The 144179-nt window shown below is 41.9% G+C and overlaps 2 protein-coding genes across 2 annotated transcripts; one reads left to right on the forward strand and one right to left on the reverse strand.

Annotated features, from left to right (window-relative positions):
• Positions 1–12928: 12928 nt before the first annotated feature.
• Positions 12929–73759, reverse strand: LOC149462401 (uncharacterized). Its single transcript, XM_089676998.1, has 8 exons — positions 73720–73759; positions 72906–73016; positions 34536–34724; positions 33655–33744; positions 29836–30030; positions 16532–16567; positions 16344–16422; positions 12929–13048 (listed from the first exon to the last, which is right to left on the reverse strand). Coding segments are annotated over exons 1-8 (741 nt in total). The 3' UTR covers positions 12929–13047.
• Positions 73760–122449: 48690 nt separating this feature from the next.
• On the forward strand, positions 122450–141398 carry USP50 (ubiquitin specific peptidase 50). Its single transcript, XM_089677012.1, has 7 exons — positions 122450–123663; positions 125179–125370; positions 127941–128136; positions 129784–129993; positions 132725–132867; positions 133724–133856; positions 140931–141398. The coding sequence occupies exons 1-7, from the start codon at positions 122450–122452 to the stop codon at positions 141126–141128; spliced, it is 2286 nt and encodes a 761-aa protein (XP_089533138.1). The 3' UTR covers positions 141129–141398.
• Positions 141399–144179: the final 2781 nt, after the last annotated feature.

Raw genomic sequence — 144179 nt, forward strand, 5'->3', positions numbered from 1 at the left:
CAAATAAATGACTTTTTTTAATGAATGTTACAGAGTAATGCATACTATTTTCTAATGCTAAATATATATATAATCATTACAGTTATATCTCTGTTATATGACAAATAATTTTTAATGACAAATTATAATTTTCTTTTAATAGCAACTTAAAAGTATATACCATATCTTAATTCTTGACTCTTGGTACTATGTTAGATAGTATTGCGGTCAGCATTGTGGCTTAGTGGTTAGCATTTCTGCCTAGGAGCACTAGGGTTGCCAATTAAAATCTAAACCATGGCACTAAAGGCAAGGAGTTTGCATGTTCTGCCTGTGTGTGGGTTTCTGACATGTTGGTGTTGTATCTTTCACTTGGATGATAAGTTGCACTGATGAAACACAGCTGGATAAAACAAAAACTGTGTCTGTCTTTATTTCAGGCTACAAAGCAACAAAATGTGATTATTTTAAAGGGGGTGGTTCTTTTCTATACCCACTGTGCTGGCAGGATCACCAGGTGAATATAAAGGAAAAACAAAAACAAATGTAGCCACCACAAAAGGAATTGGCAAGCTGCAATATAATAAATGTTTGCTTTTGGGTTTAATATTTCTTTAAAAAAAGACAGTAATCATAACATGTTAGTCCCTCATCACTGTATGCTGTTTCGGAATTCTCCTTTGGATAAGAGACCTGCAATAAAGGCTGCTGCAACTATAATGACCGTACATACCTTTCAATGTTGCGCTCCTTAATACCACAATATCAAAATATTATATCCTTCCTATAATGTGACACCCCTTAAATTTTAAAGGGATCAATATTCATAAGTGACCAAGTTATATAAAAAATATATTATACCATCAAACCAATTTAATATATATAATAATAGTCCCATCAATCAAATATAGTCCAATATTTGTGACAGAGTGATTATCAATCTTCAATTTGTGACTTTCAGTGAATCCTCCAATTTGTAAAGATGTATGCTCACCTCCTTTAGTGCCTGTAATTAGGCTATACACACTTGTGGTTCACCCCCCTTGGAACCTGCCAGAATTAACTCTATATGGATAAGTTGTAAGATCCTTCCTTTTGGATTAATACAGATATCCTGTGTGGGCTGCTTATCCCTGCAGGGATTGATCCCTCCTTCAGCTGTGATATACCACCTATTGATCCTCTTTATACGTTCCTCCGCATGTAAAAAGAGAGTGGAGACATAGTGCTTTATCCTTAAAATGATTTATTCCCACTTATAATTATTCTCACATTATAGGAAGGATATAATATTTTGATATTGTAGTATTAAGGAGCGCAACATTTAAAGGTATATTATTTTATGTGCACAGTTGAAGTTATGTGCTTAATGTTGGCGATCCATCTGAAATAATTTAGTTTAGCTCGCAAGTCACACAAACATATATATATAATGACCGTACATAAATATATACCCATGTCTGAGAGCATGGAATTGATCAAAGTTCTACAGCTGTCCAATGATGAGGCGTTCTTTAAAAACAGAACTACACTAACAATGTTTGGGTGTGCCTTGTTTCTAACCCCTTGTTTCACATTCTTTGTATGTTTTGAATATTGGGATGGACAAAAACAAGGGTGAACTGTAGGAAAATCATGGCTAATAGCCATCTGTATAATTAGTTATTGTACTGCTTATTCTCTCTGTAGCAATACAGGTTCTCTTTATATAGTGAGAACAAGAGTGCTGAAACACATTTATGTTCTACATAAATTGTGAGATGTCTCCCCATACATAGAAGTCAATTCCAGACAAGAACCTGCCCTTTGTAGGACTTGCTGTATCCTGTATGTACATCATACTGTAAGCGCTCCCTGCCTAAATAAACACACTTCTTCCTATTTAGATTGACCATTAATTTCAATAGGATGCCCTATGTGAAACAAAAAAAAAAAAAAAAGGTACCTGTGTCATTTTAAAAATTGTGATTGTGCTGCACCGAACACAGGATACTGCAATGCCACATGTTTTAGCAAGCGCACGTTAGCAAGATGCATAGTGGTCCAATTAAGAATTAATAGCACCACAGCGCATCTGCAAAGGACAGCGCTTTATTGAGTGCTGCGGGAAAGCATGTGATTTTGCATGTGTTCCTACAACACACTGCTGTGAACAAAGCCTTAAGGCCAGGGGCGGACTGACAACTCATGGGGCCCCCGGGCAATAGGGGATCATGGGGCCCCTGTGTCCTTGCCCATAATAAAAAAAAGCCTATGAAAAAGGTACCAGGGGCATCTCATGGGGCCCCCTACTGACCCCTGGCCCTCGGACAGTGGCAGAGTTTCCAAATGGTCAGTCCGCCCCAGCTTAGGGTTCGTTCACACTTAACTAATTTCTTAGGCTACGTTCACACTAGCTTTGTCAGCAGGCGTCAGACATGCCTTTGGGAACGCTTCTCAAACGCCTATGAAAATTCTGCAGGTGGGAGCACACAGTGCTGTTCACACTGAAGTATCTCGGCAAAACTGACGCCTCATGTGGAGTCAGGAGGAGTTGAAACCTCCTGTTAAAGTCTGTGATTAAGCTTCTCAAATGCCTGGCAGGCGTTTGCGGGGCGTTAATACCATTAAACTTCATTATAGGCACTTGTGGTGCGGTTTTAACACTTTGCAAACGCCTATTAAATGCTTCAAAAACGCACATAGGGCATTTGGGGAGCGTTTCCCAAACACCTAACGCCTTTCAAACGCTATACGTTTGGCAGGAGTTAGAAATAAAGTCAAGTACATAGCCACGCTTGCCAAACGCCCCTATAGGGTTAGACAGGCGTTTGGGAACTGTTTTTAATGCTCCCCAAATGCCCTATGTGTGTTTTTTAGGCATTTGACAGACATTCAAACCATACCACAAACGCCTATAATGACATTTAATGGTATTAGCACTCTGCAAATGCCTCGCAACCACCTCGCAAATGCCTGCCAGGCATTTGAGGAGCATCACCATAGACTTGAATGGGAGGCTTCAACTCCTCCTGACTCAACATGAGGCGTCAATTTTGCCGCGACGCTAATGCTTCAGTGTGAACAGCACTGCGTGCTGCCATGTGTAGAATTTTCATAGGCGTTTGGGAAGTGTTTTTAACACTTCTAAAATGCCTAACGCCTGCTAACAAAGCTAGTGTGAACGTTTAGTGAGTGTTGTGACCCTAGAACATGATAGAGCAGTGATGGCGAACCTTTTTGAGCCCGAGTGCCCAAACTGCAACCCAAAACCAACTTATTTCTTTCAAAGTGCCAACACTGCAATGAAACCTGAATATCGAGCTTTTGGTTTAGAAAAAACAACTCGTACAGTAGTGCAAACTAATTAACAGTACAGGGATGACCAGAGACTGCGGACACAGTACAGGGATGACCAGAGACTGCGGACACAGTACAGGGATGACCAGAGACTGCGGACACAGTACAGGGATGACCAGAGACTGCGGACACAGTACAGGGATGACCAGAACTGCGGACAGTACAGGGATGACCAGAGACTGCGGACACAGTACAGGGATGACCAGAGACTGCGGACACAGTACAGGGATGACCAGAGACTGCGGACACAGTACAGGGATGACCAGAGACTGCGGACACAGTACAGGGATGACCAGAGACTGCGGACACAGTACAGGGATGACCAGAGACTGCGGACACAGTACAGGGATGACCAGAGACTGCGGACACAGTACAGGGATGACCAGAGACTGCGGACACAGTACAGGGATGACCAGAGACTGCGGACACAGTACAGGGATGACCAGAGACTGCGGACACAGTACAGGGATGACCAGAGACTGCGGACACAGTACAGGGATGACCAGAGACTGCGGACACAGTACAGGGATGACCAGAACTGCGGACAGTACAGGGATGACCAGAGACTGCGGACACAGTACAGGGATGACCAGAGACTGCGGACACAGTACAGGGATGACCAGAGACTGCGGACACAGTACAGGGATGACCAGAACTGCGGACAGTACAGGGATGACCAGAGACTGCGGACACAGTACAGGGATGACCAGAGACTGCGGACACAGTACAGGGATGACCAGAGACTGCGGACACAGTACAGGGATGACCAGAGACTGCGGACACAGTACAGGGATGACCAGAGACTGCGGACACAGTACAGGGATGACCAGAACTGCGGACAGTACAGGGATGACCAGAGACTGCGGACACAGTACAGGGATGACCAGAGACTGCGGACACAGTACAGGGATGACCAGAGACTGCGGACAGTACAGGGATGACCAGAGACTGCGGACACAGTACAGGGATGACCAGAGACTGCGGACACAGTACAGGGATGACCAGAGACTGCGGACACAGTACAGGGATGACCAGAGACTGCGGACACAGTACAGGAGATGACCAGAGACTGCGGACACAGTACAGGAGATGACCAGAGACTGCGGACACAGTACAGGGATGACCAGAGACTGCGGACACAGTACAGGGATGACCAGAGACTGCGGACACAGTACAGGGATGACCAGAGACTGCGGACACAGCACAGGGATGACCAGAGACTGGGGACACAGCACAGGGATGACCAGAGACTGGGGACACAGCACAGGGATGACCAGAGACTGGGGACACAGCACAGGGATGACCAGAGACTGGGGACACAGCACAGGGATGACCAGAGACTGGGGACACAGCACAGGGATGACCAGAGACTGGGGACACAGCACAGGGATGACCAGAGACTGGGGACACAGCACAGGGATGACCAGAGACTGGGGACACAGCACAGGGATGACCAGAGACTGGGGACACAGCACAGGGATGACCAGAGACTGCGGACAGCACAGGGATGACTGCTGACCTTTGGGGAGGGAGGGGGAGCGGGTACCTGAATTTGACAGGTACCCGCTCTTACTTCCGCAGAGTTTTTTTTTTTTATCTTACCTGTTCCTCGATCCAGCCGCACGCTGTCTTCCCGGCTTCTGTAGTGTGGGCGCTCGTCGGACAGCCGGATGCCCAGTGCGCATGCGCGAGAAGCGCTGCGCTTTGTGATTGGTCCGGCGGCTTCTGGGATCTGTCATGTGTCCCAGGTACCGCCTTACCATTCACAAGGAGCACTGCTTCTTGTGCATGCGCACTTGGGACCCGGCTGTCACGCACACTACAGCCGGGAAGACAGCGCGCCGCTGGATTCTCCTGGCGTGCCCACAGATAAGGCTCGGCGTGCCGGCTGTGGCACGCGTGCCACGGGTTCGCCACCACTGTGATAGAGGATCAGGAGGTTAAAATTATAAGGGCTCATTTACACTTGACTTTATACACTTTGACCTCATCGCAGGCTATCCCCTATTCAGTCTATCATGAATGCTGCTGCCAGATTCATCCACCTTACTAGCCGTTCTGTATCAGCCACCCCTCTCTGCCAATCCCTCCGCTGGCTTCCCATTGGCCAACTAATAAAATTGAAAACATAAACAATAACATATAAAGCCATTTATAACTCTGCCCCAAATTACATCACCGACCTTGTCTCCAAATATCACCTAAACTGTACTCCGCTCCTCGCACGACCTCCTGCTCTCTAGCACCCTTGTCTCCTCCTCCCATGCTCATCTCCAGGACTTCTCCAGAACCTCCCCCATCCTCTGAAACTCTCTACCCCAATTTATCAGACTATCGCCTACTGTGCTCACTCTGAAAACCTATCCTGCCTTCAGCTAATAATAGAATATTCTACTCTTCCAACCAGTCCTTCCCCCACAGTTACTACCATTTGTACCACTAGCCCCTCCCTTTTAGATTGTAAGCTCCAAGGAGTAGGGCCCTCCTATCCCTCTTGTATTGAACTGTATTGTTGCTGTATTGTCTCCCGTTATATTGTAAAGCGCTGAGCAAACTGTTGGTGCTATATAAATCCTGTATAAATATAATAATAATAATTTCTAACTCTTGCCGAACGCCCCTAAAGCATTTGACAGGCATTAGACAAGTGTTTGGGAAGCATTTTTGTGCGGTTTTGAGGCGGTTGATAGGCGTTTACCAAGTAATAAAACTGCACCACAAACGCCTATAATGAAGTTAAATGGTATTAACACTCCGCAGACGCCTCGCAAACGCCTTCCAGGCGTTTGAGGAGCGGCACCATAGACTTGAATGGGAGGCTTCAACTCCTCCTGACTCGACATGAGGCATCAGTTTTGCCGCGACGTGACACTAACGCTTCAGTGTGAACAGCACTGTGTGCTGCCATGTGCAGAATTTTCATAGGCGTTTGAAAAGCGTTAAAATCGCTTCCCAAAGGCCTGTTTGACGCCTGCTGACAAAGTTAGTGTGAACGTAGCCTAAAGAAAAACCCCTAATATAGCCACTATATCTAAGTACCACTAAGCTGCAACATATAAACGTTTAGTTGTTGGGCTTAGATAGACTTTAACCCCCCAGTCACATCAAGCCCGACTTTGCAATCATGCGACTTCACTGTAAGTCGCACGATTTCACAGTCGGGTGAGATGCCGATTTCAGGTGCACTTTAGAAGACATCTGACACAGATCTCTATGCAAATTGCACAAAAAGTATTACATGTACTACTTTAGAAATTGGTGCGGCTCCAACCAAGTCGTAACCGCACCAATTTCACCCCTGTAATTGTGGACACTAGGGTGCGACTTGGCATACAATTTGCAAGTCGCATGACATGCAAATCGCATGCCAAGTCGCACCCGATGTGACTGGGGTGTTGGGGCCGGTTCACACCATAGAAACATGTTCCGGATGCGTTTCTGCATGCACTTTTTTGATGCGTTCTGATGCATTTCAGTTCATTTTTTCCCCTCTCTTTCTTCAAATTAACCTCTTCATTCCAATGGTACAAAAATATGCAGCCTTTTGGCAGCTGGGCCTTGATGCCGAGCAGCTGCATATTTGTGTATTATTTGTAAACAAACATGTACTGAGAGCACGCCCTGCGCGCTCCCAGCATATGTGTCGGTGTCTCACGAAAAGGTCCCAATCTCTCCTTGTGATCAGGACCTTTCCGATCATGTGACTGCCGTGACAGCCAATCACAGCGGTCACATGACCCTAAACCCTGCCATGCCTCCCTGTGTCAGAAACCCCTTAAAGGGTCAGGAGGCACCAGTGTGAAGGGGTTAAATAAGACCATGTGTGTTCCAGTGCATTTTTTGTGCATTTAGATCTGTTCTAGTGCGTTTTTTTATAAATGTTACAGTGTTCCAGTACAGTTCAGTGCAGAAAAAAATGCAGCATGTTCTACTTTTTTTTTTTCTGGAACTGGACGCACTGGTGTAAACTGTACCATTGGAAACCCTCAATCAATGCGTTTTTTATGCAGAAAAAAAACGCATTGCACTGCATGTGGTGTGAACATTCATTTGATACTGCAAATTAATGACACATACCTTTTTTTGGACAAAGTTGTTAAGGATGAAGATTTCTCCCTACTTCCTGTCTTTTTGACAGATGTCAGAGTAAACTGAAAGTAAGGAATAGTTTCCCCTCTTTCTGTCTATGTGAAAGAAGTAGAAGGGAAATCCCTATGACAGCAATTACCACATTTCTAGTCGAGTGACAGAACCTTTGTCAGAATTTTATTTCTGTGTTTGCCCCCATTTGGAGCTTACCTGTCCAGGTGACAGGTGTCAGACAAGGAGAGGTGAAATCTCTTTAACAAGCACACAGACACACAGTCCTTAGTGGGGGCACAAACATTGAAATCTTAAAGAGATAACCCTGTAATGGTGAGAATCTGGCCAAATAATAAGGCAAGGAGTGAGCAGTAACTTGACGTTTACTCAATAAGTGCAGAAAAAGAACAAAAAGTTGTGCATACAGGGAGTTAGAAAGAACAATAAATACTGAAGTTGTTAGAAAACAGGAGCCACTAGGAGCAATGTTAAAATAGGAAGCTAGGTGGCAGCATAATACAATATGGTCTCTGAAACTCAGTAGGAAGAGATTATGGTGTCCTTTTGGCTGGCCATACATTACACAATTTTCTTGAGATTTTTGGTTCAGATTTACCAAAAACCATATAATAGGAGGTCAAAACTAACAACACTTTCAATTGTATCCAATTAGGCAGGCTCTTGCACTACATAGTTGAAGGTAAATCTAAAGGAAATTGGGCAGAAATTGGACAGAAAATTGTATAGTGTATGGGCAGCCTTTATCATGCAGTAGTAAATGACGTCTGCTCAGTTCTCCAGCATTCTTGGAGAAGACAGTTCTCCTCTGAATGCCTTGTTATTGAAGTGGTGTAGATCAGTTCTCCCAATGAAGGGAGAAGCGATCTACAAACGCTTTCAATGCTGGAAAACGGCTGCTTTTACTATAATCTCACGCGATTACAGTAAGAGATCAGTCAAACACTGTTTTACTAAGCAGCGGTAAATTATCGCTGCTTCATTTGCGGTTCCTCTGATTCTCCAGCTCTGGGCTGGAGAATCTGGAGGGAGAACACAGATCACCAGTGAAGGGCTGACATCGCTCCTTCATATACTGGGCATCTGTGTACTGAGATGATCAGTGGAGAATATATTCTCTGGTGATCATCTCTGTCTCCTAAACCACTAATGATCAGAGATCAGCAACGATCCTCAGGATCTCCGCTGATCTCTGTTTCATAAAAGGACACCTATATAGAAGAATCATTAAGGCTAGGTGCACACCTATGCAGGTTGCGTTTGAGCCATTTCTGCACTGCATTTTGCATTGCGTTTTTGCACTTGCGTTTTTAATGCGTTTTGTTTTTCTTGTTGCTAGGCAGATTTAAAATGCAAAACACATCAAAAATGCGGCAAAAACACACTACATGCTCTTCTGCAGCGTTTCTATTGAAGTCTATAGAACCAAAAATGCAACTTTTTGCATTCAAAAAAGTCCCTGACCCTTTCCAAAAAACGCACCAGGTGAAAACACGGAGATGTGAACGTGTCCCATAGGAAATCATGTTAAATGGACTGTACTGGTTAAATGGTTACCACTTCTGCCTGGCAATACTATTGTTGTTGGTTCGTCTCCCAACCACGGCACCACCTGCCTGTAGTTTGCATGTTCTCCCTGTGCCTGCGTGGATTTCCTCTGGGTACTCTGGTTTCCTCCCACACTCCAAAGACAAGCTGATAGGATAACTGTATCCTGTCTAAATTGTCCCTAGTATGTGTATGTATGAATGTGAGTTAGGGACCTTACATTGTACACCCCTTGAGGGTTAGGGACTGATGCGAATGTACAATATATATGTAAAGTGCTGCATAAATTGACGGCGCTATATAAGTACCTGTAATAAATAAATACTACGTTTCTGCAAAATACTGACGAAAACACTTAGGTGTGAACGTAGGGTCAGTCTTTAAACTAAACAGCATTTCCCTTGGGACAAGCCCTCTCTCACATGAAGGTTGGCTGTGTCTGATAGTCCAGGTGGGTGGCTAAAGGGAATCCCAGATCTGCTCCACAGGGAAGTGGCAGGAAGAGTCTGGATAAACAAGCAGATGCTGTAGGCACATGGCCACTCCACTGGCTTAGCACTCTCTGTAGGCACTAGGTATTTTCAGGAAGCTGAACGCTAATGTGTTTCAAACTGGCTGCTTGCATGTCGGCAGAAATTGCAAAGGACCAGACACCTGGTGACACCTGACCACCGCAAGACCACCCCATTGGAGGCTCAGCACTCCAAAAGAGTAGGCACAGTGCTCTCTGCAGGAACTGGGTATTCTTAAGAAACTGCTATTGTGCCCCATGTTGGCTTCTGGAACACTAATAAAAATTGTGGAGGACCAGACACCTGGGGAAAAAATTCTTGCCCAGCCACTTCTCTGTCTTGCTACTTTTACTGTGAACACCAGCACTGACTGTTATCTATAAAATTCTCTGTCTGCAGTTTAGTTTACTTGGACACATTGTTGAATCCATTTAACAGCCTTCCATTTCCCTCAGCTCTGATCAAGGGAGATTGTGTGGCCCCCAAAAATGTATTAGCTGTCCTTAGCCCTACTCGTTATGACCAATTGAACAATAAAGACTTTGGACTCCTAAGGATTTTTCATTTGGCGCTCTCTTGGCTCTTGCACAAGCTATTGGGTGCTTGGAGGGGTGGGGGAGGCTGGTGGTTCTGAGGATTTGCCATATGAGGCCATTGAAGAGGAATGTGTATAGTTGACCGCATTCTCAACAGCACCAAGGTCCAGTGCTCTGAACAGTGCTACCAACTCCATCAGTGTGCCTTGTCCCGTGTCCATCCCAGTCACCAGTAAATATGGCCAGTGAGCCATAAAGAAGATGTAATGTGTCTAGTGATGCTTGCTAGATCACATGTCTGTTGTTATTTGTTTGTACCCAACTGCTGAATGCTTGCTCAAACAACATAAAAACATTACTTTTCGATCTAATTTCACTTTGTTGCTAGAACCAATCTATCCCAGAGTTCATGGCTAAACCCAGACAAAAATGCCATTTCACTGCCCATTAGGCTGCCTCAGTGGAAAGTGAGGACACGCTCAATGGACACGGGGATGGCAATTAGTGGATCTTAGTCATAAAGTCAGGGAAAATTATAACTTAGGGTACTGAGGATGCTTCTTGGCTAATAAGGGTAATAGGAGGCAATATGCAGAGTCCGCTCTTAGGTAGGACCTCCAATGGTCCCCTGAACTGGTGGACTGTGGAGAACTACTGATTTTCCCTGATTAAAAATGGGTCCCTGGTTGCAGGATAGGAAACCCCCTTAGGTGACCAAATAGCACATGCCCAGAATGTGACAATTTGAAAAATATGGTGGTGGTTCTAATTTGATGACTTTATAGATAGGTTTTATTGTTGACCTGTCCCTTGTTAATCAGAATACATCAATCATTTCTCTCTTCAGTAAATGTTTTTCATAATAATTGAGACAATTGAATTGAGGCATTGAGGCTGATTTACCAAAGGCAAATACACTGTGCAAAGGAATTTTCTCCAGAGCTTAGTGAATGAGATAAAGCTCTGCTGACTTCCATAATCTAAACGTGTGCAAATATGCATGCTGTTTTTTTTTTCCTTGCACATGATTGGGTATTATTTGCAAAGAGAAATTTCAGCACGTTCACTAAGCTCTGGGGAACATTCCCTTGCAACCCTATTATTTCACATGAGATAAGTTGCCCTAACTCAAATGACTAAATGACTAAATGCAATGACTAAAGTTATTTTAACAATTAATATCCATGTTACAGTTTACAAGTGTATACAGTAGGTAGATAAAAAGCACTTGCATCACAATAAAAGATACACTCCAGTCAATATTGAAAATTAAAGGATAAGTTTACCTTCAGAACATGTTACAAGTTCCATCTGTTTTAGGGTGAAACATATAACATGTTCTATCACCTGCAGTCTCTCCATCATGATCCCCCCTCCCTGTGACAGCAGGTGGGGATTTCCTCCCTGCACACACTGTCACAATTTTAAAATAACGTGGCCATGCGAGGCTCTGCCCACATGGCCGCATCATTCATTCACAGTTACCTGTGAATAAATGCTTACAAGAACCATCAGCCATTGCGGCTGAGAGCTTGTAGTTCTCAATGAACTGCGAGGGTGCTGGTGAGTGCTCTCCTGATCCAATGATCTTCCTGCTCTTGGGTAACTGCCTGCCCGTATGGGGTACAGGTAGACAGCTTTCCAGAGAGCCAGCAGGAGCCTGAGATCTGCTGATTGCGAGTGCAATGCTCTGCAGGCTCCTTAGAAAAAAAATAAATGCACATGAACTTAGCATTTAAACATGAAATTAAATAAGATATTGCAGGCTAATAGCATTATATGAGTATTGTGTAAACACCAGAACTGAACAGATATGCACCATTATAATAGTCATGTGCCTGAAAAAATAACTTTCTGCTATCTTGAAGCTGAATTCCAGGTATGATTTTATTACATAGTTACATTGGTTCAGCTTGGACCAATGTGGGTATACATATTCGTACACATTCATACATATTTGTGACCACTATGTGGAGAATCATTGTAGTAGTCAACACTACTACAGAGCTTGCCAGGTCTTGTGCTGAGCAGCTGCCCTTCTACATAGTAAATACAGGAAGTCGCCCGCTTTACACAGCCACTATTCATATTTATTTCAGTGCATGCAAGGCATTCTCTGATTAAACAAGGTGAGTACCTTGGCGATCACTGTAGTAGTGCCATTTCTTACAGGGATTTTCTGCTTCCACAGTGGTCCCACTAGGGTTGCCACCTCATCCCTTTAAAACCGAACACATATTAATTACACAGGTTCTGTGGCTGATTAAGGTGGTAATTAAACTCACTTGGTGCCTCATCTGCAATAAATTAGCCTCAGAACCTATGTGATTAATGTGTGTTTGGTTTTAAAGGGATGGGGTGGCAACCCTAGGTCCCACAGTTATGGAATATGTATGCTTACATTGGTTCAAGCTGGACCAATTTAAATATGCAATAAAAACCATACCTGGAGGTCAGCTCTAATTATAATCACTGACAACATTCTGTTCAACCAGGTTGACAATGTATGTATTTCAGTAATGTGAACTGCAGGAATATAAAACTGGATGGGAGGGAATTAGGGTGCTGAGTTTTAAGAAAGATCAATTTTCTTGGAAGCTAAGGATGATGGCTGGACAGATTACTGTGAGAAACCTGAAAGTAATAATCTCCCAATATGCAATAAAGTGGAGGAGTGCTTCATGGCTGCATGTAACTAGGAATGACCTTTGTTTCTGTATTTTATAGCCATCTGCACAATCTCAAACCAATCACAAACCCTTTTTGGCCTATCCTTCTGAAAATGATAATTTTCTCAGTATTAGGATTTAGTATTGGCCCAGAATAGGTATACAGATATATAGCGATGACAACATCTAAAAATGAAACATTAGAATAAAAGTTTCAATTCATATTTTTTTATACAATATATCATAAAATTATTATTTTTATTTATTTTCATTGAGAGGAATTACAGTTGCTTCATTTGCTTCTTCACTTCCAGATTTAGTGCTTTTTGTTAGAGTCCTACTTTCCCTGGCAGACTTCTCTTTTCTGAAAAAGAAACAGTAGAAATTATTAAAGCTGAACTCCTGTGATGTGCCCCATCTCTGGCTGCCACAGCGTTCATTAAATTGCTTACTTTTATTCAGCATGCTGTCTCCTGCTGGGATTGAAAGTCTGGCACTGAGATTTCCAGTTCCTGGTACACTGATCACAAGACTTGTCACATGGGGGTTTATTTACTAAAGCTGGAGAGTCCAAAATCAGACTCCCTTCTGCATAGAAACCAATCAGCTTCTAACCTCAGCTTGTTCAATGAAGCTTTGGCAATGAAACCTGGAAGCTTTAGTAAATAAACCCCCTGCTGTCCCAAATCCTCCCTTAAGGAAAAGCCTTACAAACTGTGATTGGAGGAGATGCTAATGAATGACACATTAAACCCTTCTCCAATCAGAGAATGTCTTGCATTATGTTAGAAGAATTCAAGGCCTTTTCTGAATTGAGGATCTGATACAGCGAGCAACTCACTGTGATCAATAAACTACAGCAGCAGAGAGCGGGCTGAATGAAAATAAGTGATTTTATGAATGCTGCAGCAGCCATAGATGGGGAACACTTCATTATTATTATATTTATTGTGCAAATGTACAAAAACAGCTTTTGGTCAGAGTGCAGCTTTAAAATTCCATGATGTGCATTTAAAGTGAATGGATTCTGAACTATCATTTCAGCCCCACATCTAATCACTGTCCAAAGCTTGCCACCTCAACTTACACAGCATCTCCATAATATGTCTCTTCCTAACCAATGGCACTGCACAGCTTCTAATACACTCCCTGGTCATCTCTCGCTTTGACTGCTTTAACTCCCTCTTCACTGGATTACCTTTACATAGGCTATCCCCCCTCCAGTCCATCATGAATGCTGCTGCCTTACCAACTGTTCAGTGTTTGCTACTCCTGTCTCCCAATCCTTCCACTGGGTTCCACTCTCCCAATTAATTCTTTTAAAAATACCAACAGTTTACAAAGCCATCCACAACTCGGCCCAAGCTACTCATTATTCTAGTCTCAAAAGACCAACCAAATCATTCTCTTCATTCCTTCCAAGACCTCCTGCTCTCTAGCTCTTTTGTCACTTCCTCGATGATCACCTCCAGGACTTTTCCCAAGTCTCTCCCCTCCTATGGAATTGCCAACCCCAATCTGTATGACTGTCTTCTACTCTGTCTACATTTAGATGATCCCTGAAAACCCTTCTCTTCAGACAAGCCTTTCCTGCCCTCACCTAATATCTGTACTTTATTTTCTCCATCAGCTCAACCCACAGTTACCTTTTGTATCAATTGCCCCTCTCTTTTAGATTGTAAAGTCTAATAAGCAGAGCCTACTGTTTCCTACTGTATTAAATTGTATTGTAACTGTACTGTCTGCCCTCACGTAGTAAAGCGCTATGCAAACTGTTGGTGCTATATAAATCCTGTATAATAATAATAATGGGTATTGTTCAGTATTCCATAGTGCATAATATTAAGGTCTTTTATTTAATTTAGTAGAGAAACCTTCAAATGTAATATTACAACTTATAATCCATATATGTGATCTCTACTCTGACTAGAGCAGTGTATTTCAATCTTTTTTCAGTCAAGGCACCCTTTTGGAATTGTGCAAAATCTTGGGGCACACCAGTCTGAGGGCTTGTTCACACCAGGAGGTGCATCTGCACGTGCTTTTTTGCTTGTTGTCTTTTAATGGACTGCTCCATATGCGTGAAATAGGTACTGGCATAATTTTTTAAATTACGCCACACCTACAAGCATAGAGCATAATTTTTAAAAATATGCCACACGAAATCATGGTACTGTGATACCATGTGTTTTAGTGGGTGCAAATGCATGTGCATTTGCTAGTTGCATGGGGACAATGGCACCTGCACACATCTGCAAAAGACAGTGCACTATTGTGTGATGTTGGAAAATGCACAGTTTGCCCCCACTAGCACAAATCCCCTCTCCTGGCACCCCTTCCTAGCACAAAACCTCATTCCAACACATCCCTCTCATCACTACAGGAGTAGTGACAACAGCAGAGAGGAGGAGGTGTGGGTTGTGCTCTCTCTCCCCCCTAGCAGTCTAAGGAAGAGATAAAAGCAATAATGAAATCTGACAACTCCAATCTACTAGCACTCTGTGTTAGCTCCTGTAATACAGACCAGAGTGAGAGAACATACCCCATACCTCCTTCCCACTATCTCCTCCTTTCTACTTCTATCTGTATTCCTATCAACAGCCCAGAATGCTGGGTGGGCCGTCCAACCTGGCCTTAGCAACCAGTAACGTCATTGGTTGGTTGATCAGACAGGCATCCCACAAAACATTAAGAGTTGCCGACAACAGTTCAGATAGAAGCAGAAAGGAGGAGAGAGCGGGGAGGAGGTGTGGGGTATGCTCTCTCACTCCGGTCTGTATTACAGGAGTTAGCATATAGCATAAGATTTGTATTTTTGCCACAGCACCCCTGGGTGCCACGGCACCCTGGTTGAAAAACTCTGGACTAGAGAGTTGTATTTACCTAAAAGTGAACCTGTCAAGAAGTATAGATTGTACGTATAAGTAATTTGCATTAAGTCCTATGCCTCGTGTGCATAAAGTGTTTGTATATAAGTTCTCTACTTCTCCCTGCTATTAGTAATCCCCAGAAAGCAGCTGTGAAAACACTGTGCAAAAATGTCCTTTATCTTCAAAAGTCTGATTTGCAGTCTCTGTGTTCAAAACTGGATACAAATACAATGAGATCATCCCTCCTTTCCTAATTTTTATTTTTATTTCTATTTGTTTCTATTGGCTGCTAGAGAGCTGTGACATGAGAGAGAGAGGGCAATAAAGAGCTTTATGCACAGGGACTGTTAACTTGGAACATGTATGGACAGACTTTGGTTTGCGTCTGAATAGTTTTCTTCCAATTGAAGCCCATGAGAATGCAAAAGCAACTTGATGTTCATTGATGCAGGTTAGAAGGACAATGCAGACCATAGCCACTTGTCAGTGAACTATGAATGTACTTAGAACTGCCTCAAACTTAGGTAATTGTCAACTGAAAGCAAGCTGCATTTGTCTATAAACACAAGCCCAAGGCCCTTTGACACAGGCCCTAAAGCTGTTGTTGTTCTGTTTCATATACACTACAGCATTAAGCCTTCAGCTTACTACCTACCTCTGCTGCCCTCCTCCTCATCAGTTTACCATATCAAAAGTAGTGGTAACCCAACTGACATTTTAATTAGCTTAGTCCTTTAATTTTGGCCCAGAATCTTTATTCTCAAAAAGCATTTTATAAAACAGACACACCATTGTCTTGTTCCAATGATGACCACTGACATGACCATGATGATGAAAACTGTACTAGGAATGATGTATCGAGGTACTGCTGGTTACAAACAGAAAACAAACTGTTAGAGACATTGAATAGAGATAGATAGATAGATAGATAGATAGATACATATTGCAGTGTTTTTAATAGCACAAGCTATACATACATGTGGCATTGGTTTCACTCTTCTCTTCCACTTTTACTGTGGGACAAAAAAAATAGGTTTTTGTGAATTAAGAAAAAAAGTCCAGGTTATTAAGTTTAAACAACAGAATGTTTGTACTTTTTATACTGTAGTAATTGTGTTCTACTCTATTATTTTATGCAATGCTTCAATGTGCAGCTTTTGGAAAGAGGATTTAAAGTGATATTAAAGTCACATTTTTAAAAAATTAAATTAAGAAACATGTTCTACTTACCTGCTCTGTGCAATGGCATTGCACAGAGTGGTCCCCAACCTCCTCTTCATTGGTGGTTCCCCACTGGTTGCTGCTTCTTCCAAGTGCCCCCATAGCAAGCTGTGTACTATGGGGGCACTTATGTGGGCGTGCTTTTGAGCTGAGCTGTGTGCATCCATAGACACACACAGCAAGGCTCAGCCACACCCCCCGCTCCCAGGGCTGGTGCTTCCACTAAGCAAACTAGGCGGCCAACTAGGGCACATTATTATCTAGGGGCACCTGGGAGCAGTACAGGCTGTCAGTCTCTCTGTGTGGGATGCTGCCACATCATGAATGATCCTTCAGCTGGAAGGAGGGGTGGCAGAGGGGAGGAAGAAAGGACAGAGAAACATGCCGGGTGTCTTCGGCCAGTGTAGCAGCTGAGCTGCAGCATCTTCTAGTGCTTCTCTCAGACTCAGTCACTTACTGCAAGCCAGCTGTTAGCTTCTGATCACTGTGGAGTTCCAGCCCTTCTCTTCCCATTCATCAGTGGAGGCAGAGCTGCGCCTGCAGAGGAAGGTAATGCCTGACTCTGATGTCTCATGTCTGTGTAAGTGTGAGCCAGCTGGTAGGACATCCATCACATGTGCAATGTGTCAGCGAGTGATGACATCATCACGATCCCACAGCCTGCTCTTCTAGTGCCTGCTGGGCCTGATGATCTGTGTCAGTGTTGGTGGTGGTTTGTTGTGTCGTGTCGGATCTGTCACTGTATGTGATCGCTCAATTCAGCTGCCTGCTGTCACAGCATTTTAAATCCCCCCCCCCCATTGACAAATCCCAGGCTGGAATTCCCCAGGGAGAGTGTGGATCCATCATCCTCCACTCACTGCAACTGTCACCCTGCCACTGCTAGCCACAGATACAGTCCATCCATGGGCTATTTTTGCAAATTAAAAGAAACTTAACAGTTTCATGTTTTGATAATTTAATAATTTATACTGTTTTTTGTAAAAAAAAATCTCTTTGGGGGAGGGTGTAAGTAGCTGGTTTTGCTTAGGGTGCCAAATAGTCTAGCATCAGCGCTGCCTGCTCCCTCCTAACAGGATTTGACAGGCAGCATTGGAAGTCATAAGTTCCTGCTACTGTCAGAGTCCCCTGTGAGACCAGAAAGTGAGGGGGGAACAGAGCTGGGACAGTGCAGGATTGCTGACAAGCTCAGGTAAATGTTTAGGAGGTGGGGGGCAAAAAATCAGCGGGACATTTTTTACCTTGATGCAAAATTCTAGGCATATGAAAACACCCTTTAGTTCACTTACTCATTTGCTACAAAATTATTACATGTATTTTTAAATTCTTTGTCTTTATCCAATAGTTATATTAAAGTGTTACTAAACCCAGGACCCTGCATCCGCTATATCTGGTCTCCCACAGTACACAGAACATGGAAATGGAATTATTTTAGTAAATATAAACTGCTAAATACCTTTTCTCATCAGCAGTTAGAGCAGTCTTGTGACTTCTATTAGTGTTCAGCCCAGTACTTGCTAAAGCTTGTAGGAGGAGATTTCTTTTTGTTCTAGGAGGATGCAAAACCCCTGACCTCTATTTGACCAGTGCTGATTGTCCCTGTGCTGATCACATGCACTCTCCCAAGGAAAAAAAAACACTCTAGCAATGCACACCTATGGTTCAGTTTGTCTTATCAGGAGATAAGTGGTGGTCCCTTGAAAAGGGGGAGGAACAGAGAAGAAAGGATCAAAGGGCCTTTTTACACAATGCAGAGGATTAACTGCTTAGGTCCCACAGTGAGTATAACAAGCATGCTTTACTGCATATACAGGCTGATTTTACTGTTGTGGGTTTAGTAACACTTTAAAGGCTCATTCGCATGTGCATGTGCATTTTTTCTGCACAGGCTCTTTCTGGCAGAGCTAGTAGCAGATCCTGCATAAAATACATATTTAAAGTACTCTCATATAGGCACATTTAGACATATTTAGATGTGTACAGTGTTTAGACGCATACAGTTCTTCTTTCATTCCAATATTATTATTATTATACAGGATTTCTATAGCACCAACAGTTTGCTCAGTGCTTTAGAATATAAAGGGAGACAATACAGCAATGATACAGTTTTATACAAGAGGGTTAGGAAGGCCCTGCTCCTTGGAGCAATATATGACTACGCATGTAAGGACATACATGTTTATGCATGTATGCATATAAAATTTGCAGAAATGTGCGGACCTGGAGGCAGCTGTGTCTTTAACACAGCACACATTTTTGCAGGTAGATGCAGCTGTGTGCATGGGCTCATTGAATACTATAGTGCTATGTTTAGATGTGCACAAAACTATATGCAATGCTGACTGTCTGAGGATGGCTCGGTTCATGGCCAATCCGTGCAGCTCTCTTCCATGTGATCACTGTGATGACCAATAACAATGTTCACAAACTGTGAATAGCACTACTGTTTACATGTAAGAGCCCACTTCTCCCCCTTACAACAAAGGAAAGGGGGGGGAACTAAGGATAGAAGAAGAGGGTGACCACAATAGTTGTGAGGGGACAGGATCCAGGGGGCAGGTAGTGAGATGGGCTTCTGAGAAAACCTTAGTGACCTCTTCAGTAGTAGCAAAGTCAAAGGAAGAAAGTGTTGAGGGAGGTGTAATATAAGGTATGCTAAGTGGGATGGATGTCTGTGCAGTGGAAATGCCCCTATGAATTGCATCAATCTTGTTTTTTAAATGATTTCCAATCTCGTAAGCAGTGAGTGAGGTACTGGGTGGAGGTGGAGAAAGTAGAGAGTTAAAAGTAGGGAAGAGACGACGAGGATTGGATGAGAAGGTATGTGACAAAGTAGCTTGTTTGGCAGCATGGAGGGAGGAATTGTATGTTAAGAAAGCAGATTTATATAGGGTGAATGCTTGCTGAGATTTGGTTTTACGCCACAATCGCTTCAGTGCACGACTATGTTGCTTAAGAGTTCTGGTGTTGTCAGTCTGCCAAGGTTGTAATGGTCAGGGCCTGATACTTTGTGTAGTTAGAGGAGCAAGTGAGTCTAGTGTGGATGAAAGCAAACTGTTGTAGACAGCAGTGGCCAGGTCAGGGCAGGACAGGGGAGAGATTCTGTCGTAGAGGAGGTCAGTTGCAGAGTGGAAAAGAGAAGGGTTTAGGTTGTGAAGGTTTCTGCGAGTAATTGTTTGCTGCTTGGAGGGATAAGTGTTTGAAGACGAGTAAACTGTGAAGGTGATGATATTCTGATCAGAGAGAGGAAAGGGGGTGTTTATGAGGTTGTAGGGAGTGCAAAGATGGGAGAAAACAAGGTCTACTGTATTCCCATCAGAGTGAGTGGAGGACTGTATCCATTGTGTTAAGGCAAAATACGAGGTTAGGTTGAAGAGTTGGGATTTAGCTGGGTTGTTCATATTAATGGGGATGTTAAAATCTCCAAGAATGATAGTGGGTATTTCAGGGAAGAGAAAGTAGGGTAGCCAGGCTGAGAAGTCATCAAGAAAGCTGGACACCGGTCCAGGAGGCCGATAGATCACTGCAATCCTCAGAGAAATAGGAGAAAACAGCCAAATGCAGTGAGTCTCAATAGAAGAGAAGAATAGAGAGAGGGGGTTATGGAGGACTTGAAAGGTTCTCAGTGGGGATAGAAGCAAACCAACTCCACCTCCTTTCCGACCATTGGGTCTGGGTGAGTGAGTCCAGAGAAGGCTTCCATAGGAAAGTGCTGCAGGGGAAGCAGAATCTGCTGCTTGAAGCCAAGTTTCTGTAATTGCTAGTAGGTTAAGGGAGTGGGAGACAAAAAGGTCATGGACAGAGGTGAGCTTATTACAGACAGAGTGGGCATTCCAGAGAGCACATGAAAAGGGGAGGGTGGTTTTTAGGAGCATGGGGTTTGAGATTAAATTGAGTGGATTGCGGCTATTCCTGGAGGAAGGTGGGTGCCTGGTGTGGGGCTGAGATACTGGAGGACCAGGGTTTGGGGAGATATCCTTAGAGGTTAGGAGAAGAAGGAGGTGTGATGATTGCGGCGTCAGACCCCCAGCCCTTCTCACCAACTCGTGACCGAAGGACTAGCCAATCTAAAACCACGCTGTCACGTGCGTAACAATACCATGCTCAGCTGCACCCTGCACAAAGATTTTCCAGCTAATGGACCACAATCTATTACCGCAGCTGAGAGCGATTGTTACTGGGTCAGGTTAATTACGCAGTTAACCCTCCACCACCGCCTTTTTGTAGAGAAAAGGAGGAAACTCGCCAATATTAGCAATAACACTATGATGTTTGAATAATCGTCTGTATACCACTGCCACCGCAGGCAGAGATATATAGAGGTTTTAAAACACACAGTAGCACTCTTCAGAGACAGGGATTCTTAGTTTCCATTAAAGAGCTTTAGAAACAGTTCAACACTTTTCAGATAATATAATTTATTACTAAAAAGGTCAAAAGGGTGCAATAACAAATTTACAGAAAACAATGTAGCCAATATATATATATATATATATATATATATATATATATATATATATATATATACATACACAGAGAGCAATACCACAACAGGGAGATAAAAGAAAGCAATATGGAGAGGTAGAGTACTTGCCAAAAGTCCTGGGTTAAGCAGATTCAAGGGTCCTGAGCAGAAGGGTGCCTTTTCTCCCAAAGTTGGTTCCGATATTAAAAGGGAGAATTCTTCAACTTACTGCTCCAAGCATAACAGCCTTTTTCTAGAAACTCAGCAGGGTGTCTCCTTACAACAGAGAACCAATCGCCTCATTTGAGGAGAGGTGTTGTAGGCTGGGGACTCAGACTAGAACCAAAATCCCTCGCAAGTTATACCATGGGCAATAACCTTCCCTAGGTACATGTATCATTCTATCCACGGGTAGATTAATATGCAGAATCATACGCTGAATGTCTAGATATCAAACATGGCATAGTTCACTATTTCAGCTAGAACTATATGGCTTTCTGCTCTCCTGTAGACTTCAGCTAGGGGTGTAAGATATCAGACGACTCGCATTAAACTGAGCTATCCGAATATATGCTTGGTTTTTATGTATTAATTTCCCATCTCCAGATATAAAATTATATGAAAAAGTGGGTTTTCAATGTGTTGTCTGTTTTACGGCTAACTGGAATGTCTTTGAAGCCCAGTGAAGGACCGGTTTATGATTTTACGATTCTCTCAGATTGAGAGGCTAACAGACACCCGGGCACCAGCTAGTTTGGGATTTATAACCATCAAGCTGTCTCCCTGGGCCTGATTGCCTGTGCACTTTTGAACTCAGCACACAGGGACCACGTGTCACTCAACAGAGAGGGGGGGGGGATTGCAGGGGGAGAGATACAAGATGGAGGATCCTTAGCAAGATGGATGACCGCGTCCATCTATGTGTGCACAATTGCTACAGGAGGGTGAGGAAAGTAAGGTGGGAGCAGGATGTATATGAGTACACATGCCTTCCTGTCCTGGTGTTTGGGTCAGCAGGTGAGTAAAGTATCAGCAGGAGGTGATGAGAGCAGTAGTAGGGAGATGGTAGACGTGAGGGTGAGATGTATAAGCTTTGAGGTGGAGCAGAGGGGTAAAGAAATTAGATTTTGAGAACAGAGGATAGGAATATGAAAAGGGGGAGTAGAGGTGGCATATTAAAAAGGTACATGGAGTGGAAATCAAACTTGTAGGAGATGTTTCCCAGGGTATTTGCTTGCAGTCCATCCAGCGTACAGTAGAGTTCTTTGTTGTATCTTCTTACTACTTGCGTTATCCTGCTTTCGTTAAATGGCTGTGTTTAACTGCTGCTTAACACTCCAGCAGAAAAAAATGCCCCCTGTCTGTGACCTCTCCCTTAAGCTGGTCTAAATTTATAGAGAGATGATCAAATGAGCAACTCTTCTCCACCCCAATTAGGAACTGATAAGGATCACATGAATTTGGGGGGAGGTTGGTCAAAACCAGACCTGCCACACAGACACAGGCCAAAGTCATAAAAGATGATTGATTCAATGATTTGAGATTTTAGCAGAGCGTTTTGAAATCATGGGCAGAATCACGGCAATTTTGCCCACAATTCAAAACATCATAGTGTGAATGTGGCCATTTATTTCTCCTACCATATGTGGCCATTACATTAACCCCTTCATCTCCTCCTTTGTGTATGACCTATAATGCTGCCACATTCCCATTACTCTTTCTCTAACCATGACAACTCGCATGCCCAGCATGCCCACCTGGAAATTCTACACCCATCTTGCTAATTCAGATAATGTTAAACCTTTTCTTCAGCTACACTGGGCCAAGTACGATAATATTTTTCACAGAGACATACCCGTCCCCTGACAAAGCACATCAGGGTAACACAATCGATTCGTCCACTCTGCATGGTCCTGAGCTTGGGAGGACATCACTTAGGATCTATCCAAATGGTTTACACGTTTCAAGGGCAGTACCCTCTTCCTTTGGTTTGGCTCTGAGGAAGAGAATACTGCATTCAAAATGCGTAAGCCATTTGAATCCTAGGTGATGTTCTCCCAAGCCCAGGAGCATGCGGAGTGGACGGATCAATTGTGTTACTTTGTATGTCATATCTTCTAGATATGGATATATTTAAATTTTTTCATAATGAACTAGGCTACTGCACCCTCTATTTTTTCCAAAACTAAACACCATCCCTCTTCTTCCCCTCTATTGTTGCTCCTGAGCCTTGATGCCATGAAGGCTTTTGACAAAATTGACTTGTCTCTTTTGAATCAGTCTTTATGCCAGGGCTTGTGGACAAGTCTTCTCTTCATTTATACAATACATTATCATTAGAGATGAGCGAATTATTCAAAAATTCGATTCGGCTGATTCGCCGAATTTGCGGTATAAATACGATTCGATGTGAATTTATTCCCTGCGAATTTAACTTATTAAAAGGGTTTCTAGGATTCAGAGAGCCTTTATATTAGTGCAGAACACTGTACCTTTAATTTAAATGCCCTTGGAGTCTGCTGGGGAAGAGAAATAATACTGTCAGTCAGTATGACATGCAGATGAGTGCCGTCGATCTTAGAATCACCGCACACTTCACTCATTTGGGCAGTCACGGGGCACGACGAAGAAGATGAAGAAGAAGAAGAAGATGAAGAAGAAGAAGAAGATGAAGAAGAAGAAGAAGATGAAGATGAAGAAGAAGAAGAAGGAGGATGAGGATGAAGAAGGATGAGGATGAAGAAGAAGAAGAAGGATGAGGAAGAAGAAGAAGAAGGATGAGGATGAAGAAGAAGAAGGAGGAAGAGGATGAAGAAGGATGAGGATGAAGATGAAGAAGAAGAAGAAGAAGAAGAAGAAGGATGAGGATGAAGAAGAAGAAGAAGGATGAGGATGAAGAAGAAGAAGAAGAAGAAGGATGAGGATGAAGAAGAAGAAGAAGGATGAGGATGAAGAAGAAGAAGAAGAAGAAGAAGGATGAGGATGAAGAAGAAGAAGAAGAAGGATGAGGATGAAGAAGAAGAAGATGAAGATGAAGAAGAAGAAGAAGGATGAGGATGAAGAAGAAGAAGAAGAAGAAGAAGGATGAGGATGAAGAAGAAGAAGAAGGATGAGGATGATGAAGAAGAAGAAGAAGAAGAAGAAGGATGAGGATGAAGAAGAAGAAGAAGAAGGATGAGGATGAAGAAGAAGAAGAAGAAGGATGAGGATGAAGAAGAAGAAGGATGAGGATGATGAAGAAGAAGAAGAAGGATGAGGATGAAGAAGAAGAAGAAGGATGAGGATGAAGAAGAAGAAGAAGAAGAAGGATGAGGATGAAGAAGAAGAAGAAGGATGAGGAAGAAGAAGAAGGATGAGGATGAAGAAGAAGAAGGATGAGGATGAAACAACAACAAGTTCTAAACAACTTGTTATATGTGTCAATGATTTAAAGTGTTTGTTCACCAATTCCAGAAGTCTGCCAAGCAAAATAGGTGAGTTGGAAGCTTTGGTGCATGAAGAGAACTATGATTTAATTGGTAATACTGATTCTTGGCTTCATTCTTCACATGACTGGGCCATTAATATTCCTGGCTATGTTCTCTTTCAAAGAGACAGGGTAAATAGGAAAGGTGGTGGTGTCTGTCTCTATGTGAGAAGTGATCTCAGAGCGAGTGTGAAAGAGGACCTAGTTGATGGAGAGTGTGATGAGGCTGAAGTATTATGGGTGGAACTGCACATGGGGGTGCATACTAGAAAGGTAATCATTGGAGTTTGTTATAGGCCTCCCAGTGTTTATGAGGAGGTTGAAACTTAGCTCCTTGCATAGATTGAAAGGGCTGGGACAGTGATAATAATGGGGGATTTTAACTACCTGGAAATTGACTGGAGTAACGGTACTGCAGGAAAAGTAAAAGGGCAAACATTTTTAAACCTACTACAGGACAATTTTATGGTACAGTTCATAGAGGCCCCTACTAGGGATGATGCTCTGCTGGAACTGGTAATCTCAAACCATACAGAACTTATTACAAATGTCTATATAAAAGAACATCTGGGTAGCAGTGACCATAACATGATTTCATTTATTGTTAGCTGTAAACAGCAAGCACATATGGGAAAAATAAAACGCTCAATTTTAAGAGCGCTAATTTTCCAAGGCTGAGAGCTGCTCTCCAAGACTTAGACTGGGAGGGAATGTTGGCATCAATGAACAAAAGACAGAAATGGGAGTTCTTCAAAAAGACTACGTGAACACACTTCAAAATATATTCCCACGGGCAACACGTTTAAAAGGCTAAAAATCAAACCTATGTGGCTTATGGCCAAAGTTAAAAGAAGCTATATATAATAACAAAAGAGCTTTTATTAAATATATGAGAGTATAAAAAATACAGTGAGCGCTCCAATGGTCAGCAGCTGAACATTCAAGGAAAACACATAAAAGTCCCAAAAATATATATATAAAGAAAATGCAACGCTGTGTGATGTTACTATATTGCGGGCAGATATAAATAATAAATGAAACCAAAGCAAATGAATAAATAAATCAATAAATAAATAAATCACAGTCCAGTAATGGTGCTTTTATTAAATATAAAATTGAAGGAACACTATCATCGTTTAAACATTACAAAGAATGTAACAGAATATGCAAAAAGGAAATAAAGGCTGCAAAAATTGAAAACAAACGACAGATTGCAAAAGATAGCAGGACCAACTCCGAAAAATTCTTCAAATATATTAATAGTAAAAAAGTCCGGTCCAAGCATGTAGGCCCTTTACAAAATAATCTAGAGTGGGTGACTGGGGACAAAGAGAAGGCAAATTTATAATACCTTGTGTATGCAAAGGAGCATGGGGGAGCTCTTGTCCATAAAGGGTATTGACACAGCTCCAGATGATCCACATTGGCACACAATTGATATGATCCAAAAATATTTAGACAGAATAAAAGGTGAATAAAGCACCTGGATGGGATGGCATACACCCACGGGTCCTTAAAGAATTGAGCTCTGTCATTTCAAAGCCATTGTTTCTCATTTTTATGGACTTTTTAATGATTGGCATAATACCACTGGATTGGCGTAAGGCCAATGTGGTGCCAATATTTAAAAAGGGGTCAAAATCTTTACCAAGTAATTAAAGACCTACTGTATTAGTTTAACTTCTATAGTTGGGAAGATACTGGAGAGTTTAATAAACGACCACATAGATGAGTTCTTGCTGGAAAAATATTTTAAGAAACAGACAGCATGGATTCATGAAAGACAGAAGTTGTCAAACAAATCTGATTTCTTTTTAGGAGAAAATGAGCAAAACCTTGGACAGAGGGGTGGCAGTGGATGCAGTATGCTTGGATTTTGCAAAAGCGTTTGACACAGTTCCGCACACACGACTAATGTGTAAGGTAAAGTCTACGGGCTTGGAAAAATCTGTATGAAAATGGATAGAAAACTGGCTAAAAGATCGTTTTCAAAGAGTAGTGGGATTCATACTCTGAATGGTCTAGGGTTGTCAGTGGTGTATCCCAAGGTTCAGTGTTGGGACCCTTACTTTTTAATATACTTATAAACACTTATAGGGTCTGGGATTAAAAATACCATTTCAGTCTTACAGGATGTCTTCAACTTACAAGCCGACTTCAATGCACTGTTTTAATTGGGCAACTATGTGGCAAAAGAGGTTTAATGTTGATAAATGTAAGGTTATGCACTTGGGGGCTAAGAATATACATGCATCCTACATACTAGGAGGGGTACAACTGGGGGAATCAATGGTGGAGAAGGAACTGGGGTTCTGGTAGATCACAAGCTTAATAATGGGATGCAATGCCAAGCTACGATTTCTAAAGCGAGCAAAATCCTCTCTTGTATTAAAAGAGGTATAGACTCCAGAGAGAGAGAGATATCATATTACCCCTGCACAAATCATTAGTAAGACCTTATCGGGAAAATGCAGTTCAGTTGTGGGCACCAATTTACAAAAAGAACATTGGGGAACTGGAGAAAGTACAGAGAAGGGCAACTAAACTGATAAGAAGCATGGAGGAGCTCCGCTATGAGGAAAGATTAGAGGAACTGAATTTATTCTCTCTTGAGAAGAGGAGATTAAGGGGGGATATGATCAACATGTATAAATACATCAGTGGTTCATATAGTGAACTTTGTGTAGAGCTATTCACCCTGAGGTCATCACTGAGGACAAGGGGGCACTCTTTACGTCTGGAGGAAAAGAAATGTAATCTCCAAACACGGAAAGGTTTCTTCACAGTGAGAGCTGTGAAAATGTGGAATAGACTCCCTCAAAAGTTGGTTCTGGCCAGCTCAGTGGATTGCTTTAAAAAAAGGCCTGGATTCTTTCTTAGATACACAGAATATAACTGGATACTAACATTTATAGGTAAAGTTGTTCCAGGGAATATCCGATTGCCTCAGGAAGGACTTTTTTCCTTGCAGGAGCAAATTGGATCCTGCTTTGCTGGGTCTTTTTGCCTTCCTCTGGATCAACTGTGGGTATAGGATTATAACTTTTTTTTTAATGGTTGAACTGGATGGACTTTTGTCTTTTTTTCAGCCAGACTAACTATGTAACTATGTTCTTCATTCACATAAAGAACGTATGCCCACCGAAGTGTCATTAAATCCTTATGTTTGTATTAGGGAATGATCAAAGTGACAATGTACCGCAAAATGATGCATCAGTTTTTCATTCCTATGTGTTTCCACATCACTGCTGCCTTATGGGCCATGCCCCTCTTCTTGCTGCCTGAAATGTGGACATCTAAATGCAGACCCGTACCATGCTTTTTGGGCAAGCACCAAGATTAAACATTTTTGGAACTGAAGTGTACATTTGCTGCCAAATACTTGGTAAACTACTTACTTCTAACCAAAGAATGGGCTCTTTTTGGTTTAATCAACCTCCAAGGTATAAAAATTTTAAGGGGCTGTAAACAGCTTATTATCTTATCCCTCATAGCACAGAAAGCTACATAAATAAATCCACCTGGAAACCCCTATTATTTCCTTGTTCATAGGCACATTTTCCAAATGGAATGGGTTGGGTCCTCCTTACATAAGGAATCACGGGTTCAAAAATTCTTTGATGTTTGGGAAATTTTCATTCAGACCAGACCCATAGAAACACAACAATGAATAGTACAATGTTTCTGATATACTCAATGATACCAAACCAGACTGTTAATCAATGATCCACCAAATGACTCCCCACCTTGCATTTAAAATCAGACTATATTTTCTAACCTAATGACTGGGACCTCCTCCTTTTCCCTTTAACTGCTAATTAGCTAATTATGAGACAAACAGCCATTCATCTGTTTATCTCTAGATCCTGCATTGTTGATCTATTTCCAAACTATACAAACAAATTGTTCTTTGTCATTTTCATATTGTTGCACTGGCCAAATGTTGCTGCCACTTTCCTTGTTAACTTATTTTTTAGTTTATTTTAATGCGAGAATATAGTTATTTATATATACCTGTGATAGTTCATCAATGTACAGAACTTTTAAAGCTCATGTTCACATGTTTATCATTACTCCTGCCCCATTCAGCTGCTCTCAGATGCAGTGTGTAAAAGAACCCCTTTAGAGACATTTGATAAAGAGAGTTTGAAGCATCTAAAATACACCCAACACTGGAGAAGGAGTGGGGTCATCCTTTCAATAGCAACAGATTGAGATGCAAGGTTGGAGGGACCACAGCTACGATGACTAAAGCTGGGTATACACTAGTAGGTTTTTAAATATCGTGTGAGCATTCATACAAAACTTATCTGCACATTTGACAGCTTAACAAATGTCGTTCGAAAATACTTGAAAACTTAATTCGCTTTTAACATTTGATTTTGGAGCAAATGGGCTTCACCACATATGCTGTTAGAAATTTGTGAAAAAATGTACATCCTGCTCTTTTAAATTTTCTCATCAATGCAGTGACAAACAAACCTTAGTTTAACCCCACTAACAAATAGAGAAAGGAACAAACATTCTTAAAACAAAACATTTTGTATGAAAGTCTTCTAGTGTTTAAACAGCTTAAGAGACCTCATGATCAACAACAGACAAAAGATATTGGTCGATAAGTCATTCCACTTGTCTTGGTATAACCCCCTTTAAAATTGTTGTAACCCCCCCCCCCCAAAAAAAAAAGGCAATAAAAGCTTACTGATACATTTCATAATCTCTCTGTGCCCCGTTTTTTTTAAATAGAGTCTACTTTTGTAGAAATTGCCTCTTGATCCTGTCAGTCACTTGGACTTTCTTCATTTTGGCAGCAATGTTCCATGGGCTCACAGAGCCTCTGCGGTGATTCCACCACAGTGTGCATGCACCCATTCTTCCAATAAGTAATCCTTAATCCTCCTAGCTGTACTCACCAGCAAAATCAATATTGCACTTTATATTTTGTGAAGTGTTTCACACATTAGCACAGCACACACATACATTGTTAATAGACTTCACTGACAGTTTCTCAAGCCAAATGTTCTGCCTAAAGACTCATGTGTAGGCAAAGCCATTCCCAAATTACCATTCTGCTTTACCTAGTAGAGTAGATAGATGACACCTCTGATAATATAGGTTCTCATACTTACAGCCAGGGCATCCGTCAGGCATGCTAACCCACATGAAACGTCCACTACAGTCCATACATTTTAGAACTCCATGGTTTCCATTCTGAGAAAGATTAACATCATTTATACTGTGAAATAATTCCTGTCCTATTGGAAATTCTGTTACGTTATGATATACAGTGGCTTTTGGTACATTTGGAGGAGGACCACAGGAATCTGAAAAAAAATGGCATATGACAAAAACAAAGTTTCATGTACAGTATTTGCATTAGTTATCTCTTCAATATAAACAATAATCTTCAAGAAAATTCTGAATTTTTAGGGGTTTACAATACAGACAATTTGAACATAATGAAAATGATTTTACTGTTTGATTCTGCACTATATCACATTTTTTAAACTTGTGTTTTTAAAAAAGGTAGAGTCTTCCACCACTTTTCACATTACTGTTCCAAATGTATACAGATTTGGAAAGATGTTTCCAAAGACGGTGCATTCTGAAGTCCAGTGGTTGCCAGAAAGCAGAGGATAGAACCCTTTCGTGTTAATCAACAGTACATACCTCTTTAATCCATCATGGTGCATTTGCTGCCTGCACTATAACCTAGTACATGTACTGAATTACTAATTAAATATCCATTAAGTTACTGGGGTTTTTTTTTGTTGATGAGCAGTTCTCAAAAGAAGTAGTCTATGAAACAAAGCTCTAACAATAATTAGTACAGGGTCTGTTTTTGTGATTTTTTTAGTGCTCAGTAATTCCCTGTTGCATAGGAAATGAAATGAAGCTTTCACTATGAACAAGTGTAAATTAAGAGTTGCAGAAGTTTGAGGCAAAAACCATGGCCAGTAGTACTTCTTGGAAATTATTTTAAGAAAGGAAAGACTACTAATGTATGAGCTCTCTCCATCTTCAATCATTTCTGTCAATTTCGACCTGACTTTTTTCAGACTTGGAAAACTTTTTTGTATGTTTTTCCCCACATGAGAAAGGGAACAACCTTTCAGTTTCTACCACTGGTCACCTATATTTACTACAACACTGAAAAGTGTTTGTAACTGTTGCAAAAGATTTACTTTAATTTAAGCTAGAGGTTCAAGCACACCAAGAATAACACAAGGGCTGGAATACTTACCTTTCTTTGTTTCAGTTTGCTCCTGTTTCAGGTTCCCTATAGTACTGGTCACCTAACCAAAACTGAAGTATTTAGTCCCTGGATCGGTAAGGAAGGGCAGGATCAAAGTTCCAATTCCAAAGTAATGGATGATAGCACACCAAGAAGTGCATGCATGACATGCCAGGATACAACATGGATAAAGATATCTCTTGCATGCACTCCTCGATATGTCGTCATCCAATACCACAATATATGTATGTATGTATTCTTCAATGATGAGCTAGACAGGCACCCATAATTCAGCGGACAAATGTGGACTGACTTTTGGATATTTTACCAGCATTAGAAGGAGTCTGAAGTATCATCTTTTCCAGGAAAAGTAAGTATGTCAATACTTTACTTATTTATCAATCTTAGAAAGAATGTAAATTTTGTACCTTTAACTTGAAGTGGACATTCCATCAAAAATGATACATCCACAGCAGTTACATGCTTCTACCTCCTAAATACGAATGACCTAAAAAAGCCATTAAAAAACATTACCTTGACCCTGACTTTCAATGCTTCTTGGAAGAGCAGAGGTAACATCACCGTGCCTTACTGCTGCCTCCTGGGAAAGCCGGATGCTTGAGAATGTGCTCCAGCCTATTGAAAGATTGCATTATCTCAAGATTCTAAAGGTGTAGTTCACCTTTACAAAAAAACTACCTATGTAGGCAAGGGGTGTTTGTAGCTAAAAACAAATGGTGCAGCTCTGACTAGGGTTGAATCATGGCCATTCTATAGGTGAAGGCCCTTGGCATACCTCCCAAAGCCTAACTAGAATACTAGAATGTTGCTAAGACATTGCTAAGTGAGGCCTAGCCATTGCTCTTCACCTCCACTATGACAGGAGTGAGCTTTTTCTCTGATTCAAATCCCCTCAAATGCTCTCTCCCCCCTGATGCAGTAGCTCTGAACTCATTGTTTGACAGCTCACTCCTGTGATGTATATAAATGGCCAAGACCTATAGGGAAGGGAGTATTTAACTGTACTCAGAGCTGCAGAGTTTGTTTTTATCTACAGATGCCCTTTATATGCATAGGCAGTTTTTGGTAAAGGCGAACTCTCCCTTTAAGTGAACAGCTGTCTCATGAGTCATGGTGACATTACCCCATTCCTCCCAAAAGCATCAGAAGCAGGGCTGAAGTTTTTTATTTTAACAAATTTGTTTTGGGGTGGGGGCTATAAGTAAGTGCACCTTCCATTTGCATTGAACAGTTCTGTAACCTTTACCTTTAAATGTCAGGGTTTTATTGCTGGCTGTGTGCCCGACAAAAAGCTGGGGGAAATTCCAAATTTTAGAGTTGTCCTAAGAGCAAGATGAGCATGTTAATCTTGCAACAAGATCACCTGTTCTGGTGACACATGTCGAAGAGGGGCTTTCCTCTCACTTTGTAGATATTACTCATTTCCTCTTATATCTTCTGTACAGATAATAAAAGGAAATCTCACCAGAGGGACACGGACAGCAAAAAAATAATCTGACACTTTCTTAGGCCTTGCTCACATGTGTGTTGAAGATGCAGAATGAAGCTATGGTCATTAACGTGCCTATAACATTCATGGTGTGTTTTGTTTTGAAGAAATATAGCTTCAAGAATGCTAGATAAATGTCCATGAAAGTGTTGCTCTTCTAGTCGGAAGCGCTTAAAGGGGAAGTGCTGCAGAGGAAATGATCTGCTTTGATGTGTGGTTAGGTTGTGGTATATCCAACATTTTTGGGAGTTATCTGCCATATTTGATCTCTTTGACACTTGGCTTGTTCTAGATCAACTTTGCTGAAACAAAAAGCTTTGCCATGGACATTAATGATCAAACCCTTAGCTCCTGCCTGGTGTCAGTATTGCTATCTGGTTTGATGCTTTTTCCTGCACACAGAAGCAAATGCAGTTAACACACAACTAGGAAGTGTTTGGAGCTACTCTGTCCCAGTTCTCTATTATTTCTTGGTGCATTCTGGGATACAGGAACCTTCACTGTCTCTCCCCCAGCATCCAGCTAACACTTTATAAATGCTTCAATAACATGCCGTAAATATTATACAGTAGGTGCTGTTAAAGTGGAAGTAAACTCACTTTTGTATCTTTTACATACAGGTAAGCTTACATTAAAGCTTACCTGTAGGTAAAATGAATATCTCCTACACATGCACCGATTAGGGGATATTTGCTCTTTTTGTCAGCTGGCGCATGCGCTCTGAAAGAATGGCATACCCATGCCATTCCTTCAGAGCACTGTGCCGTGTTCTGAGACTCCCACGCACATGTGTGGGAGTGATGTCATCATGGCTTGACCAATCAGAGGGCCGGAACTCACAAACTCGAAAGGAAGACCAATTGAAGAGGGAAGCATCTGGGACACCGCACAGCTGGAGGGCTTCATTTTAAGGTAAGCCCTGCATAATGCGCTAGTATGCGATGCATACTAGCACATTATGACATTACTTTCCAGGGGATTTTTTAATTTTTTTTTCTCAAGCTGCGGTTTACTACTGCTTTAATGTGCAGTTACAGAGCATTATCATTGAGATCAATGAAGGTTGTTGACAAGCATTGATGCCAAGTGACATGCTGCTTAATTTTTAGCATGACATTACACAATACAATACTACTGCTTCTGTTTACACCACTATGTGGTGAGTTGAGCTGAGTTTTAATTCAGTGCTTTGTGTGCAGTTACCTGTCCATGTTGTTTCCTCTTCATTGCTCAAAGAATCATTATTCGCTGTTCTCACACATTCAGAGTCAGTATTCGAAACTATTATCTTCTCTGCAATGCAATCACATGCTTATTTTAAATATGGACCACCTAAAAGGTTTACATTTCTTTAGATATTCACACTTTGTAGCTAGCCATATTTCTGCCCACCCAGGTCCTCATTAAGTCTTCCTTTACACCCAGCACATCCATAAAAAACATTTAATGGAATATGCTATGAACCACTTTTATTTGTCCAATGTTAGCAACCCTCCTTTGTGACTAAATATCATCCAATTCTGCAGTTTCACAATAAATAATCTACATTGCTGATAGATCTATTTGTTAAGCTGGCCATAGTTGGATCTAAATTTGGCCAGTTCTGCAGTTATGGCCATTCCCATTTATGAATAATTACAAACTAGGATAGTAAAAGGTAACTTTACTTTTGTAAAGATAAGGGATAACTGTATAAAAAAAAGTTGTTAATATGGTTGCAATATGGTACCAGTACACTCCACTGCCAGTTGTTGTATTCAGGCAGATGCAGCTTCTGTGGCTGCCTGAATACAATGGTACTGTCAAACAGTTACTGCATCTGATAGGATGCAGTCACTGTTCGGCTTACAACTTTCCACCTCAGCAACTCATCACTTTTTAAAATAACTTTTGCAGACCCGGTGGTGCTTGCAGGACCACCCACTGCTTTTTAGCAGCTTCAGTGGAATTTGGCCAAAATTTGAGCCATAAATGTAGTTCTTTTGTGGTAAGCTTTGCAATGAACAATGCAGCTGTCAGTTTGCATTTGATATAAATAAAATGCCTTTACAATAAATGCTATTTAAATGTTTAAATTAACTTACTGATGCAGCAATTTTCATATTTCATGCTCCATTTAACCTTTCCTTGGTATCGGACACACTCATAGTTTACAGTATCTTCTTCTAGTCCCTCGAAGCCCTCATCACATTTATATTTTACAATAGTACCAATCATATATGTCTTAGCAGTCAATCCACCGGTGATCTGTTCCATTGGATTATCACAGCATTCTGTTTTAAAAAGAAAGAAGCATGAACAATATTGCAGTGATTCAATATCATATAATTAGATTGTTGCTGTACTTTAGTAGGTACATCTGTTCAATTGCTTGGTAACACAAATTGCTTATCAGCCAATCACATGGCAGCAAATCAGTGCATTTAGGCATGCAAATGCGGTGAAGAAAAATTGCTGAAGTTCAAACCAAGCATCAGAATATGGAAGAAAGGGGATTTAAGTGACTTTGAACGTAGCATGGTTGTTGGTGCCAGACGGGCTGGTCTGAGTATTTAAAAACTGCTGATCTGCTGGGATTTTTACGCACAACCATTTCTAGGGTTTACAGAGAATGGTCCAAAAAAGAGAAAATATCCAGTGAGCGTCAGTTGTGTGGATGAAAAAGCCTTGTTGATGTCAGAGGTCAGAGGTAGGTGGGTAAAACAACTGACTTTCTGTACTGCATCTTGAGAACTCTAATAACTCCACCCTTATCAGAGGTAAAATATCCGCTTTGCATAATAGCAACACAAATGGCAGCAGTGATATGGAACTGTGAAGGGGTGGGATTGCAGGGGCAGTCATTTTCTAATCTGGGTAATTTATGGTAACAAGTGATGCAGCATATTGGGCTCAGGCCCCACCAGGAGCACTTGGTTCCAAAGTAACCCCCTACTAAAGTACCAAACAAATACCACGAAGGAGGTGGGCAAGAAATGCCAGCATTTTTCATAGATGAATGTTTCAGAGCATTTTAGAACTATTTCTCTTCTTTATACCTTTATATTGGCAATATAGCAAGGATAGCTTGCTCAGTTCTAAGTCAGAGCTAACTATAAGGAAAAGAAAATTCTTCAGTAACTGGACCCATTTACTTGCCTCTTTAAATCTTTGCTGCATAACAAGGAGAGGAGCTAAGTTGTAACAGAGATAGGCACTAGGGGAGGGTGGGTTTTTAAATTGTTATGGGAGGTGGGACTTAAAGTATACCTAAACCCAGGAAAGGGTTAAATACTGCAGGTTAACAATCCAAAGATGTGGTGAATGGATCATTTTTTTCCTTTATTTTTCCTAGGTGATCATTCTAGTAACACACTTCCTTCCCCAAAGAGACCATGCTTACTCACTATAACATAGCTATGGATGGGGCAGCATTGTCACTCTAGGCTGCTTACACCTAATTTGGACTAAAAACACCCCCACATATCTTCATCTCTGTAATATAGCAGAGTGTTCTGTGGCCCACAGAAGAGTACTTGGAAGGCTACTAACTTTATTTGAGATTTCAGGGCAAAAGAGGTTACAAGGATACTGGATTTCTGGCAGGATTAATTGGTATTTTTCTGTATTTGAAGAATAAAGAAATCTAGCCACCAAGTCTGAGGAATAGCCACCAGACCTAAAGACTGCTAAGATGCAATATATTACATCTTTGGGTTTAAATATACTTTAGATTAAGGTATGTTAGTAGTACCATTTAAAACATTTTGTTATATCTACTTGTTAAGTGCAAAAAATACCTATTAATTGTGTAAGAATTTCAAAGCCTTTGATCCGTCCTGTGCACACTTTGTGTTTTCTCAAGGAGTCCTCTCACTTCTCATTGTGCACTAAGAAGCAATTAGTACCTATGCTGTTGATATTAGAAGAATAGGCAGTATTCATTAATTTACAACTGGACTGTGCTTACACCAGCCCTGGTGTCCTTTCACAAGAGGAAGTTAGAGCTGAGTGCATTTCTGGCAGGTCATCATATACGTTTCTGTACTTGCATCTTTGTTATCTATTTATCTATCTACAGTATCTACAAATATGTATGTATATAGTTTGGAAAATGCACACAAATACTAAGCCAGATTCAACCTACTCAACCTACTATTTAATACCAACTCTGGGGAAAGGAAGAAAGAAGGAACTGCTTAAGGCAGCTCATACCTTTTATCTGGGAGAATCCACAGGAGCCCTGGAGATTGCCATTACCAAACATCTGGAGTTGATGCTAGATGTCGGGCAGAATGTTGCTCAATTGTCCTTTGTCCTGGAACTACCACTGTTTGCAGATTTCAGTGGTGCAGGAAATTCAGACAGTTTTCAACACTAAACTAGATACTTGGCCTTATTAACCACTAGGGGACCGCCCGCAGTACATATACTGCTACAAGGCGGCCCCTGTGCGCAGGATCAGGTATATATACGTGATCCTGCATTCCGGGTAGGGGGCGCGCCACGGGTGTCAATCACCGGGTCCCGGCCGTTGATTACCCACCAGAGCCCGGCAATTGCCAGCAATCACTGACAGAGAGGAAGGCTGCATTGTTTTCAATGGAGCTTTCCTCCCTGTCAGCTTTCAGCTCACTGTTCTAGGATCGCTGGTCACAGCCTTCCGGCACACCCCCGCCCCCTAGTAAAACACTTCCCTCACACAGTTAACCCTTTGATTGTCTCCAGAAGTCAACCCCTTCCTACCCAGTGCCATTAGTACAGGGTCAGTGTTTTTTTTTTTGCACTGATCACTGTATTGGTGTCACGGAGGATGTCAGTGACCCCAAGTCAGTTCCCCCCCAGCGTCGTAATGTCCGCGGCAGTCCCGCCATAAATCGCTGATCGCTGCCATATGTCACTGATTGCCGCCATAAGCCACTGATCACCACTATTATTAGTAAAAAAAAATCCAGTATCTATACCGCCATTTGTAAACGCTATAACTTTCACGTAAACCAATTAATTTACACGTATTGGGATTTTTTTAAGCAAAGACATGTCGCAGAATACATTTTGGCCAAAATTTATGACAAAATTTGATTTTTACATTTTTTTACTGGACAATTTTCTCAAAATTGTAGGGCTTTTTTTTTATAGCGCAAAAAATAAAAAAAAACACAGGCGATCAAAAACCACCAAAAGAAAGCCCAATTCGTGGGGAAAAAAAAGATGTAAATTTAATTTTGGTGCAGCGTTGCATGACCACACAATTGTCAGTTAAGGTAACGCAGCGCCGTAACACAAGCCGCTTTTGTAACCGCTTCCTGACCCCCCTATAGCAGAAATACTGCTACAGGGTGGGACAGGTGCGCAAAATCACACACATATATATATATATATATATATATATATATACAGTGAGGAACAGAAGTATTTGAACACCCTGCGATTTTGCAAGTTCTCCCACTTAGAAATAATGGAGGGGACTGAAGTTCACATTGTAGGTGCATTCCCACTCTGAGAGACAGAATTTAAAAATAATTCAGGAAATCACATTGCATGATTTTTAAAGAATTTATTTGTCTTGCACTGCTGAACATAAGTATTTGAACACCTGAGAAAATCAGTGTTAATATTTGGTACAGAAGCATTTGTTGGCAATTACGGAGGTCAAACGTTTCCTGTAGTTCTTGACCAGGTTTGCACACACTGCAGGGATTTTGGCCCACTCCTCCACACAGATCTCCTCTAGATCTGTCAGGTTTCAGGGCTGTCGCTGAGCAACACAGAGTTTCAGCTCCATCCAAAGATGTTCTATTGGATTTAGGTCTGGAGACTGGCTAGGCCACTCCAAAACCTTGATATGCTTCTTACGGAGCCAGTCCTTGGTTATCCTGGCTGTGTGCTTCGGGTCGTTGTCATGTTGGAAGACCCAGCCATGACCCATCTTCAATGCTCTGACTGAGGGAAGGAGGTTGTTGCTCAAAATCTCACAATAAATGGCCCCATTCATCCTCTCCTTAATACAGTGCAGTCGTCCTGTCCCCTTCACAGAAAAGCACCCCCAAAGCATGATGTTACCACCCCCATGCTTCACAGTAGGGATGGTGGTCTTGGGATGCAACTCATCCTTCTTTTTCCTCCAAACACGACGAGTGAAGTTTAGACCAAAAAGTTCTACTTTGGTCTCATCTGACCACATGACTTTCTCCCATGCCTCCTCTGGATCATCCAGATGGTCATTGGCAAACTTCAGATGGGCCTGGACATGTGATGACTTGAGCAGGGGAACCTTCCGTGCAATGCATGTTTTGAAATCATGACGGCGTAGTGTTCTACCGACAGTGACCTTTGAAACTGTGGTCCCAGCTCTCTTCATGTCAATGACCAGCTCCTCCCTTGTAGTTCTGGGCTGATTCCTCACCTTTCTTATCATCAGTGATACCCCACGAGGTGAGCTCTTGCAAGGAGCCCCAGCCCGAGGGAGACTGACAGTCATCTTTAGCCTCTTCCATTTTCTAACAATTGCTCCAACAGTTGATCTATTTTCACCAAGCTGCTTGGCAATTGTGGAGGTCCACAATTTTGTCTCTGGTGTCTTTTGACAGCTTTTTGGTCTTGCCCATGGTAGTATATGGCGTCTGACTGACTGTGGGGAGGACAGGTGTCTTTAACCACTTGCCCTCCTGAGGATTTACCCCCCTTAATGACCAGGTCTCTTTTTGCTACTCGGCGCTGCACTAATTCAACTGATAATTGCGCGGTCATGCAATGCTGCACCCAAACGAAATTTACGTCCTTTTTTTCACACAAATAGAGCTTTCTTTCGGTGGTATTTGATCACCTGTGCGCTTTTTATTTTTCACGCTATAAATAAAAAAAGACCAAAAATTTTCAAGAAAAACGATATTTTTTACTTTCAGCTATAAAAAATATATAGTAAACTCAAAGTTAGTTATAAATTTAGGCCAAAATGTATTCTGCTCCATGTTTTTGGTAAAAAAAATCCCAATAGTATATTGATTGCTTTGTGTGAAAGTTATAGCATCTACAAACTATGGTATAGATACTGAAATTTACGCCATTTTTTTGCTATACAGCACTGTGCTAGTTTAACGGACAATTGTGCGATCATGCAATACGATACATAAGTTAAATTTATGCCCTTTTTTTCACACAAAGAGAGCTTTCTTTTGGTGGTATTTGATCGCCTGTGCATTTTTTATTTTTTGCGCTATAAAAAAAAAAGGCTGACAATTTTGAGACAAAAAAACAATATTTTGGACTTTTTGCTATAAAACATGTACAGTAAAAAAAATTTAAAAATCAAATTTTGTCATAAATTTCGGCCAAAATGCATTCTGCGACATGTCTTTGCTAAAAAAAAAACCAATACGTGTAAATTAATTGGTTTACGTGAAAGTCATAGCATTTACAAATGGCAAAAAAGATACTGGGATTTAAAAAAAAAATTTTATACTAATAATGGTGGCGATCAGCGACTTATGACGGCGATCGGTGACTTATGGCAGCGATCAGCGGGACTGCGGCGGACATTCTGACACTGGGTGGGAACTGACTTGGGGTCACTGACATCCCCAGTGACACCAATACAGTGATCAGTGCAAAAAAAAACACTGACACTGTACTAATGGCACTGGGGAGGAAGGGGTTAACTTTTTTATTTACTGAAAGGGTTAACTGTGTGAGGGGAGTGTTTTACTAGGGGGCGGGGGTGTGTACTGTACGGAGGACAGCTGATTCGGAGAGATAAACTCTTCTCTCCGTGTCAGCCCTGCTCTCTGTCAGTGATTGCCGCTAATCGGCGGGACACAGCCGGTAACGACCGGCTGTGACCCGACGACTGACATCTGCAGCCGTAATCGGCGGGACAGCTAGGGCGGTGGCGCGCCTCATGCGTGCCCCCTACCTGTTTTGCAAACACACGTTTTAAAACGTGGTTTTGCCCAGCCGTGCCGCCCTGCCAACGTATTTCTACAGTGGCTGGGCGGCATGTGTTTAAAGAGCTCAGACAGGTGCTACTAAGCTAGATTAATGAGTGGAGTAGAGGTGGACTTTTTAAAGGCACAGTAACAGGTCTTTGAGAGCCAGAATACTTGCTGTTTCTTAGGTGTTCAAATACTTATGTTCAGCAGTGCAAGACAAATAAATTATTTAAAAATCATACAATGTGATTTCCTGAATTCTTTTTTAAATTCTCTCTCTCAGAGTGGGAATGCACCTACAATGTGAATTTCAGATCCCTCCATGATTTCTAAGTGGGAGAACTTGCAAAATTGCAGGGTGTTCAAATTCGTCTGTTCCTCACTGTGTATATATATATATATATATATATATATATATATATATATACGTGATTCGCGCTCCCGTGGTTTTCACGCCCCTCTCAGATGACGTCAGATTGTCCGTCAGTACACCAATAATCACATTTAACCCCTTGATTGCCAGGAAGACGCTCATACACAATAAACCTCCATTGCTAGTATAGTGTCTGAACGGATCAATATCTTTGATCAGATCAGCACTATACCAGTGTTCACATTAGTATAGCGTCCCCAAAAACGCAGCATTAGCGGGATCTGCCCCGGCACCTGCCAGCACCTGTATTTAGCCCCTACGCTTACCCCCCCCCCCTTCTCCCCCAGCAAGTGCAGTGTCCGTAGGTCACTGTCACTTGATACATTGCACACAAAACCGCAGTGTTGGCAAAATCAGGCCTGATCTCTGTTAGCACTTGCCGGTAAATTTTGATGACTCTAATATGCAGCAGAGTGCCATACTAGTGCCACACTACCATTTGGTGAACTGGCGACACCAGCGTTCTAGTACATCCTGGTCTTTCACATACCTCTTAGATTGTAAGCTCCAAGGATCAGGCCCTCCTAACCCTCTTGTATTGAACTGTATTGTTGCTGTATTGTCTGCCGTTATATTGTAAAGCGCTGAGCAAACTGTTAGCGCTATATAAATCCTGTATAATAATAATAATAATAATACCAGCACTGCAGTGTGACTTGGTGACATGGTCCCATAAGTGCAGTACAAGCTGGTGAGGTGGCGAACACAAGTATTGTCCCGCAACCACCAAGAATTCGCACACAGGCCCATAGAGCTCCTAGTATCCTTCCGATTGGCAACCCACAAATTCTGTAGCACCTGTACTTCCCCCATTCACTGCCCAACCCGGAATTCAGGTGGAAATAGCAAATTTAACTACTCCCCTTGATTTTTTGGAGCTATTTTTCACGGAAGATCTGTATGCATTGATTGTGCATATAAAATGCTTTGATCCACAGACATGTTTCGCCACCAACCCAAATTCAACTCTTGCCAGACCATTCGCATGGAAATCCATTACGGTTTTTGAATTTATATTTTTTGGGGGCCTAACCCTCAACATGGGCATTACTAAAAAAGATGAATTGCAGTTGTATTGGTCCACAGACCCGATTCATCATATACCGTGTTCTCTGCTGCCATAGCCAGGCATAGATATGAGAGTATAATGTGTTTTATGCATTTCAACGACAATACACTCTGTTGTCCTTGAGGTGACCCTTAATTGATTGGTTCCACAAAATTCAGCTCCTTGTAAATCACCTTAACCAAAAATTTGCAGATGTCTATACTTCCCAGCAAAAATATGCGTTGATGAGTCCTTCATTCATTTTTCTGGCCGCCTTGCATTCAAACAATTTCTCCCCAGCAAGCGTGCCAGATATGGGGTCAAGATGTAGAAGACCTGTGAGAGGACAACAGGCTATACTTTTAAGTTTCGGATTTACGAGGGAAAAGATAGTCACGTGGAGCCCCCCAGATGCCCAGACTACATGGGGAGTAGTGGCAAGATAGTTTTGAACTTGGTGTCATCCTTTTTCCATAGGAGGTACCACTTATACGTGGACAAATTTTATTCAAGCGTGCCACTATTTAGACATTTGTACAATCTTGGAACTGGCGCATGTGGGAAAGTGTGACCTAATGTGTGCCCACCATTATAAGTGGGTGGATGCAGGGAGGTATATTTTAATGGTGGGCATACCACACACTTTTTATTTTGGCAGAGATTACTTCTCTTTATTTCATTCAGTCCACAGGCTGCATACAAAAAAAAAAAAGAACATAGCATATATACCCTACAAGGACCAGCGATGTACTGGTACATCACTGGACTTTGAATGGTTATACCAGGATGATGCCTACAGCTGCATGCTTACACATGCCATGGGTATATGTGGAATTACTCCCCAAAATACATTCTGCTACTTCTCCCGAGTATGGGGGTACCACATGTGAGAGACTTTTTGGCAGTCTAGCCAAGTACAGGACCCCAAAATCCAATAAGCAACTTCAGGCTTTTAAAGGGCTTTATTTCCTCATTACACTTCCTGACTACCTATCACAGTTTCAGAGGCCCTGAAATGCCAGAATAGCACCAAACCCCCCCCCAAATGACCACTTTTTGGAAAGTAGACACCCAAAGGAATTTGATAAGAAGCATAGTGAGTATTTTGCATATTTCGTCTGTTGCCTCACGTTTTTGGAAAATAAAGAAAAAAATAAAAACATATTTTTTCTTTTCTTTTTTTATATTTCAAAAGCTTGTGAGAAAAAATGAGATCTGCAAAATACTCACAATGCCTCTTTTTAAATTCCTTGGGGTATCTACTTTCCAAAAACAGGTCATTTGGGGGGGTTTGGTGCTATCCTGGTATTTCATGGCCTTCGAAACTGTGATAGGTAGTGAAGAAGTGAAATGAGGAAGTTACGCACCTTCAGGCTTTCAAAGTGGTCATTGGATTTCAGGCTCCTGTATGTGGCTAGGCTCCCAAAAAGTCTCACACATGTGGTATCCCCATACTCGGTAGAAGTAGCAGAATGTATATATTTTAGGGTGTAATTCCACATATGCCCATGGCTTGTGCGAGAAATATATCATCTCCATCACGTCCAACAATGCCACCATCAGGCCCTCCCCACAAGCCAAAGTACTTGGTGTCATACTTGACTCCAATCTATCCTTCCAGCCCCAAGTCCAATCACTAATAAACTCTTGCAGAGTCCACCTCCGCAACATCGCCAAAATCTGCACGTTCCTAACCACTAAGCAGCTCATCCACTCCCTCATCATATCACGACTCGATTACTGCAACTCCCTCTTCACTGGCCTGCCTCGCCACAGGCTATCCCGCTTCAGTCGATCCTGAATATGGCAGCCAGACTCATCCACCTCAACAACCGCTCCGTTTCCGCCACCCCCCTCTGCCAATCCCTCCACTGGCTTCCGATTGCCCAACGGATCAAATTCAAACTGCTAACACTGACGTACAAAGCTGTCCATCATACTGCCCCAAACTAGATCACCGACCTAATATCCAAATACCACCCAACACGCACTCTCCGCTCCTCACAAGTTCTCCTTCTCTCTAGTTCCCTGGTCTCCTCCTCCCATGCTCGCCTCCAGGACTTCTCCAGGGCGTCACCCATCCTCTGGAACTCCCTACCCCAATCCATCAGACTATCACCTACTCTCCTCTTCTTTAGGCGCACCCTGAAAACCCACCTCTTCAAGGAAGCCTACCCCACCCCCTGCTAATTGCCAACCTCCTCCACTCTTCTTACCACTCTATCCCCCACAGCCATTTCCTCCTGTACCAATATCCCCTCCCTCCTAGATTGTAAGCTCGAAAGAGCAGGGCCCTCGAACCCCTCGTGTATCACATTGTATTGTTTTGTACTGTCGCATGTACTGTCTCCCATTGTAATGTACAGCGCTGAGCGAACTATTGGAGCTTTATAAATACTGTATAATAATAATAAATGACAACTTTGTGTAAAAAAAAAAAAAATATTTTCCAGAAACTTGTGGAAAACAAATAAATCTTACATGGACTCAATATGCCTCTAAGCAGATAGCTTAGGGTGTCTACGTTCCGAAAAGGGGTCATTTGGGGGTGTTTGTACTATCCTGGTATTTTAGCACCTCAAGAAATGTGATGAGCAGTCAGAAAGGAATAGCTGTGTAAATTCCATTATCTATACCATAGTTTGTAGACGCTATAACTATCACACAAAGCCATAAATATACACTTATTGGGGTTTTTTTAACCAAAAACATGTAGCAGAATACATTTTGGCCTAAATTTATGACAATTTTTTTTTTTCATATTTATTATGACAGAATTGAGAAAATATTGTTTTTTTTAAAACAAACATTTTTTCTCAAAAATGTTTTTGTTTATAGGGTCAAAAATTGCAAAAGATTGTATTTTAGAATAATGAAAAAAATGTTGACAAAGTATATTTGGGGGAATAAAAACCTAGAATAAGTTACAAAGTTTTAACTAGAGACAAAGAGAATGGGGGATTGGGTGTTTCTGATTTTAAAAGATATTACAATTCAGTATTGTTATCACAAATTTTTGATTGGACACATAATGCACAAGGGAAAAGATGGATAAATATAGAAAATACATTAAGTAAAACACATCTGAGTAGGATAATATGGTTACCACCTCACTGTCGTGGATTGATAGATAGCACAAGTACATTTACACAAAATGTTTTGAAAATTTGGGACACAATGCACAAGCAAATGGGATGGGAATTCAATTTAATGTTGATGCCTATTATAAACACATATTTTTTCCCGCCGGGGAATGAAAGTATTGCAGGTAAATGGATAAAAAAGGAGATGCACAATTAAGAGATATAATGAAAGGCGAGGAAAATTGTCCCTTAGAGGAAATGAAAAGGAAGACTGAGTTGTTTACTAAAGTGGATGAGTAGCGGTACGGTCAACTGAAACATTTTATAGAAAACCTCCCTAGGCCCTTAAGGAAAAAAGAAAAGTGGAACCCATTTGAACATTTATTTAGACCACGGGGTGATGGGAAACATGGAACTTCAAAAATATATAACACTTTTACGAGGTTAACAACAAACAAGAATCCTGCTTATATGGAGAAATAGGAAAGGGAATTATGATTTAAGATAGAGGAGGATAAGCAAATAAAAATTTATAAGTTAACGCATGGAAATGTAAATATGAAAGATGTAGAGATGAACTACAAATGTTTAGCGAGGTGGTACATGACACCAAATATAGTTCACAAACAAAATAGGGACAATTCACCTTTATGTTGGTGGGGATGTGGGGAAATGGGCACAGTGGTATATATTTGGTGGGAGTGTTATAAAATTCAGGTATACTGGGAGGAAATAATACATCAGATACAGGAAGCAATGGGGATAAAAATACTAAAGGATCCAGGGATATATGTCTCTTATATGGAACAGAGATAACCATTAAAAAATATAAAAATTCTTGGTTATTGCATTATATTAACGCTGCAAAAAGTTTGATTCCCAAATTTTGGAGGGAACAAGAAGCACCAAAAACATCGGATTGGATAAGAAAGGTTGATCTGATATATAGAATGGAGGAACTATACCATATAGATGAGGATAAAATAGAATGCTTTCGTGAGAAATGGAAAAAATGGGAGGAGTTTAAGAAGCTTAAGTTAATGGAATATACTTAGGAAATAGAAGTGGAAGAAAGCCCTAGGACTCCCAAAGAGAGGGGAGAGATGCAGAGTGGAGGGGGAGGGAGGAGGGAAGGGGTGTAGTGATCGGGTTAGGGTGGGGGGAATGGGAAGTTTTGTATTTTTGTATTTTGTTGATGATAACAGTTTAACCACCTTCCGACCGCCCTATAGTACAATGACGGGCGCAAGGTGGTTCTCTCGTTCTGATAGGACGTCATATGACGTCCTACCATTCTCACTGCGCATGCGCGGCTCAGGGAGCGTGCAGTGCGGCGATCGCCTGTGCCCTGTGTCCCTCGGACACAGCGGATCATGGAAAGAGCCAAACATGTCGGCTGGGTCATGTGACCAGCTGTGTCCAATCACAGCTGATCACATGTAAACACGGAAATGCCGGTTATCGGCCTTTCTCTCCTCTCGAGCTGTCACGCTGACAGCTCGAGAGGAGAGGAGAGCCGGTAATCGGCTTTCCGCGGAGGGGACATGTACACTGATCATCAGGGCACTGATGATCAGTGTGTCCTGACGATCAGTGTGGCCCCAGAAGTGCCACCTGTCAGTGCCCATCAGTGCCATGTGCCAGTGCCCATCAGTGCCACATCAATGCCACATATCAGTGCATACCAGTGCACATCAATGCCACATATCAGTGCCCATCTGAGCTGCCTTTCAATGACACCCATTAGTGCCAGTCAGTGCCACCTATCTGCTGCCAATCAGTGCCACCTATCTGGTGCCAATCAGTGCCACCTATCAGTGCGCATCAGTGCCAGTCAGTGCCGCCTATCATTGCCAGTCAGTGCCGCCTATCAGTGCCAGTCAGTGCCGCCTAACAGTACCAGTCAGTGCTGCCTATCAGTGCCAGTCAGTGCTGCCTATCAGTGCCATATATCAGTGCTGCCTTTCAGTGCCCATCAGTGATGCCTCTCAATGGCCATCAGTGCAACCTACCAGTGCCTCCTCATCAGTGCACATCAGTGCCACCTATCAGTGTCCATCAGTGCAGCCTATCAGTGCCCATCACTGCAGCCTCATTAGCGCACATCAGTGAAGGAGAAAAATCGCTTATTTACAAAATTGTATAACAAAAACTAAGAAAAAATGATTTTTTTTCAAACTTTTCAGTGGTTTTTGGTTTGTTTAAGAAAAAATAAAAATCACAGAGGTGATTAAATACCACCAAAAGAAAGCTCTATCTGTCTCAAAAAAATTATAAAAATGTCATATGGGTACAGTGTTGCATGACTGCGCAATGGTCATTCAAAGTGTGACAGTGCTGAAAGCTGGAAATTGGCCTGGGCAGGAAGGGGGCATAAGTGCCCTGTAGGCTAGTGGTTAATAAGAGTTTTTTTCTCTGACTTTTATTGATGAAATGGATGAAATGTAAAAATTTTATAAAATATTAATATAGCGTCAAAAATAAAAAGCACACAGGTGATCAAATACCACTAAAAGAAATCTCTATTTGTGTGAAAAAAAGGACATAAATTTCATTTATGTACCATATTGCATGACCGCGCAATTGTCAGTTAAAATAGTGCAATGCTGTATAGCAAAAAAATGGCGTAAATTGTTGTATCTATACCATAGTTTATAGACGCTATAACTTTCACACAAAGCAATCAATGTACACTTATTGGGATTTTTTTTTACCAAAAACATGGAGCAGAATACATTTTGGTCTAAATTTATAACTAACTTTGAGTTTACTATATATTTTTTATGAAGAAAAATATAGTTTTTCTTCAAAATGTGGTCTTTTTTTGTTAATAGCGCAAAAAATAAAAAGCACACAGGTGATCAAATACCACCAAAAGAAAGCTCTATTTGTGTGAAAAAAAGGACTTAAATTTCGTTTGGGTGCAGCATTGCATGACCACGCAATTATCAGTTGAATTAGTGCAGCGCCGAGTAGCAAAAAGAGGCCTGGTCATTAAGGGGGGTAAATCTTCAGGAGGGCAAGTGGTTAATTACTGTAGATTAGTAAATAAATATTAATAAGAAACAGATGACCAGCATCCTGAAGAGGTTCACTTTACCAGGCAATCCACTAAAAGTGAGATTTTTATGCTGGTCTTTTGGAATTTGGGATTCTGTTTATGGCATCAGTTTGATGTCATTGTCATTTGAGATGTATCTGAGATCATTTTGGATTCACTGACATGCACTTGACTTGTATGGGAACACAAAACATGCTTAAAGTGAACAAAAACCTATCTGCAAAGGCCTCTGGCTACTGCTGCAGCCAAATGGTAGGAGTCTGATGTTAAAAGGGGACCTTGTGATTGGGTGGGGCCTCTGTGATGGGGGGACTTTGTGATTAGGAGGGTCTAGGGTTGATTTACTAAAGGCACTAGACTGTGCACTTTGCAAGTGCAGTTGCGCTCTTTTTTGCTCCAGAGCTTAGTAAGTAAGGTAAAGCTTCCCTTTGCAAAGAATACCCAAGCACATGTAAGGAAAATAAAAACACAGCATTTTTGGAGCAAATGCCCTTTCAAAGCACAATCTGTGATGGGGAACTGTGATGATGGAGAGACTGTGATGTGAGGGGAGGGTTCTTTCATGGGGTACTCTGATGTGAAGGAGGGTTCTCATGTATGGGGGGCCTCTGATGTATACGGGAGACCCTGATGTGATGGTGGGCCTCTGACATAATAGGAGGCCTCTAACGTATAGGGGGGCCTCTGACGTGAAAGGGGGACTGTGATGCTATTGAGGGACTTCTGATGTGATGGGAGACCTCTGATGTGAAGGGTGGCCTCGGAAATTAAGAGGGACTCGGGTGGTAAGGGGGCTATGATATGATGGGGGACGTTTGACATGAGAGGAGGACCTCTGATGTGATGGGGGGCTTCTGATCTGAAATAATGTCATCAAGCTGGTTAATGAGAATTGTACCAGACTCATGTTTCCCATTGATAAGTAACATTTACATTTTTTAGACTGGGGTGCCTCAAGATCTTGCATACCTTTTAAAGGGTGTCATGACTGAAAAAAGGTTGAGAAACACTGTTCTATAGGTAAGGATCAGTACTTCTGTCAAGTTTTGATTATTGTCCTAATTTCCCTGGTGCACAAGGATACTACATAAGAAAGTGTGGTGTCACCTGTTGCTACTGCTTCTGTCACTATTATGGCTCATGTACACGGGGCATTTGGAAAACTCTTCTGAACGATGGAAACTGACTGCTGGAAAATGTAAGTTAAAAAACATCAGTTTAGCCGCATGCCGCGTTTATGTGTGTTTACGTTTAGAAGCGTTTTTAAAAGATAGCCTCAGGAGACCTTTCCAAATGCCCAGAATGCACTTATAAATAGTAAACAACTAACTATTTCAGACATTTTGAGAGAAATAGAGAGATTAGAAGCAGATAGAGCAGTATGTGTTGATATTACCTGTCTTTTCTGGTTGTATTCACTATGGATCCCATCATGAGCATAATGCAGCACGTTCTACCATTTTTTCCTTCAAACCTGGAACTGACCACGCAGGTGTACTAGGTCCATTTAAATACATGGAAAATGCTTTGCATGCATTTCTGATGATGAAAAAAAGGCTCTGGACACCATCTGGATATAGAACAATAAAAAACGTTTCTAAACGCAAATGCTTATAAACGCGGTTACCCGCGTTTACAAGCATTTACACACATTTACAAGCATTTGAAATGCCGGGAAAATCTACTCCTGAACGCAAGTTTGGTGCGTTCAAAAAAACCGACTGTAAACTCAACTGCCTGTAAACGACTGTAAACGACTACGTGTACATGGACACATAGGAGAACATAAGGAAGAGCTGAAGGGCTGCTGAAAAAAACGCTGAACAGCTCCTGAACATCAGTTTAGCAGCTGCAGTGTACATGAGCCCTTAGGAATGAGCTGGCATTTTTTTAGAACAGGGATCTGGTCTGAACCTGGAAGTCAGCTGTCATTCCTGGTCCAATGAGCTGCAGGCAAGGAATACCCAGTATACAAAGGGGTGGTGATGATTGTGACATCATTTACCTAACATGGCCTACAGCTCATTGAACCAGGAATGAGAGCTGACTTCTGGGCTCAGTTCCGGACAAATGCACACTTCTCACTAGTCACCATGAGAAATATCATCACTTCCTGTCCTTGAAGTTAAGTTAAATCTTTCAGTGTCACAGCCAGCATTAAAAATCTGACAGAGATGTTGCCTCCTGTGCCTGGCAACTTGTGTTGTATATGTGCTCATGTGCTTTGCAGAGTTTTGCCAGCAGGATGTATTTTTGGTGTAAAACTCATGAACTGCATGTTGTATGAAAATTTTATAACTCATTTCCACTCTATGTCACTTTGCAAGCCCAGTATCCCCCACCCCCCAGGTCGTGTCTACCTTTCTTTTGTTGGCTGACAATTTCAGACCATGTTTGTTTTCCTTCCTAAGACCATAAGTATCTGACACTCTCAAACACGAAGTAGAAGAAACTCTCAATCTGCCTTCTCAAGAAAACTGACACTTATTTTTTTTCTTACTGTTCTGAAAAGCCACCTGTGGTCTTGGTAGAGAAGCTGACACTTTTCTGTTATTTTACATTTTTTACTGAGAGAAATGTATCTAGCCATTTTTGCGGTATTGGATTTTTTTTTTACATTTTTTGCATGTGTGAGACCCCTACTGCCCTATTATAGTTTGATACCTATGACTGATGGGGAAGTAGGCAAAAAAGAGGTGCAGTTCAACAGTGTTCATTGCATTTTCGTGTTTGAATGAAAAGTACAAAAATGTTTTTGAGATATTCCAGCAGTTCTATTTTACAGAAAGTAGAGCTGTACTGTACTGGCCATACTTCTTCAGAGCCATGTTTGAACACAAACACAGAAGTCTCCAAACTATGGCCTGGAGGGTGGATAAAGCCAATAAGAGGTCTGTAGTTGGTTTCAGTGGGAGGAATAGTGTCCCAAGGGCCAGATAAAGGTAAATAAAGTTCCACATTCGACATTTGGGGCACTATTCCTCCTACTGATACAAGGCACTATTATTCTTACTGACACCAATAAGGGGGCAATAAAACCTGCACTGATAACAACAATGGGGCATTACTTTCACCAACCACAGGGCACTACTCCTCCCACTGACACCAACAATGCGGCACTATTCCTCCCACTGACACCAATGATTGGGCATTATTCCTCCCCCACATACCTGAATTCAGATGGGGCATTGTTTACTCCATCTGATGCCAGTACATTTTTTACTCTCACTGGCTACAATCCCTCCAAGGTCTGAAGGACAGTAAACTAACCATTGGTTTAGAAAATTTGGCGACCCCTTTTCTAACAGGACAAGAGACAATGGTCCCCAGGACCAACAGCAATGATGAACCTCCCAGCAAGGACATAGACAGCAATAAAAGCCTGTTCGAGGTAGTAAACCCTTCCAGTTTTGGCTTTAACTACACTTTGTATCTATGAATGTTCTAATTTATCCAAGTCATATTATATAAATTGTCTTCAATAATACAAGTTGCTTCTCCAGTTTTGAGAAGTGTCATGAACATACATCACATCCCTATACATAAATGTGTGGGCTCTTCACAAAGTAAATTTATGAATAAAGAATGAAGCAGGCTAGAACTGATCGAAATACAATTTGGAAAATAGTATATGATTTTAAATTTTGACCATAGCTACATTTAAGGCAAATTATTTGATACTACAACAACCAATGAAGCAGTCTGGATACAATTAAACTCATGGCTGAATCAAAGATCACAAAATGGCAAAAGTTTCCTCTCCTCACAGACAGGTAGAACTAGATAAAGACAAAACAAAACAAAAAAAATCAGAAGACATGATGAATCATTTTTATGCACAACTGTGCTGTAAAAAGGTCAGATGTGTCATAAATGCAAAAACAGCCATCACTATGGTGAGATGTGTTGCATTAAACATTAATTTAAACATCTGCAGAATATTGACAGAGCACCTAATGTTAAGCAATTGAAATGGTTACAACAGCTGGCTTGTTCACACTACAAGTGCTTGAATACATAAGGGTTCGTTTACACATGCATTACTCTGTGAAGAATGATTTGCAATGAATCCTTTTTCCCAAAGAGGTGTAGATGTGGCAGCTGACAGGCATTCAGGATTTTTTTTTTAGTTTTTCACAGCCAGATGGGCTGTTTGAATGGGAAAAACAAACTGCCTAGCTTTTGGCTCATGGTTGCGGCAAGGCCCCATTCAGTTGAGTATGCCACATTTGGCATCAGTGCTGCCTGCTAAGCACAAGGGGCTTAATTTTTTCCAGGCTGTGAAACAAAGCATCTCAGCTGCAGCATGTGTACACTTGTCTGGCTGCCTTTGCAACTTCAGGAGGGTGTTGTAGGAGTGGTGACAGATGTACCACATGGTGTAACGTCTGCCACCACAGGGACACGCAAGAGACAATTAGTTCTTATATGTTTCATTCCCACTGCAATGCAGCCTAGCTCTGTGCTACAGTGTGCTGGGATAAAATATAGACATGTTGCATTTTACCGCAGCGCACCGGCCCAAATCACACTGCAATGTCAGGCAACACAGTACATGCAAAGAGAACAACACCACATAGTCTCCTGCGCTCAAACGTAACACCCACCGCTCACATTGGGCTAGACGTTGTATCTGCTTGAAATGCCTCGCCTTGCTGTCCTCTCAAGACTGGGGACATCTGTGCATACTGGACAAAAATAGAAAGGAAACAGAGGGTGCACCAGCCTAGTGCATTATCCTCAAAGATTCTCTTTATTATTACAAAGTGTGGTAAGCATCATACTCACAAACCAACAGATGTATCTCAGCTTATCACATAAACCATAAGATCCAGGTTGTGGGACATGACAACCAGTGGTGCAGATGCAAAGAACCAACTGGCTGATGCTTTTCAAGCCAAGGCCTCGAAACACGTCAGTCAGTTGGTTCTTCACATCTGTACCAACGGTTGTCATGTCCTGTGAGCTGGATCTTACGGTTTATGTGGTAAGCTGAGATATATCTGTTGGTTTGTGAGTATGATACTTAACACACTTTTTAATAATATAGAGAATCTTTGAGGATATTGCACTAGACTGGTGCACCCTCTGTTTATTTTCTATTTTTGTCCAGCTCAGCACGGCGCAGCACGCTGCCCGAGCTTGCAGTAAATGAAGTGTATGTTTTGTAGACTTCAAATAAAGCTCTTAAAAACAAAAAAAAAAAGAATGGTGCAGTGCACTGAATCATGCACCACACTGCCCCCTGATGCAGCCAGCAATGGAGAGCTGTCGCAGCGGTAAAACGCTGTGACAGCTTTCCATATACAGTCAGGTCCATAAATATTGGGACATCAACACAATTCTAACATTTTTGGCTGTATACACCACCACAATGGATTTGAAATGAAACGAACAAGATGTGTTTTAACTGTAGACTGTCAGCTTTAATTTGAGTATTTACATCTAAATCAGGTGAACGGTGTAGGAATTACAACAGTTTGCATATGTGCCTCCCACTTGTTAAGGGACCAAAACTAATGGGACAATTGGCTTCTCAACTGTTCCATGGCCAGGTGTGTGTTATTCCCTAATTTTCCCAATTACAATGAGCAGATAAAAGGTCCAGAGTTCACTTCAAGTGTGCTATTTGCATTTGGAATCTGTTGCTGTCAACTCTCAAGATGAGATCCAAAGAGCTGTCACTATCAGTAAAGCAAGCCATCATTAGGCTGAAAAAACAAAACAAACCCATCAGAGAGATAGCAAAAACATTAGGCGTGGCCAAAACAACTGTTTGGAACATTCTTAAAAAGAAGGAACGCACCGGTGAGCTCAGCAACACCAAAAGACCCGGAAGACCACAGAAAACCACTGTGGTGGATGACCGAAGAATTCTTTCCCTAGTGAAGAAAACACCCTTCACAACAGTTGGCCAGATCAAGAACACTCTCCAGGAAGTAGGTGTATGTGTGTCAAAGTCAACAATCAAGAGAAGACTTCACCAGAGTGAATACAGAGGGTTCACCACAAGATGTAAACCATTGGTGAGCCTCAAAAACAGGAAGGCCAGATTAGAGTTTGCCAAACGAGATCTAAAAAAGCCTTCACAGTTCTGGAACAACATCCTATGGACAGATGAGACCAAGATCAACTTGTACCAGAGTAATGGGAAGAGAAGAGTATGGAGAAGGAAAGGAACTGCTCATGATCCTAAGCATACCACCTCATCAGTGAAGCATGGTGGTGGTAGTGTCATGGCGTTGGCATGCATGGCTGCCAATGGAACTGGTTCTCTTGTATTTATTGATGATGTGACTGCTGACAAAAGCAGCAGGATGAATTCTGAAGTGTTTCGGGCAATATTATCTGCTCATATTCAGCCAAATGCTTCAGAACTCATTGGACGCCGCTTCACAGTGCAGATGGACAATGACCCAAAGCATACTGCAAAAGCACCCAAAGAGTTTTTTAGGGGAAAGAAGTGGAATGTTATGCAATGGCCAAGTCTATCACCTGACCTGAATCCGATTGAGCATGCATTTCACTTGCTGAAGACAAAACTGAAGGGAGAATGCCCCAAGAACAAGCAGGATTTGAAGACAGTTGCAGTAGAGGCCTGGCAGAGCATCACCAGGGATGAAACCCAGCGTCTGGTGATGTCTATGCGTTTCAGACTTCAGGCTGTAATTGACTGAAAAGGATTTGCAACCAAGTATTAAAAAGTGAAAGTTTGATTTATGATTATCATTCTGTCCCATTACTTTTGGTCCCTTAACAAGTGGGAGGCACATATGCAAACTGTTGTAATTCCTACACTGTTCACCTGATTTAGATGTAAATACCATCAAATTAAAGCTGACAGTCTGCAATTAAAGCACATCTTATCCATTTGATTTCAAATCCATTGTGGTGGTGTATAGAGCCAAAAATTTTAGAATTGTGTCAATGTCCCAATATTTATGGACCTGACTGTAGTGTGAATTCGCCCTGAAGTGAACACAGCTTAACATTCAATGTAAAAAGTAAACATTAATTTTGCTAAGTGCAAAGTCTGTGTTAATTTTACTAATCCACCTTATTGCTACCTCTAACAGGTACTAAAACATATATTAAAACCACATTGCATTGTTAGCATGCTACATAAACAAAGCTTAATACATATGGAATATACATATATTTTTAAATGTTTTTTGGTGAGAAAAAGAGCTTAGGCTGGATTCACACCCATCTGCTCTGGTGCATTGAATTAACATATGCTCATTAATGCATTATTTCACATGTTAACATGTGTGGCATAAGGCAGCCTATTCAGATAAATGGGCTGATAAGGCACCAGCACAATTGTGCATTCTCAATTTTTAGCAATGCAGCAACTGCAACGTTTTGACAACATAACCATATCTTACAGGTGTTAAGACGTTTTAATGCTTTTTTTGTAATGTGCTAAGGTACATTAGCTTAAAGTGTTACTAAACCCAGGACCCTGCATTCGCTATATCTGGTCTCCCACAGTACACACAACATGGAAATGCAATTACTTTAGTAAACATAAACTACTAAATACCTTTTCTCATCAGCAGTTAGAGCGGTCTTGTGACTTCAGCAGAGCACTGGTCAAAGCTTGTAGGAGGAGTTTTCTTTCTGATCTAGGAGGATACAAAACCCCTGACCAATGCTGATCACATGCACTCCCCCAAGAACAAAAAAAACCTCTCTAGCAATACACACTAAACTGAGCATGTGCAGAAGGGCTACGGGTTCAGTCTGTCTTATCAGCGTGGACATTTGAACAAGAGGAGAGGCAGAGAAGTCAGGATCAAACAGCCTTTTTACACAATGCAAAGGATTAACCCCTTAGGTTCCACAGTGAGCATAACAAGCATGCGTTACTGCATATACAGACTGATTTTACTGTTGTGGGTTTAGTAACACTTTAAGGCAGCCTGTTAATTTTGAAAAGACTGTCAACACACCTCAGCCTGTCTGAAAATGGACCATTTTTTTTGTACAGCAAAGCACTGAAACGTGTCACTGAAACACAAAAATCTGATTTGGTTCTGTGAGCCACATAGTTAAATAAATGATTTGAAGTGTAGGTGGTTCAGCAGGGACCAGCTGAATATCAATTCATCTATGGGCAGTCTAGTTGTACATACTATAAATGGTGTGGTAGAAGCACTGTCTGTCACTATGAAAATGCAATAAGTGACAAGAAAGGATAGCCTTTTTTGGCACTGAAAAAGGTCCCTGAAGTCAGAGCAGGCAATCCAAGGAAGGATTGAGGAGAGCTGGATTTTCCTGATAAATGGGAAGATTTTCCACCCACTTAGTGTCCTCCTGTGGAGACAGTTTGCTGCAAATGCAAGGTGTATGAGTATAAAAGAACCCTGTGAGGTTCATTCACACCATGTCCATTGAGCTGTACTAATCTACATGCAAGGACACATAGAATACAACACACCATACAGGTGAAGCTCGAAAAATTAGAATATCGTGCAAAAGTTCATTTATTTCAGTAATGCAACTTAAAAGGTGAAACTAATATATCATATAGACTCATTACATGCAAAGCAAGATAGTTCAAGCCGTGATTTGTCATAATTCTGATGATTATGGCTTACAGCTCATGAAAACCCCAAATCCACAATCTCAGAAAATTAGAATATTACATGCAATCAATAAAACAAGAATTGTACATAGAACAAAATCGGACCTCTGAAAAGTACAAGCATGCATATGTACTCAGAACTTGGTTTGGGCCCCTTTTGCAGCAATTACTGCCTCAATGTGGCGTGGCATGGAAGCTATCAGCCTGTGGCACTGCTGAGGTGTTATGGAAGACCAGGATACTTCAATAGCGGCCTTCAGCTCTTCTGCATTGTTCGATCTTATGTCTCTCATCTTTCTCTTGGCAATGCCCCATATATTCTCTATGAGGTTCAGGTCAGGAGAGTTTGCTGACCAATCAAGCACAGGAATCCCACGGTCATTGAACCAGGTTTTGGTGCTTTTGGCAGTGTGGGCAGGTGCCAAGTCCTGCGAGAAAATGAAGTCAGCATCCCCATAAAGCTCATCTGCGGAAGGAAGCACAAAGTGCTCCAAAACCTCCTAGTAGACGGCTGCGTTGACCCTGGACTTAATGAAGCACAGTGGACCAACACCAGCAGATGACATGGCTCCCCAAATCAACACAGACTGTGGAAACTTCACACTGGACTTCAAGCATCTTGCAGTGTGTGCCTTTCCATTCTTCCTCCATACTCTGGGTCCTTGGTTTCCAAATGAGATGCAAAAGTTGCTCTCATCAAAAAAGAGGAGTTTGGACCACTGAGCAACAGACCAGGTCTGTTTTTCTTTAGCCCAGGTAAGACGCTTCAGACATTGTTTGTTGTTCAGGAGCGGCTTGACAAGAGGAATACGACATTTGAAGCCCATGTCCAGGATCCGTCTGTGTGTGGTGGCTCTTGATACACTGACTCCAGCTTCAGTCCACTCCTTGTGAAAGTCCCCAACACTTCTGAATGGCCTTTTCCTGGCAATCCTCTCCAGGCTGCAGACATCCCTGCTGCTTGTGCACCTTTTTCTTCCACACTTTTCCCTTCCACATAACTTTTTATTAATGTGCTTTGATACAGCACTTTGGGAACATCCAACTTCTTTTGCAATTACCTTTTGAGGCTTTTCCTCCTTATGGAGGGTGTCATTGATGGTTTTCTGCACAACTATCAGCAGTCTTTCCCATGATTGTGATTCCTACTGAGCCAGACTGAGAGACCATTTCAAGGCTCAAGAACCCTTTGCAGGTGTTATGGCTTAATTAGCTGATTAGCGTGGGACACTTTGAGCCTAGAATATTGCACCTTTCACAATATTCTAAGTTTCTGAGATTGTGGATTTGGGTTTTTTTATGAGCTGTAAGCCATAATAATCACAATTATGACAAATCACAGCCTGAACTATCTTGCTTTGCATGTAATGAGTCTATCTCATATATTAGTTTCACCTTTTAAGTTGCATTACTGAAATAGAAGAACTTTTGCACGATATTCTAATTTTTCGAGTTTCACCTGTACATCTGCAGCAGTGTGCATTTGTGTGAACTGTTTATAAATTCAGCATGTGTGTATATGTATGCAGCATATCTAACTGCCCTGCATGGATATTGATGTTGATGTCCAAATTGCTGCTATATTAATAGATACAAGAATGCCTTTCACTGATTTGGCCAATTTCCTGAATAATGCAAACATTATGGTCCAACATTGCATATTCCTTGCAGAGTCACAGTAGTGCTCAAAGAAAATCCTGAAAATTAGCTGCACGGGATGGAAAAACTATATATAGCTGTGGGCTACTAAAGTGCATCTAAATAGAAAACATTTTTTAGTTGTGGATAAAGCAGTGGGGTTACCCTCAGTTCACATCTCTGCAGGTGATGCCAGTGCAGGACCCACACAAATGCCTATAGCTGCACCAATCACATAGAGGAATGTGGGTCCTGCAGGCGTGTGTCATTATTTCTAATGACACGCTGCCCACACTGGAAAACACAATCGTACTGGGAACCTCGGTTCCCGTGAGGGTTGCGATTTCCGAAGTAGTGCAGGAACTCCTTTCCTGCATGTCCCGGGGCACAGGATTCCATTCAAATGAATGTGCTCTCATGCCCGCGCAAATCGCAGCCTGCACGACCGCACAGATGTGAACCAGGGCTTAGGGAAATTTACCTATTTGTCCTAGTGACCACTGTGGATGATAGTGGGGGAAAATGCAGAATTGTGAGTTTTCACCAGAACAGGAATAGAGGGGACAAGGGGACATTTGTCTTGTTGTTATTATTATTATAATACATGATTTATATACAGTAGTGTCAACAGTTTGCGTAGCACTTTACAATGTGAGGGCAAACAGTACAGTTACAGTACAATTTAATACAGGAGGAATCAGAGGGCCCTGCTCGTTGGAGCTTACAATCTACAAGGGGAGGATTAAATGATACAAAAGGTCACAACTGTGGGTGATGAGCCAATGGAGAAAATACATGTACAGTTGTAAGGTGGAGGCAGGATAGGCTTCTCTGAAGAGAAAAGATTTCAGGGATCACATAAAAGTGGGCAAAGTAGGAGATGCTCGTAGAGATTGGGGTAGGGAATTCCATAGGATGGGAGAGGCTCGGCAGAAGTCCTGCAGGCAAGCATGGGAGGATTTGACAAGGGAACTAGAAAGCAGGAGGTCTTTGGAGGAGACTTGGTTGGTATTTTGAGACTAGATTAGTGAGTTGTGGATCGCTTTGTAAGTTGTCGTTAGTATTCTGAATTTAATTTGTTGGGTGAGCTGCAGACAATGGAGGGAATGGCAGAGAGGGGTAGCAGACAATGAATGGTTAGTAAGGTGGCTGAGTCTGGCAGCAGCATTCATGATGGACTGAGGGGGGGGGGATAGCCTATGTAAAGGTAAGCCAAAAAAGAGGGAGTTGCAGTAGTCAAGGCGAGAGATAATATGGCAGTGAATTATGAGCTTTGTGGTATCATTGGTTAGGAAAGGGCATATTTTGGAGATGTTGCGGAGGTTGAGATGACAAGCTTTGGAAAGTGATTGGATGTGGGGCCAAAAGGAGAGTTCAGAGTCCAGGATTACATCTATTACCCTGGCATGCGGAGACGGGTTGATGGTTGTGCCGATGATCTTGACAGAGAAGTCAGGGGAAGGGGCACCTGGGGGAGGAAATATTATTGAGAACAAAGAGGGCATTTCCTCCACTTTGTTGAAATTTCTTTTCACCTCCAGTTGTGTCTCCTAGATAGCAAGTGACAATTCATCTGGCCAATGGAAGATGGCAAAAAAAACTGAGGGGTGTTAAAGTTGTTGTTAAGGCTGAAGGATTTTTACCTTAATGCATTCTCTGCCTTAAGGTGAAAAACCTATTGTCGGGTCTTCCCACCCAAATACTTACCCGAGCCCCATCTCGATCCAGCACTGTGCCCGAGAGTAGTTGTTCTCCCTCCTCACTGGACTCAGTGAGAACAGTGGAAGTTATTGGCTCTTGATACTGTCAATAAAATCCAGTGATGAGGGAGCAGGGGGTGGGGCACACTGTGTGTGTCAATGGACACACAGAACGCAGCTCATGATCAAGCCCTCACGTGTGCTGTTGTATGGCTTCCTATTATTGAACACAGAGAAGAGGAGGATCCCAGAGTGCCGGCAGGAGACCACAGAAGCGGAGAATCAGGACTGCCCTGTGCAAAACCATTGCACAGAGTAGGTAAGTATGACATGTTATTGTTATTTGAAAAAAAATAACTGCACAATCACTTTAACTACTCTCTGCTCTAACCATAATGAAAAAAAATTATAAATTAGATTTTTTTTTAAAGACAACTTTCATAAACAATCTGATAGCTGCAAATAAGGAATTCAAAGCATGTGTTTTTCTAGACATCAGATTTTTAAAATAGTTTGTGCAGTATTAGACAAAAGTCATCCGTTTGCCTGAACAGAATGTGAAAGATTTACCTGAAGCTTTATTATTTTCTGCAGGCAACTTCCAGACATAGCTCTCCACAATCAAATGATTAACAGAACAGTTCAAACCGTCAAACATTTTCCGCGAAAAAGGTAAAGTAAATACTCCTACACTTCCAGGAACGGATCACAGTTCAGCTGCTCATGAATCTGGATTGCACACCACTCTGCCTATAACACACAACCAAGTGGAACCACAGGTCATTTCACCTACCCTGGCCTGAATGAAGGACTTAACAAATACAAAATGAATACTACAGCAGGACTTCAAGGTTCCTGTCTTTTACCAAAAGGAGCTCAGGTCTCTATAGAGAGACCTAGAAGAACATGGATGGCAAGCAGGGGCGGACTGACCATTTGGAAACCCGGGCACTGCCCGAGGGCCCGGGGTCAGTAGGGGGCCCCATGAGATGCCCCTGGTACCTTTTTCATAAGCTTTTTTGAGTTTGGGCAAGGACACAGGGGCCCCATGATCCCCTATTGCCTGGAGGCCCCATGAGTTGTCAGTCCGCCCCTGATGGCAAGTCAAATATTTTCTAATTTACTTTCTTACCTGGTACAAAAGTTATGACAAGCTGGTGTATACATCGGATTCACATGACATCGACTAGAAACAACAATTACTAAAGCAGCTGTGCCCAAAAATAGAAATATGTGAAGTACAAAATGTAGTTGAACAGGGAAGCCACGACAATGCCTTTATAAATATGCACTATACTATATATTATACCTTTAAGTATGCTATAGTGACTATAGCATATTTAAAGGCATTGTTGTTAATTTGCCTTACCTTGTAATGATGGGCTCACATGTTGTGGCTGCAGTTTGTGGTGTCTGTTGCATCACAGATGTAGGAATGCTAATGTGATGAAAACACATCTTTTTCCTTCATTGCTCTGCCTGTTTGTAAGATCTAATTGCTATGCTGTTTGAGTGGGGTTCCCCCTAAAAGCTCTACCAGGCCGAAAGTGCCTTTTAAGGGGAACCCCACCTCCCAAAAATGGGGGGGAAGCATGGGGTCCCCCGTAAGTTCCTACCAGACCCTTGATCCGAGCACAGGCCTGGCAGGCCAGGAAAGGGGGGGGATGAACAAGTGCCCATCCTCCTGAACCACACCAGGCCATATGCCCTCAAAGTGGGAGGGGTGGTTTGGGGTAGAGGGAGCTCATGTTGATGGGAATAAGGGCCTCTTTCCCACATTCCTTTGGCCAATCACAATGCAATGTCAGAGCACAGTGCATTGTGGGGTGTGGTGAGTGAATAGCCTGCCAAACTCCCTTCGCCAAACACACGAAGGGCTAATATTTAAGTCGAACTTATGTTCGACTCGAACATCAAGCCCATCACTAATTGTGATTGTAACAGCGTATACCCAGAGATGGATGCGGTTCAACCATTTTGGTTTCAACCTCCATCTTGGCAAAGGGGTTAACTGCCCTGACAAATATATTTCTCCCTTATTCTCCCCCCCCCTCCCTCTGTGAGAGGCACAGTGACATATGGCAGTATATGAGTGTGTTAGAAGTGTCATAGGCCAGATCCCAGCAGGGAGCCATGAGGTGCCTCACTGTCCCAAGAACCTCTGCCATTTCACACCTCGGAAGAGATAAGGCAAGCTTTCTCAGGAGTTGAGAGAGATCCCAACCTAATAAAACCTAACTCAGCGTAGGTGACAGAATCAGATAACCTCTGTTAAAACCATTTTTCCCCTATGTCTCATATCTTGGAATATGAGGGACTTACATAAAAAACGAGCATATCGCCAGATGGGCTAAGAGGAGCCGAACATTTTGGTGGGTCACTCGCCTTGTCTCGGACACACAGGAAAGCAGAAAAATAGACCTCGCGAACCGTTCAGTGTACACTTTCATAATTCATATCTAATCAATCCTCAGACTTGTCGGCATAATAATCTACCCGCGGGTGGAATGTCACTTGTGCAGATGAAAAGTTATATGCCAAATATGAGTTATGGGAGATTTTTGCTCTAGTTGAGGCATCCACCCATATCTCCACGCCCTAAGCGGAGATTGGTCCTTGACTGCAGAGCCACCCCCTGCTGGGGACTACAAAACAGGCTGTCAGGCCTAAGAGTAAGTGTTGAAGAATTCTCCCATTGACCATCCTAACATAGGGAGATCAAAGCCCTCTTCTGCTCTGAAACTTGGATCTGCTAACCAAGGACTTTGGCAAGTACTTTAACCCTTTCACCTCTCTCTGATATCTCTTTGCTGTGCTATTGTTCTTTGTATATTTATATATATATCTTAGCTACATCCCTTTACTGTAAATATTTTTATTGCACCCGTTTGACCTTTTAGCAATAAATCTTTCTTTCTGAAAGTGTTGAACTGTTTCTATAGCTCTGTATTGCAATTTATGAATCAGAAAAAATGAGGAAGGGTTGTAACAGCGCAAACACTGCAAAGTCCTGGGAAATGATAGTATGGGGTGATCGTGGTATTAGTGGCTACTGTATGAAGAGCGTAGGATTCCGTGTGGCACTGAGGGCAAGGCTTCCAAATAAGCTGTAGCAACCTCTGTAGATAAGAAAAGGAGAGAAGCGCCTCTAAGTGCAATAAGTCTTTTTATTCAAGTCTAAATGTAGAAACACTCCAATGTGTGAAGTAATCATAAGCTTAAAAACTGTGGTTAACAATAGTTAACGGTGGGGTGGTAACCCGGGTGAAGAGCCGTCATCTTACTGCGATGTGGGGAGGTCAGCTCTCGGCTGGAACAGCGTGGTGGCTGGAGGGGAACAGCGGTGAGGCCGCTGCTTGACAAAGGAGCGCACTTCCACCTTCCACGGCCAGTACATGCTTCAAAACGCGTCGCAGTGCACCCTGGGATCTGACGTCATCACGGCACGCCGCCGCTACGTTCCAGCGTGCGTTCCATCCGGCTCTGAGGGAGGACGTGCACGCCGGCCGGCCTCACCGCTGTTCCCCTCCAGCCACCACGCTGTTCCAGCCAAGAGCTGACCTCCCCACATCGCAGTAAGATGACGGCTCTTCACCTGGGTTACCACCCCACCGTTAACTATTGTTAACCACTGTTTTTAAGCTTATGATTACTTCACACATGTGAGGGGTTTCTACATTTAGACTTGAATAAAAAGACTTATTGCACTTAGAGGCACTTCTCTCCTTTTCTCACTTGCAATTTATGAATCCCTGCCTCTAAAGAGAACGCTACTGTTTACTTAACCCTCTGTATAACAGGCCTGTGTTATGACCGTTTTATACAGACGATTATCTCAATCATTATAGTGTTATAGCAGATAACTCCGAGTTTCCTCTTTCTCTGTACAAAAGGGAGGTGGTGGCAGTGTGAAGGGTTAATTGCATAATTAACCTGACCCAGTAACAATCGCCCAGGCTGCCGGTACATCGATTGTGGCCCATTACCTGGAAAATTGTTCTGCAGGGTGCAGCTGGGTGTGGCATTTTTACGCACGTCACATCGCGGTTTTAGATCGGCTAGTCCTTCGGTCACGAGTTTGGGTGAGAAGGTCTGGGGTCTGACGCCGTGATCGTGACAGTGATATATATAGTTTCTTTAAAGGAAGTGTAAGTTCTTAGACTACAGACAGAAGTCATGCATTAACCTGTGCAGTGCCATGCTGCATGCTTTAAACACAAACAGAAATTGTTGACAATCGCTGAAATTGCGAGCAAAATCCTCGCATCCAAGTATTAAAAGAGGTATAGACTCCAGAGAGAGAGATATCATTTACCCCTGTACAAATCATTAGTAAGACCTCATCTGGAATATGCAGTTCAGTTTTGGGCACCAATTCACAAAAAGAACATTGGGGAACTGGAGAAAGTACAGAGAAGGGCAACCAAATTGATAAGAGGCATGGAGGAGCTCAGCTATGAGGAAAGATTAGAGGAATTGAATTTATTCTCTCTTGAGAAGAGGAGATTAAGAGGGGATATGATAAACATGTATAAATACATCAGTGGTTTATATAGTGAACTCAGTATAGAGTTATTCACCCTGAGGTCATCACAGAGGACAAGGGGGCACTCTTTACATCTGGAGGGAAATAAATGTAATCTCCAAACATGGAAAGGTTTCTTCACAGTGAGAGCTGTGAAAATGTGGAATAGACTCCCTCAAGAGTAGGTTCTGGCCAGCTCAGTGGATTGCTTCAAAAAAGGCCTGGATTTTTTCTTTTTCTTAGATATACAGAATATAACTGGATACTAACATTTATAGGTAAAGTTGATCCAGGGAATATCCGATTGCCTCTCGGGGGATCAGGGAGGACTTTTTTCCCTGCAGGAGCAAATTGGATCATACTTTGCTGGGTTTTTTGCCTTCCTCTGGATTAACTGTGGGTATAGGATTACAACTTTTTTTTTTTTAATGGTTGAACTGGATGGACTTTTGTCTTTTTTCAGCCAGACTAATTATGTAACTATGTATGTAACTATGTTACAAAAGAATGTGAAGATTTACTCTGTTATAGGCTGTGTGTATAGGGCTACAAATTACACCATAAAACTACATGATCAATTCACATTTTATGTATGCACTTTGTTTAATTTGTTTTATGTTCTTTCAAAGAGAACAAGGTACCATACTGTAGTGAACACCGGCCACTATTTATTAGTACCTGCAAGTAATTATTTTACTCTTTACATTGATCTCTGTGTCCCCCGGCACACCATAATTTAAGTGATTGCCTTTCATAACATGTAAGCCAGGTCTCATGTCTCCTATTAAGACTGGACTCATATTGAATCCAGAATAAGAGGGTCATAATAAAATCAGGTAGAAAGAAACATGTCTACCAAGGTAATTATTCATATTATTATTGCCTACATTTAAAGACTATACATAGCCATAATGTTTTTATTTTCAATTTTCACTAAATTAGAAAGGTTCTAATCCCTTTCTGTCAAGAAGGGGGGGTTAATTTACGATTATTAATTAACATTACTGCTGGGGAGCATGGTGGCTTGATTGGTAACCACTTTGAATGGTTATCAATCATGTGGTCATTATTACTGATCAATCATGGTGGTCACAGAACACTGGGAAAGTTGGTAAACAAATGTTCACTGCTGTCTACTAGATTGTATCATCTCTCACTCACAGCAGCTATATAGGAGATTTATTTGACAGTCAGTCACATGAAAAATTATGCAATAAAAACAGAACAAAAAGTTTAAAATAATGTAATTACAAATATTAGGCAATCCCGGTGATAAGGATCTTTGAATGTTCTTCCAGAGAAATACAAAAAGTTTCTCATAGATCACCAGAAAAGATGTTTTTATATGGATAAAAATTAGTTTTTAATATCAAATATGACATAAAAATTCACTTGTGTCACATATAATATTAAAGAGAAGATGTCCATCTTAAGTCGAAGCAATTCACGGCTCAATCACTTCTTCAGGACAGGGCCAAGCATATGATCCTTCAATTCTCAGAAAGTATTCCATCTTATTATTCATAGTTCGGCTCCAGAGGGTCTCAACCAGCAGATATTGGAGAGAATACATGTGACAGCCCACAGAAAAGGGATGCCAGAAGGACACAACACACAACCCTTATTGGTATCAGAGTATGTATAAGAAAGACATATCAGGTCCTGGAAGTAATGGAGCTAGTGTGGGTGTGTTCACCATAGTTGTGTTCCTTTTGATACAGTATATGTTCAGCATTTTTGGGTGCTATACTAGCTTCATTACTACCATGATTTGATACATCTCTAAGGGGGATGCATTCTTTATTTGGGCCAACTAAAGAACTGCCCAGCTAGTAAATACTGTATGATTAGAAACGTTCATATGTGGAATCCATGGGTCATTTCATAATTTCATATCTACTGTATGTTAGGGTCCATTCACCCTACATTACATGTTTTGTTCATTCTGAATTGCACCCCAATACCCCTGTGTTAAGTATACTTCAGCAGGCAGCAATGTACTATGGCTTAAATTTAAGGTCCGTTGTGATGCGCTATTTCATGTGTTAATGCCAGGATTGTCATAGCATGAATGGAACTTTATTCATGATACTCCACAACACTCTAGACACACTGGGATTGATTCACTAAAGGAGTAGAGCTTGTTCACTTTGCAAAGTGAATGTTTACTCAACGGTAAATAAAGTGAAGATGTGTTCACTTTGAATACCAATCAAGTGCAAGAGGAATAAAAAAGAAACCATTATTTTTGCTTGAACATAATTGGATAATTGAAATGAATAGAGATTCACCTTTTTCACTAAGCTAAGAGAACATTTAAAAAGTAAACATACTTTACAAAGTGAACATGTGTAATATAGTCGAACAATTTGAATTGAGTATGGTATGTGTTAATGCATATACTAGTTGGTGTATTGTACAATTGCTGTATTTTTCATTAACATTTTTCACAAAACTGATATAATACGCATATGATTCGCACTTATGTCTGGCAGAAAAAATACCAACAAATCTTTAGTCTAGTTTGTTCATTTATATATAGGAATCCTGCCTTCTGCTCTTGTATCCCTAATTACAGTTGGTGTGGTTTGTTGCTAGGCTTTAACCAGCCTGAACTTTTGTTTACCTTTTCCAGGCTCTGCAGGTCTTCCCTAGGCTCAATGGGTTGGTTGTTTCTGTTTGATATTTTAAAGGAGGTTTCAGGAATCAGAAAAGGAAGGACAGTAAATGAAGATTGAATATGTACTGGACCCAATGAACCCTCAGGGTCCTCATTCACAGGTGTGGTTAGGGAATTGATAAATACTTGGGTCACCTTTCCATAGTGTTTTCTACCTTCTAGGCTTTTTCCTGGGAAAGGTATGTGTTTTTAGTGTATTTCTACTTGATTTAGCCTGGGGCATGTGTCAGGGGCCCAAGGCTTTAAGCTGCCTGCTGAAGTGGCTATCCGGAGGTAGTGTGTCTGAAAAAAAAATCTTACTGAAGAGTGTTGTTGCTAGGCAAAAGTTACCATCTGGGTACTGTAAGAAGATTCATTGCCCATTAATGTATCTTTTACTGCTCTATAAGAAAAAGAACCAGATTTTTTTTAATAAGAGATTTACTAAGGCTTAGAAGACTGTGACTGCTCTTGCAGGGTAAAAGGTCTGTCTCACTGCTCTCAGCAGCAATTGCCAGGGGGTCTGCTTTTAAAAGGCCTACCACTACTGCTAGTATTTCAAAATAACTGTCCTTTTTTGTGCTATTTTCGGGTACCCTGCATCCCTAAATCCTCTCTCCTAAAATAAAATGCTAAACTACTTAGGTGGTCATTCCACGACATCCCAAGAGCAGGACTGCTATCTATAGACAGGGAGTTCGAATTCTAGGGCTGTTTCTATGTTACATATCCTTTGGGGCAGAATGTAAGCAATTGCAAATTTCATATGGTATAAAAGAATGATACCATGAATAGATTCAGGAATATGAAAAAAAATACTCATTGTATAGAGTAAGCATAGCACATTATTTGTAGAAGGGACAGATAACCAAGTATGTTATCTAGCAGCAGGCATAGTACAACAGAGATGTACATTCCATTGTTGAATAACAGCAAAGAACATGCATGCATATGGGTGCAATGAGCTACACTTAACCGTCTCCCGCCCGCCATATAAGGAAATGATGGATGGACAGCGGTTCCCTGATTCTAGGAGGATGTCATATGACGTCCTCTCACTCTAATTGTGCATGTGAGCTCCTGGGGGCGCATGGCGATCGGTGGTGCGCTGTGTCCCAGAGACACAGCAGATCACCAATCAAAGTAAAGAGGCAATGGCATCAGCTCTGTCATGTGATGAGCTGTTTCGAATCACAGCTGACCGCATGTAAACTAGGAGATGCTGGTTATCGGTAGTCCTCTCCTCACGCTGACAGCTCATGAGGAGAGGAGAGTCGGTAAGCGGCATTCCTCAAAGGGGCCATCTACACTGATCATCAGGGCACTGATGATCAGTACCCTGATGATCAGTGTAGCCCAATCAGTGCCACCAGTCAGTGCCCATCAATGCCACCTGTCAATGCCCATCAATACCAGTGCCCATTGTGCACATTAATGCCACATATCAGTGCCTACCAGTGCACATCAATGTCACATATCAGTGCCCATCAGAGCTGCCTTTCAGTGCCAGCCAGTGCCACCTATCAGTGCCAGTCAGTGACGCCTATCAGTGCCCATCAGTTCTGCCTATCAGTGCCCATCAGTGCCTCCTAACAGTTCCAATCAGTGCTGCCTATCAGTGACAGTCAGTGCCGCCTAACAGCGCCGCTTATCAGTGCCCATCAGTGCCATATATGAGTGCTGCCTTTCAGTGCCCATCAGTGATGCCTGTCAATTCCCACAAGTGATGCCTGTCAATGCCCATCAGTGCCCATCACTGCAGCCTCATTAGCGCACATCAGTGAAGGAGAAAAATTACTTATTTACAACACTTTATAACAGAAACTCAGAAAAAAAAATTCTTTTTTTTTCCAAAATGTTCAGTCTTTTTTAGTTTGTTTAGCAAAATAAAAAACCCAGTGGTAATTAAATACCACCAAAAGAAAGCTCTATCTGGCTCAAAAAATGATAAAAATTTTGTTTGAGTACAGTGTTGCAGAACCACACAATTGTCATTTAAAGTGTGACAGTGCTGAAAGCTGAAAATTGGCCTGGGCAGGAAGGGGGTAAAAGTGCCCAGTAGGCAAGTGGTTAAAATGCATAAGAGCTGATGTTCAGAAATACATACAGGAATATAATGCACAGAATACAATAAAAAAGGAAAGCTGAGCCAGGCCCTGGTGAAAAGCGAGAGGAGGAGGGAGAAAAATGTGTCGGGGATGCAAAAACTAGGTGATTGATTGTACTGTATATGCCTAATACAAACTTATTGTTAAAGCAGTTTGGCTACATGGTGTGCTTACTCTATACATTAAAAACTACTGTACTAACAGACTGATACACCATTGAGAGGTTAAAGCACCCTAAATAATAACACATTTTTTAGTTGTTGAATGGTGTAGTTAATAGAGGTTTGCAGACCTTTATTGCTAATTACATACGTATGGAATATATTCAGACAGGTACAATGCACCTTCATGGAGGCTCACATATAACTGATAGTTACATGTTGTTCAAATGCCATGACTGGGGACCCATGTTCTGTACAATGTATTATCACCAGTCTAAGCATACTAATATACTTTATCTGGATTTTTGATTCTTTGGACATTATTCAGCAAAAGTTGGCTATCTGTATTTTCTCTAACAGTTCTTTTTATTGTCTCTTGAATTTTTTGTTATAGTAGGAAGTTGTAGGAGTTTCTGTAATAAAAACCAAAAAAAAACACAATTTTGTGGTATGTGTATGAGAATCCCTTTGCTCAGCCCAACTGCTACTCAGCTTAATCACCAAGCGTAAAGCTAAAGATAGAATATCTGAGAGGAAAATCATATTATTCACAAGATTAGTCATTTTAAAAGTGAAGGAAACCACCTCTCTTTTTTTTAAACATTTGTGTCACTACAAAATCCTACCTTAGAAAATAATATGATATAGAAAATAGCATCAGATTTTATTCGATTAAGTCTTGACAAAACTACAAAATCAATCATCTTTCTGTTTGTTTAACCATGACTGGCAACCTTAATAGCTGGAATAAAAATGTGAGCTTTTTTAATTATGTAAAAATGGCGATCGTGATCCTTGCTAAATGACTCACTTGTGTTTGAAAGAAATTGAGACTGAGTTGCAAATGTTTCTTTACCTAAATTAAAACAAGTCCATTCAGAGCTTATGGACAGAAAATTCTCAGAACAGGAAATTAAACTATCAAGAACTTACATCCCTCTAAAGCACCCAGCCCCAATAGCTTTTCTGGTCATTACTAACTAATCGGAAGTACCGAAATATGCTGGCACCTCACCTGTGTTCCTTCTTCAGTGCAGTCCAGTGGTGTTCTTATCTCCCGACCCAAGAGAACTCGGGGTATATACCCGTCATACCAAAGCTTGGGAAAGATCACAGGAACTCTTCTAATTATAGATCCATTTCCTTGCTAAATACAGATTTTAAAATATTGTCCAAAGTTCTTGAAATTAGACTGAATTCTTTCTTGGTCCAGTATATGCACCCTGTCCAAGCAGGGTTTGGTCCCAATCGCCAAGCTTCGGACCAAATGCAATGAGTTATCGACATTATCTAAGTGATGCACTTGGATTGGGATGGACGAGGCACCAAGCAAGGGATGTTGTTGTCTTTAGACATAAACCATTTGACTCCCTGTCTTCGTATTATCTTTTCTTGATCAATATGACTTTGGTACGCACTTTCTGTCCATTCTACAGGTCTAATATACCGTAGTTCTCCCACTGCATCCTTGATGGTAAAGGGGTATGTCTCACAACCTTTTGCTCTTCAAAGAGGGAATCGCCAGGGACTCGTCAGGGCTGTTCACTATTCCTGTTATTATTTGTACTGGCTCTAAAACCCCTAGCTATCAAAATTCGCAATTGTGTAGACATTAAGGGGATAATGCGTGTATTATTAATATGTATTATTATTACTTTTGTCGCCTATTACCACCCTTCCCAATTTGTATGCCATCCTCCAGTCCTTTTTCAACATTTCTGGCCTTAAAATAAACCATAACAAGTCACAGGCTTTGAATGTATCCGTGCAGGATAACATGGCAGAGGTCCCGAAAACCTCATATGGATTTAATTGGCAGCCTGAAGCCCTACCATATTTAGGGATCAATTTAACACCCTCTTTGCACTCCCTATACTCTATAACATATCCGGCATTATATAAGCAACTCACAGCCAATCTGGCAAAGTGGCAACTTCACCCTCCATTATGGTTTGGCAGACTACACTCACTGAAGATGAACATCCTCCCATGCCTTTTTATATTTCTTTCAAACTTTACCAGTGGATCTTGTTTGGTCTGGATTGCATGCTTTTCAAAGGAAATTACTATTGTTTGTCTGGGGGGGGGGGGGACAAGAGGCCTAGGGTAAACAAACTTACATTATTTACTCAAAAACGGAGAGGAGGTCTGGGAGTTCCAGACTTGCTTAAATATTTTTATGCTGTCCAGATGGCACAGCTAGTTAGATTTTAGTCTTGTAGTCCTCACCCACTATGGATGACAGTGAAATCCTGTTCTTGCTCATCTAGACAAATTTCTCACATCCTGTGGTTGCCGGCAAAGGAACGGCCCTTGATTCTATGTCCTTCTCTTTCCTTCGCATTAGGTATCTGAGACAGGCTTTCTAAATCTCACAACTTCTAATCTCCCCACTGTCCCTTAGCCCCGATACTTCATAATAAGGAGTTCAACCTGGGCCTCACCCCCAGCGTATTTCAATGGTGGACTAACAAAGGTCTTATACCTATGTATAGCTGATTTTTGTGATCACAGGGGAATTCTGTCAATGCAAGCTTTGATCGAGAAATACAATATGCCTGAATATGAATTTGATAAATATGCCCAGATTACATACCTTTCACAGTCTCTGGCTCACAGATCTGACATTGTCACCATGTGCTCTATGGAACATTTATGTCATAGATTTGACAAAATCCGAGGTCATATTTCAGAAATGTATGCTATCTTAACTAGTGCCTCTGATAAACTAGGATATATGCATAAATGGGAAACAGACCTTCAAGAAACTTTTGAGTTGGATAAATGGCATTTAATGGCTCAGGCTGCCCTACAGTCCCTAGTGAACACCTCTATTATTGAAGAAAATTATAAAGTACTGTTGAGGTGGTGCATGGTACCAGTTGGATTGGCCGCCTATATTCCAGGTGTGACTTCTTTCTGTTTCAGAGGCTGTGGTCAGGAAGATACAGCCTGCCACATATGGAGGTGTTCAAACATTAAAGGCAATTAACTACTTTCATATTTGTTTCAGCCAAAATTACTATTTCTAGGAACTGGAAATCAGCTGTTCTACCTTTCGACCAACTCAAACATAAACTTTCCTGGGTAATGATCAGTGATCTTAAAAGACAAAATAAAAATATTTGAAAAAATGTGGGACCCATGAGTGAGATTCCTAATCGGCGACCTTTAGACATTGTCCGCTTGAGGTGACTTTTCTACAGGAGTGAGACAGTGTCACGTACCTGATGGGAGACTGAATTGACGAGGTCGGCCTCACTTGTGTCACTAGCCCTGACCCCGTTGAGGTTGGAACAGAGGGAGTCTAGGGACCAGGGGGACAAGAGTGCCAGTGGAAGGGGATAGCAATTCTTGACCGTTATCTTGTTTAGGTCATGGTAATCAACACAAGGTCTAAGAGTGTGATCCTTCTTCTCAACAAAGAACATGCCGGCTCCTGCTGGTGATGTAGAAGGCCGAATAAAGACTTTTTCCAAACTCTCGTCTATATATTCCCGGAGGACCTGTAATTCGGCTTCGGATAAGAGACAAATTCTACCGAAAGGAATTTCGGCGCTGGGCAGGAGCTCAATTGGACAGTCGTAGGAGCGATGAGGAGGAAGGATGTTGGCACTTTTCTTAATGAACACGTCCAGATACTCGTGATATACTACAGGAACAAGTTTCATGGTTTCAGGTTTCGAGTGAATACTGAGGAGTCGTCATACTTGTCTCTTTAGGAGTACAGTGAGTCAGACAATATTCTGAAGGGAAGAAGATTTCTCCAGACAACCAATTGATGGTTGGGTTGTGGACTTTTAGCCAAGGCATGCCAAGAATAACTGGAAAAATTGGGGAGGTAATAATATCGAGACATAGGAATTCCTGGTGTCCTGAAGGAGAGTAGCAGAATATTGGCACGGTTTCCTTTGTTACAGGGCCAGAACTGATACCAGATCCGTCTGCCAGATGAACTGCAAGTCTTTGTGCTTTGGTACGGAGTGGAATCTGGTTTTGAGTACCGAAGTGAGCATCCATAAAACAGCTACAAGCACCTGAGTCTATGATGGCTGGGACCGTGATTGTCCCTTTGGCCAGCTGTAGCTGCAGATGAAAAGAGATGCGTCCGGCTTGCCCCTTGAGGGTGCATCATGTAGAAACAGCTGAGAGAGGACTTATGAGATTTGGCCGGGCAGGTAGCCACGAAATGACCCACATCACCACAGTAGAGGCAGAGGTTGGACTTCTGCAGACGAAGGCATTCTGCTGCGGATAACTTCTCCTAGCTGGGTTGGTAGGCGATTCTGATGAAACAACATTCATAGAGGGCCCAATTTTGGAGCATATCAGAATCTTCCCATTAGTCCTCTCACCCTGCCTTTCCCGAATCCGAAGGTCAATATGAATCGTCATGTCAATAAGACTCTCCAACCTGGTTGGTACCCCCACTCAGGCCAGCTCATCCTTCAGGGTATCTGAAAGACCGAGGCGGAACTGATAGCGAAGAGCAGACTCGTTCCACTGAGTATCAGAACTCCAGATGCGGAAGTTAGTAACATATTCTTCCACAGGTCTCTGGCCTTGCTGTAGCCTACTGAGCATAGTTTTAGCGGTTTGGCACCGGAAGGGATCATCATAGATTTGTGCCATCGCTGTAAAGAATAAGTCCACTGAAGCTAGGGCCGGATCCTGTTGTTCACGAAGATGGTAAGCCCAGGACTGGGATTCATTTCGAAGAAGTGTAATAATAAATCGCACCTTAGTGTTAGATGACGAGAAGGTCCTGGGGAGAAGGGAAAAATATAATTCACATGAGTTACGAAAAGTCCTGAACTTCCTGCGGTCCCCTGTAAAGAACTCAGGCGTAGGCACCCGGGGTTCCGGTAGGGCAGAGGTTTCAAAGATCATACTGGTCTCTGTTTGAGTGACTGCATCAGAGGTGGCCATGGGATCTGTGTCTATGAGGACATTAGAATCGGTTTCGCAGTTTACTCTCCAGGTGTTCAAAGTTTTTCTGTAAATCGTTTATCATGTTGAACAAGGTAGTTACTGATTGGAGAATGTCCCCCAGTTGCGAGGCCTCCCTTTCAGACTCCATCATTGGCTGACTGGTACTGTCACGTACCTGATGGGAGACTGAATTGATGAGGTCGGCCTCACTTGTGTCACTAGCCCTGACCCCGCTGAGGTTGGAACATAGGGAGTCTAGGGACCAGGGGGACAAGAGCGCCAGTGGTTGTTGCTTGCGGCTCTTGCAGGTGGTGACCTTGGTAGGCAGAGTATCCTCTGATTTGAGCACCGTAATAGCAGACAGAGCAGGTTCTGTGTAGTGCCCGATGTGCAGCAGAGCAAGGTAGGTAGCCAGGACACAGGACAGGAGCAGGGTCATAGGATAGCCGGGGTCATCAACAGTTGGGCAGCGCGGTACAGAATCAGAGGGAAAAGCCAAAGTCAGGAGCAGAGCCAAAGTCAGGAACCAGGAGCAGGAGAGTAATCGGAGTCGGGTCAGCAACAAAGGAATCATACAGAAGCAAGCAGGACACAGGGGGGAGCTGAAGACCAGTCAGCACTGAACTTGAGCAAAGGCCCTCCTTAAATAGCCCGTCTGGTGCCAATCTTCGCAGTGCGTGTGCACGTGTGCGTGAATATGCGCGATCGCGCATTCCTGCGCGCCTGCGTACAATCGGCAATTCTTCTGCGTGATCTCTTTTGCACATGCGCGTTCCCGATCGCGATTCTTCTTGCCGGAAATCCCTTACAGCCAGAGAGCAGAGTCTCTAGCCCCCCTCTGTCTTCTCTTCTTTCTTTTCCTCCTTTTCCTTTCTAGACTTTTTAGATTTCGTATTTCTACTATAGTTGTTTTAAACAAGCTCAGGGTTAATGACGATGTTTGTGCCACTTGAGGTGTGATTTCTTTATTTGAGGGACAGGTAGTCCACATTGATGGGCGTCCATAGCGGATACTGCACTTACATGGTTCGCATTATCCCCTATTATCAGGTAACATATACTATGCCTTATCTTTCTCTACTTTGTTTACAGTGTATTGTCCTGAGCTAGTGGATGACCACTGCTTAAATGACCCCCAATGGAGTTGTGTTTTGATTATGCATATGGGCTCTCTTCACGCCAATAATGTATGTACATACAGTATGCTGTACATTAGTGGTACATAGCTTCTGATTCTGCAAACTTACTTTATTCACAATGCCTTAATACCATTTATCTGTCTTTTTGTAGCGATTATATTGCCATGTTGTGATGATTTTTGGAAATGTATTTTCCCTTGTCTTGTGTACAAGCTTTTCAATAAACATATTGGAAATGAAAAACGATGATCATTACTGTCATGACAACTAGAATATATCCAGTCTGATATTGGCAGAGCTAAGTTTGAGAAATGTTTAGTTTCAAAATTTGTAAGCAACAAAAAATAAAACAAATGAAAAAACCCACAAGGATAATTTACTAAAGGAGTTGAGAATCTTTCATAGGTTGAAAGAATACACTAGAAGTTCAACCAATAGAGAAAAATAAATAAATAAATAAATAAAAAATCTCCTTAACCACTTGCGGACCAACCACCTGCAATGTACTGTGGACAAGCGGCCGCTCTAGGCAAAGCAACATACCCATATGTTGCAACCTAGTTCTGAGTTTATGCACGCAAAACGTCCCAAAAAAGGTAAGCTAGTAAAGAGGCCTTCAGGATTCTGAGCATGTCAGATGAAAGAGCAGGGGAAGCCTCTCTGACAAAATCCACCTCAGAATGCGGACCTGTAGAGAGCAGTAGCACCCCAACAGGGAGATCGGACAATGGAGAAGAGGTCCTTGTTAAGATCAGGCATACCCCACCCCAGGTACAGTAGCTGGATCAATTGATTGTGGGTCAAAGCAATTTATACACACAACAATACATTGCCGACGACCCAAAATAAACTCTTGCCTAACAATTCACTTGTAAATCTACCACAATTTCCAAATATAAACTGTTTTGGGACCAACCCTTAACATGGGCATTACAAAAATAAATGAATTGTGGTCATATTTGTCCGCAAACCCAATTCACCATATGCCTGTGTTCTCTGCTGCAATGGCCAGGCATAGATATGAGACGATAATGCGTTTCATGCATTAGTGATAACACTCTGCTGTCCTCAGAATGACCCTGGATGTGATTGACTCTACAAGACTCAACCACTCATACCACTTGTATGCAGACAACTTCTATACAAGTGTGCCACTTTTTAGACACTCATACTGTACAATCTGGGAATTGGCTGCTGTGGCACCAAGCGACCTAATAACTGGGGCTTCTCCCAATGGCTTGTAAATAGCCAACTTGGAAAGGCCAAGAAAGCCTGCTTGAGGAATAATGAATTGCTCACAGTGAAGTGGAAGGACAAATGGGATGTTTTAATCCTGTCTTCCATTCACGCAGACACAATGGTCCAAATTAGCATGGCATCTGGCATTTTTGAGAAGCTTTTCTGTGTTCACAACTATAACCTTAACATGGGAGGGGTGGACTTCAATGACCAAATGATGAAGCCGTATTTAGTTTCCTGCAGATTTAGACGCTGGTACAAAAAAGGTGTCTATGTATTTATTTCAATATATAATGCGTTTGTAATTTACAAAGCAACTGGATGAAGTGGATCCTTCCTATAACTTCAAAAAGCGATCATCATGGTCCTTTTGTTACCAGAAGGTGCTGTGGCCCAAACCCAAATCCAGAAGCTGTGAGCCAGCTTCAGGAGAGGCATTTTCCTGATATCCTTTTTGGTATCCCAAATCAATGGTTGACACAAAGAAGAAGTTGTGTCTGTTGCAGAAACAGGATATAGATGAGACACCCATTTTTTTCAATCCCTCCTGTCCTGGCCAACCTGATCTCTGGCTCAAGGATTGCTTACATCTCTACCACGCACTAGTGAAGTAATATTATAGGATACAGCACGGCACGGTCAGAATATACACACAAATGAAAGAAATAAAGGGATTTTTTAGGTGCCAAAACCGTGATACTAACCATGTAAAATTTAACAATTTTATTGTATGATAACATAAAACCAAAAATCAAAAGTATAGTATTGTTAAAAACAGCACTTAAATACACTGGAGATGACTGTGACGTTTTAATAGATTATTGCAGCAGGTTATGCTCAACATGTTTCACTATAAACTGTCTTCTACGGGAGTCTTATGAGCACTTGTCACTCTCAAACAAACCGAATAAACATATCAATACAATACAACACAACAGATTTGCTTTGTGATTGCAATCGTTAAAATTAACAGATATAAAATATAGTGACTACAAGATGAGTTCCCTAAGGAGCTTCATACAAATGATTAAAAAAAATAAAGAGACAGTGTTTAAAGTGTCTATTTTTACATTGAAAATTAATAATAATAATAAAAAAAATGTAAGGCACCCCCATCTCCCCGTGCTCATGTGCAAAGTCGATTCACACATATCAATCCTGCTTCGTTACATCAACAGCGATCGCACCACACATGTGAGGTATCACCACAAACGTCAGATCAAAGGCAGTAATTCTAGCACTAGGCCTCCCATTAAAAGTCTTTACAGGTTACCACATTAGATTTTCAACTGTCGGCTATGGATAGTAAAAATTAACTTAGTTTGTCACCACTGCACAGGCATGTGCAATTGTAAACTGTGACATGTTTAGTGTCTATTTACTTGATGTAACATCATCTTTTATATTTTACCAAACAATTTAGTTTTATAACATGATTTTGTGCATTAAAATGAAAAAAAGTGTATATAGAAAAAAAAAACGCTGTGCAAATACTGTGTAACATAACATTTAACACCCACCATTTTATTCTCTAGGGCCTTTGCTTTAAAAAATATATAAATGTTTGGAGTTCAAAGTAAACTTTTTAGATAAAAATAAAGATTTTTTTCATGTAAACAAATAGTGTTGGAAAAGGCTTGGTCTTCATGTGGTTAGAAGAGTTGGTGATGTGTGGCATATGTTTCTACAGTTGAGCATAAAATGCCAGGACAGTTAAAAAAAAAACAAATGCCCCCTTTTTGGAAAGTAGACACCCCAAGGTATTTGCTGAGAGGCATGTTGAGTGCATGGAAGATTTTATTTTTTGCCACAAGTTTTTGGAAGTTGTCATGTTAATGAGATTTCTTACACATGCCATTGTATATGTGGAATTACACCACAAAACACATTCTCCCACTTTTCCAGATTATTGGGATAATTGGAGAGTGCAGAGAAAGGCAAGAAAACTGATAAGAGGCAAGCAGAAGTTCAGCTATGGAGAAAGATTAGCTGAACTGAATGTATTATCTCATGAGAAGAGGAGATTAAAGGGGATATGATCACAATGTATAAACACATAAGTGGTTCATATAGTGAATTTTTTTTTTTTTTTTTAAACATAAAGTTGTCACCTTAATAAGATATTTTTCACACATGTCATAGGTGTATGTGGAATTACACCCCAAAACACATTCTCTCACTTCTCCCGAGTATGGAGATACCACATGTGAGAGACTTTTTGGGGGCCTAACCATGAAGGGGGGCCGAAAACCAATGACCACCTTCGGACCTTCAAACATTGTAATTTCCTCATGTCGCTTTCTCACTAAGTATCACAGTTTTGGAGGCTTTCAAATGCCAGGATAGTACAAGCAGCCCTCCAAATGACCCCTTTTTGGAAAGTAGACACTCCAAGGTATTTGCTGAAAGTCATGTTGAGTGCATGGAAGATTTTATTTTTTGTGCCATGTTTTTGGAAAATTACAAAAATATTGTTTTATTTAAATTTTTTTACACAAAGTTGTCATTTTATGTGAGATATTTCTCACACATGCCAAGGAATTACTCCCCAAAACACATTTTGCTACATCTCCCAAGTATAGGCATTCCACATGTATGAGACTTTTTGGGCCTAGACGCATACAGGGGAAAACCAATGACCACCTTCGGGCTTGCAAAGGGCATAATTCCCACACTTCAATTCCTGACTACGTATTACAGTTTTGGACGACCTGAAATGCTAGGATAGTACAAACACCCCCAAATGACCTTTTTTTTAGACATCCCAAGGAATTTGATAAGAGGTATATGAGTATTTTGCAGATCATGTTTGTTGCCACAAGTTTTTGGAAAATGAAGAAAGAAAACAAAAATGTATTTTTGTATATTTAAAACGTTAGTGACAAAAATTTAGATCTGCAAAATACTTACCGTGCCTCTTCACAAATTCCTTGGGGTGTCTACTTTCCAAAAAGGGGTAATTTGGGGGAGGGGGGTGTTTGTACTAACCTGATATTTCAAGGCCTCCAAAACTATGATGGGTAGTAAGGAAGTGACATGAGGAAATGGGCCCTTTGAAAGCCTGAAGGTGATCATTGGATTTTGGGAGCCTGTACGTGGCTAGGCTGCCAAAAAGTCCCATGTGGTATCCCCATACTCGGGAGAAGTAGCAAAATGTCCTTTGTGGTGCAATTCCACATATAGCCATTGCATGTGTGAGAAATATATAATTAATGTTGCATCCTTGTGTAAAAAAAAAGAAAACTTTTTTTGTCATTTTTTGAAGACTTGTTGAAGAAAAAATTAAATCTTCCATACACCCAACATGCCTCTCAAAAAATACCGTGTAGTGTATACGTTCCTAAAAGGGGTCATTTGGGGATGGTTGTACTACAGTCATGGCCGAAATTGTTGGCACCCTTGATATTTCTCCAGGAAATCATGTATTTCTCACGAAACGTATTGCATTAACACATGTTTTGCTATACACATGTTTATTCCCTTTGTGTGTATTGGGACAAAACAAAAAAAGGGAGGAAAGAAAGCAAATTCGACATAATGTCACACAAACCTCCAAAAATGGGCTGGACAAAAGTATTGGCACCCTTTCACAACTGCGGATAAATAAGAATGTTACAAGCATGTGATGCTCCTGTAAACTCACCTGGGGCAAGTAACAGGTGTGGGCAATATAGAAATCACACCTGAAAGCAGATAAAAAGGAGAGACGTTCACTTAACCTTTGCATTGTGTGTCTGTCTGTGCCACACTAAGCATGGACAACAGAAAGAGGAGACGAGAACTGTCTGAGGACCTGAGAACCAAAATTGTGGCAAAATATCAACAATCTCAAGGTTACAAGTCCATCTCCAGAGAACTAGATTTGCCTTTGTCCACAGTGCGCAACATTATCAAGAAGTTTGCAACCCATGGCACTGTAGCTAATCTCCCTGGTCGTGGACGGATGAGGAAAATTGATGAAAGATTGCAACGCAGAATAGTCCGGATGGTGGATAAGCAGCCCCAAACATGTTCCAAAGACATTCAAGCTGTCCTGCAGGCTCAGGGAGCATCAGTGTCAGCGCGAACTATCCGTCGACATTTAAATGAAATGAAACGCTATGGCAGGAGACCCAGGAGGACCCCACTGCTGACACAGAGACATAAAAAAGCAAGACTACAGTTTGCCAAAATGTACTTGAGTAAGCCAAAAGCCTTCTGGGAAAACGTCTTGTGGACAGATGAGACCAAGATAGAGCTTTTCGGTAAAGCACATCATTCTACTGTTTACCGAAAACGGAATGAGGCCTACAAAGAACAAAACACAGTACCTACGGTAAAATATGGTGGAGGTTCAATGATGTTTTGGGGTTGTTTTGCTGCCTCTGGCACTGGGTGCCTTGACTGTGTGCAAGGCATCATGAAATCTGAGGATTACCAAAGGATTTTGGGTCGCACTGTAGGGCCCAGTGTCAGAAAGCTGGGTTTGCGTCCAAGATCCTGGGTCTTCCAGCAGGACAATGACCCCAAACATACGTCAAAAAGCACTCAGAAATGGATGGCAAAGAAGCGCTGGAGAGTTCTGAAGTGGCCAGCAATGAGCCCAGATCTAAATCCCATTGAACACCTGTGGAGAGATCTTAAAATTGCTGTTGGGAAAAGGTGTCCTTCCAATAAGAGAGACCTGGAGCTGTTTGCAAAGGAAGAGTGGTCCAAAATTCCGGGTGAGAGGTGTCAGAAGCTTATTGATGGTTATAGGAAGCGACTGATTTCAGTTATGTTTTCCAAAGGGTGTGCAACCAAATATTAAGTTAAGGGTGCCAATACTTTTGTCCAGCCCATTTTTGGGGTTTTGTGTGACATTATGTCATATTTGCTTTTCTGCCTCTGTTTTATATTTGTTCCAATACATACAAAGGGAATAAACATGTGTATAGCAAAACATGTGTTAATGCAATACCTTTTTTGTGTGAAATACTTGATTTTCAGGAAAAATATCAAGGGTGCCAACAATTTCGGCCATGACTGTATGTTAGAATTTCAGGGCCTCAAAAACTGTGATAGGCAGTCAGGAATTGAAGTGAGGGAATTACACCCTTTGAAAGCCTGAAGGTGGGCATTGGGTTTCGGCCCCCGCATGAGGCTAGGCTCCCAAAAAGTCTCACACATGTGGCACCCCTATACTTGGAAGAAGTAGCAGAATGTGTTCAGGGGTGTAATTTCACATATACCCATGGCATGTGTGAGAAATATCTCATTTAAATGACAACTTTGTGTAAAATAAAAAAAGATTTTTGTCAGTTTCCAAAAACTAGTGGCAAAAAATAAAATCTTTCATGAATTGAACATGCCTCTCTGCAAATACTTTTGGGTGTCTACTTTTTAAAAAGGGGGGTGCTTGTAATATCCTGGTATCTCAGGGCCTCTTAAAGTGTGATAGGTAGTGAGGAAGCGACATGAGGAAATGTCGGCCTTTGAACACCTAAAGGTGGCCATTGGTTTTCGGCCTCTGTACTCAGCTAGGCTCCCAAAATGTGTCACACATGTGGTATCCCCATACTCGGGAAAAGTAGGAGAATGTGTTTTGGGGTGTAATTTCGCATACACCTATGGAATGTGTGGGAAATATCTTATTAAGGTGACAACTTTGTGTTAAAAAAAAGAGAAAGAAAAAAAATTCACTATATAAACCATTTATGTATTTATACATTGTGATTATATCACCCTTAATCTCCCCTTCTCATGAGAGAATACATTCAGTTCAGCTAATCTTTCCCCATAGCTGAACTCCTGCATGCCTCTTATCAGTTTGGCTGCCTTTCTTGGCATTCTCCAATTACCCAAAATCCTTTTTGTGAACTGGTGCTTAAAACTGAATGGCATATTATAGATGAGTTATGATCAATGATTTGTACAGGGGCAAAACCCTGTCTCTCATTCTGAAGTCTACTTATCTTTTAATACAGGAAAGTATTTTGCTTGCTTAGAAACTACAGCTTGGCATCGCATGCTATTATTAAGTCTATGATCTACCAGAACACCCAGATCTTTTTTTTGATATTGTTTAACCTAAAAAAACCTAAAAAAAAAAAATGAATTCAACCACCACATCTAAGGATTGGTATGCTGCAATAAATCACATTTTTGGTTCTGGGTTTAATACCATGTGAAGTATGTGTTTGATAAACATAAGGATCATAAGCGAAGATGAATAAATGTTTTATCTAACTCTGATTATTTGCCTTGTTTTAAAAAAATATAAACATATTATGGTTTTCCATAGCATTCTAGGTTTTTATTTAAGAGAGGGCACAGCAGAAGCTTTTCTCTTTGAGACTGTCTCTCTCTTGAAAATGATTAAGGCCATATAGAACCATACAGAACAGGAATGAAGAGTGATAAGCTACTTGTGGTGTTTAGTTTGGCTAAACCAGCTACCAGTCAACCCCTATAAATATATGAAACTAATCCTAGAGGTCCACCTGCTGGCTGTATATCAAAAGTGAAATTTGTCATGCAATCTTCTATATTTACCTGTAATATGTAGTAATTATAATGTAATGAAGAAACATTTTTTTAAAACATTTAACTTTGCCTTTATTAGTCTTGGGGGGAACCCTCAAGGGAACTATCTGTCCTTTTATTAGGGAACTCATTAATGCTGACCACAACATAGTATACTTCAGATCCCCTACCCTGTCCTCCCTCTGTACACCCCATTATTTCATGTTCCATCATCTAGGTCCTCAATCGGCAGATAGTAGATAAACTCACAAGAGATACAGTATATTATACCAAAACTCAATATTTTGACTCATTGCCAACACTGTCTATGTGACCTCACAACATTCTCTCTATTACAAGTATGACTCCGCTTCTGATACCTAAAGATGAATGCCAGGTAACAAAAAATTGACTCTTTCATTGAAGCTTAAATTTTAATTTTGTTTAGGAGGAACAGAACAAACAGTTATACTTACCATATGTAAGATGACACCATTAACTGCTTCTTGAAATGCCTGTTCACTGACTTAAACTGATTCTATTGGAGTCACACATGCCTACCCTATGCAAAATATTAGGTGTACGGTAGACTCTGTTAAGTATAAAAAAACTGTGCTAGGTTATGTGTAGGAGACAATGACACTTGGATCATCCCTTGTAGGGTTTCCTTCAAAATTTCTTCAGATAATCCACCTAGTTCCAATTCCTATTGTGGTTTGCAGCTCAGAGATAATGAACCCATGGATTTGTACAAAAAGTAGACATATAATGAGAAGACTAATCCTTTGGTAGATACTGCTGTAAGGAGACCATCTAATTGGCTTATATCTGCAAATGTTCGGCTAGTAGAGTCCAGTTGCAATCTCCAAAACTGCAGGAAGATTTGGACCCAAGAGTCCATCTAGGTCTTTGAAGGGTCTCCAGATTCCAGGTTGTTTTTCTTCCAGATTAGGTCTTAAAAGAAACTATACATTTCTTTAAAAACTTGAGGTGGGGGAGTTGTGAAGTACATACTGAAGTTGGGCCTTCCATATCACATTTATTAAATGTTTCTAAATATTCCTACTACTGACAGAGGAAGCGTACAGGACAAGCTATTCTTATGTCTCAAAGTATGTATCATAGAAAGTAAATGGAGTTTTTCGAAAATCAGCAACTACAGGAGGAATATAAATCCCCACATTTGTTGCTTTTTTGTGCTACTTTTACATGGCATATAGGGTCCATAAGTGTCTCTGGGAGTGGGTCTAGTGGCAATAACATAGATTTCTCCCAGTTGACCTGTAGGCTTAAGAATTTGTCAAATTGCAGTCTATAGCCCTCATTATAATGATGGACAATTGTTTGACAGGAAAAACAATTTTATAATTGGCATATAATGCCACTTTTTCTTTAACTATTCCCCTTCTAAAACTCTGCATTATTGAATCTTGATGTATCAAGGCTACCAGTGGCTTTATGGCAATTGTGAAAATCAGGGGTGAAAGAAGTCATCTCTTGTCTTGTTTCTCTATGTAGGAGATAGAAAGGAGAGAATGAGTCATTGACCCATATCCTAGCCTTCAGCCTTGCATAGCAAATAGATCCATTTAGAAAAGACAAAAGTCAAACCAAATTTATCTATTATGCTCCACAGGTAATCCCATTCAACACTGTTGAATACTATAGCAGTGTCAAATACAAGCAGGGCTCTATTTCCAGAGTTATTCCTATACATTATTTTCAAAGGGACTTTTCCACAAAATTCAATTTACATACAATACTTTGTATTACTGAGCTTCGATCCTGCAGATCCCAAGATGGCTTACACAACCTTAGCACTTAGACTCCTCATCTGGGGAGGAATATACACCAGGATTAGAGCATGAGGAGAAATCAAAACTTGGGAAAAGAGCATATTACAAAAAAAAGCATATTACAAAAGGACAAATGCCTTTAAGATGGAATTTCAGACAATCTCTAACTAACCTTAAAAGTGTCTCTTCCCCCTCCTAACATTTGCTAACTAACTTGTGTAAGAAATATGCATATACTTACCTAATTTTAGGCTAATCAAGTCCAGCCATGTGATCTTACCCCCTTAAGTCAGTCAGTTCAGCTGCAAAGGAGAGGGTGGAGCACTGACAATAGGTGGGCCATTGAAGTCTATGGCTGACATGGGAGTGATATTGAGTCTGCCACTGCTGACCTCTCCTGCTGAAAATGTTCTGAGAGATGAACCTGATACAAGTTTGCATATTGAGTTCTGTTTTCACTCTGACTTTCTAATCTGTATGCCTGAACATCATGATTCAGGCTAGAAAAGGGATACGGAGCAAGTAATCAGTATGTTTCTGATTTATTACAAGACTAAAAGACTATTATTTGACTCAAATCAGATTGGTTTTGGTAACCTTTAGACAGCTAATTTTCATATTTTCTCACATGAATCCTGGCATATTGCTGACATATTTTAGGTTTACAATGATCACACCTAGCATTTTTATGAACCATTGACTTCTGAAAAGTTTTATGGTGACCATACACACTTAGAATTTTTTTTTTATCCAGTTGATGCGTGATTTGATCAAAGTGATCAGATCTTCAAACAATCAAATAGCCATAACTTCCCTTTCATTTGATTTAGACTCAGTTTCATTCGGATTCTATCAAACTGAGTCGATTGGCCAGGGCATAACATTTTTCATTGTCTTGCATTAATTGGACGCACTGAGATACTTTGTTCATGAATAATGTTGTATTTCAATTTCAGAATAAGGGAGTACATGGTGGAAACAGAGATTCAATTAGTAACTTATGATTGTTACGATTGTATCTCATCTATTGGTTGAAATCCACTTCCCTGTGTGTCACATACCAACTGAATGGGTTGTCAACTATAGATCCATTACTACTCACTGAAGATATAGATCAGAAAGTAAATTGATCGAACCATTAGGCAAGTGATTCATTATGCATAAAAATATGTATATTTATAGCATTTGATCTTTTTTCTTCTTTCTTTCATAAGATTTTGATGATCCTTAAAATATAAAACAATAGTCATCATAATCATCCCAAGACTATTTAAATTTGTCACTGTCCTTCTAATGTCTGCACCCTTCTCTATCACTAAGCATAATATTCTCAATGCACACGTTTCTGAGAATGGCTGTAAATGTAAGTGGGTGCTGCAGCGACCACCAGCTGGAACCTGCTTTGGACCAATTCTGGAGATCCTGGTGTGCTGATGACACTTCATGTTTGAATGCCCTCTGTCACTAACACACAAACTTTATCAACAAGGCTGTGCAAAAGCAATGATGACATGCAAAGTTCAGTATGTAAATAAGAAAATAAGATTTTTTTTTACCATAGTCAGACTAATTAGAAAATTTTATGCACCAAATCAAACATCTTCTGTATTGACAACAGTGATCTGTATAACTTACATTTATTACTGTGTTTTGAACATCATCATTGCTTTTTGCACATTGAATAATTACAAATGTGTTACAGTCTGAACATAACTACAATGTAATTGATGGTTTAAAAAATTCCTTTACATGTTCACTTTTACAAAGTTTATGAAAACCAGTAATGAAACTGGTAAAGTTAGCAATTGTAACCATTAAAAAAGTTCCAATACTTGTTTTAAATTGATAAAATTGTATGTGTTCTTACCTGTATCTGAAAAACCACAAACCGATGATAACATCAGTCCTAATATAATCAGGTAATGATCCATCTTACAAAATGATATTCAAAGCATTCATAATCTGGGAAAGTCATTCAGGCATGACAGAAATGCTTTAGAATATTAAGACTAGTGAAGATCACCTAGCCAACTATCTAAATAACAAGTGACATATCACCCTTATGTATTGTCCTGATAGTCAGGAAATCACACTTAAACACCAAAGGTTGTTCATATAGGAAGTGGTTATTGACTGCTGAGAGATATCCATTCCATCTGAGACATACTACTTTCATTTTCCAGTACTCTATTACTCAAAGTGTGACTCTTGCTCATTGCGTGAATGAATTCCTTGAACTAACTCGTACAAAATAGTCAACTGATGTTATCAGTTATGGTAAAATAAAATCATATTTATAAAATATTCCCTTGATCAAGTAAAGGAAAATCACAGCCTACTCTTCTTTTTGTAGGAGAATGTAATGTGGTTTTGTAAATGCTTCTAAATGTTTATTTAGCATGTTCAAAACTAAAAGAGTAAAACTGTTAATCTTTTGTATGTTGTACTTTTCAAGTGAATATGAAATATTTCATAGGGACATGATCCTTTTTAACCATCAGATAAGGCTCTAGGGTCCTTTTCCCAAACTCATCAAGCTAACATTAACTGCTTTGTTGAAATAAGCCTGTGTTGTTTAGAACTTGCTAGCTGCCTCAAATTACACCAGATATTATTTAGCAAAAGCAACAGTTTATTAAGAATAGTAATCCATGTTCAGTTACATATACAACAGATTCCTCCTGCGCTTAGAAAGGAAGTGTACCGACACGTAAAGCTGCCAACACTCAAAACTGATACCTAAACAGTGTATAGAAATAATAAAAAATAGTGCAGTGCTTTTACCAAAAATACAAATAAAATAATAAGCAAATATGTGTACATAAATAACTAGACACACAATACAGTGCAACAAATACACAATACAGTGCAAAACAATTATATATATAAAGTGCCGCTGTCACCGACGCCGGAAGTGCGTCACCGCGCACCGGAAGCTACGTATTGGTGTACTTCCGGCGTTCGTCGCCATCTTGGTATACCCAGGAAGTCACACACACATGCAGTACACCCATACATCGGAGAGGAAGGTGGACTGCTTAACATGTGAGTGGCATTTATCTACATTTAATAAAGGAGTTCTTGGCTTACTAAATACTGCACTATAGAGGATCTCTTTTGGCTCACTGTGGTGGTGAGCTACTGTTCTACAGAAATTTCCTATTTGAGGGAACGGGAGCCTTATAGGACCAACTACAGGAGGATTGGTACCAACCTGAATTATAAAGGATCCAGGGTGATCCTGAAGGTTGTTTGGCCCCTAGGGGTCACTGGAAGGAGGTGAGGAGACATTGTAGCCACAATAGAAGAAGTCTGCTGACACTGTCACAGATTTGCAAAACACCATTGCACGTTGCATGAGCTTATTCATCACTTATTATTATTTTTTTTTTTTTGCATCATGGACTATTTGATCATTTAGATTTAAAGTTTGGACACATTGTTGCACTTAGCACTTATTCATTATATATCCCTTAGTTTATAGGGGTCATTGGTATTGTTTGTTTGTGGTCAACACGTTTTTAAGTCACAAAGGTGACAGCGGCACTTTATATATATAATTGTTTTGTACTGTATTGTGTATTTGTTGCACTGTATTGTGTGTCTAGTTATTTATGTACACATATTTGCTTATTATTTTATTTGTATTTTTTGTAAAAACGCTGCACTATTTTTTATTAAATCCATGTTCAGTGCACGCAGTTATTTCAATGTTACACACCAACACACAGTTATAAGAATATTTTCATATTGCCAATAAAAATACACAGGGCTTTTTTTCTCAGAGAATAGGTGCAGGAACTCTCCCCTTCTGAATCACTACTTGTCTCCACCCCCTACCCATCTCCAAGCACCATCCCTTGGCTTGACCCCCTACCCACTTCCCAGTACAGATCCTTACAGTGAATACAGAGTCAATTATCATTTTGTGGTGCTAAGTAATTTGTATGGAAGGTGGTAATGACAACAACAAAAGTAGTAAAGTAGAATCCCCCCTCTAGCAATGATAGAATACCCAGCAACAATGGACCCTGGAAACAAAATACCACCCCAGCAGCAACAGACCCCCAGAAGCCAACAACAATAGACTCCCCAAATGCCAACAATAGATCCCCTCCAGCAACAATAGATCCCCCCATCAGCAACAACAGACCTCCCCAGCAACAATGGTCCACCATGCAAAAATAGATCCCCTCCAGTAACAATAGATCCCCCAGCAGCCAGCATGAATAGACCTCCCACCACCCCTTGCCATTACATACATTCAGTGCTATAGGTGCCAGAACTGCTTTCCCCCATGTTCCTGCTGAAAATACAGCAACAATACAGTTCAATACAATATGGTTAGGAGGGCCCTGCTCCTTGGAGCTTACAATCTAAGAGCGAGGGGCTAGTGGTACAAAAGGTAGTAACTGTGGGGGATGGACTGGTTGGAAGAGTAGAAGATTCCATTATTAGCTGATGGCAGGATAGGCTTCCCTGAAGAGATAGGTTTTCAGAGATTGCCTAAAAGTGAGCAGAATAGGTGATGGTCTGAAAAATTGGGGTAGAGAGTTCCAGAGGATGGGGGAAGCTCTGGAGAAGTAATGGAGCCGACCATAGGAGGAGACAAGGGAGCTAGAGAGCAGGAGGTCGTGCGAGGAGCGGAGAACACGGTTTGGGTGATATTTGGAGACAAGATTGATGATGTAATTTAGGGCAGAGTTATAAATGGCTTTATATGTTATTGTTAATGTTTTGAATTTTATCTGTTGGGCAATGGGAAGCCAGTGGAGGGATTGGCAGAGAGGGGTGGCAGATACAGAATGGTTAGTAAGGTGGATGAGGCTGGCAGCAGCATACATGATAGACTGAAGAGGGGATAGTCTGCAATGAGGTAGGCCAATGAGGAGGGAGTTACAATAGTCAAGGCGAGAGATAACCAGGGAGTGAATAAGTTGCTTAGTAGTTTCCGAGGTTAAGAATGGGTGTATCTTGGAGATGTTGTGAAGGTGAAGTCTACAAGATTTGGACAGTGATTGAATTTGGGGCTGAAAGGACAGATGGGAGTCTAGGATTACACCTACCACCCTGGCATGAGGGAAGGGACTGATGGTTGTGTTATTGATTTTGATGGAGAAGTCAGGGGAGGGGGCACAGGCTGGAGGGAATACTAAGAGCTCTGTTTTGGAAAGACTGAGTTTGAGGAAGTGGAGTGACATCCATGTCGATATGTCACTTATTAGGATAGTAATGCGAGAGGAGACTGAAGGGGTGAGGTGAGGAGTAGAAAGATAGATTTGTGTGTCATCAGCATAGAGATAGTACTTAAAGCCATGGAAGTTTATCAAGTGACCAATGGAGGAGGTGCAGATGGAGAAGAGTAGGGGTCCCAGGACAGAACCTTGAGGGACCCCTACAGAAAGAGAGAATGGAGAGGAGGACACAGAGTTATAGGTAATGATCAAGGAGCGCTGCGATAGGTAGGAGGAGAACCAGGAGAGAGCAGAGTCTCGGAGGCCAAGAGAGTTTTTTGAGGAGGAGATGGTCAACAGTATCAAAAGCTGCAGAGAGTTCAAGTAGTAAGAGTATGGAGTAGTGGCCTTTGGTTTTAGTAGTTAGTAGATCATGACCAATAACCAATCAGTTAGCAGTAATGATGTGCAGTAACCTCTAGCAACCAATCAGCTAGCAGTAATGATGTGCAGTAATCTCTAGCAACCAATCAGTGAGTGGTAATGATGTGCAGTAACCTCTAACAACCAATCAGCAAGCAGAAATGATGTGTTGTAAGCTCTAGCAACTGATCAGTGATCTCTAATGCATGCTGTAACCTCTAGCATCCAGTCAGTGGGCAGAAATGATATGCTGTAACCTCTGGTAACCAATCACTGCCTGATCTGCTGCAGTAAACTGATTTTGAGTCTAGCTGCTAGGGGGGCCAAAAAAAATGTTTGCCCAGGGTCCGATCGGTATTAAAGATAGCCCTGACCAGTGCTTAAAGCGGAACTTCCCCTTTTGGGTGGAGCTCCACTTTAAATATGAAATGATGCTTTTGGGGAAAGTAGAACAAACTGCATCCACAATAACTAATTAAATTGCAAGAAATGTAGCAAACCTTTTTGCAGATGCATACTTTTCTCTCTTTTGAAGAAACCTTAACATGACCTTTCTCACACTGATTTCTGAATGAGAGCACACTTGAGAAACCCTAGTTTTTTAATAAGAAAAGGTGCACTGTCTGTATTCCTTTAGGTGAGGAGGAGTATTATGTCACCAAAAATTAAATTACAGGGGATGCATGTAATTTGATTTGTGTCTCAGCCCAAATATTTTGCAAAAGCAGTGAGCCATTAGCACAAGCAGGTGGAAATCTTAGCTACTGCAGACTAAAATTCCAAGCTGATTTTAACCACTTGGCAACTGCGCTATAGCCGAATGACAGCTACAGCGCAGTTGTCCAGTCCTGGGAGGGCGTCATATGACATCCTCCAAGAACGCGCCCCTCGCATGTGCCCCCAGCGGCATGCATCTGGCAATCTCCGTGCCCATCAGTGGCCATCATTGCTGCATATCAGTGCAGCATCGTCAATGTCGCCTATCAGTGTTGCCTATCTGTCCCACCTCATCAGTGCCCATCATTGTTGCCTATCAGTGCAGCTTCATGAATGCACATCAGTGAAGGAGAAAAATTATCTGTTTGCAAAATTTTATACTAGAAGCAAAAAAAAACCTTTTTTTCTAATATTTTGCTATTTTTTTGTTTATAGCGGAAAAAATAAAACAGTGACGATTAAATACCACCAAAAGAAAGTTCTATTTGTGTGAAAAAAATGATAAAAAATTCATACGGATACAATATTGCATGACCGCACAATTGTCATTCAAAGTGCGACAGCGCCGAAAGCTGAAAATTGGCCTGGGCACTAAGGGGGATATAAGTGCCAGTTAGGCAGGTGGTTGAAAAACGCTAAATGACAAAATTTCATGTGTAGCTGTTATATTTTATATAATTTGTTTTGTATATTGTTGTTTAATTTTGTATATTTTTATTGCGACCTTAAAAAATTAACAAATGGAGAAAAATAAAAATAAAAATTGCAAAGCAGTTGGAGCTTATTAGGGCTAACTAGGTTCTTTCGCAGATTTCTCTGCTTAAAAATGTCAGAATGCTAGGAACCCCCTCTTTTTTACCAAATGGTTGGGGGAAAAAAAATAAGCACGCTTTTGCTCCTTTCTTTGGGATCATGCACTAATGGAAATCCACCAGGGTATATTCATAAAATCTATGTATTCCTTACTGTTAATATTAGTTAATTTAAAATATGTTGTATTACTGTTAATTTTTTAACTGTTTTTTTAAATCCACATGCAGAGTGAAATAGCTGGAGGTCCAAAAGGACTCTTAAAAGCCAATCCACCAGGGAGGAGGCAGCCACCTACTTGCCATCATGACGTGCAGGTAGATGCATCATTATTGGGCACCCCTTCTTAAAGGGATAGTTCAGCTTCACCAAAGAACTGAATACGTAGGTAAGCGGCCTGTAGATAAAAACAAACCGTGTGTCTCTGACTAAAGTTGAATAATGTCCTTGGTGTAGGCCATTTATGTACCTCTTGAAGCCTGACTGATATACTCCCAGAACGTTGCTAAGTACTTCCATGACGTTGCTAAGTGAGGTCTAGTCATTTACTGCTTACCCTCACCTTCACCGGAGTGAGCTTTTTCTCTGATTCAGACCCCCTCACATGATCTCTCTCTCCCCTGATGCAGTAGCTCTGAGCTCAGCGTCTGAGAGCTCACCCCTGTGATGGAAGAGGTGAGTAGTAACGATTAGGCCTCACTTAGCAACATCCTGGTAGTATTCCAGTCAGGCTTCATGAGGTATGTAAATGGACTACACCTATAGCAAGGATATTATTCAACGATAGCCAGAGCTACAAAGTTTGTTTTCATCTAGACACCCCTTACCTGCATAGGCAGTTTTTTGGTAAAGGTGAACTATCCCTTTGGGGGGGGGGTACCCCCTTTTAAAGTGCCTTTCACCATCAAATGACAATGTAGGCTGAAAAAAAAAAAACACAATCAAGTAGTGTTTTGGCTAATGGTATTTCATGCACAAGCAGAAGGAATTTTTCATTTTATACTAAAGATTTGTCAGCTTGTTATGTTCATACTGGTTTAGCTAAGCAGAACCAGCAGAATTTCTGCCAAAGAGATAAAAATACAGGTAAAATGAGTGAATACATGTAAGTTGTTATATCTACAAAAATATAATCTTGTGATTTCCACACCCCTGCCACACTAGATAGCCAGGAAAGTTGCTCTCAAACCCAGCTGTTACCTAGTGAAACTAAATACACTGCTAAAAAAAATTAAAAGAACACTTTTTAATCAGAGTATAGTTTCAAGCAGGGGCGGACTGACCATTTGGAAACTCGGGCACTGCCCGAAGGCCCGGGGTCAGTAGGGGGCCCCATGAGATGCCCCTGGTACCTTTTTCATAGCCTTTTTTGAGTTTGGGCAAGGACACGGGCCTCATGATCCCCTATTGCCCGGGGGCCCCATGAGTTGTCAGTCCGCCCCTGGTTTCAAGTCAAGTGAAACTCCTGGGATATTGATCTGGTTAGTTAAGTAGCAGAGGGGGTTGTTAATCAGTTTCAGCTGCTTTGGTGTTAATGAAATTAACAACAGGTGCACTAGATGGGCAACAATGAGACGACCCCCAAAACAGGAGAAGGAGGTTTTACAGGTGAAGGACACTGACATTTTTTTCCCTATTCATCTTTTCTGACTGTTGTTCACTAGTTTTCCATTTGGCTAGGGTCAGTGTCATTACTGGTAGCATGAGGCGATACCTGGACCCTAAAGAGGTTGCACAGGCAGTCCAACTCCTCCAGGATGGCACATCAATACGTGCCATTGTCAGAAGGTTTGCTGTGTCTTCCAGCACAGTTTCAAAAGCATGGAGGAGATTCCAGGAGATAGGGAGTTACTCCAGGAGAGCTGCACAGGGCCGTAAAAGGGCCTTAACCCATTAGCATCTGCTTCTTTGTGCAAGGAAGAACAGAATGAGCACTGCCAGAGCCCTACAAAATGACCTCCAGTAGTCCATTGGTGTGAATGTCTCTGACAAAACAAACAGAAACAGACTTCATGCGGGTGGCCTGAGGGCCTGACATCCTCTAGTGGGCCCTGTGCTCACTGCCCAGCACCATAGAGCTCAATTGGCATTTGCCACTGAATACCAGAATTGTCAGGTCTGCCACTGGCATCCTGTGCTTTTCACAGATGAGAGCAGGTTCACCCTGAGCACATGTGACAGACGTAAAAGGGTCTGGAGAAGCCGTGAAGAACTTTATGCTGCCTGTAACATCATTCAGCATGACTGTTTTAGTGGTGGGTCAGTGATGGTCTGGGGAGGCATATCCATGGAGGGATGCACAGACCTCTACAGGCTAGACAATTGCACACTAACTGCCATTAGGTATCGGGATGAAATCCTTGGACCCATTGTCAGACCCTGTGCTGGTGCAGTGGGTCCTGGGTTCCTCCTAGTGCACCACAATGCCCGGCATCATTTAGCAAGAGTATGCAGGCAGTTCCTAGAGGATGAAGGAATTGATACCAGTGAATGGCCCCAACACTCGCCTGACATAAATCCAATAGAACACCTCTGGGATATCATGTTTAGGTCCATCCGACGCCGTCAGGTTGCACCTCAGACTGTCCAGGAGCTCAGTGATGCCCTGGTCCAGATCTGGGAGGAAATACTCCAGGACACCTTCTGTCGTCTCATTAGGTGCATGCCTTGATGTTGTCAGGCATGTATACACGCACGTGGGGGACCATACAAACTATTGAGTACCATTTTGAGTTGCTGCAATGAAATTTCAGCAAAATGGACTAGCCTGCTGCATCATTTTTTCACACTGATTTTGAATTCAGTCCTCTCTAGGTTGATCATTTCCATTTCCATCAAAGCATGGGGCATCCTTACATTCCTAACACATTACCCAGTCCATATCAGTATAGATATCCAGCATGAGATTTTTCCCCCATTGAGATCTGATGTGTTTCCAAAGTGTTTCTTTAATTTGTTTGAGCAGTGTATATCAGATCAAAATTAAATGAATGTGTCCACAAAGAGTGTAAATAAACTCAATAACAAACTCAGCTAGGTGAGTGCATCATACATATAAATCAAAACAAGTGAATACACAAATAAAAATCCATATTGAAAAATCCCATTTCCATGTAAAAATCTTGAACCCTGTGGATGGATATCCCTCCAATGACAATGACGTATTGTCAACACATACAAACGTGTTACCCCACAATGTGCTCAAAAGAAGCTTAGCAGGTGTGTTTGACCTTCATTTTAGTGAGTGTTTAAAGACAGCTCAATGACAGCAGAAATCACCAACCTCGACTAGCTCCACACCATCAGATGTAACACAATTGACATTCTCATGCCTCGTAGTAACCACCGGCTCGCAATATATCAGGCATCCAGAAGCAACATGTGTGAGGCATAAAAGCTTTCCATAGTGTAAAACCTTACTAAGAAACTTTTATTGAAGTCAAAAGTCAACTTTAATGAAGTCAAAAGTCAAAGATGAAAAAAAAGTACTGTACAAACTCCTGATTTGCTCCCACATGAAAAATAGCCGCGAGTATGCACACACCAGGTATTTTTGGTACTTGATGAAAATGTTCTTAGCCTGAAAAATGAAAATGAATGCAGTCATCACTTCAAAGGACTGGTAGGTTACAATATATTCAATTTTTGTTATTATGTTTAGTTATCCTTTAAATTTAGTTTAAAGCCTGAGATATAAACTATGCCATAAAATTGCAATTGCTACTGCTCTTTCTGACAAGTTTTCTTAACTTCTTGACGACCAGCCACTGTAGAAATACGGTGGCAGGTTGGCACGGCTGGGCAAAACCACATTTTAAAACGTGCTTTTGCAAAGCAGGTAGGGGGCGCCCGCCCGCCCTACCCGTCCCGCCGATCGCAGCTACGGGTGTCAGTCGCCGGGTCACGGCCGGTCATTACCTACTGTGTCCCGGCGATAAGCGGCAATCACTGACAGAGAGGACGGCTGCAGTCTTTACACTGCAGCCATGCTTTCTGTCAGTCCCCTGTCAGCTCCTGACATGCTGATCCGGAGAGAAGAGTTTATCTCTCTGGATCAGCGGTGTTCCCGTGCAGTACACACCCCTGCCCCCTAGTAAAACACTCCCATCACGCAGTTAACCCTTTCAGTAAATAAAAAAGTTAACCCCTTCCTCCCCAGTGCCATTAGTACAGTGTCAGTGGGTTTTTTTTTTGCACTGATCACTGTATTGGTGTCACTGGGGATGTCAGTGACCCCAAGTCATTTCCCCCCCAGTGTCAGAATGTCCGCCGCAGTCCTGCCATAAGTCGCTGATCGCCGCCATAACTCACTGATCACCGCCATAAGTTGCTGATCGCCGCCATTATTAGTATAAAAAAAAATAAAAAATCCCAGTATCTTTCCCGCCACTTGTAAACGCTATAACTTTCACGTAAACCAATTAATTTACACGTATTGGGTTTTTTAGCAAAGACATGTCGCAGAATACATTTTGGCAGAAATTTATGACTAAATTTGATTTTTACATTTTTTTTTACTGGACATGTTTTATAGCAAAAAGTCCAAAATATTGTTTTTTTTCCTCAAAATTGTCAGCCTTTTTTTTTATAGCGCAAAAAATAAAAAACGCACAGGCGATGAAATACCACCGAAAGAAAGCTCAATTTGTGGGAAAAAAAGTATGTAAATTTCATTTATGTACCATATTGCATGACCGCGCAATTGTCCGTTAAACTAGTGCAGCGCTGTATAGCAAAAAAAGGCGTAAATTGCAGTATCTATACCATAGTTTGTAGACGCTATAACTTTCACACAAAGCAATCAATATACACTTATTGGGATTTTTTTTACCAAAAACGTAGCAGAATACATTTTGGCCTAAATTTATAACCAACTTTGAGTTTACTATATATTTTTTATAGCTGAAAGTAAAAAATATCATTTTTCTTCAAAATATTTGGTCTTTTTTTGTTTATAGCGTGAAAAATAAAATGCGCACAGGTGATCAAATACCACCGAAAGAAAGCTCTATTTGTGTGAAAAAAGGACATAGATTTCATTTGGGTGCAGCATTGCATGACCGCGCAATTATCAGTTGAATTAGTGCAGCGCTGAGTAGCAAAAAGTGGCCTGGTCATTAAGGGGGGTAAATCCTCAGGAGGGCAAGTGGTTAATACCTTGCTTTACTTCCCTTTAGAGAAATAAGTGTGAATGATTAGCTGAGTGTCCTTCTTTATAACTACATCAACTCTTAGAGGCAAACCAATTTCTAAGGCAAGCCATAGATGATGCAATTTTCTTTCCCGGCAACCACTGGGGCATGGAAAAAGCTGACATACATGTTGTACTGAAGTCGATCAATGGATCGACTTCAGTACGACCAGCCTGCCCATGGATGGATCCAATCTTGGCCAGTCCCTGCTGAACAGGCCAAGATTCAGTCCTATGGTCACCTGCAGTTTTCTTAGGAATGCAAACCAATGTGATTATGCTATCTGTGCCACTGAATGTAATGCTTTCATTTGGATGTATGCTCTTAGCATATATGTTCTAGAACCTCTGACACCGCTTGGGCTGTGTATTTGATAACTCACTAAGCTCTGTGATATGTTGGTGATCCCTTGTGTGTTCTTTGGGCTCCCTGACTCATTACTATCAGCCAGGTGGCCTACATGTCTTGCTTATCCAGGAAGGGGTTGATACTGTACAGGGGGGGTGAGTGGAGAGGGAGGGGGGAGTAGTTTTAGTGTTGCCACGGTTCTTTTGTAATTTTATGACTGCCTCAATTGCGTGGTCTTTGCACTATGGTATTTTAATTGTATTTTAATTTTTAATATATTTTTTGTATTTTTCATACAAGTGTATTGTACCGTTTGTACTTTTAGGTATATTTTGTAAATTATGTAAATTTTTTATAAAAAAGAATAAAAAACAAACTGTTATAGGCAAAAGTGGTGGTCAGATCATGTCCGCAGACTGCACTCTATGTGTATAGGCTCCTATGGCCTGGGTGCAGGCTAGTACTTTTCACAACCTAGCAGAGCAGCTAGGATAGAAATAGTTTAATTTTTTTGTTCCCAAGGTTTGTATACATGTTCCACTTTCAGGATGAAGTCAACCTCTTTGTCAGATACTGCATAAATAAAAGGTGGTACACAGTCAGGTGCCATCACAGTACTTTTCTCTTCAGGCCTTCTGCGCAGAGAGCGGTGATCAATGCTAAATCTCTTTTTCACTTTTTTAGTGATAGGGAGTTTCCAATGACAGAGTAGCAGGAAAAGAGCCTTACTGTGCTGATGATGTCATTAATGATTAGCCAAGGTATGTAAGAAATAATAGTAAGGCAGTAGTTGCTTTATTTAAAAAAGGGAACACATAATATTACTTATGGCTCCCCTTGATTAAGGGTCCATGTACACGAGCCTACCCTGACCGCCGGCCACAGGAAAACGTAAACCGCGGCGCTGTGGTTTTGCCACGTTTTGCGTTTTTCCACGGTTGGCGGTCAAAATGTTCCTATCCTGAATGCGATTCTGAAGAGGGAGGTTTAACCTCACCTAACCACGGCAGCTCCTAAACTCTGCTAAAAGCCTATGTGTACATGGACACATAGGCTTTTATGGAGTTGAGTTTAGGAGCTTTGGCAAAAAAATGCCAAAAGCTCCTAAACTCGAGTTTAGCAGCTGCTCGTGTACACGAGCCCTTAATTAGGACTTTATATAATGTGGTTAATCATTAGTAAATGTTTGTGGTTGTGCAATCAGGTTTATCAAATGTCAAATCTAATGTGTTTTTCAAGCCAACACTCTATGCAGATAATATAAACATCCTTTTTGTAAAAGCCCTTTCAAGTGAAAGATAAAGACGAAAGCTGCTTTCAGTTCATTGTTAGGTCCAAGTCCATATTTGCTGTTATACTGTATGCAGAGCCATATGCACAAAAATACTACAGTGCCTTGAAAAAGTATTCCTACCCCTTGAAATTTTCCACATTTTGTCATGTTTCAACCAAAAACATAAATGTATTTTATTGGGTTTTTCTGTGATAGACCAACACAAAATGGCACATGATTGTGAAGAGGAAGGAAAATGATAAATGGTTTTAAAAAATTTTTTACAAATAAAGATCTGAAAAGCGTGGCGTGCATTTGTATTCAGCCCCCCTGAGTCAATACTTTGTAGAACCACCTTTCACTGCATTTACAGCTGCAAGTCTTCTTGGGTATGTCTCTACCAGCTTTGCACACCTAGAGAGTGAAATATTTGCCCATTCTTCTTTGGATTTCAATTAGATTTAGGTCTGGACTTTGACTGGGCCATTCTAACACATGAATATGCTTTGATCTAAACCATTCCATTGTAGCTCTGGCTGTATGTTTAGGGTTGTTGTCCTGCTGGATGGTGAACATCCACCCCAGTCTCAAGTCTTTTGCAGACTCTAACAAGTTTAATTCTAAGATTGCCCTGCCTTTGGCTCCATCCATCTTCCCGTCAACTCTGACCAGCTTCCCTGTCCTTGCTGAAGAAAAGCATCCCCACAACATGATGTTGCCACCACCATGTTTCACGGTGGGGATGGTGTGTTCAGGGTGATGTGCAGTGTTAGTTTTCCACCGCACATAGCGTTTTTGCTTTTAGGCTAAAAAGTTCAATTTTGGTCTCATCTGACCAGAGCACCTTCTTCCACATGTTTGCTGTGTCCCCCACATGGCTTCTCACAAACTGCAAACAGGACTTCTTATGGCAAATGGGATTTCTTATGGCTTTCTTACAACCATGGCTTTCTTCTTGCCACTCTTCCATAAAGGCTAGATTTGTGGAGTGCACGACTAATAGTTGTCCTGTGGACATATTCTCCCACCTGAGCTGTGGATCTCTGCAGCTCCTTCAGAGTTACCATGGGCCTCTTTGCTGCTTCTCTAATTAATGCTCTCCTTGCCCAGCCTTTCAGTTTAGGTGGACAGCCATGTCTTGGTAGGTTTGCAGCTGTGCCATACTCTTTCCATTTTCGGATGATGGATTGAACAGTGCTCTGTGAGATGTTCAAAGCTTGGGGTATTTTTTTATAACCTAGCCCTGCTTTAAGTTTCTACACAACTTTATCCCTGACCTGTCTGGTGTGTTCATTGTCCTTTATGATGCTGTTTGTTCACTAATGTTCTCTAACAAACCTCAGAACAGCTGTATTTATACTGAGATTAAATTACACACAGGAGGATTATATTTACTAATTAGGAGACTTCTGAGGGCAATTGGTTCCACTAGATTTTAGTTAGGGGTATCAGAGTAAAACACAGTTTGCTAAATACAAATGCACGCCACACTTTTTCAGATATTTATTTGTAAAAAATTTTGAAAACCACTTATAATTTTCCTTTCACTTCACAATTATGTGCCACTTTGTGTTGGTCTATTACATAAAATCCCAATTAAATATTTTTGGTTGTAACATGACAAAATGTGGAAAATTTCAAGGGGTATGAATACTTTTTCAAGGCACTGTGTGTGTTTGTGTGTATATATATATATATATATATATATATATATATACACACAGTATATATACAGGATACAGTATGTTTCACATATTTGCACATCTGATGGTTAAGTATAGGGAATGAAAACTTAAAGCCCTACTCCAGGATGTTAGCATGGCCAACTCCACGTGCATCAGCAGTCATAAATGAGTACCTGGGTAAGTATGGCATCAGGACAGGCTCAGGGGGATGTGGTTATAATTGTAATTTACATTGTAATGTTTTTTCATGATATATACCTATTCCCTGCCTCACAAACTGCCTTCTATTGTGTACAATTTTTGGCTATAATATGCTTACCCTTTGTCTCCATAGCTGCCTCACATCATAAAGAATAAATGCTTTTAGAAACAATACAATTTTATTTACCATTTTTGGCTGAAATTTTCCTACTTCCTGCCTCCCAAACTGTTTCTTATGAAAAAGGATGAGATTCTGTTCTGCTAACATATGCAATTTTAAACCCTGTATCTGAAAATATGCAGTTTGACGTCTGAAAAAGGCCTAATGTCTTTGTCCATGCTTCCCTTCTATTAAAAAGAATGTGATTCTCTGTATCAAATCTGTACCTTTTATAAATATTGTCTCTACAAAGATTCAGTTTAATGTTATATTTGTTGCTGAAATCTGACTGCTCTCTCCCTTAGAAATAGTTGTCTATTCAAAAATGCTTAACCACTTGCCCTCCAGAAGATTTACCCCCCTTAATGACCAGGCCATTTTCTGCTATTCAGCACAGCGCTATTTCAACTCACAATTGTGCGGTTATGCAGTGCTGTACCCAAACGAAATTTAGGTCCTTTTTCCACACAAATAGAGCTTTCTTTTGGTGGTATTTGATCACCAAACAATATTTTTTACTTTCAGTCATAAAAAACAATTCAGTAAACTCAAAGTTAGTCATAAATTTAGGCCTAAATGTATTCTGCTACATGTCTTTGGTAAAAAAATTCCCAATACATGTATATTGATTGGTTTGTGTGAAACTTATAGCGTCTATAAACTATGGTATATATATATATATATATATATATATATATTGGAATTTACGCAGGTTTTACTTTCTGACTGCCTATCACTATTCTTGAGATGCTAAAATGCCAAGGCAGTACAAAAAACCCTCAAATGACCACTTTTTTTTAAAGTAGACACCCCAAGGAATTTGCTGAGAGGCATGTTGAGCCTGTGCAACATTTTATTTTTTTTCCACAAATTTTTGGAAAATTAAAAATTGTTTTTTTTTTTACACATTGTTGTCACTTAAATTATATATTCCTCACACATGCCACGGGTATATGTGGAATAACACCCCAAAACACATTCTGCTACTTCTTCTGAGTATGGGGATACCAAATGGGAGAGACTTTTTGGCAGCCTAGCTACTGTAACGGGGTTCGCTCGGCAGCGGGTATGTGTGACCCCCTGGATGGGTGCACCACACAAAAACACAGGCACAGCACAACAATAGTGGAGGTGAAAAACAAAAAGGTGCAGTTTATTTACAATATTTAGAGGAAAAACGTCAAACCAAAAAGAAACATCAAATCAAATCCTGGCCAACTTGGCGACTTACTGTACAAAATAGCTTCCCTAGCTATCCACTAGTTACAGCCTGATGCTATACCTAGTCGCTGTTAGTTGGAGGCTAGCCACACAGGCTTTTGTCTCACTGCACTCAGGTAGTATATAGCTCCCCAGTCAGTTCAGGCACTGATCTGGTTCCAGGTTGGAGCAACTCCCTAAGCAAGCTGGGAAGTTTTATAACAGCCTTAATGAGCCCACTACCTTCAGCTGGGCTCATTAGCTCAGTGCTGAAGGACTCAGCACTTCCCCCTAGTGGAACAAATCCCCATAGAGTCTGAACCTTTGACAAATGTATCGTCCATCCAGGACGCAACCAGGTGATTTCACCTGCCTACTGTCACACTACATACAAGCCCCCAAAATCCACCTCCAGGCTTTCAAAGGGCATATTTCCTCATGTCACTTCTTCACTACCTATAACGGTTTCAGAGATCCTAAAATGCGAGGATAGTACAAACACCCACCCAAGTGACTCCTTTTTGGAAAGTAGACACCTCAAGGAATTTGATAAGATGCATTGTGAGTATTTTGAAGATATCATTGCAGATATCATTTTTGTCACAGGGCTTTGAAAAAGAATAAAAGAAAAGAAAAAACTTATGGCAAGAAATGAGATCTGCAAAATACTCACCGTGCCTCTTAACAAATATCTTGGAGTGTCTACTTTCCAAAAAGGGGTTATTTGTGGGGGGAGGGCGTAGCAATTGTGCACACAGAGATGGACGCGGTCATCCATCTTGCTAAGGATCCTCCATCTTGTATCATTTCTACTCCCAAATCATCTTCCCTCCAATTTCCCCTCCTCCCTCAGGAATGTGGTCTGTGTGATGCCAGAGATCACAGGCACAGTGGGACAGCTCATGATTATAAATCCCAAATTAGCGGGTGCCCAAATGTCTGTTAGCTTCTCAATCTGAGAGCATCGTAAAACCATTAACCAATCCTTCACTGAGCTTCAAAGACATTCCAGGTAGCTGTAAAAACAGACATCACATTTAAAATCCACTCTCCCCTATAATTTTATATCTGGAGCTGGGAAATAATTACATAAAAACCAAGCATATATTCAGTTAGCTCAGTTTAATGCAAGTTGTCTGATATCTTACACCCCCTAGTTGAAATCTACAGGAGAGCAGAAAACGATATCTCCTTAACCGTCCCAAGCAGGTATGTCATATTTAATATCTAGACGTTCAGCAGATGATTCTACATATTAATCTACTAGTGACTAGGCTGCTACATGCACCGAGGGTAAGTTATTGATCATGATATAAACTGGGAGGGATTTTGGTTCTACCTTGGGTCTCCGCCTACAACTCCCTCCCCAAATGAGGACAGACTGGATCCTTTGGGGTAAGTGGGCAGAACCAAAGAAGGGCAGAGAAGAGGATGAGCTGGTGCCATTGCTTGGTTTCACAGGACTGGGAATTATTAATGTTTCTATCTACTTGGTGAAGAATACTCTGTTCAACCAAGAATTAAGCCCCTTCTCTTCCTGGAACTCATTGCCTGGAGGAGGATCTTGATTGGGTCGGTGGAGGCAGTGGAGGAGAAAAACACCTGGCAGAGATATATTATATATATATATAAAGCTTTGTGACCCGCAAGGGTCGAATGTGGAAGGTGAGGGGGCACTTTGGCTATTATTGAGGGGAGTCACGTCAAGATTTTCACGAAGAGCACAATTGCAGCATGGAGTGATGTCATTTGAACACTTTTATGATTTTGCACAGTGTGGCATCACAATTGATTTTGAATTAATATTTTATTCAATTGTTTTTATTTAATTGGATATATGTATCACTTTGCACAGTTCAAGAGGTATTAGTTGTTCATCACTATACCACCAGGGACGTATAATTCATATATGGGGATATTGCACTAGTTATTTCATTTACATTGATTATTTAGTTTGCACATTTATTTGGGTATGAGATAATTTTCACTTTTATTTAAGTTGAGCGCTTCACCATTTATATAATTTTTTTTTTTTTTTTAGTGCTAGAATTACTGCTCTTTATCTGATGTTCGCGGTGATACCTCACATGCATGGTGCAACCTCTGTTTACATACCACCACGGGACCGCTCCTTGCGTTTTTTTAATTATTTAGTTTGCTTTTTAAAATAATTTTTACCCTGTCCTTTTCATTTTTTTTTATCACTTTTATTGTTATCACAGGGAATGTAAATAGGCAATGACAGGTATTCTTTTCTGAAAAATCTGGGGTCTGTTAGACTCTAGATTTCTCCTCTGCCCTTAAATCATCTGATCACACCAAGATCGGTGTGATCAGATGCTTTCCCAATTTTAAAATGGCGCTGTTTACATCTGGCAAAACGGAAATGATGAAATGCTCATAGCTTCCTGTCTCTTAGATCATAGAGATGATTGGAGGCATTTCATTTCAGCTATATTATCAGCCAGCGGAACTGCCAAGAGCATTTTTGGGTTCCCCGGTGGGACGGGAGAGCCCAAGAAAACCTTGGAAGGCGGTGGGAGGGGCGTGGGGGGGTCCCTTCCCACTGCGTGTAAAAGTGATCCAGCGGCTAATTAGCGGCTACTATTTTTTTTCACTTGAAAGCCGACCGCTAGCTGAAAAAAATTATACCAGGATGATGGCTGTTGTTGCAGGCATCATTCTGCTATAACCACTCAAAGTCTAGCGACCTACCAGTACGACACTGGTCCATGTTGGGCATATATGAAACAGCAGAGAACACAGGCATATGATGAATCGGGTCTGTGGACCAATATGACCGCAATTCATTCTTTTTTGTAATGCCATGCTGAGGGTTAGGCCCCAAAAAGTTTTAAATTCGGAAGACGTGATAGATTTCCATGTGAATTGTCTGGCAAGAGCTGAATTTTGAGCTGAATTTTGATGTATTGTTGTGCTAAACGCTAGTGCTGGCAGTGGATGGGGCCGATCCTGCCAACAGTGCATTATTGGGGACACTATACAAAGGAGGCACTAGTATAGTTCTGTTCGTGATCAACATATTGATCTGTACACATACTATACTAGTAATGGCCGGAATCAGCGACCTATAGCGTGAGTGTGATAGTGTGCGAGCAATCTAACACTAGCTGATCCTGGCTGGGAGGGGCGCTAACTGACCCTGACGCTATCTGATGTCGCTAGTGTCTGTAATACAGTGATCAGTGAAAAATTATATGTACTGACACTGTACTAATGGCACTGGCTGGGTGACAGGGTGATCAAAGGGTTAAATGTGCTAATCTAATGTGTGAGTAAAATGTAGTGCTTTTACTCGGTGCCGTATTCATTCTTCTCTCCCTGGACAACATAGGGGGCAGCGGTGGACACACGCACACCCGGTAATAGAAAGAGACATAAGATTATGATGCTTTTCCCAGAGCCACCACTTGCCTGCACACTGTTGGCGGGCAGGCAGCAAATAGTTTAAAAAAATCTAAAAAAAAATTCTATCAATTTTCTAAAATATTTTTTATTTTTTAAAACATTATTTTTCTTTTTATATATATTTTTTAAAATACTTGCATCAGAGTAGTGCAATGTTACCATAGTAACATTGTACTACTCTGGGGGGGGTGGTGATCGAGGGATTTTTTTATTTTTAGTTTACACCTTGCATAGCATGAAGATTATTGTTCAAAGCAATGCAAAGATTGCTTTGAACTGTCGTGAATGTGTTAAGTTTATGACAGTTCAAAATACAGTGATCTGTGAATGGCTCCAGCTGGTCACATAGTACAGGGTGCTGTGATTGGCCCCATGTGCCATGTGAGAGCTGTGGATGAATCACAGTTCTCCAGGAACAAAAGCAAAGCTTTTATGAATCAAATTGATTCATAAAAGCTTTGCTGTCATTGTGATCACATGATCACTGGATCCTGATTACCAGGATTTCCCTCCTGTGTTTGCAAAGCATCGGCAGCGTATGGGTATGCCACTGATCCTGTAGCTGCCAGGTGTATATAAAATCTAACTTTTTTTTTCAACTTCCAATCTGCCTGCTTTCTGTCTCCACCTCAACACTATTAGTCTGTCCAAGGCTTTGATCAAGCCACTTTATTGCAAGTGCAACTTTACAATTTTTTATTTATTAAAAAGTATTTTTATCTGCATGATCCAGTGTGCTCTGTTTTGTGTTTCTATTTTTTGCATGCCTATATGACCTTTGGAGATGTGCAGAGGTGGTAAGGACAGACAGTGTTCTCTTGATACTAATGAAGCACAGTACATTTGAAGATTTTTGTGGGATAGAAATAGGCAAAATGCCTGTCTTTTTGTGGTTGGGATTTCAATGTTCTACATTACATACAATGCAGAACTGCCAGTCCTATATTGAAAGTGTTGAAGTTTGAAATTTGCAAGCGGTCAAGCGGAGCAGCTTCAGAAACCAGTTGTGTGGTGGGTAGGAATCCTGCACGAATGAGTGTTAAAGTACCCATTAGACTTAATGGGCATTTATGCTTTGCTGTAAAAGGGGGACATATTGCAAGGTTATTTTACACAGTTACCTAAAGTTCAGCTTTAAAACACAGAAGCCAGTTCTATATGTATTCAGATGCATCTAAAACATAATGGGGCTACAGAAATGTGAACTACCCTTACTTGATTGCAAGGGAATGGGACCAGCCTTACATGATAGTAAGTAATGGGTCTAAAGATGCAATCTAATGAGTCGTTTGCTAACAAATGTTATTCTTTATACTCTTTCCTTTAATTAGACAAATAAGTGAATTCAATAATTACACATAGCTGATTTAAATTTCTAGTCAGTAATTTGATTTTATATTTTGTTATGCTGTCTTAAATAATGAAGAAAAAATCCAGAACACACCCAAAATTGACCATGACAGGTGGCCAAGTCTGAGAAATCAGGCGCAACACCTTTTGGTGAGAGGTGTAATAAGCTAGTGGGTTAACTGAATAAGCCCTGGTTCACACTGAATGCAACTTTAAAAACTATTTCAAAGCTGCAGATCAGTGTGATTTGTACCTCTGATTACACTGCTGCTTGCGACTTCATTTAACCACTTGCTCCCCGCCCTATAGCAGAAATACACATATATACGTGATTTGATTTCCGGGTAGGGGGCACGTGCGCACGCCGCCCTACCTGCACTGCTATTGCTGGTTACGGATGTCAATCACAAAGACAGCAGAATACATTTTGGCTTAAATTTATGAAGAAATTAGATTTTTTAAATGTTTTTACTGGATTTTTTCAAAATCGTTGGTAGTTTTTTCTTTATAGCGCAAAAAATAAAAACCGCCCAGGTGATCAAATATCACCAAAAGAAAGCTATATTTGTGGGAAAAAAAGGACATAAATTTCATTTAGGTGTGGTGTTGCACGACTACGCAATTGTCAGTTAAAATAATGCAGCGCTATATTGCAAAAAAATGGCCTGCTCAGGAACGGGGGTAAATCCTCTGGAGGGCAAGTGGTTAAAAGAAGTCAATGCAAGCCACAATGAAATTGGAAAAAAATAGTGCAGGAACTATTTTAGAAATTGTGCTACTTTAAATCGCAGTAAAACAGTGCAATAGAAATACATTAGATGCGACTTCAGGTGTGATTTGTATTTGTCTGCCCCTGCAAAGACTGCAAAATAATATTAGACATCCATTAAATGGTAGAAAAGCACTTTGTTAATTTTTACCTACAGGTAAGCTTATAATAAAGCTTACCTGTAGGTAAAATTAATATCTCCTAAATGTGCACTGTTTAGGCGCATGTATTCTGAAGAAATAGCATACCCGTGCAGTTGCTTCAGAGCACTTTGCCATGTCCCGAGACTCCCGTGTGCATGCTCTCATCAAGGCTTAGCCAGCCAGATGCCCAGAGCTTGTGAGCTCAGAAGGAAGACCAGGTGAGGAAGGAAGCCTCTACAGTGGTGACAGAGCACCACTGGAGGGCTTTGTTTTAAGGCAAGTCCTTCATAATCTGCTAGTATGTGATGCATACTAGCACATTATGACACTAGCTTGCAGGAGATTTTTTTTTTTTTGGACGCAGTTTAGTACCACTTTAGCTCAAGTTCTATTGTCATGTGGTTCACTTCTTCACAATTCACTTCTCTCACGTTTGTATAAAGGCACGGTGACGCTATCACTATCTCTTGCCAAGATACCAAAGATGTGGAGAAGAGTACATGAAAACATATACCGGTATTTACCGACTGGAACTGTTTAATTATTTACAGTGTTATGGAATTATTTATGTATTTTAAAATATAATTTGGTGCTTTTTCCACATATATAATTTTCTTGTGTTTCATGTGGAGTTTTCCTCCATATTTAATTTTCTATGGCAGGTGTCTCCAAACTTTCTAAACATAGGGCGAGGTTACTGTCCATCAGACTTTCGGGGGGCTGGACTGTGGCTATTGGGAGTAGAAATTGTCATTGTCTGTGGGAGTAAACAACGCCTCTTTGGTATTAGGGGGAGGCATAGCACGCCTTCATTGGTATAAGTGGGAGGAATAGTGCCCAACTGTTGTTGTCAGTGGGAGGAATAGTGCCCAGTTGTGTCAGTGGGAGGAATAGTGCCCCACCGTAGGTGTCAGTTTGAGGAATAGTGTCCTGTTTTTGATGTCAGTGGGGGGGAAATAGTGCCCCATCAATGGTGTCAGTGGGAGGAATAGTGTCCCATCATTGGTGTCAATGGGAGAAATAGTGCCTCATTGTTGACGTCAGTAGCAGTAATTATGCCCCATTGTTGGTGGGTGGAAAGAAATAGTGTACAGGTGAAACTCTAAAAATTTGAATATCGTGCAAAAGTTCATTTATTTCAGTAATGCAACTTAAAAGGTGAAACTAATATATGAGATAGACTCATTACATGCAAAGCAAGATAGTTCAAGTCGTGATTTGCCATAATTGTGATGATTATGTTTTACAGCTCATGAAAACCCCAAATCCACAATCTCAGAAAATTAGAATATTGTGAAAAGATGCAATAATCTAGGCTCAAAGTGTCCCACTCTAATCAGCTAATTAAGCCATAACACCTGCAAAGGGTTCCTGAGCCTTTAAATGGTCTCTCAGTCTGGTTCAGTAGGAATCACAATCATGGGAAAGACTGCTGACCTGACAGTTGTGCAGAAAACCATCATTGACACCCTCCACAAGGAGGGAAAGCCTCAAAAGGTAATTGCAAAAGAAGTTGGATGTTCCCAAAGTGCTGTATCAAAGCACATTAATAGAAAGTTATGTGGAAGGGAAAAGTGTGGGAGAAAAAGGTGCACAAGCAGCAGGGATGACCGCAGCCTGATGAGGATTGTCAGGAAAAGGCCATTCAAAAGTGTTGGGGACTTGCACAAGGAGTGGACTGAGGATGGAGTCAGAGCATCAAGAGCCACCACACACAGACAGATCCTGGACATGGGCTTCAAATGTTGTATTCCTCTTGTCAAGCTGCTCCTGAACAACAAACGTCAGAAGCGTCTTACCTAGGCAAAAGAACAACAGACCTGGTCTGTTGCTCAGTGGTCCAAAGTCCTCTTTTCTGATGAAAGCAACTTTTGCATTTCATTTGGAAACCAAGGACCCAGAGTATGGAGGAAGAATGGAGAGGCACACACTGCAAGATGCTTGAAGTCCAGTGTGAAGTTTCCATAGTCTGTGTTGATTTGGGGAGCCATGTCATTTACTGATGTTGGTCCACTGTGCTTCAGTAAGTCGTCTACCAGATTTTGGAGCACTTCATGCTTCCTTCCGCAGACGAGCTTTATGGGGATGCTGACTTCATTTTCCAGCAGGACTTGGCACGTGCCCACACTGCCAAAAGCACCAAAACCTGGTTTAATGACCGTGTGATTACTTTGCTTGATTGGCCAGCAAACTCGCCTGACCTGAACCCCATAGAGAATCTATGGGGTATTGCTAAGAGAAAGATGAGAGACATGAGACTGAACAATGCAGAAGAGCTGAAGGCCGCTATTGAAGCATCCTGATCTTCCATAACACCTCAGCAGTGCCAGAGGCTGCTGGCTTCCATGCCACGCCGCATTGAGGCATTAATTGCTGCAAAAGGGACCCAAACCAAGTATTGAGTACATATGCATGCTTATACTTTTCAGAGGTCCGATATTGTTCTATGTACAATCCTTGTTTTATCGATTGCATGTAATATTCTAGTTTTCTGAGATTGTGGATTTGGGGTTTTCATGAGCAGTAAGCCATAATCATCAGAATTATGACAAATCACGGCTTGAACTATCTTGCTTTGCATGTAATGAGTCTCTCTCATATATTAGTTTAACCTTTTAAGTTGCATTACTGAAATAAATTAACTTTTGCGTGATATTCTAATTTTTCGAGTTTCACCTGTATTGTATCAGTGGGAGGAAAAGTGCCCTGAGGGCCGGATAAAGGCAAGCAAAGGGCCATATCCAGCCCCCGGGCCGCAGTTTAAAGACCACTGTTCTATGGTGTATCCCACACCCAACAATTGTTCCATGTTTCTGAACATATTATAAATCAGAGTTGATAGATGTTACAGGGTAAAATGCTGTTTTATAAATAGTTTGGTATGAAAACACTAAAGTAACTGTCTTTCAAATGGGGATTACAATAAAGATGCACATATATACATACATATGCTTAAGAGATACAGTATATTATCTGGCATTTCTAGTAATTATTTCATGACCCAAGGATGGATATATAAATGTATTCTGGGTTTTTTTTCTTGCAGAATGAAATATTGAAATATGCTCTGACCTTACTTTTGTAGGTGAATCACAAAGTCTCTCACAAGCTAGATCTGGCCTCATATGAGATGTGAGTCATACTGCAGATAAATGCTGAGAATGTGGTTTGACAATGCGGTAAGCAAAATTCTGTTTTTATTCATAGGATACTATCTTCTATATTGCTAAAGTTATAATTATTATTATTATTATACAGTATTTATATAGCGCCAACAGTTTGCTCAGCCCTGTACATTATAATGGGAGACAGTACACGAGACAGTACAGTAACAATACGATTCAATACACGAGGGGATCGAGGGCCCTGCTCCTTGGAACTTACAATCTAGGAGGGAGGGGATAGTGGTACAGGAGGAAATAGCTGTGGGGGATGGAGTGGTAGGTAGAGTGGAGGAGTTCAGTAATTAGCTGAGGGCGGGGTAGGCTTCCCTGAAGAGATAGGTTTTCAGAGTGCGCCTAAAGATGAGGAGAGTAGGTGACAGTCTGATGGATTGGGGTAGGGAGTTCCAGAGAATGGGGGAAGCCCTGGAGAAGTCCTGGAGATGGGCATGGGAGGAGGAGACCAGGGAACTAGAGAGTAGGAGGTCTTGTGAGGAGCGTAGAGTACGTTTTGGGTGGTATTTGGATACCAGATCGGTGATGTAGTTTGGGGCAGTATTATGAACAGCTTTATAATTCAATGTTAACATTTTGAATTTTATACGTTGGGCAACCGGAACCTAGTGGAGGGATTGGCAGAGAGGGGTGGCGGATACGGAGCGGTTAGTAAGGTGGATCAGTCTAGCCGCAGCGTTCAAGATAGACTGAAGCGGGGATAGCCTGCGGTAGGGTAAGCCGGTGAGGAGGGAGTTACAGTAGTCGAGGCGTGATATAATGAGGGAGTGAATGAGTTGCTTAGTGGTTTCCGGGGTTAGGAATGGACGAATTTTGGAGATGTTACGGAGGTGAAGTCTGCATGAGTTTGTCAGCGAATGGACCTGGGGCTGGAAGGACAGATTGGAGTCTAGGATGACACCTAGTACTCTGGCTTGAGGGGAGGGACTGATGGTGGTGTTGTTGGTCTCTTTTTCAAAACACGCAAAGTAAAAGTGTATATAATAAAGCTAGTTTGTATATTTTATTGTGTTTTATTGTGTCCATACTATCAAAATCACAGTGATAAAGAGCAGGAATGACTACATTAGCTTGATGATCACAATGTATTAGTATACTAAGAAACATCAGGTAAAGTAGTAGCTTTGTAGACAAATTTAAAATTATGCAACATTTCCGCCCCCCCCCCCCCCCCCAGTCACATCAAGCCCGACTATGAAATTGTGCGACTTACAGTGAAGTCACACGATTTCAAAGTCAGGGGACATGCCGATTTCAGGTGTGATTTGCAAGACATCTGACACAGATGTCTATGTAAATCGCACCAAAAGTAGTACATGTACTACTTTAGAAATCAGACTTGGTCGGAGCTGCACCAATATGACCGCTGTAATTGTAGCGCGCTACTTGGTATGCAATTTCCAAGTTGCATGGCATGCAAATCGCATGCCAAGTCGCACCCGGTGCTACCAGGGTCTTAATGGTCACTACAGTATATAACTCCAAACAGGTCATTTGGAGGGAGTGTTCTCTTTTGGAGCCAAATCCTTCTCTTCCCTCCTCAGTTGTCCATTTTTGGGGTCTGAATTATAGACTTCTTTAAACAAAAAGGAACTATTTACCCATCAAACTGATGTACTACACTAAATTGTTTTAATACAACTCTTAAATGATCACATTTGTTGTTTTAGAAAAATAATATAAATGGAAAGGTAGTAGTGAATAAGCAAACACTTTTTGTGTAGTCAGTCATTCTTCATGGTCCACATCAAGGAGGCAGAGAATGGTTGTGCCCTTTGACTACAAAATATGTGCTAAAGAGTATCCATATTTCTCATCGCAAAAAATTGTGAGGTATGTTATAAACCACTGATAGGCCAGCATATTAAACCCCCTTCCTTTCCAGGCCATTTTGCAGTTTTCAGCACTGTGATTCTTTAATTTTATATCATGTTTAGAGAAAGAGTGTTCTTTTTTGATTTAATCACTACTGGTATTTTTTTAACCCTATGACGGAAAAGAGACTGCAAGTTTTGAAAGAAAAAAAAACATTTTCTTCAAAAATTTAGAGCAAAATGTATCCCCCAAAGGTCCCATTTTTGGAAAGTAGACTCTCTAAAACATAATTAGTAAAAAGCATGGTGAGTTTTTTGAAGTTGTAATTTTTTGTCAGAATTCTTGGGAAAATGAAGAAAGTAAATAAAACTTGATTTTTAGCTCACATACAGTAGTTGTCATTTTAACAAATTATTTCTCACACATGACATAAGTATAATTACAATTATACCTCAAAATACATTCTTCTACCTCTCCTCCCATGTATGGAGTTACTCATGTGTTAGACTTTTTCAGGCTTTCAGTGGGCACACATTTTCCATCTGATTTCCTGACTACTTTTCACATTTCTTGGAGCCATAAAGTGCCAGGACAGGAGTAAAAACCCACACAATGACCATACTGTACAAAGGAGACCCTTCAATGTATTAATTTAGAGGCATGGTGAGTCTTTTGAAGATTAATTTTTTTACCATATGTTTTTAGAATATAAAGAAAGAAATATATTTTTTACACAGTCCTAGTTTTCCCCCCAGCCTGCCCCCCCCCCCATCCTCTCCATCATGACTAACAACGCCACCATCAATCCCACCCCACACGCCAAAGTCCTAGGTGTCACCCTGGACTCAAACCTTTCCTTCCAACCTCATGTCCAATCACTATCAAATTCATGCAGGCGCCACCTCTGCAACATCTCCAAGATACGTACGTTCATCACCCCAGACACCACTAAACAACTCGTACACTCCCTTATTATATCACGCCTAGACTACTGCAACTCCCTTCTCACCGGCCTACCCCAGTACACGCTATTCCCGCTCCAGCCTATCCTGAACTCAGCGGCTAGACTCATCCACCTCACCAACTGCTCCACTTCTGCCACCCCCCTCTGCCAATCCCTTCACTGGCTCCCGATTGCCCAACGCATTAAATTCAAATTACTAACTCTGACATACAAAGCCATTCATAACGCCACCCCAAACTACCTCACTGACCTTATACCCAAATACCACCCTACCCGTGCCCTTCGCTCCTCACAAGACCTCCTACTCTCTAGCTCCCTGGTCTCCTCCTCCCACGCCCGACTGCAGGACGACTGTCACCTACCCTCCTCACCTTCAGGCGCACCCTGAAAACCCATCTCTTCAGGGAAGCCTACCCCACCCTCACCTAACAGCCGTTCTCCTCCACTCCTCCTACCACTCCATCCCTAACAGCCACTTCCTCCTGTACCTCTACCCCCTCCCTCCTAGATTGTAAGCTCGAAAGAGCAGGGCCCTCGAACCCCTTGTGTATTATATTGTTACTGTATTGTCTCATGTTCTGTCCCCCACTTTATTGTACAGCGCTGAGCAAACCTTTTGGCACTATATAAATACTGTATAATAATAATAATAATAATGCACACAGCTGTCAATACATAGATATTTCTCACAAACAGCACAGGCATACTTAAAACTACACCCCAAAACACTCTCTACCATTCATCCCAAGTATGGAAATACAGCATGTGTAAAACCTTTTTGCAGCCTATCTCCATAGAGGAGCCCAAAATCCAAGTAGCACCTTCAGGTGTTCTAGGGGCACAAATTACACATCTAATTTCCTATCAGGACTTGTGCTAGTACCTTCAGTTCAGTATACCTTGCTCTAGGCTTTGTGAGGCCTTAGGCAAAACTTAGCCATGAGGCCCCATTCACACCCATAATGGGAAAAATAATTCAAGCAATAAAAATTAAATGGGGGATGGGTAAGGCAACCATTGGCAGTTCAGGAGTGGAGTAACAATTTAGGTGTGCTGTAACCTGTAACTCTCTCCTCTATGTTAGGCTGGGTGGGGGGGAGTGGATGAAGGGTGGAAAAAAGTCAATTACAGGCTTGCAGTGTCTCACGACTGACAGAGTGAATACAGTACATACCAACTACAGGCAGAGACATGAGATGCCAACCGCCATACTGCTGTGACTCCACTAACCCCTCATCTGCCGCACTGATAACGCTGTCCTGTAGCGCGCCCCTCCTTGTAGGCCCAGCACTGATAATACTGTCCTGTGGATGGGAGGGGTGATGTGCACGGATGCAACGGCACTCCTTATTGGCTGGTGGGCGGAGCTCCAGATGGGTTACATGAGAGGTGAGCATGACAGGGCTCTTAACGCTGCCTGAGCACAACAGCGTTAAGGTCCCTTGTTCCTTTAAAACTGGGGTAATGCGTTAGACCAGTGTTTCTCAGTCTTTTTAACCTTCATGGAACCACTGACAAAAAGTTTGAGATCTCAGGAAACCCCTGAAAAAAATGTTCACATTTACAGCTCATAGAACATTTTTATGATCAGCGAGCTGTTGATAACAATTATTTTTAGAAATAGCATTGAATAAAAGAATAAATATTAAAACTTACCTATTTAATATGAAACTTGTGCTTTCTTTCTCTGCAGAGATGCTCCATTCTGGGCCCAACATGGGCTAAACAGTGTGTGGGGGGGCAGCAGGACAGGGTACAGGGGCTCAGGAGGACACACTACATGAGGGGGAAGCAGGGCACCTTACATGGAAGCTGGGCACATTATTTGGGAGCAGGGTATATTACGTGGCGGCAGGGCACATTACAGGGGGCAAGGCACATTATGTGGGAGCAGGGTACATTATATGGAGGCAGGGCAAAGTACATGGAGGCAGGGCACATTATGTGGGAACAGGGCACATTACACAAGAGCAGGGCACAGTATGTGGAGTCAGGGCACATTACATGGAGGCAGGGCACATTACATGGGGCAGGGAACATTACATGGGACAGAGCACAGGGCACAGAGCATGTGACAGGGCACATTACATGGAATAGAGCACAAGGCACATTAAATGGGGCACATTACATGGGACAGAGCACATTACATGGGACAGGGCACAGAGTACATTGTATGGGACAGTGCACATTACATAGGACAGGGCACATTACATGGGACAGAGCACAGGGCACATTACAGGGGACAGAGCACATACATGGGACAGAGCACAAAACATGGGACAGAACACAGGGCACATTAAATGGGACAGAGCACAGGGCACATAACATGGCACAGGGCACATTACAGAGGACAAAGCGCAGAGCACATAGCATGGGACAGGATACATTACTTGGGACAAAGCACATGGCACATTACATAGCACAGAGCACAAGGCACGTTACATGGGACAGGGAACATTACATGGGACATGGCACAGAGCACATTACATGAGACAGGTCACTTTACATGGGGCAAAGCACAGCGCACATAGCATGGGACAGGGCACAGGGCATGTTACATGGGACAGGGCACATTACATGGGACAGAGCACATTACATGGGACAGGGCACTTTAAATGGAACTGGGCACATTACATGGGACAGAGCACCTTATATGGAACAGAGCTTTTTACATGGGACAGGGCACATTACATGAGACAGGGTACATTGTATGGGACAGACTGTTGGGTACAGTTTGGGGGACACAACTGGGCACACTACTGTACTGGCTTCCTTCTTCTACCCGGCTTCAGAGGCAGCTTTCAGCAGTCCTCCAGTGGCGCCAGCTCCTCTTCCTACCCTGTCCATCCCAGTTAATGTCTCATACAAGCACCCGGGATGAACAGGAGGGTGGGAGGGGCCAGCTGGGAACAGCGCTCTACAGCCAATAGTATGCCAGCTGCTTCCCTGCACATGTGTCCATATGATCTACCTGTCAGCTGCCTGCAACACAACATTCTTGGAGTGTTGGGCCAAAAAAACAATGAGATTACGATTGGAAAGTAGATTAGTACATTCCAATTGTATTTTGTGGGAGACTAGAAGGAAGGGGAATAAAAATCAGGTGACCCACAAATAAAGCAGAAAGCTTGACAGCAATGACAGGCTGACAGGGGCTGCGATGGACAGATGATCGTAGATGCAGATAAATTGCATATTGTTGGGTCCCATATCAAGGCCCCACTGAAGGAAATCTCGAACACTGTGGATTTGAGGGTCTGCCACTGAAAAAGTCTTAGAGAATGCAAATAGTTGAAACTGTTGCCACACTTTACTGTGGATTCAATTAGTACCATCGTTCCTGGACTTTAGGAGTGCATCCACCACTTTGACTGAACAGTGTAGTCAGAGTAACCTGTGCTTTGCAACATTCAAAGGAGAGAAGTGCTGGAGGCAACAATGCAGAGTGGTAATCTTCAGCATGTATGCTGTGCTGGCTACAGAGAGGTTCTTCCGGATAGCAGGGTGGTGTGGGGGGTCGCTAGTCAACATGTTTCAGAATTTACTTCCTTTCTCAAGCCTGGAGCCAAAAAAAGAGGTTTAACCTAAAATAAATAGAAATAGAAATCCTCCTGCGCTTATGGAAGTGTCCTATAGAACAGCAGCCAACACTTAAAACTGATACCTTAACAGTGTATACCAATAACCCACAATAGTGCAGCGCTCTATCCCTACCATACCTCCCAAAAATACACACATATATACCAACCTATATATATGAACCGTGCATCAAGTGCTCTAACAAACAAGTGACCTATAGTCACCCTTGTGCCCTAAAACCAGTGAATAAAATTAATGTCATAAATGTTTACATAATAGGTGATAATAACTCATAAATATATGAACCAAAACAGGACCCTATAACTAGGGATAAAATAAGTGTGACAATGTGACAAAATGTGATCACACCAGAACACTTAAAACTCCACACAAATGTAATTGTCCGTTACCAAGTGCTTCAAACAACATAAAAACCATGCAACGTGATGTAGTGATGGTATCTATGGAAGTGTCAGCACACTTTAATCCTCAACGGCTAGATTGCCTGCTCACCTCCCTTAGGCGACTCACTGGGCCACTTCACTTTCAGGATCTCCACTGGATCCTACTCCAACCATGGCAGGTGATTAAAGGACCTGCAGTTCCTCTCCCACTTACTCCATAGGGTATTCCAGGCCTCACAGGAAATGTATCTGTCAAGCATATCTCTCACCACACAAGGTGAGAGAAAAAAGATCCTCCATAGTGTAGTATGTAAAGAGTAATCCTTTTATTGCAATAGAAAAAAATTACCCACTCACTTTTATCCAAAGTACAACAGCAGATTCCTCATGCTAGGGTGTACTGCATGAACAGGGGATTTTCCGGGTGGACCAAGATGGCGTCCGACGCCGGAAGTGCGTCACCGCGGTCCGGAAGCTGCGTACACTGTGATTTTTGGTAAAATACAAAAGATGGGGTTGTGTCAAGTAAATACTGTAGGTGATGCTTTAAAAGTCCTTACAGATCATCAATTTAGAGATTCAGTGGTATTAAAGGTTCAGCGTTTTTAAAGAGAAAAATACGTCATACATATCCAACGTCATACTTACCTCCTCTGTGCAGTGGTTTTGCACAGAGCAGCCCTGACCCTCTTCTTCGCGGGTCCAACACCAGTGCTCCTGGTTCCTCCCCCATGACCAGTGCCCCCAAAAGCAAACTGCTTGCTATGGGGGAACTGGTGCATGCTCGCTCTCAAGGCCAGCTCTATGCGTCCATAAGATACATAGAGCTGTGGCTCTTCTCTGCCCACCATTCTCTCCTCATTGACTCGCTGGCTATGATTGACAGCAGTGGGAGCCTGCTGTCTCAGCTATTGAGGAGAGGGAGTCCCAGGACAGCCTAGGCTCTCATGCACATTGCTGGATTGAGAGGGGCTCAGGAAAATATTAGGGGGGCTGTGGAGGAGCAGCACAGGTTATCGCCAACAGCATTGCATCCAGGACAGGAGAACAAAGAGGAAAGGGCCCCCCAACCGCGAGGTGAACTCATTGGCTGCTACATTGATGGATTGGATGAGAGAGTTCTTAACTTACACCACATCACATGTTCAATCCTTTGTTGTTGCTAATTACTTATTACTACTCTGCAGTACTGATTGCCACATTGAGATACAGATTCCATAGCCCCTCCAGTACTGCGGCCTATTTCTTGCAGCCTATTTCTTGTTACACTGTGTGCAGAACCTTCAGTATAACATTCCTGTGTTTATGCTAGGTGGAAGCTTTGCATGCATTCCACTTCAGGCCTACCCTGCCCAAAGAAGAAGCCAGCTTCACCCACCCAGTTCTCCATTTAACAGGACGCACATCTGTTAAATTCTGCTCCCACCCCTCACCAGCTTTAACAAACTCTGCAATCATCTTGTATCATCAAAGTGATGTCCCCAGTTTCCTGCCATATTCAGAAAGGGGAACTTTCCATCCCTCCTGTAAGAACACAATAGCGCAGCAGGGAAGATCGCTGTACTAACATCAGATAGTACAATGGCTCCTCCTGAGCTGTCAGGTTTTTTTTTTCATTCAACCCGCTGGGTTGAACAAAAAAAAATAGTTGTGTGTACTAGGCTTAATCGTAATGTGAACAGTGACAACAGTAATACGTATGAGTGCAGTAATATGTGGGCAGTGACAACAGTACTCTATATGAGCATAGTAATATGTGAGCAGTAATAATAATAATATTTGAGCGGTGACAACAGTAACATGTGACCAGTGACAACAGTAATCTGTATTACATGAGAAAAAAGCAATCTATGTGAACACAGTCATATGTAAACAGTGACAACAGTAATATGTGAGCGGTGACAACAGTGTCCCACTACCCCCTTAGGAGTCACTGAAGATTTGGGTCCCCCTATAGTCCTGCACAGCCAGGCAGCACGCATTTCCTTCCAGCCTTGCACTCCAAAGACAGTCCTTGAACTTGTTTTTTTGTGATTTTATTAATAGGTTGATAACTTTTATGTGGATGAGGGATACATGGGATGCTCAAGGAACTGTTAAACTGAGGACAACTTCCTAGAACTATGTACAAATGCTCAAAAGGGTTTCTCTTCTTTGGAAAGCTAACCAGCCTCTCCTGATGTATCACCTCAGACCCCAGATGAAATCTCCTCTTCACCCAGCTGCCTGAGGGAATCCCTGGGCAAGAGGACCCAGAATCTGCCACTTTGAGATCCACAATTCCAGATGGGGGCTAATCAGGTTTCCGACCAGAATGTCCTCTCCCCTTATCTGGCCCAGGGTGTTTGGGATTACTCACTCAGTCCTCTCCAGCAACAGGGTGGACTGACAACTCATGGGGCCCCCGGGCAATAGGGGATCATGGGGCCCCTGTGTCCTTGCCCAAACTCAAAAAAGCCTATGAAAAAGGTACCAGGGGCATCTCATGGGGCCCCCTACTGACCCTGGGCCCTCGGGCAGTGCCCTAATTTCCAAATAGTCAGTCCGCCGATGTCCAGCAAGCTTGTGGGACTTTATGCCTTATGCTGGGCTGGCTCCTTCCCTGCTTCCTAGGCTGTCCTCTCTCAGGGGATGGTTGAGGATGAGAGATCCTCCCTTCCAGCTCCTCTTCTGGGACCCCACTCCATCCTGCTCACTCCATCTTCCACCCAAACTCTCCTGCCTCTGAGCAGGTTCCATTACTCTTAAGGTCTGTCCTGACCCCATGTCAAGCCTCCTATTTAGGGATTGATCAGGATCCCTTAAAAGTGCAGACCAGCTCCTCCTTACCCCCCCTCCCCACTGAGTTCTAGAAACTTCTCCAAGTCTCTAGAACAGGGGGAGGTATCAGGAAACTGATCTGCAGAGCCTCTCAGCTTTGACCCAAATTTGACCCCTCTGATTATCTCCCTAGCTGCCTTCTAACAAAAAAAATTAGCTAGCTCCCCCTGGCTAACTAGAAGGGTGCTACAACAGTAATCTATGTTAGCACAGTAATATGAGTAGTGACAATAGTAATCTGTGTGAGTACAATAATACATGAGCGGTGACAAGAGTAATCTGTGTGAGTACAGTAATATGTGGGTGGTGACAATAGTAATCTTTATGCACACAGTAATATGTGAGCAATGACAACAGTAATATTTCAGCAGAGACAACAGTAACAGAGTCTGTTTTACACTGTGACATCAGTCTCACTCGGCTCTGATCAGCACAGCTCCCCTGCTGGTTGGAGCAGACTCCACTCTGTGTGAAAGGGGCCTAAGCCAGGGGTAGGCAACATTTGGGAAGTAGAGATCCACTTGAACAACATGGAAGAAATCAAAGGTTGTCGGACTGAGGCACCTTTTTTTAAATTCTTAAATAAAAAAAGAAGTTAATTAGCAAGGTCCCAATTAAAAGTAAAGACAGCCTGAAGAAAACTTAAATATAATAAAAGGAATGCCACTGTAAAATATAAACGTGGCCTACCATAAAGGCTAAGTTCACCTATATAGTTAAGGGGCTGCAATAGGTATTAAAAACATTGCAGATCTGTAATATGTCCATTAATGTTATTATCAAGCCTGTAGTCCTTTTTGACCCCCAGCAGGCATATTGCTAACCAGGCTTCAAGGGGGCCCAAATGACTCACAGCTATAACAAAAAATAAATAAAATGTTAGGAGGTGAAGTTCCTAACTGCTTTGTTGAGAAGACTTGTTTAGAGTGCTCACTATCTAGAATAGCCATTCTCAACTAGGGCTCCTCTAGAGGTTGCAAAGGGTTCCTTAAGCTGTGGATGACTGACTTCCCATCTGAGTGTGTCTCCATAATTCCATGTTCAAAGCCACTTTGAAGATCTTTTAACTGTCTGTAAGGGTGGAATTTTGAAGGAAGGCATTCTTTCCACTGACCAACAATGTAAGGGGCTTTCTTCCCACTGACCACCAATATAAGGGACATTCTTCTTACTGACCACCAATAGCATTCTTCATTCTGAGGACCAATGCAGTTGCATTCTTCCCAATTAATTTTAGCAGGGGTTCCCTGAGACCTGAAAATTATTTCTAGGGTTCCTTTGGAGTGAAAAGGTTGAGAAAGACTGGTCTAGAGTGGCTCACCTCTACTACTTCATGAAACTATCCTAGGAAAGCGTTTTTCTACTTGTGTTTTTTTTTCTGAGCCAGATTTCATTGTTTGGTCAAAAGTAAAGATTTTATGTGAGGCTTTTGGCAGAAGCATTTGTATCAGACATTAGAAAATATTCAATACTTGCAAAGTAATAACTATAATATTTATATAATTATTTATATTATATATACCATATATGTTTGCCACTTTTATAAATATTTCAGAACTTGTAAAGCAAACTAAAGAACACTAACAAGTAATAATTTTAGATAAATCGAAATAATTCTGCTGTGATGTACATTGCTTGTGCAGCAGTTATTAGGTGTCAGGTTACTTTGGCTTGTAATGCTTGTGTTAGCCATAGTGTGGTTGCACAAATGACAACTGTACACATACAACTGGTATGCTGAGCTGCTTTGTTTAGGAGTTACTGGTAACCAGCTTACCACTCCCACAAACAAAAGGTACAGCAAGTTAATCAATGGATGTCCTGTGCTGATTTTCTAAGCTGAGGATGGTTTTTATTTGTGGGGATGCTGCAAATGGCTATGGATGTAATAGTTGCCACACTCACATCAGTACAATGGACACCGGAGGACACCTCTTTAATCAAAGCTGCTTCCACATCCTGTGGCCCCTGTGGAAAATGTTTTACTCTAAAACATAAAGTGCAACCAGAAGGGCATTACTGGAAAGGATCAAAAAAATCTGTTTATCTAGCACAGTCTTCCAAGAAAGATACATTTAACTGCTTATTAAATGGAGATATCTTAGCAGAGGTGGTAAAGAAAATAAACAAAAATACCAGAAGAACACGGAAGGGTAAAAATGGATCACAAAGTTCTAAAAAGGTGGAAGAAGCAGAGATTCAGGAATGGATTGGAAGACTGCTATGGAGTGGACTGATCGGATTTTATGAAAGGCCAACAAAAGAGTTCATAAACCTATCAAGGAAACGGTATCTTCAGTTAACTTCAAATGGGCAGCTCCAGGATATGTTCATTATGTTTGGTACAGCAACGAACAAATCTTTTCCAACTTTTTTTCAGGAAATGAACAAGTTACAGGAAAAACTTGTTTTAAATTTTAGAACAATGTTTGAGCCAGGTCAGACTCTCTGCATTGAAAAATATAAAGTGGATTTTGGTAACTTACAGCATCCTAGAGACTTACGAGTGGTTTTATTGGTGGACAAAGACACAGGTTTTATCTGTAATTTTTTTACATACTCCATCTCTCAATTAAGTGAATTGGAATATATCCCATTGATATACATAATCCGAAAACTCCTCAACCCTTTCTATCAAAAAAATTATACAGTGGAGATTGACAGTTCGGCTCATATAGATGAAACCATCATTGGGGAGTGTAGAAAGCTTGGAATACGGCTACAGCCTTTTCCTTGGTTTGTGGACAGCTCTCAATTAGCATATAGAGACCATGGTGGTGAAAACAATATCTTTTTTTCTGACTGGGAAGGCTATTCAATATTTCCACTTAATGGAAAAGATCATCCTTCATCCATGTTCTTGGTGTACTTTTGGCTCCTTGTTCACATTTCTGCCATTAATGCTTTTACTCTATATTTACTTCAAAATATAAAGTCCAGTGAAGATTTATTACTTGAGGAATTTGTAGAACTTCTCTCTAAAGAGATGATTGGAGTTTCTGTCTGTTCAGGTTCTTCTCAGTGTGATGATAATAGAAAGGAGGATAAAAAAACAGACTATAGAAGAGGCACACAGCTGTAAGTAGTTTTAAAGTATTTGTAAACCCAATTACTAAACTCTCATATAATCTACACTATGTCAATATAATTTAAAAATGTGTTTGCAATCTAAGGTATGCAGTTCCTTTCAATGGAGCAATGAAAGGAGCGACACCTTGTTACAGATCCTTCAACAGTGATTTATTGGCAATTGGATAAAATCTCTTCGTGACAGAACTCCAAATTTTGAGGCCTTACTGGTAAAAATGCGTTAGCAGTTTTGTCATGATTGAAATTTAGCTGATTGTCAATAAATTGCCGTTGGAGGATCTGTAGCAGAGTAATGGCTCTTTTCATCACTACACTTACTGACAACCTACAGGAGTTTGAGCTGTGCTCTGGTGTTCTGTGCTGACTGCATTGGGTGGAGAAGGTTGAGCTTCCATGCATTTTGAGTTCCTTTTGGTGGAGACTATAATCACCTGTTCCTGAGAAACTAAGTTGACCAGGAGTATTCAAAAATGTTTAGATTTGTCACTGTAGTCACTTCAGATACCTAATGTTCTAAGACTGATATTTCTAAAAATAACCTCCAGAATCAGGGAATCAACAACATGGTGTTCAATGTGTGGCCCTGTTGGTACCACCCAGCTCAAATAAAGCAGATTCTATTTAGTCAGCTCTTGTTGAAGGAGACAAATGGAAAATTCTTGGCCGAACAGCACCTGCAAACAATCCCATGTAGGCACTGTTTGGGTATTCTGACAGCTGTGGTTGCCACACTGCAGATTTGTCCATCCATGTAAGCTGAATAAGAGAAATATTAAAGCAGAACTAAAGGCATTTTTTTTTTCATTTTGGATGGATTAAAGGATAATTTCAACTTTGGAATATGTTACATGTTCCGCCCGTTTTTAGGGTAGCACATGTAACATATTCCCATAGCCACAGCCGAGCCCACCACCCCTCCTCCCTGTGACAGATTGTACAGAGAGAAGTTTACCTGCAAAAAAAGTGCATTTATTATTTTTGTCCAAAAGGTGAACTTATCCTGTAAGGGAGGGTTATAACCCGATGTCAGTTTTTTTGCCATTTGTATCCCACTGGGGAGATTTCCTTCCAGATCCTGTCCCATAGCCAAAAACAGGAACCAAGAGGAAGTCAATCCAAAGTGAGGGAATCCTGGAGTGTCACCAGAACTAGTGTTCCCATTTGAAGATTTCCCCTCTATTACTGTTCTGTTGTCAACCCAAAATTTCAGATATTCTTTTACTTTCGCATTCAAGGATAATGATAAACAGACAGCAACGGGAGCACAGACAGCAATAAAGACAGAGGGGTGTTGAAATCCCTCTCCATTCTATCCAAAACTAAAGAAAAAAATTTTGCCTTTACTTATACTTTAACTTGAGAGGTACAGTTTTCGCAAATGAGCTGCCATGTGGTACCAAAATGAAAAAAGGTTGGGTGCCAATGCCTGAGTGAATACAGCTGTATATTGTATTTCATATTGTCAGTCTGAGTGGTAAGCTGAAATTTTCTATTTTGTTCTAGACACAAAGAAGCTGAGCAATGGCATGGATCCATCAAGCATTCCCATTCCAAGCCAATGAAAGAAAAAGGAGTGACGGGACTGAGTAATCTGGGGAATACTTGCTATATGAACGCAGTTATACAATGTCTCAGCTCTACTTCCCCACTTGTTGAATACTTCTTTTCTTGGCAGTTTGAGAACTTGACTGCTCGGTAAAAGGTTTTTGTTTTTGACCCAGCACTAAGCATTCTAGTTGTCCATAGCTGTGAGAAGACTTGCTGCAGTTTACAATTTACAAGAAAAAGTAACAATTTTTTGCATGTTTTCTATGATTATTCTGAGTGACAGTCTCCTATATACTGTAGGTAGTGTGAGAGAAATATGAAGCTGGCTTCATTTCTCTTAAAGACATTCTGTTGCCAAAAACATAAAACCCTCTAAAACAGTAATATTACACATCCCTCCATCCATGCCTCATATCTTTTGTACTTACCTAGAGCTACACTGGCCAAAGATTTGTCAGGTGTCTGTGTCCCCCACTGTACACTGTGACTTCATCACGTGACGCAACGCGTCGGTTTGTCTACTTCCTGGTGACGTATGTCCGGACGCAGTGGCCATATTGGATTCCCCCAGGTGCATGCATATCTACCCACAGGCTGGGAAAAACGCTTGTTTATGGAAAGGAGCATGTGAGTGGTTTACTTTGTCACTTTTTACTTTGCCTATTAAAACTTACTACACTATGGAAGGCTTTCTTGTCTTTTTATGAGTTGCATAAGAGAGGAGGAGGATTAAGGAGTCTGCCAGAGGAATACACCACTGAGGTGGTAACTGCTTTGAGGCCCTGTGTGGGTCGAGGAAGGGAGGTGAGCAGGCATTGCTGCCATTTGAAGGAGAGTACTTGCACTTAGAAGTGGAGATCACGTGTGTGTTGCAGCTTAAAGCACAGTCACATGCATGGAATATTTTTTCACCTTTGATATTGTCTTTTTCACTTATGGCATATATTAGTTATGTTTGATTTAGACACCATTGTATGTGGCCAATTATTCTGTTTTCATGTATATATACTTTGTTTAGTATATCTGATTTATGCACTACATATTTAGGTTCTTAATGTGTGATATTTAGCTATTATAGTCATTTCGGTTGACATTATTTTTTCTATCCACTAGAGGGAGTTCACATATTTTTAATATATATAGTGGTCACTTTGATTTACTATTATACTTTATGGAGACACATGATTGTATTCATGAGATACAAGCGCTTCACTAATTTTATGTTTATTTCAGTTACATCATTTGTTGCTATGTGTTTCTGTTTTCAGCTGCTTAAAAAACACACCAATCTGCCCAAATCAAGCTACAAAAGTACCTCCAAAACCTTTCTGAGCTTCAGGCATTTTGGAGTGGAGATGTGAACCACCATCATAGAGAATAATTAATTTTTTTTCTCCCATGAGTGTTTTGAAGCTTCGAGCCAGAAAACACTCAGGTGCGAATGGGGCCTTAGGGAGTTTGAGTTTGCTTCATGTAAAGCTGTTGCCTGCAACATAAAATTTAGGGGCTTGTCCATTACACCTAAGCTACTGAATAAGGGGCTGAGTGATGTTGGATGTCATCAAGGCTGGAAGTTTCATGGACAGGATGGCAAATCTATAATCTATCTTTATTGAGCACAGAGGGAGGAGTCAGTTCCACAACACACATTCACTTTTATGGTGAATCTAGATTTGGGTTTTAAAGTGTTGCTAAACCCACACCAGTAAAATCAGTCTGTATATGCAGTAAAGCATGCTTGTTATACTCACTTTGTAACCTAAGGGGTTAATCCTCTGCCTTGTGTAAAAAGACTGTTTTATCCTTTCTTCTCTGTTCCTCCCCTTTTTCAAGTGACCACCACTTATCTCAAGACTGAACCATAGACATGCACATGCTCAGTTTGGTTTATATTGCTAGAGGGGTTTTTTTCTTGGGAGAGTGCATCTGATCAGCACAGGGCCAATCAGCACTGTCCAGATAGAGGTCAGGGGATTTCCATCCTCTGAGAGCAGAAAGAAAACTCCACCAAGCTTTAGCTAGTGCTGGGCTGGATACTGATAAAAGCCACAAGACTGCTCTAACTGCTGATGAGAAAAGGTATTTAGCAGTTTATATTTACTAAAATAATTGCACTTCCATGTTCCATGTACTGTGGGAGTCCAGATATAGTAGATGCAGGGTCCTGGGTTTAGTAACACTTTAAAGAGACCCTGTATGTAAAAGTGCAGATAAAAAACTAATATTTTAAATGCTTACTTGAAGTGGTTTTCCATAAATAAATTTCTATTCACTTGCAATAGGTCTTTGAACTTGCTAGCAAATTTGTCTAGCTCAAGAAGAGTCGATTTCCTAACACAGCCTCCTCCCTCCTAGCTTGTCATAGCTCTCTTCTCTTCTGGGATGATCTAATAATTCTATTTGCTAGCCCAACTCCTCTGCTCCTCTCCTCACTTCTATATACAACCTTTTTTATGTTGCTGCTGCGGGAGGAGTGAAGGGGAACATTATGGAGTGTCACTGAAGTGATAGCACTGAGTCTGCTGACATCACACCTAGCAGCAGTCTCAGGAAATTTGGATATTCATACTAGAGAGGCTTTTAAATAACATGTCTAAAATGCACTGAATACACATATACAGAATAATCATATGGGAAGAGTGTTGTTGAAATATATGGTCTGATTACAGATTCTAAAGATCTACATATATATATATATTTATATCCTTTTTTTGTAGGAAGAAAAAGACATTTGTGAATGCCTTTGCTAAGCTTGTGGTGGACCTGTGGTTTGGTGAATCTCAGTCTGTGACACCAGAAGACTTTTGGGATGCATTGTGTTGTGTTCACCCACCTTTTGGGAAGATAAGTCAACAGGATGCACAGGAACTGCTCATATACACTTTGAATGGATTACATGAGGATCTAACAAAGGTAGGAACATTTACTGAGCATTACTTAACCACTTGCCCTCCAGAGGATTTACCCCCCTTCCTGACCAGGCAACGCTGTACATAAATAAAATTTATGTAATTTTTTCCCACAAATAGAGCTTTCTTTCGGTGGTATTTGAACATCACTGCATTTTTTTATTTTTTGCGCTATAAACAAAAAAAGACCATCAATTTTGAAAAAAAAAAACAATATTTTTTACGTTTAGCTATAAAACCTATCCAATAAAAAAAAAAGAAAAAAAAGAAATTTCTTCATAAATTTAGGACAAAATGTATTCTGCTACATGTCTTTCCTAAAACAAAACCCAATATGTGTAAATTAATTGGTTTACGTGAAAAGTCTAGCATCTACAAATGGAAGTATATATACTGGAATTTTCATTTATTTTTTTTTATACTAGTAATGGCGGCGATCAACGACTTATAGCAGGACTGCTGCGGGTATTCTGACACTGAGTGGGAACTGACTAACGGCGATTGACATCTCCATTGACACTAATACAGTGATCAGTGCTAATAAAAAGCACTGACACTGTACTAATGACACTGGGCAGGAAGGGGTTAACATCTGAGGTGATCAAAGGGTTAACTGTGTATTGTGCTTACACTGCGTGCTCCATGCTGACAGGAGAGAGATCTGTGTCGTTTACACACAGATCTCTCCCCCTCAGCTTTAGCGGCAATCAGCGAGTGCCACCCGAGAATCGCCAAACTGGGACCCGGTGATTGACATGCACTGCAACCAATGGCAGCATGGGTAGGGTGGCGTACACGCCCCCTACCCGAAAAATACAAGATTCCGTACATTTACGTGATTTTGCGCAGAGCGGCCACCCTGTAACAGTATGTCTGCTATAGGGCAGTAGGTAAGCAGTTAAAGGAGATCTATGGTCATGGCATGCACTTTCATTTTATAACATCAGCATTATAGTGTCAATACACACAATAGTTATTGTTGACAATCAAATATAAGCTTACTTGAAAAATCTCTTTTTATATTGGGAGTGGTGCTTGCCTGCTTGCCATCTCTTTCCACAACTTCCTGGATTCCCTGTATGCTTTGCAGACCTTGCTGCTCCAGCTCCAATTATGGTTTCAAAAGACCTGGGCATATGGCACATGCTAAGGCCTGACTCATCCAGCAGTCTTCGCATATTGCACCCTCCCAGGGGTGAGCTCCAAGAAAAAGTTCTGGTAAGGTGCTTGCAGACATTTATCATCTCTCCAAGCCCTACCTCTGAATGTAGCTGCTCAAGAGTTGGCTGAATTAGATACATATTCATGACCCAGTGGTTAATCCTTCCCACACTGATTACTGGAACCTCCTTCCAACAGCAGGCTGAAGCAGTCAACCCACCAAGTTTAGGGAAAACCTACAGAACCAGAAAATATCATCTCAGGCAGCAACACATTCTAAATTTAAAGAGGAGACTTAGCTGTATAAGGTAGGGTTCCTACACAGTTAAGAGATTGTGATATTTTTAAGGAGATCCTGCCAGACTATGTTAAACTGACAAGCACCCTGAATGTTGGAAATAATGAACGCTGTCCTAAATTTGGGTATAGCCGTTCTAAAAAAAAAATGGTTCTATAAAGGTAATAATCTAAAGCCACCTCTTTTTTTCAGACTATCAACAACAAATCCTCTAACATGGTGCAAGGTATCATTATCAGGCATACCATAAGGAGTGCTTCCAATACTCCAATCACACGCTTTTTCCAAGGAGTTCTTAGCCAGACAATAATTTGTATGGAGTGTAGAAGGAGAAGTTACAAGGAGGACATTTTTACTGTACTTTCAATTCCCATACCTTCTGGAAATAAAGCATCTTTGATGGTAATATAAAAATATCTGCTGTTGCATAACTCCAAATCATTGCAAAAAACCCTCTTTATTTATTTTCTGAAAGTGTTAGTTACCTATTACTAGCCTACAGTATGTTTGATTTAATACCTTTACCTGACATATAGAAAAAAAACATTGAGGGGAAAAATACACCCTATGCAAAAAAATTGTTTGAATTAGTTTGTCTCTAAATGAAATGACAAGCTTAGGACAGTCCCCAAGACAGTCCTCCTGATCTAGTGTTGGGATATCAACCATCCACTGCTCCCACAATCTGTCAATTTTAGGCGAGTCAACACAAAGAAGAGCCATATCCAAGGAGGCTGATCTTTTTTTAATTATGATTGATATGAGACCTCCAAGAATATTGTTGTTTTAACAAATTGTTTTTTTTTCCTAAATTTTATTAGGATTATGTTTTTTTGTTTAGCACTAGCCATCAATGGAGTGGTACTTTAGCTAGATTTAAGTCACCTACAGTATATCTTCTCCTATATTCTAGTCCAGTCACTACTGTGACGGACACGGAATCGATGCCACCAATATGCAACGATCCCACGATCGCTGTCACCAATATGTGACGACCGCGGCGTCAGACCCCAGCACTTCTCACTGAACTCGTGACCGAAGGACTAGCCAATCTAAAATCGCAATGTCACGTGCGTAACAATGCCACACCCAGCTGTACCCTGCACAATGATTTTCCAGCTAATTGGACCACAATCTATGTATCGGCAGCCTGAGCGATTGTTACTGGGTCAGGTTAACTACGCAATTAACCCTTCACACTGCCACCACCTCCTTTTTGTACAGAGAAAAAGGAAACTTGGCTATACCAGCAATAACACTATAATGATTGAGATAATCGTCTGCCTAACACGGTCACTGCAGGCTGGTAATACAGAGGGTTAAACAAACACAGTAGCGCTCTTTTTAGAGGCAGGAATTCATAAATTGCAATTAAGAGCTATAGAAACAGTTCAACACTTTCAAAAGGAAACATTTATTACTGAAAGTCAAAAAGGGGTGCAATAAAAATATTTACAGAAAAAAAGATGTAACCAATATACAGTTGCAAGAAAAAGTATGTGAACCCCTTGGGATTACGTGGAGTTTTGCATGAATTGGGCATAAAATGTACTCTGAACGTCATCTAAGTCACAACCATAGAAGAATACGGTCTGCTGAACATAATACTACACAAACATTAGATGTTGCCATGGTTTAATTGCACATAACATGTAAACATTCACAGTGCAGGGAGGAAAAAGTATGTGAGGCCCTAGCTTAATGACTTCTCCCAGAGCTAATTGGAGCCAGGAGTGAGCCAACCTTGACTCCAATCAGTGTGATGATATTGGATGTGTTGCTGACAGCTGTCCTGCCCTTAAAAAACACACACCTGTTTTGGGTTTACTGGTTTCAAGAAGCACTGTCTGATGTGAACCATGCAAGATATTTTTTCTTGCAACTGTATATATAAATATACAGAGAACAACAGCACAGCAAAGAGATAACAGAGAGGTTAAAGGGTTAAAGTACTTGCCAAAGTCCTGGGTTAGCAGATCAAGTTTCAGAGCGAAAGGGTACGGGTCTCCACAGGTGGTATTGATGTTAAATGGGAGAATTCTTCAACTTAGCTCTTTTAGGCCTAACAGCCCTTTTTGTAGTTCCCTAGCAGGGGGTGTCTATGAAGTCAAGGACCAATGCCCTGTTTAGGGAGGGATCGTCGGGCGGAGGCCTAAACTATAGCCAAAATCTCTCATAACTCATATTTTACTCATAACTTTTCCTATGCACAAGTGACATTCCACCTGCGGGTAGATTATTATGCAGCTGCCTATTATGAGGAGCGGGTAGATATGAAAGATTAAATACATATTTGAATGGTTCACGTGATCTACTTTTCTGCTTTCCTATGTATTCCAGTTAGGGAGTGTGACCTACCAAACTGTTTGTCTCCTCGTTGCCAATCTGAAGATATGCCTGCTTTTTATGTAAGTCTCTCATACTCCAAGACGTGAGACATAGGGGAAAAATGGATCTTTAAAAAGGTTATCTGGTTTCCTGCTTCTCTGGAATGCCTTGAACTCCTGGGAAGGCTGCGTTATCTTTTTACGAGGTGCTAAATTGCACAGCTCTGGTACACAACCCGGCATTTCGCTCAGAAATGTTTTATAGCTCTGGGGTTCCCTGCTGTGCTCTGGCCTGTGACACTTTTTAACACACAGACCATATGTCAATGTGTATGAACAGAGAGCAAGGGGGGAAAGTATGAGGGGAGAAAATGGAGATTCTTAACAAAATGGAGGCTGCATCCTTCACTGTGTGCATGCTTGTTACAACTACCTTTTCTGAATGGCAACATTTTGTAAAGTGGCCCAAGGTAGAACTATAAACAAAACTTTTTTTTTCATTTTGGATAGAATAAGAGGGAGGATTATAACCCTTGTCTGTTTTTTTTTTTGCCATCTGTGTCCCATTGGGGAGGTTTACTTTCACTTCCTGTCCCATGGCAAAAGCAGGAAGTGAGAGAAAATCCCTGCGAATTAAGGGAATTCATTAAACTCCCCCCTTCCCCCCAGGTTATCAGAACTAGTGTCCCCATTGGAAGATTTCCTCTCTATTACTGTTCTAAGGACAACCCAAAGGTGTTCTAATCCATCTCCATTCTATCCAAACCTTGCCTTTGTTATACTTTATAGTGTATTCTTCTTTACAGCAATGTCTACAGTGCTTCTTCCAACAAGTCATGTTGACCAGCACAGATAGGATATTCTGCTCTTACTGTAAAACCAAACAAGATGCTACAGTTGAAGTGAAGATAAGCAAACCTCCAAAGATTCTAATTCTACATTTAAAAAGGTATTTTATAGCTTGGACAGGCTACATAAATTCCATTAACTTTTCTCCAAAAACTTTTTTATGCTATGGATTTGAGTCGGTATGGAAAAGGATGGCCATACATTTATAGATTGCTTTGCATAGATTGCTACTGGCTATTGTATTTAAGCAGCTGCGACACCCCCGACTTCCTGAATACCTGAACCATGTCTGCACCTGATAGGATGAAGTCACCAGTCTGCTGACAATTTTCCACCCGGGTTCTTGAAATTTTAAATGAAGTTTAGAACCCCATCTTAGGTTTCTTATCTGGGTCACTGTTGAGATTTCCTTTCCCCCTTCTATCCCCTTGACCACTATCTCTGAGGAATAAAGTGAAGAGACTCTCAACAACAGGTTCAAAGACAGCAATAAAGAACAGACAGTGGTTTTAACCCATTTCTAATGTTATTTTGGTGTTATTATTGCATCAGAGAGATCTCCTATCTTAAACATTTACCAAACGTAATTGTGGTAATAGATGTGCAATCATCAACTACGGTAGTTCAAGAAAAATTACCTGGATTATGTAACAATTGTGATGATTAGTGGGACCTGTCGTCAGCGGCATTCCCAAGGTGCAGGGGTGGTTCAAACCAGGTACTGCCACTTGGAGGATACCACCAGCGGCATGCAGAGGGGCAGCAGTGTGCCAGGTGCTGGAACCCTCTCCACCCTGGAAAAAGCCAGAATCTTCATGCACAGTAATCTCCACACAAAAGTAAAACTATGGTCCTGGCCAACAGAAAGAGTCAGCAGTGTGGGAACGTGCCCTGTGTAATCATGTCATAATCTGTTTTGCATTCATCTAAAAGCTCAGTATCTATCTATTTTTCAGGTTTGAACATCAAGGCCGGGTAAGAAGAAAGCTGAAAACCAATGTAACCTTTCCTTTAACCAATTTAGACATGTCACCATTCGTAACATTGTATAACGTTACACTTTCAGAGTTTCACCTATATTCTGTTGTGGTGAGTATAATTGTTTAAGTTAATTAATAAGTGTATTTTTTTTACTCCGAGGCCAGAAAAATAGAAACTTAGAATAGTACTAAAATTAAATTTTTTTTTAGTGTACCAGTCTTCAACTGGTTAATATTCCAAGGAGTGATAGCCATAAAGTCTAGATCAGTGTTTTTCAACCTTTTTTGTGCAAAGGCACACTTTTTTCATGAAAAAAATCACGAGGCACACCACCATTAGAAAATGTTAAAAAAATTTATTGAAAAACTTTTTGACTTGAGGGCCGCAATGGGTTCATATATTGGACCCGGGGGCCGGACCAAGAGTAGATGAATGATGTGTATGTGTCATCCATAGTAAGTATAGTAATATTCCCCCATAGTAAGCATAGTAATTAATCCCCCATATAGTAATTCATCCCCCATAGTAATTCATCCCTCATATAGTAATTCATCCCCCATAGTAATTAATCCCCCATATAGTAATTCATCCCCCATAGTAATTCATCCCCCATAGTAATTCATCCCCCATAGTAATTCATCCCCCATATAGTAATTCATCCCCCATAGTACTTCATCCCCCATAGTACTTCATCCCCCATAGTACTTCATCCCCCGTAGTAATTCATCCCCATATAGTAATTAATCCCCCATATAGTAATTCATCCCCCATATAGTAATTCATCCCCCATAGTAATTCATCCCCCATAGTAATTCATCCCCCATAGTAATTCACCCCCCATATAGTAATTCATCCCCCATATAGTAATTCATCCCCCCTATAGTAATTCATCCCCCCTATAGTAATTCATCCCCCCTATAGTAATTCATCCCCCATATAGTAATTCATCCCCCATAGTAATTCATCCCCCATAGTAATTCATCCCCCATATAGTAATTCATCCCCCATATAGTAATTCATCCCCCATAGTAATTCATCCCCCATATTAATTCATTCCCCCATATTAATTCATTCCCCCATATTAATTCATCCCCCATATTAAGTCCCCAAGCCCCCCCTGTGTCAATTCACTTACCTTTGCTCCGCGCGTTCCTCTCGCCGTTTCGGTGTAGCATGAAAATCTGTCTCCTATGAGGATCTGTCCCCCTCGACGTATCTGCGCATGTGCCAGTTTCAGGCATTAGCAGCCGATCGGCGATCTCCGGAACATGCACAGATACGTCGAGGGGGACAGATCATCCTGACAGTATCACGCTCCGCGGGCCGGATTAAAAGGTCCGCCGGGCCATATATGGCCCGCGGGCCGTAGTTTGCCCATTGCTGTTCTAATGATTGGTCTATTTGTGAGCCGAGCCCACATGTTACGGATGAAATTGCAATTTTTCCCACGGCACACCAGGCAATATCTCACGGCACACTGGTCTAGATAAGGGTAGAAGTATGAACATTTAGAAAAATAATTTACATTCCATTTTTCCACTAAAATAAGCACTGATTGATCCAGGGAATATCCAATTGCCTTCAGGGGATCTGTCAGGGCTCCCAGGTATGACCAGAGGTGTGTGACTGATGCAGGGAAACGCAGACTTCAGATATGTGATAAACAATACAATTTATTAACACTAACCATACAAACATAAACGCAGTGCAATACTAAACATAATACAGTGCAAACAAACCAAACCAAACCACCCACAGATAACAGTACATACAAGCAAGCGTCATCAGGCAGGCCGGGTCAATATCAATTGGGCAGGTAGGTACAGGGGGAGCAAGCAGAGAATGGTCGGGGTCACAGGCCAGGTTCAGCAGGTAGCAAGCAGCGTAGTACAGAGGGTCAGGCAGAGGGATGGTCAGGGTCACAAGCCAGAGATCAAAACAGGTAACAAGCAGCGTAGTACAGAGGGTCAGGCAGAGGGACAGAAACAGGATGCAGGACAGATACAGGGCCCAGGACAAACACAACACCAAGTCAGAGTCTGCAAGTCTGGCCATCCCTTAAATACACCAGTATCATCAGTTCCAGGTGTTAGCTGGCTGAAAGGTTGAGTCTCTGATTGCTGGGAGCACCCGCTGGCCAGCCCTGGTACTGCAGATCAAAAGGCAGGTGAGTCCCACCATTGCTGGCCAGTCCATTCCTAACAGTACCCCCCCCCCCCCAAGGAGCGGCCTCAGGACGCTCCAAACAGTCCTAGCTGGGCAAAATGTTCCACCGCCTGGGTCTGGTAACTGGCGGGATATCAAAGACTGGCACACCGGGCAGGACTCCGGGCAGCGGCACACCGGGCTGGACTCCGGGCAGAGGCACACCGGGCTGGACTCCGGGCAGAGGCACACCGGGCTGGACTCCGGGCAGAGGCACACCGGGCAGAGGCACACCGGGCAGAGGCACACCGGGCAGAGGCACATCAGGCAGAGGCACATCAGGCAGAGGCACATCGGGCAGGACTCCGGGCAGAGGCACATCGGGCAGAGGCACATCGGGCAGAGGCACATCGGGCAGGACTCCGGGCAGAGGCACATCGGGCAGGACTCCGGGCAGAGGCACATCGGGCAGGACTCCGGGCAGAGGCACATCGGGCAGGACTCCGGGCAGAGGCACATCGGGCAGGACTCCGGGCAGGACTCCGGGCAGAGGCACATCGGGCAGGACTCCGGGCAGAGGCACATCGGGCAGGACTCCGGGCAGAGGCACATCGGATTACCAGGCGAAGCAGCAGGCAGCGGGCCACCGGGCGGAGCAGCAGGCACCGGGCCCCCGGGCGGGGCGACATGCATCGGGCCCCCGGGCGGGGCAGCAGGCACCGGGCCCCCGGGCGGGGCAGCAGGCACCGGGCCCCCGGGCGGGGCGACATGCATCGGGCCCCCGGGCGGAGCGGCAGGCACCGGGCCCCCGGGCGGGGCGGCAGGCACCGGGCCCCCGGGCGGGGCGGCAGGCACCGGGCCCCCGGGCGGAGCGGCAGGCACCGGGCCCCCGGGCGGGGCGACAGGCACCGGGCCCCCGGGCGGGGCGACAGGCACCGGGCCCCCGGGCGGGGCGACAGGCACCGGGCCCCCGGGCGGGGCGACATGCATCGGGCCCCCGGGCGGAGCAGCAGGCGCCGGGCCCCCGGGCGGGGCGACCGGCGTCGGGCCCCCAGGCGGGGCGGCAGGCGCCGGGCCCCCAGGCGGGGCGACAGGCATCGTGCCCCCGGGCGGGGCGACAGGCATCGTGCCCCCAGGCGGGGCGACAGGCATCGTGCCCCCAGGCGGGGCGACAGGCATCGTGCCCCCAGGCGGAGCGACAGGTCTCGGGCCCTCAGGCGGAGCGGCGGGCGCCGGACCCCCAGGCGGAGCGACAGGTCTCGGGCCCTCAGGCGGAGCGGCGGGCGCCGGACCCCCAGGCGGAGCGACAGGTCTCGGGCCCTCAGGCGGAGCGGCGGGCGCCGGACCCCCAGGCGGAGCGACAGGTCTCGGGCCCTCAGGCGGAGCGGCGGGCGCCGGACCCCCAGGAGGAGCGACAGGTCTCGGGCCCTCAGGCGGAGCGGCGGGCGCCGGACCCCCAGGTGGAGCGACAGGTCTCGGGCCCTCAGGCGGAGCGGCGGGCGCCGGACCCCCAGGCGGAGCGACAGGTCTCGGGCCCTCAGGCGGAGCGGCGGGCGCCGGACCCCCAGGCGGAGCGACAGGTCTCGGGCCCTCAGGCGGAGCGGCGGGCGCCGGACCCCCAGGAGGAGCGACAGGTCTCGGGCCCTCAAGCGGATCGGCGGGCGCCGGACCCCCAGGCGGAGCGACAGGTCTCGGACCCTCAGGCGGAGTGGCGGGCGCCGGACCCCCAGGCGGAACGACAGGTCTCAGGCCCCCAGGCGGGGCGGCAGGCACCGAGTCACCAGGCACAACCGTGGGCTCCGAGTCAACTGGTATGACCGCAGGCACTGGGTCAGACATTGGATCGTCTGGCTGGACAGCGGGCACTGGGTCACCAGGCATCAGGTCATTTGGCTCGACAGCGGGCACCGCGTCATCTGGCAAGGCAGTGGGCTCCGAGTCAACAGGCACGACAGTGAGCACCGGGTCATCAGGTACCGGATTGTCTGGCTCGACAGCGGGCATCGGGTCACCAGGTATGACAGCGGGCACTGGGTCACCAGGCATCAGGTCATTTGGCTCGACAGCGGGCACCGGATCAGGTACCGGATCATCTGGATCAACAGCGGGCATCGAGTCAACTGGCCTAATAGGATCGTCAGGCTGGATCAGTTCATCATGCTGGGTAGAGGCATCAGGCTGAATGCCGGCGTCCGGCTGAGTCGAGGCTTCAGGCCGAGTCGAGGCTTCAGGCCGAGTCGAGGCTTCAGGCCGAGTCGAGGCTTCAGGCCGAGTCGAGGCTTCAGGCCGAGTCGAGGCTTCAGGCCGAGTCGAGGCATCAGGCCGAGTAGAGGCATCAGGCCGAGTAGAGGCTTCAGGCCGAGTAGAGGCATCAGGCTGAAGAGAGGCATCAGGCTGCATACAGGCATCAGGCTGAAGAGAGGCATCAGGCTGCGTAGAGGCATCAGGCTGAGTAGAGGCATCAGGCTGAGTAGAGGCATCCGGCTGAGTAGAGGCATCCGGCTGAGTAGAGGCATCCGGCTGAGTAGAGGCATCCGGCTGAGTAGAGGCATCCGGCTGAGTAGAGGCTTCAGGCTGAGTAGAGGCTTCAGGCTGAACCACGGAAGGCAGGCTCACCGGTTTGGATACTGGCAGGATGGTACTGGTTGGAAAGAATTTTCGCTTTTTTCTGGTTTTAACTACTGGAGCACTGCAAGTAAACGCAGGTCTGCAAACGAATGGAGCAGCTGGAGACAGAGAAGAACTGGAAGATGGAACAGGAGAGGGAGCGGTTGCTACAGAGGGCTCTTTTACAGGGTTAAAGGCAGGATAGGTGCAGCGAGTGGGAACAGGGTACTGACATGCGGTAGATAGCAGGGCAGGAGGAGCTGTTGGGAATGCAGGAATAGAGTTTTGAGGAAATAGATTAGAAGCAGGACTGGGTCTTTGTAAGCTGACTGAGGCTGGGTGCAACAAGTCTGTCCATGTCTGCAGTATGGGTTGAACAAAGCTGAGCTTACACAAAGCCTGTCTGGTCAATGACTGCACTGCGTTTATACAATCTCTTAGTGTCTGTGGTGAACATGTGGAATAACGCTCCAGAAAGTAACCCACATCATCCTCTAATAACCACACCAGGGACTCTACCTGGTCTGCACTAAATGGTGGCAAAAATTCATCCCTGCATTCGGGGGAACCAGATGAAACCAACTCAGCACAAACCTCAATCAAAGGCTGCACCTCAGAGAACTCTGTGCCCTGATCTACTAGAACATGAGCGAGCCGTATACATTCTAGCAGTTCATCCCGGGTATACTCCTTCAGAGTTTGATAAGCATACTCCCTGTCATCAAACACTAGCAGATATAAATATTCAACCTCATCAAGATCCATCCTTCCCATCAACAAGCCAAGATGGCTTCCCTGTGCAGCCACTTCTGGTCAGGATTGGCCTTGGTGTAATGTCAGGGCTCCCAGGTATGACCAGAGGTGTGTGACTGATGCAGGGAAATGCAGACTTCAGATATGTGATAAACAATACAATTTATTAACACTAACCATACAAACATAAACGCAGTGCAATACTAAACATAATACAGTGCAAACAAACCAAACCAAACCACCCACAGATAACAGTACATACAAGCAAGCGTCGTCAGGCAGGCCGGGTCAATATCAATTGGGCAGGTAGGTACAGGGGGAGCAAGCAGAGAATGGTCGGGGTCACAGGCCAGGTTCAGCAGGTAGCAAGCAGCATAGTACAGAGGGTCAGGCAGAGGGATGGTCAGGGTCACAAGCCAGAGATCAAAACAGGTAACAAGCAGCGTAGTACAGAGGGTCAGGCAGAGGGACAGAAACAGGATGCAGGACAGATACAGGGCCCAGGACAAACACAACACCAAGGCAGAGTCTGTGGGTCTGGCCATCCCTTAAATACCCCAGCATCATCAGTTCCAGGTGTTAGCTGGCTGAAAGGTTGAGTCTCTGATTGCTGGGAGCACCCGCTGGCCAGCCCTGGTACTGCAGATCAAAAGGCAGGTGAGTCCCACCATTGCTGGCCAGTCCATTCCTAACAGGATCATGAAGGATTTTCTTCCCCTGCTGGAACATATTGGATCAGGTTTTATTGGGGTTTTTTGCCTTCCTCTGAATCAACTGTGGATATATGGGGGTTATCTATTTACTGTATTTTTTTCTATTGGTTGAACTAAATGGACTTTGGTCTTTTTTTCAACCTGGCTAACTATGTAACTGTATGTAACTATGGTGCATTGACATGTATACCTACAGCCAATATGTAGAAGAAAACAGCAGATATGCTTATTATCCCTAGCTTGCCTTATTCACCTTCCTGAATGTTGTCATTGCAAGACACTAGTAGTGCACATGGATATGTTTAGCTGAATTTCCATTAGTAGGAGCATTCCTGTAGTGGAGATGGTTCGGCCTAAGAGGACCACATGCACACACGCACACACGCACACACGCACACACGCACACACGCACACACGCACACACATACCTCAATCCATACATCACCCTCCTTTATCTATATGCCACAGATATATTGGCTGCACTGTGTGAAACCACACACAAGTTGATTTCTTGGTTACTTAAGATGTTAGTAACTTACTTTGCAATTATTGTAGTCCCTAAATATTAATTTAACATCCCTACATGTTACACTGCCATCTCTTCTGTCCCTGTACACTTATAGGACCCAAGATTCCCCATAGTTGTATCTCTTGAATCTGTCATATTCCCCACAATAACACCAAAACTCCACAAAAATGCTCAATTTGTTATGACAACATTCCCACATACCCATTAATGTACCTACCATTGATGTTGCTAGATTTTGCCACATAAGGGATATCAAAGTCATACACCAAAGGTGTCCTAGTAAAAAAAAAAGCCTATAGTCTACATACCCTGGATACCCAGAACAAGCTCATAGGATACAAACAAAACAAATAAATACCTACTTGGTATTACCAATATACAGAGATGACATAACAAATGGCAAAATAATCTCTGCTTTAACAACTTTTTTCCTAGAACCACTATGGAGAGCTTGAATCTGGCCATTACACTGCATACTGCAAGCATCCTGGAACTAAAGAGTGGAATGCCTTTGATGATGCCAAGCACTTTAAGATTACAGAAGACAAAGTCCAAAGTCCATTAGCCTACATCCTGTTTTACACTACCCAAACATTTAACATGCCAAATAGGACATCATCTTCTACATTCTGATGGACTTTTATTCACACCATTTGGAACTGTACCAAATTTGACTTTCATTCTCAGACTAATGGAATTATATGGAAATTTGTGGAGAAACAAAGGTCCAAGTTGGACCAATGTAACTATGTAATGACTGTCATACCAAAACTTTAGCTTTAAGATAAGAGTACAACAAACTTTGGTGTAACAGAAGTGGTTTAGCTCTGTATTTTTTGCACCTAAAAAAATTGTACATGCAGCAATACACCAATTAGATAAAATAGCAAGCTTTTGTCATTCTGCCATTGTCCGTATTTCTGGATGTGACCATTTGGCATTGTTATCTGCTCTAGGTAGCACCTAGGTAGAAAGTTGTGTTGCTGATACTTCCAATTTGGCACAGTTCATTTTTATTCACACCATTTGGAACTGTACCAAATTTGAATACTCTGTCAGTCTGAAATTTATGGTGAAAGTATACGATAATGAGAAACTGAAACAACTGAGATGGAGGATTGAGGAAGGTCACAGAAGTGGAGGGTATAGAATTTGTGATCATAAAAAGAAGAGGGAAAAGAAACATTTGTATTTCACTTTTGTCTTTGACTATACTAGTCAGTACAAAGAGGTCGAGGACGTTATTAAGAGGCATTGGTCTATTCAGAATCAGAATACTGTATTAATACCAAAGGGAAATTATGTTACAAAAAAACTGAGTTTTAGGCATGGTACCAAAAAACCTAAATAACCCCAAATAATTTACAGGAGAGTGCTTGAGGAACAAGTTGGTCCGAAATGCGGTCTCATCCCCTAGGGTAAGGAGTGGTCAGATGTTTGGTCTGGTATGGTTCTATCCATGCAAGAGATGTAAAGCTTGTAGGTCCACCCAAAGTATAACTGGAAGAAAATAGATAGTTTCAGATCTAATAACACGAATAGGGAATATAAAATTAAGAATTTTCTCCAGTGTAACACCACGAATGTCAAATATCTATTGAAGTGCTCATTCAGGCTTCAATATGTGGGCTGGATGACCTGCAAGTTGTGTATAAGAATAGGATAACATTCCAGTATATAAGAAAAGGTTACAAAATCATAGTGCCTCAAAACACTTCCTTATATATTGTACTAGAGATCCTGGACAATTGAAGATCTTTGGGACTGACACTGGAGGGATGTGAACAAGAAAAGGGAGATATCCCAGAATGCTACTAGATGGATTTATGAGTTAGACTGCATGCAACTGAAAGGTTAGAATGTGGAGAAAGATTTAAAAATGCGTTTTATCTACTTTCTGAGGGTAGTTAGATTAGATGGTTTTATAATTTTTAGGATATTTATAATTTATTGTTAACATTCAGTTTTGCCTGAGGTGCTTGCATTTCTGTAGGATATATTTTACTGAACATGAGAGTAGCCATATTCATTTTAGATATGATGTAGTAATGATCTTTGACCACTAGGTGGGGTTGGTATGTTTATATATTTCCAGATCGTTATTATTTATTTCAGGTACTTATATAGCGCCATCAATTTACGCAGCGCTTTACATATATATAGTACATTCACATCAATCCCTAACCCTCAAGGGGCGTACAATCTGAGGTTCCTAACTCACATTCATACATACACATACTAGGGCCAATTTAGACAGGATCCAAGTAACCTACCAGCATGTCTTTGACGTATGAGAGGAAACTGCAGTACCCGGAGGAAACCCACACAGGCACAAGGAGAACATGCATACTCCAGGCAGGTGGTGCCGTGGTTGGGATTTGAACCAACAACCCTAGTACTGCCAGGTGGAAGTGCTAACCATTTAGCCACTCTGCTGGTGCTTTATTTTTATAAGCTTTCATTATTTTAGGTATTTATTATGTTTATGTTATGTTTATGTATGTTATACTCAATCGCTTCCCCGGTGTTATTTTCTGCTTGGATTGGAGTATGGGTGGAAGTACTGGAGTGATGTGTGGGTAATTGGTTTATTAAGTGTAGCGTTACCCCCACAGGACCCCCTTGATGATGCTTGTCCCCCGTGTTTGCCCTGATCTTGCAAGCCTCCCAACACCTCTAACACTCTGAGTTCAGACATAATTCAACAGTATGAAATAATAATGCAAGAGACACTATTCTTTAGTAACACCTGTATTAGGCTAGTTGAAATAAGTAGACCACAGAATGAAGGTTTAGGAGGTACATCCCCATTTAATACATACAAGCAAAACACTGATAAAATGGAAATAACCAAATAGCAATGGTTAACAGATTATACTGTCACAAATGGTACATTGTAACTATGTAACTGCAACACCAGCAGCAGGAGGAGTAAGAAAAGGCTTGTTGACTTATCAGCTCCCTCTGGGACAATGGCTTCACAATAGGGAATGCAAAGAATTATGTAAATAAATATATACTCTGGCATAAATGGGTATAGACACCCTAATTTGAATAAACAATGGCTTAGATGAGATGAGGTCCCTTTAACTAAAAATAGCAGCTTGAGTCCTGAGATGCTTAAAGTTCCTGATGTGATAGTAGCCATTGTCTTCTGCTAGCAATAGTTAGTGACAGTCCCAATGCAGAGAAACTGATGCAATCCTGGTGTGGCGATCAGCATCACCGCTATGCTGAACTGGTATTGAGTCCCGCAGTAGTCTCGCTAGCAATCTGTCTCTGGAGTAGAACAGCAGTCCCTCTGTGTTCAGCTCTGAATCATGCACTCAGAGAAGGAGCCATTTCCTTACTGTAGAATATCTCTGCTCTCCCAGCAGCCTTCTGGTTCCCCAGCTCTCTGGTAGTTGTAGTTCAATCAGCACTCAGAAATACAGTATATGTTGGCTATAGGTCTACAGGTCTCAAGATCCTCTGTTGTCAGAAGAACTGGATCTACTCTGCTAACAGGAAATTATGTTGCAGTCCCAGTACTGGGCACTAGTGGAAAAAAGGATTAACCATAGTCTCCTCTGTAAATGTCCTTGAATGGCATAATGATATACATTGGTGTGGGCTCCCAGGTCTGAAGTCACATTCTGAGGAAGTTGAATGCCAAAATGCGTTGAGCAGAAGTGACTACATATG

This window comes from Staurois parvus, unplaced genomic scaffold, assembly GCF_062004578.1.
Source record: "Staurois parvus isolate SC_StPar_1 unplaced genomic scaffold, SC_StPar_1.0 ptg000175l, whole genome shotgun sequence".
In the NCBI taxonomy this organism is placed as follows: Eukaryota; Metazoa; Chordata; class Amphibia; order Anura; family Ranidae; genus Staurois; species Staurois parvus.

Coding starts and splice junctions, on each gene's coding strand:
- USP50 (XM_089677012.1), top strand. CDS start 122,450: ATGCTGCAAATGGCTATGGATGTAATAGTTGCCACACTCACATCAGTA. Junction 123,664..125,178: donor TATAGAAGAGGCACACAGCT/GTAAGTAGTTTT, acceptor ATTTTGTTCTAG/ACACAAAGAAGCTGAGCAAT. Junction 125,371..127,940: donor TTTGAGAACTTGACTGCTCG/GTAAAAGGTTTT, acceptor CTTTTTTTGTAG/GAAGAAAAAGACATTTGTGA.
- LOC149462401 (XM_089676998.1), bottom strand. CDS start 73,759: ATGACGATTCATATTGACCTTCGGATTCGGGAAAGGCAGG. Junction 73,017..73,719: donor TCGGATTCGGGAAAGGCAGG/GTGAGAGGACTA, acceptor TTGTTCCTGTAG/TATATCACGAGTATCTGGAC. Junction 33,745..34,535: donor ATATGAAAATTGCTGCATCA/GTAAGTTAATTT, acceptor ATTGCATTGCAG/AGAAGATAATAGTTTCGAAT.